The sequence below is a fragment of the Dermacentor silvarum genome, chromosome 1, assembly GCF_013339745.2.
Source record: "Dermacentor silvarum isolate Dsil-2018 chromosome 1, BIME_Dsil_1.4, whole genome shotgun sequence".
In the NCBI taxonomy this organism is placed as follows: Eukaryota; Metazoa; Arthropoda; class Arachnida; order Ixodida; family Ixodidae; genus Dermacentor; species Dermacentor silvarum.
Window position 1 is genome coordinate 406,409,880 of NC_051154.1, and position 133,704 is coordinate 406,543,583.

At 48.2% G+C, this 133,704-nt stretch overlaps 1 protein-coding gene across 1 annotated transcript; it reads left to right on the forward strand.

Annotated features, from left to right (window-relative positions):
* The first annotated feature begins 25,522 nt into the window (after positions 1-25,522).
* Positions 25,523-101,951, forward strand: LOC119437570 (uncharacterized). Its single transcript, XM_037704575.2, has 4 exons — positions 25,523-25,889; positions 62,852-62,948; positions 68,832-69,001; positions 97,921-101,951. Exons 1-4 carry the CDS (start codon positions 25,848-25,850, stop codon positions 98,041-98,043), a joined length of 432 nt encoding a protein of 143 aa, XP_037560503.1. The 5' UTR covers positions 25,523-25,847; the 3' UTR covers positions 98,044-101,951.
* Positions 101,952-133,704: the final 31,753 nt, after the last annotated feature.

Below are 133,704 nucleotides of genomic sequence, written 5' to 3' on the forward strand. Positions count from 1 at the left end.
TAGCCAGTCATCAACGTCGACATTATCTTGGCCGGAGAATATGCCAGGATCGCGGGGAGTGGCCACCGTGACGTACGTTGTGGTTGGAGTTGCAGTAGCATCAGCAGACGAGGTGTCACCGGGAGCCATGGCGGAAAGCTGGACGGTGCGGCCGCTGCGGAGCTCCGTCGCGAGGACGGGGAACGGCACGCTCCACCAAAATGTTACGCGAACGAAGGATTAAGTACAGGAGACTATTTACAAGTATATTTACAAATGATAGCTGCAGCGCTGGCCAGATCAGCCGATAGCTCGAGAGCGCAGAGCAGTTCGTCTTCTTCGTCTAGGCGCCCGCGCGCCTCGTTCAAACAACCAAATACCACGCGCGTGTAGCAATATTGTCAAACTTATCCTTACGAATTGTTTTAATCCCTCCCTCTCGACAACACGAGAGGGCTTCATGTCACTGCAAATCATGTTGATTATGGCGTCGTCAAGAGCAGCCTTTCGATGAACAGGCACGGAGCTGCACCCAGCGGTGAAGGCCGACGTTATCTTCGGCTGGCTTGTCAGCCCTTTCTCTCGTTGCGTGTACTCACGTTCGTGCTTTCTTTTTAGGTGCTGAATGAAATTAGATGAAACTCCAACTACAGCGTATATAGTTTCGGAGCAAAGGTTACAGCGTGCAGCTTGTTTGTTTTCTTCGCGGGTAATTTCAAAAAATTGTTTCCAATGTGCCACGTTGGTGGACTTACGGCATGCATGAGCCGCTGGACGCAAGATCCAGTGTGGCAGTGTGTTATGAAAGCGCTTTTTATCTGCAATAGAAGGCTGGAAAGGAGGGTGGTGGTGGTAGCACAGAAAGCCGAGGGGGATGCTTCGAAGCACTGTTTAGAATTCACAGTATCAGCGAGCTACTAAGTGAACCGTTGGCCTTCTCTAGCCGCCAACAGGCGCCAGCGTGGCGGCGGCGCCACCCGGACCTTCCCCCACCCTAGAACAGAGCTCCCTAGAACAGAGCTCCCTAGAACAGAGCTCCCTAGAACAGGGCAAGCGAACGTGGGTTTTCGGCGCGAATCGCCGCGTCGCGACTCGGGGTGGCGCCGCCTTGGCCGCAGTTACGTGGGCTCTCCTGCTTCGGCTGGCTTCCCGAACCAATGCTTTCAAAAGTTTATTCTCTCTCTCTGTGTGTATGAAGGGGGAGGGCACACAGTTTATCGTGTACGACTGTGTGCTGCGCTGACCTGCAGACCTTCGTCAACAGAGTGTCGGGCAAAGGCGTCCGTGTGTCTAGACAGGGGGAAGAGTATTGCAAAAGGGGGAGGGGGGGGAGTATGAGGTGAGACGGCGCGCAAGCTGGTATGCGCAAGCTTGCAGGGAACACAAGCATCGCGCCCGCGTCAATACGTCTCACAACTTAGAGAAGCGCTTTGTCAAATATGCGTCCGAGTCGCCGACGGCGACAGAAGCAACAAGTCGCAGTTTCGCCCGAAAGGCGAATCCCCATCGATTGCAATAGCACATTAGTAGAGAGCTATACGAAGCAAGGATAGCAGTTCAATGGGCCGTATAAAGTTGTAAACATTCGCTTACTAAATAAATATACGAGCACGGTGTCACGCGCGCACACGTGAACATGAACACATCTCACTCGATGACCTTGGAAAGTCGCTGTGAAAACGCTGGAGTGAGAAAGCGCGCCAGCAACAGCGGGCAAATTGACCTTCGCGCCGGCTCTCGTCTCACTTCAACGCCAACTAAACGCCGAAAGCACAGCGTATACGAAGCTACCGGCACTCGGTGCATGCACTTTGTCCCCTGCGCCTGCTTTTGCGCCTTCTTATGATGAGGTTGCTTCGCGGCCTCCGGTATCAGTTTCATCTGCACCTGCTGCAGTTGTCTGCGACCACCTCGCCTCGATGGCAGCAAAGGCTCCCGTACAACCATACGACTCTACCTGGCGCCCTTCCAGCTCAATACTAATAAGTGTCGATTTGCGAGCCGCAGCCTCAAAGTATTCGAGCCGTCATCAAGCACGGCATTGAGCCAGATCGCGCCAAGGTCACTGCTGTACTGCATTTCCCAAAACCAACCACCTCTAAAGACCTTCGCAGCTTTCTTGGATTAGCGTCGTACTTCCGCCTCTTTGTCCGTGACTTCGCGACTATCGAAGCTCCTCTTCATAAACATCTGACTACGACCACACCCTTTATCTAGATGGATAAATGTGAAGCCGCCTTTCGGACCCTCAAGCTATGCCTCACGTCAGGACCAGTGCTTCGTCAATTTGATCCCACAGCCTCTACTATCCCACACACTGACGCAAGTGGGCATGGAATCGGCGCTGTCCCGCTGCAGCAGAACCGCGGGTCTGAAGAGCAAGTCGTGGCCTACGCGAGTCGTCCTGTTGAGCGGAACTATAGTATCACTGAACAACAATGCCTTGCCATCGCATGGACCATACAAAAGTTTGCCCCTATTTATATGGCCGCCATTTCACAATTGTGACTGACCATCATGCTCAGTGTTGGTTGTCCTCTCTGAAGAACTTGTCCGGATGCCTCGGCCGTTGGGTGCTGCGTTTACACGAGTACGCCTACACTGGCAGGCAACACCCAGATGCTGACGCTTTGTCTCCCTGGCCGCTGTCCCCAAATGCCCATGTATCACTTTCCATTCGTACGGCACCGCCCAGCTAACCGACCAAGATGATGGCCCCGGTACGTTTCGTGACCTCAGTCGACATACCATTTTCAGGAGACCTCGCCTCTCTCCAACGTGCAGATGCATACTGCCGCACAATTATCGACCCGCTCACTGGCTTATCCCGTCCACCCAACAGCCGCCACCGACGACACCTTGCACGGTTTAAACTTCATGATGGATCATTATTTCGGCACGTTTACCACCCTACCGGTCACCGATGGGTCCCAGCCATCCCTCGCTCACTTCGACTGCAAGTTTTACAAGCGTTTCACGACGACGCCACGGCTGGCCACTGAGGATTTCACAAAACACTACTATTATAAGTAAAATAAGACTCGCTGTTTTTGGCCTGGCCTGTCCACTAGTGTTGCCAAGTACGTCGGTTCGTGTCCGTCATGCCAACACCGAAAACGTTCGACCTCTCTTCCCGCCGGCTCTTCACAACCATTGCCGTGCCCGTCCGTTCCCTTCGAATTCGAGGGTATCGATTTATACTGACCCCTTCCGCTTACACCCGCGGGTGACCGGTGGATTGTCAGCGCCTTGGACCATCTCACTTGCTACGCTGAGACGGCAGCTCTTCCTTCTGGTGCTACCTCTGAAGTGGCCGAGTTTGTCCTGCACGCCATTATCTTGCGCCACGGCGCGCCTCGTGTTCTTCTAAGTGGCCGTGGTATGGCATTTCTTTCGCATGTTCTTGCAGAAGTCCTGCAGGTCTCTAACACCATCCATAAGACCAGCTCAGCGTATCATCCCCAAACCAATGGCCTTACCGAGTGTTTTCGTCGAATTCTGTCCGACATGATGTCTATGTATGTTAAACCCGACCACAAAAATTGGAACACTATAGTTACTTTCGTCACGTTTGCTTATAACACTGCCGTTCAACGCACAACTATAGCCCCTTTTTCCTCGTGTACGGCCGTACACCGTCTTTTATTTTGGACACCACCTTTATCTCTACGCCTTCTGTTCCATCCGCATCTTTACCAGAGGAGTTCGCCGCCCGTGTCGCCCACTGCCGTGAAATTGTGCGCGCCAACACCGCGACCATCCAGGAGAAGAAGAAAGTCCGTTGTGATGCGACCCGTCGTGTTATTTCGTTCCGCCCAGGCGACAAAGTGCTCCTGTGGACACCTGTTCGAGTACCGGGGCTCTGCGAAAATTGTCTTCATAGGTATCTCGGCCCGTACACCATGCTTGACAGAACACCTCCCGTGAACCATCGCGTCGCTCCTGTTAGCTCGGCTACTGACCACCGTTGCCGCAGCACCGAAATCGTTCACGTCTCTCGCCTGAAGCCGTATCTTAGGCGTTCGTACCTTTTCTGACTCGCTGCCTTGCCGACCACTTTCGTGAGGGGAGGGGGGGAGGGGGGTAGTGTGAGCGCTAAGTGTGCAGGTATATACCCATCCTCATAATCATCATAATCGTTTGTCGGGTTGGTGCTCGCTGGCTGTCTCGTGCTGCGTTGAAATACAAGGACTCTGCCTGCTTAGCGGGCGTCGCCTTGCAATATACATATATAAAAGAACGGAAGGAATGAATGAAAAGAAATGGCTCGAGGTTGGAATATAATTGACAACCGAATAACAAAAAAAGAAAAGCAAAAAAACAAGCTTAAGCGACTCAATGCGAAATGACTAAAAGCTGTTGCTTATAGTTTGAAGTTTAGCATAGGGCATAGATTCTAAAGCGCTCTTTGAAACGGTCATTCCTATTGGTTGCAATGTCTGGAACTTATGGATAATGTATGGTTCTCTATATTTCCTGTCTCGCGCGGAACGTAAATTTGACTGTAGTACGTAGAGTTTAAGTTTATCAAAGTTATGACCTGGTGGGTTGAAATGTTCGGTGACAGCTTTGGGAAGCTTTTCAGCTGTGTCCGCGCGATGTCCATTTAACCTGACGTTTATTGAATGTCCCGTTTCGCCGATATATTGTTTGTTACAGAAGGAACAGTCAAGCATATAAATTACATCGGAACTACTGCAAGTAAAGCTAGTTTTCCCTTCGTGTGTATAGCTATTTGCGGTGCTTTGAATTTTAAGGTCACTTAGAAGGTGCCTGCAGGTTTTGCACCTGGGGCGAGAACATGCTTTTTTTTACGGAGGAATGATGTTGGCTGACTTTTGCATGCACTAACATGTTTTAAAAGTTTCCGTTGCGGCGATAGGTAAACATGGTACATACGGGAAACCTTTTCTCAGACGTTCGTTACTTAACAATATTCGGGGGTAATTACGTAGGATGCTGTTTACGTTTGGGAGGGCATTAGAATATTTTGTTGTAATGGCTACCAGTCTATCAGATTCTGGTGTAGGTTGTTTCTTGGCTAATGCCGATTGCCTCTCTAATTTTGACGCGACGTCATAAGCCGGGTCCAGAGGAATTTGTGGATAGTTTCGTTCCGCTAGTATTACTTTAAGGTCACTTAGGTGGTGGATATAATCGTTTTCTTCACTACAGATTCTTCTTATTTGTTTCGCTTCTCCGATAAAAATTCCTCGCTTGCAGTGTCGCGGGTGATGACTGGTGTAATCGAACTACTCCTGGCTATCCGTAGGCTTCCGGTAAAGTGTTATTCTAAGTTTTTCATTTTCTGTGTAAACCGTCGTGTCGAGGAAGTTGATCTGACTAGGAGAGTGGTGAGCAGTAAATTAATACTCGGGTGAAAGCGGTTGAAATGTTTAATTAGGTAGGTTAGCGCGTTTGTGCCGTGCTCCCATATTATGAATATGTCGTCGATTTAACGCACGTAGGTGCGAGGTTTTATAGGGTATGATTTTATCAGCTTTGCTTGAAGCTGTCTCATGAAAATGTTGGCATACGTGGGAGCGAAGCGTGTTCCCATGCTTGTGCCGAAAGTTTGTAGGTAGTGAATAGAATCGAATTCGAAATAGTTGAGCGTGAGAACTAACTCGAAATGTGACAGTTAAGCTTCAGGAGCGTGCGCTTGAGGATTGACTGCAAGGGACTTCGACCGGCTTCAATTCCTTCCTTCATGGGTATGTTAGTGTAAAGAGCATAAACATCTAAAGTTACTAGAATTGGGTGGTCGGAGAGGATTCGGTTGGCATTAATCGAGTCTATAATTCGAAGGAAGGCGTATCTTGAACAAAAGATGGTAGGGTGATTGGGATGTTTGGCAGATGGTGATCTAACAGTTTAGATAATGAGTCGGTAGGTGTGTTGTTACTAGACACTCTAGGCCTGCCTGGGATTTCTGCTGTAAATATTTCTTCTAGGGGAACCTTGTGTATTTTAGGAAGAAAGTGAGAGCGGCCAGCTTCTTTGTTATTAGGCATCATGAAGCGATATTCAGACTGGGTGATTAGTTCCTGGGACTGGAGCTCCGCCATTGTACGTTGCACTAGGTTCCTGTAAATCAAAGTTCGGTTAGAGTCGAGTTTTGTGTAATGAGCGTGGTTGGTCAGTTGTTTGAAGGCCTCATTGTTGTACTTGCCTATAGGCCAGATTACGGTACGTTAGCCTTTGTCTGCTAGTTTTATTACAATATCCTTTCTTTCTGTAAGTTATTTAAGAATTTTGTGCTGAGTGGGGGACAAATTTTTGCGCTTGCGGCAATGCCACGTTCACTCTAGAATGTTCTTTGAGAATAGTTTTATGTATAAATCAAGGTCTGGGCACTGTTCGGCTTCCGGTTTCCACGTGCTAGGTGGTCTGAGAGAGTCTTTATCCAGTTTTCCTACGTCTGGCCCATCGAAAAAGAATTCCTTGATGCGCATGTGTCTTGAAAACTCTGTTCTATACTTGTTGAGTTCTTACTCATTTACTGCTTTGTTCGTGGGACAAAACGTTAGACCACGTTTGAGGAGATCAACCTCATCGGAATTGAAGCTCTGTGATATGTGTACTACGCTGCTGCCGTGGTCTGGATGCTCGCTTGTAGCACTACCGGTGGACATGTGTGCTCTAGGGGTCATAGTAGTTTTCTTAGGTACATCTGCGGCTCCAACACCTTTGTGTTGGTATTTATCTAGTAGGTTTTCCTCCCTAGATTCGAGAAATTGTTCAAGTTCTCTTTTTTCCCGGTTCAGATAAATTTATGCTGTCAAGCTGATTAGTAATTATGGTAAGTTCTTCACGGCAGTATCGTTCGAGAATATCAATTAAAGAGAGCAACGCATTTCTATAGGATAGCATTCTACTTCAATAATAGCCGAGAAGGTAAAGAGCCACGAGCACCATTTTTCTGGTGCTACTTTTAATAGAGAGTTTTAGGTTAGGGGGACTCAAGCGTAGGGGCCCGCTAGCGCTAGGGGCCCCTACGCTTGCGTCCCGCTAATCTAAAACTCTCTATTCTATCTTTCAGAGGCAAGATAGTTCACTGACCAGCAGTGGAGCAGATAACGCCCCACCCTTCCCCGTCCTCCTGGCCCCTTCCACGAAAAACGGAACCTACATTGACACGTCAACCGGCTAACACACGGCGCTGCCTCAAATTCCTCTACCGACGATCAGTAGCTTTCTTTTCAATGCCACACCCTCGCCGCTAACACAGCCTCGCTGGTTACCTCGCCCCCCCCCCCCACCCCCCGCCTTACCCTATCTGCCTTTTAGAAGAACCGTACCTATATATACTGTGCCAAGGAGATCATATGTCGCCTTGAAGAAGACAAGTCCAATTATAGAAACGTTGGTTCCTGCTCTCACCCTCTTCTCGTGTTGCTCATCGTCTTGAATTTCCATCTCCCGCATTCCCCGTGTTTTCCCCGCAATAAATATTGACATTAATTTTTCTTAATCTGGCGTTGTAAAACGTGTAATACAATATGTTTGCACTTTATATTTCGAGATGTGTCGCACACCCTGTGAACGAGGTGCCAACGCCGGGCCAAATTCTAAAGCTGACTTAACAGCTTCCGAAAATAACCCCATGAAAGCAAGGAGAATTAATAAAGGGCCCTCTGGTGCGCCAGCGAACGCCGGTTGCTGTCCATAAACCGAGTCAGAGCCCAGAGTTGTCAAACACAACAAAATATATTCTTCACACAAGGCAGTTACACACACACGTACACACTTAGGCTTGATACATCACAATACAATTCATACGGGTATTCACAATACACTGGAAAATAATTAACGACAAGCACTAAGAGTCCAACACGTAAAGTACAGAATGAATAGGAACACAAAGTGTCCAATCGTATTCACCTGTGCTGGTCTTGAGCCGGACGATCTCGGCGTAGCTCGAGGCAAATCTCGAAGAAGGAACTTCTTCCGGAAATGCAGACGCTCGATGAATTCATCGGTTAGCTTGCCGGGGAATCTCCTTCTTCCGCAGACGCTCGGTCTTCACGTCACATCCCTTCACCGGCGCAGTGCGATCCCCCTTCCGACTCCCGCATGGCGCTTTTATTGCTTTCGCCGGCGCTTCTGGAACTTTCGGGCGGAGTTGTGATCCCGTAGCATGAACAAAGCCTGAAAATCTTCTAGACGTTTCTCGCGTTTTCGACCGCGGCTGTCGGAGCGTCGAGCTTTGAGATTGGCGTTCTCCTCGATGAGTTGGTGTATTTTTGAGCCTTTCTGCGCATCGGCCTGCACTGTGGCATTGAGACTTGCCATGATTTTCTGTTGAAGATTGATTGGTTGCTCTGAGGTAGTCGGTGGAGTCGGGGCGGGCGTGATGTTGGCATGGTTGCAGTGGGCTTTTGATGTTGGATGTTGCCTGAAAAGCCAGCTCACATTGTTTTCTCCAAGTGTGCTCGTTCCCTCCTTGGTCCGGGGTATAGCTGGGCCCGGATGGCAACGGGAGTTGCGTCTTGACCTGGGCTTTTGTCTTCGCTGGCGTAATCCTGAGCGGGACCAGTTCTGTGATGGTCTTGAGGGCTAGTGTGCTGAGCGGAGGGTAATGGGAGCCTATATTTGGCTGGACATTCCTTGGCGCCAGTCAGTGGTGTGTGGTCCTTAACATAGTGCCCACTTGGGCGTATAGATGTCTTGTGGTGTGGAATTGTGAGTGCCGCAAATGGGGCAGGTTCGCAGGTCGGGTGTTGGGCACACATCTGTCCGGTGGACGACTTGATGCCATAAGTGGCATGCCTTCTCCGTGTGGTGGAAGGGAGTGCTGAGCACGTCACCACCGTTGTAAAGAATATAGAAGGGGTCGGCCTTGTCTGCGAAGGTGACGACTGCAGTTGTGGAGCGTCCGAGCATGCAGGCTTCCAAGACTTTGCATCCCGGAGCACATATCTTTTCCAGTATTTCGTCTGGTGAGGTGCCCGAAGGTATGCGGTATAATATATGATGCCGCGAGCGGAGTTGTCGGGGGCTTTATATGCCATGACCGAGTAATCGTGAGCGCTGAATTGGAGGGACTTGATACGGTGTATATTTATCGCAAGTGTTTCATGTGGGGTGCTGTTTTGCGGAACAAAAAGTCGCTACAGCAATGTTTTGTTCGTCATCGACTCTTACTTCGAACGTTTGGTAGTGTTCAAGTACTGGGGATTTGGTTGCAATCTTGATGCTTGCTGCCACTTGCGGTGCAGTCCAGCGGGCGAGATTCAGATCATCTCGTGGCTGGATTGTCAATTTTACGTCGCATTTGGGGAGCAGGGGCAGGCGCTGGAGCCGGGAAAGATTAGGCTGGGGTTGTGGGGGAGCCGAAGCCGCTTGCGCCGCCTTCCGTGGCTTATATTTCACTGTTGCTTGTTTCTTCTTCGGGATGGAGCGTTGGGGTGAAGTGTTGGTCCATTTCCATGGTATGTGTGGGCTGGGCGAAGGCGGCAAGAGTCCGTGTGGGCGGTAGAAGCGGGAGGTTGGTAAGCCTAACCTAGCCTAGGCCTAGGTACGAGCACGATCAAAGACGGTGCTAGTCTAACTTCTGGCGAGGGTTACCGAGGCGGCCCTCACTTGCGATATTTTCTAGAGCTAGAAGTCCGTTCAAAATCAACTCACTGGGTGCTGAATGTTGATCGGTTCTCCTTGATTTGCCAAGGAGTTCGGTGATTACCTTTGGTAATTCAGGGGATATATCCGCAGTTGAAAGAGGGTTCATAGGAGGAGACCATGAGAAGTCCGTCCACTGCAGTCCGGCCCTGGTGGCTGGTCTCAGAAGAGGCAGAGATCCAGGAAGCGACGCAGGAAGCAGGTCGGCTACCGAATAGGGCGCTGAAGACGGGCCATCGGTTTCCGGACCCGAGCCACCAAGACTTCAACCATCCGGGGTACAAGTCAATCAATCAATCAATCAGTTTATTAGTATTAATAAATCATGGGTTAATTACAGCATATAGAATTTACAGACGAGGGTGCCAAAGTACAAGGCGTCAACGGGACCCTCGATGAAGTGTACATATAGGGGATACAAGGATTGGCGGCAGTGCGAACAATTGAACAAATATGTCAACTAAGAAATAACAGCAAGGATAACGGAATAAAAAAACATGTAAACGCCTGAAAGCAAAGAACGAATAACTTGAGTAATAAATACATTATATCGAAGCACAAATCTAGTACAAAAGAAGCACGAACATCAAAAATTTAACAAATACTGTTTAATGAATTCTTAAATGAAATTGAAGAAACTTGGGATTTTAGACACATGGGTAAAGGATCACCATGATGTGATCGCACAGAAGAATGGCGATGATTTACCGTAATTAGTAGAAACCTTAGGAAGCAAAATATCTTTGTTAGCAGCAAACATGGTACAGATAGTATTGACTAAAACCTCAGAATCAATGAAATTGCTAGAAAATTCACGTTTATTCACATTTTTTGCGTACATGATAACATCATTAGTGACATATTTACATTCGGCGGTCCCATAGTTATGAAACTGTCAGGGAGACCACAGAATACTACAAATACCAAATATAGATTGCAGCATCACATAAAGAGTACATAATCAATACATATCAACAGAAAAACTAGGGGAAACGCAATAGTAGAAAAGTAAAAGCAAACAAATTAAATAAAAACATGATATAAATTTATGACAGTATACAACCATTAGTGTAAGCTGGAAAACTTATGCAACTGAAAAAATAGCCAGTCTTCATGAAATCATTTAATATAATGAATTCAATAAAACCGAAGATCAAAACTACTGTATAGAGCGCTGGCGCAATAAGCGAAAGCAAAATGGATGCTTCCGGAAACAATGAAAACGCATACAACAATATTTTACGTGATTTGCACATGCGTTGTAATAAAAGAAACGGAAACAACAGGAAATATAAGTAACAGAAGAATGACAGAAATTATTAATTAGTGCTATTCTTCATATAACATTGCCTAGTAGATATTTCTTGTGGAGGTATAGAAACGTATGTACCGATGATGATGATTTAATTTAGTATGGTATAGAATTCCAAAATGATGTCGCAGAGAAAGCAGCAGTTAATTTTCCGTTGTTTGTTTAAACGCCAGGAAGAAGTAAATTATCGTTAGCAGAAAACCTGGTAATGTTAGTATTTGTGAGGAAATAGTTTGGAAAAACTGAGATTAGGGTGTCATAACGGTTAAGCTTGAAGATAAATAAATAAAAAGATAAAACTGTTGAAGCCTTTGCTTCAACAGTTCTCCTCGTGATAGAATATTCTGGCTTTCGTACAGTGGTTTCGGGTGCATAAAAATAATATTAAAAGTCATTAGTGGGAGAACTTTACTTTGGAGGCGTTGAAGGGCGTCCAGGTGACAGTAATAAGTGTTACCCCAAGACGATATACTATAAGAGATATGGCTATGAGTATAGGAGTAATATAGAGAAAGAATAATGTGTCTCTGGAAATAGTTACGGGATTTAATGATTGCGTGGATGCCAAAAAACCTTTCTGCATTAGTGAATGAAAATGAAGATTAAATTTTAAATGCGCCTCTCAAGTGACACCCAAATACTTGATGCTGTTAATAGCCGGCATTTCTTCTTGTCCTATCGTGAGCGCAATGGGAGCCACTTTTAATAATTATGAATTAAATATTACAAATGTCGTTTTTGACGGGTTGCGCAGACAGTTATTGTTGCACCAAACGCTGACTTGATGATTTGTTTGTTTTGTACTGAAGATTACCGGTGCCGGCACGGTGAAGTGTGAAAGAGGAAGTCGACGAACTAGGAGTGCGCGCTCGATCGGTGTCCAGCTGAGACTGCTCCGTCTTATTGTACTTCAGTCAGACGCCCTGTGGACTTGCAAGAACATCCCGTGACATTTGGTGGAGGTGCGGGGTTAACGTCTTCCCCGACCTGGAGCTCCGCAGCCGTACGTTGCCATCTGCGGCCACAATGACCGACGACGCCGGCCCTTCGCAATCCGCTCCCGCCCCCCCGGCTGTTGTGTGTTCTGGTGCGGTACGTCAGCGCGACCCTGCCATCTTCAGCGGCACCGACGATCACGACGTGGAGGACTGGCTTGCAGAGTATGACCGCGTTAGCGCGCATAACAAGTGGGCTGATCGCGACAAGCTGACCACCGCCATCTTTTATCTGACTGATGTGGCAAATCCGTGGTTTAGAAACCACGAAGCCGAATTGACAACCTGGTCAGCTTTCACCCAGACCCTCACTTCGGTCTCCGGCAGTCGCGCTGTGCGCAGACTCCGTGGTGAACACCGTTTGCGTGGTCGCGCTCAACAAAGCGGTGAAACCTTCACGAGCTACATTCAGGACGTCATCGACCTCTGTAAGCGCGTGAATGCGTCCATGACCGAAACCGATTAGATAAGGCATATTATGAAAGGCATAGACGACGATGCCTTCCATAGGCTCGTGGCCAAGAACCCTACGACCGTTGCACAAGTAATTTAGCTCTGTCAAAGCTTCGACGAGCTGCGCAAGCAGCGCCTTTCCACCCGTCGCACCAGAGTGCAATCCGCGGACCTATCGGCCTTGGAGCCTGGATGCCTTAGCCCTGATCACTCCGGCTTGCTGCCGCAGATTCAACAATACATTCGGGAAGAAGTGGCTCGCCAGCTATCTCTTGTAGCGTGTGTTGCTGAGCCTGCTTCCACGCTAGAACCATCGCTCCGTCGTGTGATCCAAGCACAAGTTTCTGAGGCGCTCCCACCTCCCTCTCCACCGCCGCCTGTGACTGCGCCTCTGACTTACGCTGCCGCTCTCAACCGACCTCCTCCGCGACCGATGCCTACTACCTCCAGACCCGCCGCTAGTTTCTACTCGTCGCCACTTCCGGTACGCCCGGTTCACGTGCCCTTATCGCCTTCCGGACCTTCTCTTAACCCTTGGCGTACTCCGGACAACCGCCCTATCTGTTTCGCATGCGGTATTCCGGGACATGTTGCGCGTTTCTGTCGCCGCCGTGGACTTAACTTTCGTCGTGACGCGCCAAACCTCGGCTACCTTCCCCAACAGCCTTCGCATCGTTCTATCCCTGATCCCTCGGACTCGTATTCTCGTCGCGCCGCCTTCAACTCTCGTCGGTCTCCTTCCCATCGCCGCCGTTCCCTTTCACCCGTGCTTCGCCGTTCCAGCTCTGGTCAGGAGGAAAACTGACAGCCGCAGTTCCCGAAGCAAGAACTGCGCCATCGTCGAAATTTTCAAGGCCTCATCTTTCTCCTCCTAACGAAATCGCAGTATTTGTGGAAAGCGTCGCGACAACAGCTCGTGTCGATACGGGGGCTGCCGTTTCTGTCATAAGTGAAGACCTCTGCCGCAAACTCAAGAAAGTAACGATTGCTGTACCAGATATTTCCCTACGCACGGCAAGCTCGCAGCAAGTCAAGCCTTCGGCCGCATGTACCGCTCGTATTATGATTCAGGATGAACTATATTTTGTAGAATTCGTCGTTCTATGCCGCGCTTCGCATGACGTTATTCTGGGTTGGGACTTCCTTTCCGCACATCATGCTGTTGTCGACTACGCTCGCGGGCAACTGGCTTTGTCTCCGTTCCGTGACACTACCGTCGACCTCCCGAACCGTTCTCTTAAAGTGATCGTCACAGCTGACGTCATTATCGCTTCTTTTTCTGCCGCCTTGGTGCCCGTCTCTTGTGACTCTGCCCCCGCCACGATAGCTCTTTTTACACCATCTGAAGATTGTGCACGTCGACGGAACCTTCTACTCCCGTTTGCAGTCGTCACACTCACCGATGGTTCCACTGCCATTTATGCGTGCAATCCATTTCCATGTCCTTCAACTCTCTTACACGGTGAATGTGTGGGGCGTCTAGACACTGTTGACGTCATTAGTCCATTTGACCTACCTTCCGATAGGTCGCCACTGCCTATCGGTGCCATCACTTCTGCTACCGCACCAGCCTCGCGTTTCCCCGATGCTTTCTTGCATACCATCGACGACGCGCTTACGCCCGCTCAACGCAGTGAAGTTGTGGAACTTCTTGAACGTTTTCGTGCTTCTTTCGACCTCGGCCAACCTTCCTCGGGGCGCACGACAGCGGTTGTTCACCGTATTGACGCCGGTCACCATGCTCCGCTGCGCCAACGTCCATACCGTGTTTCCGCAGCCGAACGCCGTGTCATTGACGAACACGTTGAGGACATGCTGAAACGAGGTGTGATCCAGCCCTCCCACAGTCCTTGGGCGTCTCCGGTCGTGCTGGTGCGGAAAAAGGATGGCTCAATCAGGTTTTGCGTCGGTTACTGCCGACTCAACAAGATTACCCGCAAGGATGTTTATCCCCTACCACGCATCGACGACGCCCTGGATTGCCTACAGGGAGCTGAGTTCTTCTCTTCACTGGATCTGCGCTCCGGGTACTGGCAAGTGCCGATAGCTGAAGCCGACCGTCCAAAAACGGCTTTTGTAACTCCTGATGGATTATATGAGTTCAATGTAATGCCTTTCGGCCTTTGCAACGCGCCTGCAACTTTCGAGAGAATTATGGACGCTATTCTCAGGGGTCTTAAATGGCACACATGCCTTTGCTACTTAGACGACATTGTGGTCTTTTCTACCGATTTCGATACGCATCTCGCCCGCCTTGAGCAAGTTCTTGCCTGTCTCACGTCAGCTGTGTTGCAACTCAATTTGAAAAAAAAAGTCATTTTGGTGCCCGTAAGCTTACGATCCTAGGCCACGTCGTTTCCAAAGAGGGAATTCTGCCTGATCCTGCCAAACTTCGCGCCGATGCTGAGTACCCCAAGCCCACTACTTTAAAGGTACTACGGAGCTTCATCGGTTTGTCTTCCTATTTCCGGCGTTTCATTCGTAATTTTGCCTCGATCATCGCTCCCTTGACGCAGCTTCTTAATGGCACGTCAGACCTGTCGGCTTGGAACTCGGAGTGTGACGAATGATTTATGAGGCTCCGCCGGCTCCTCACGTCCCCTCCAGTACTGCGCCACTTCGACCTCAATGCGCCTACTGAGATACATACGGATGCTAACGGTGTCGGACTTGGCGCCATTCTCGCCCAACGCAAAGATGGCTTTGACGAGTACGTTGTCGCATATGCTAGCCGCACCCTAACGAAGGCAGAATCAAACTATTCTGTGACGGAAAAAGAATGTTTGGCGATTGTTTGGGCAATCAGCAAATTTCGTACTTATCTGTACGGCCGTCAGTTGGACGTTGTCACTGATCACCATGCCTTATGCTGGCTATCGTCCTTGAAAAATCCCAGTGGCCGCCTCGCTCGTTGGGCCTTACGGCTTCAAGAGTATGACATACGTGTCATTTATCGCTCTGGACGCAAACATTCAGATGCCGATACCCTATCCCGTTCTTCGCTACCTCCTGCCTCTGTTTGCTCCTTAACTCCCACCTGCGATTTGTCAGCTCTTAGCTACAACGACATGCCGGCCGAGCAGCGTAAAGATCCCTGGATCTCTCTACTGCTGGACTTCCTGTCTCACCGCTCACCTGCGTCTCTCTCACGCGTGCGTCGTCTCACCGTGCGTCGTCAAGCACACCACTTTGCCATCCGCGACGACCTTTTGTATCAACGGAATTACCTCACCGACGGCCGTCGATGGCTTCTCGTTATTCCCCGTCACCTGCGCTCACACATCTGCGCCGCTTTCCACGATGACCCCCAATGTGGCCACGCCGGCGTCTTCAAAACGTATTCCCGTCTTCGTCTTCGATTCTACTGGCGAGCCATGTACAGATTCGTTCGCCAGTACGTCCGTTCATGTGCAACGTGTCAACGCCGCAAGACCCCTCCTCAGAGTTCTGCAGGTCCCCTGCAACCTTTACCCTGCCCTGCTCGACCATTCGACCACGTTGGAATTGATTTTTACGGCCCCCTTCCAAGCACTCCGGACGGTAACCGGTGGATCATTGTTGCCGTAGACCACCTCACACGGTACGCCGAAACATCTGCGCTGCCAGCGTCCACCGCGAAAGACGTCGTTTGCTTCCTTCTTCGCCACCTCATTCTGCGACACGGTGCTCCACGTGAATTATTAAGTGACCGTGGGCGCGTTTTTCTCTCCAATGTCATCGCGGCCCTGCTAAGAGGGTGCAACATCGTTCATCGCACTGCTTCCGCCTACCATCCACAAACTAACGGCATGACGGAACGTTTCAATCGTACGCTTGGCGACATGCTTGCCATGCATGTGTCTGGCGATCACTCCATTTGGGACCGGGTTCTTCCTTTTGTCTCTTACGCCTATAACTCTGCCCCGCAAACTACCACCGGCTTCTCTCCTTTCTTTCTTCTCTATGGCCGAGAATCTTCCTGCCTCTTGGACACCATTCTCACCTACCGTCCTGACGCTTCTGAAGTGACACCTGTTTCAGAAGCAGCTGCTTATGCTGAAGAATGTCGCCAACTAGCCCGCTCGTTCACCACCCAAGATCAGTGGCGCCAAAAATCACGCCATGACGCATCCGCTCCTAGTGCCCGCTATTCTCCCGGAATGCTTGTTTGGCTTCGGGTCCCGGCTACTTCCCCCGGCCGATCCACTAAGTTTTTGTCCAACTACCACGGTCCCTACCGCGTACTGCAGCAAGCATCACCTGTGAACTATGCCATCGAGCCGCTCGCGCCGTCTTCTGATCGTCGTTGCCGAGGGCGCGAAATAGTTCATGTAGCACGGCTTAAACCGTGTTACGACCCGCCGATGCTGTCTTTTCCCTAGGTCGCCAGGATGGCTTCTTTCTGTGCGGGGGGTGATTGTACTGGAGATTATCGGTGCCGGCACGGTGAAGTGTGAAAGATGAAGTCGACGAACTAGGAGTGCGCGCTCGATCGGTGTCCAGCTGAGACTGCTCCGTCTTCTTGTACTTCAGTCAGACGCCCTGTGGACTTGCAAGAACATCCCGTGACATTTTATACAACAACACGATTAGACTAAACCGAAACAAGTTAATAGGTCAGATTGATGTTGCAGCGTAGAAGAGCGGTGGAGCTGCCGTCGCGAAAACACTTGGCCGGACTATGCCATCCTGCGCTTCGTGAAGGCCATAGAATTGTACCGCGATACCAGTGGACGCCCGAGCTCGCGTAGAGCTGCCTGGCAGGGCCTTGTAAGACTGTACCCTGTTGCTCACGTTATCTGTAGTGTATGCTGCGACTCATGCAGTGTATCCCGTTCATCTTAGCTGTTGTAGTTTAACGTTTATTAGTTATCATCGTGCTGTCATTTTCCCGTCTTGTGTGAATTAAATGTTTTGCGTGTCAATGGGAACGAACGGTTCGTCCTTGACTTGGTGCTCTGAGGTTGTGCCTCAGTTACCTGCTGCAAAACTAAATAATAACCTGCACCACAGTCCCATATCAGTGTTTTGTGATCCAATGGAACTTGCCAGAGCGAATTCAAGATCTTCATTCGACTGCGACAATAATCTGGCACGCAGTCCACGGCCGCCGTCAAGTATTCACACGTTCTTTGCTCTGCAGCAGCCACAAAATGCAAACAGAGCAGATCGCACGCAATAGTTACAATGATGTAACACTCTAACATGGAAAGCAATAAAAAGAACATCTTGAGCCACAAATAATACATAAAAGAAGAATTAATCAAATGAAACACTAAACACAATGTACAAGCTATATAATCAAGCGTAAGTAATTCTTCACCAGACCGTCTAATGCAGTCATTCAAACTTTGTCAAGATGATTTAATAAATTCTTATTGCTGTTAAGGAAGTGTGAGGTTTGGTATACTAAAATTTGAATGGTCTTAGTCCTAAGCCGTGGTATTCTGTAATATATTCCTCTGAAAGGGGTCCTGAACCACTCATCATACTTCGTAAGTGCATTTGACGTTAAAACAGACTATTTCAGAAATAGCCGCGAGAAGTACTTGAGTGCATTCAGCAGAAGCGGAATTATTGGCTATCAATTATCGCCTGTGATACCTTTCACGATGCTCTCGGTCCTTTTTCAATGCCTTGCACTGCGAAGGCTACGGCGGAGCTAAGGTTACGGCGGAGCGTTGTAAGCGTGCGTCCACAACGCTCCTCCCACTGAATGTCACCGTGGCGCGCAGTTGAAATTTAATTTTGATTGTTAACGTAGATGCCACTACTTCAGACTTTGGCCCCTGCAACGCGCTAAGCCACCTCAGCTTATGGCTGAATGCACGGCGCCTCATCCCTTCGCTGTGCTACGCTGTACTGACACAACACGCTTCCTTTCGCACGTATCTATACGACAATCAGATAATTTCCGAGAGTGGAACAAACTTTATCTCATGCTCATTCGTGGGAGTACGTCAGGAGCGTGGACATCGGCAAAGCGATGGATGCCACCCTCCGGACTCCCGTTGAAAGGATTCCTAACGTATTGAGCTGTGACCATGATGGCGACACACCTCGAGCGTGTGCAAATCGGGAAACAGACGACCGTTTCGTCAGGTGTTGGCTCTCGGGCCTTGAGTCACGTCACCCAAAGGTTGTCCCCAGCGAGCGCTCTCCTCGAGAAATCCCCCGGCGGCCGCGATATCAACGCTACGCTGCACAGGGAGCTTCATGCAACTGTAGTGGCTAACTATGTGCACGACAGGGCTGGAGTTCGCGCTCATGTGCTCCAGTCTGGCAGCGCCATGTAGTGTGGACCAGCTTTGTCCTGCACCAGCTTGACCAACACAGAGTAGCCACATCCAAATTGAGCATGTTTCGCAATAGCTCAATACGAAGCGAAGTCTGCTATAAGGCGTCTAGCCAGGAGTGAGTGTGCGCTGGCCAGAGTACGTCTGGCCTGACCTTCAGTGTTCAGGTTCGAGGCTAGTTGGGTGCTCAAAACTATAATAGAAATTAGCGAGACTCGACGGCTACGACGCTCATAAGCGGCGTGTGCAACGTTTCATTTTTCATTCCTACGTGGGCGGGCGCCGCCGAGCGTTAGCAGATGATAGTCGGCGATAGTACGATAGTCGTACGCCGGAACTACGTCATTCCTATCGAAATTCGAAACGAAGAGTTTTGCTGATCTCAGCCTGTTTATTTAAATGCGTCGATAAATATACCCAGTAATAGTAAGAAGAAGCGCACTGGCCCAAACACCCTTCTTGATTGATGTCAGCTATTGTCCAATAGCAGTTGCTTATGGGAATCTGCTAAATGACGAAATATGGCAGCCCGAAAAAAGTGAGGAGAAGGATTCAGTTGAAATGAGAGTGTATGAAAACAAAGTGACTTCGCGATCCACTTGCGAGTTCTACGGGTCGTGCTCGACTGCAAAATATGGCTGCGGTTCACAGCAGGGTACGCTATCCACGAACTCTGTTTTCTCATGAAACCCGGGGAGTGGTTCAGAATCCCTTTAAGCTAACTGCCATGTTTGTTGAAACGTACTGCTCGAGAAAATTTTCGCGATTTTGCCCAATTGTTTTGCACATGTACTCTGTGGGCCTTGATTTATACAAGTTTTCTAGCGTTAGTAGCTTCAGTTTCTGCCTTGATAACTTCGTGCTTTCTTTGTCTCTGAGGTTTTCCAGAGCCGTGATAGATTTATTTTGTAAGGTTATTAAACTGTTGATATTAGTAGTGGTGATCGTGCCCTATACAAGTAAACGGTACTGTAGGTGAGATTGTATAAGCGCCATATAAACACTGCGTTTAAACTTCTCAAGGATGACATTTCTGCCATTCCAGAGAGAGACAATTTCAGGAGATAATTTCATCTTTCTCGAATTCATGTGCTTATTTATTTATTTATTTATTTATTTATTTATTTATTTATTTATTTATTTATTTATTTATTTATTTATTTGTTTGTTTATTAGTTTATTTATTCATTTATTTATTTTCAGTACCCTCAAGGCACATTGGGCGTTATAGAGGGCCTGGGTGGAATGTACATAAAGAAAAAAAACATCACTAACACCGGACTACCAGGAAAAAAAAGAAAATAACTTCCTAAGAAATGTTACAGACTTAGCGCGCAACAGGTACATTCAAATTATGCAAATTAAAAACAATAAACACCAACCAAAGTATTAGTGAAAATAATTAAAGGGAAAATGAGACATCCACCAAATAGTAGCAATTCCTACAAAGGAAACCCATGCGGGTTCCTCGAAAGAAAAGCCTCGCAGTTACGTGCGAGACTTTTTTGTTCTTGAAAGAAGTGAAGGTAATGTGTTCTTGAAAGAAAAAAAACGTGCTTAGGTTTCCTTGTCGCCGTTCTGTGAGTGGGAAAAGCTTCGCTGTATGCGCACCAACTCCTGCTTTGCGAGACGGAAAAGTAGTTTGTTCTTCTATATTAATCTTTTCAGGGTAATTGAAAACCAAGGCGAGTGCTTCGTAGAGGAAATCTTTCGAATCGGCACATATTTAGCAACTAGTAATACGACTTTGTTTTTGAATAATTTTCAGTTTTTTTTAAACTGTGTGACCAAAAAATGAAGGCATGTATTCTTAAATGATTAATGAGAGTTCGCTGTTATTTCTAGCATTAATTCCCTCTCGCGTAATCTTTGATCAATTTAACGTTTCTAGCAGCAGGAGAGACAAGCTTTTTGACGGTGAAATCAATGCAGCCGTGCTCGCTTACACCGTAAAAGTAATCAATGGAACTCACAAGTTGAGGCTCAGTGGCGAGTATTAAGTCTAAAATGTTAGACGCTGTGGTCCCAGATCTAGTAGATGTAGATACAAGTTGCGTGAGATTCAAGTTCAGGCACAGTTCCAGGGATAAATGGCTTTCATATTATACTTCCGCAGCAGGGGAGGGCCCAGACCAGCTAATTTTTGGTAGATTAAAATCACCTAGAAGGAATATCGGTGGGTCTGAACACTGTAACACCAAGTGATTCAGGCACATCATTGCGGAAGATAGGTGAAGAATCTGGTGGTCGGTAACACGCACGGTTTATATGAGTAAGTACGGACACAAATGAATTCCAAGCTTGTGCTGACTGCAACACACAAGACGTTAAGTTATTGGCAACTGCAACCACCTCAAATTCGGTCATCACGAACGCGACGGTAAATCACGTAGTTATTTTCACAAACAAATGACTCGTCGTCACAGATTTTATTAGACAAGTTTCTGCCAACACAATCATATCAGCAGTGCTAGAATCGAAAATCGAAGATAAAGTATCTCGCTTGCCGACAACGCTTCGGATGATGATGAAACAAACTTTAATTTTCGAGACAGCGTTTCTGAGCGTTTGAGCTGTGGATCACTCTAGGTGGGAGGGTCCCTTATTCCAGGAATCATCTGGCCGTGATAGCATCCCGGGCTCTGGCGACAAGACGTCGTTGTTCGTCCAGGGCCGGGGTGGAGATCTTGGCCTCCCACGTCTCGGCGAGGAGGTTCACGTCTTCGGACGTTGTATGCTTGGTAACGACGTCTTCGGGGCGCCACGGGCACTCGAGTAGCAAATGAGCCAGAGTGTCTGGCACGACGCAGATCGGGCAGTTGTAGGTGTGTAGTGTCGGATGGATGCGATGCATGAGGATCCCATGGGTGTACGTGTTGCTCTGCAGTCTTCGGAATGCGGTGCTTTTCTCTTTGGTTAGTTTTGGGTGAGGTGGCGGGTACACCCTGCGTCCCAGTCGGTAGTGTTGGAGGATGGCGTTATACGTGGGGGGTATTGTCTCCGCTTCCGCTGCGTCACCAGGCGGACGCTTCGGACGTTAGAATATAATATCGACATGTCCCTGGGAGCCAGGCGACTCTCCCCGTTTTTGGCTAAGATAACGTTGTATCACCAGAAAGATTCGTAGTATCAGATGATCGGCCAGCCTCACTCCGTTCGCTATTCAAGTTAATTCCACAGACAGTGTCGGTGGCAGACGAATAAATGTAGCATTTCCTGCTAATATACAGTTTATTGTACTTTACAGAAAACGGTTGCCCACTTTGCTTGCCAAACTGGTGCAACTTTCTCATGACGGATTTCGTAGCTTTGCAAAAGTCTTCGCTGACGGACACACCACATGTTTTCAACTTACTTCTGGAACCGAGGATAGTTTCTCAGAGTTTCTAAGAAGAACATTTTCGCATAATAGGCCTGCATTTACCCGAGGTAAAACGGCCGAGCCTATGTGCTTGAGATATACGATCATCGTTGCTGTTTAATTGCACATTCAATGCTTGATTTAGGAACAACCAAGTTTTTTTGTTCTGTTTGCGACAAGGTCCCATCGGTTTTTCCATGAAATACAAGATTATCTCTGCGCGTCTCACCTTCAAAATTATTGAACCGTTGGCTTAGCTCTGCGACCTGCGGCACTACGCTTGCATCTTGTTGCACTTTTGAGGTACAGATATTTTTTAAACTGCTGACAATCTCTTGTCGATATCGGTAATCTGCTGTTCCATTGAAATTTGAGGATCATTTACCTTCAGAAAGAGAGGTCGTAAGTTCCGAATGTATGCTATCCATCTTATCAGGCAAATATTTCCTTAAACGCACCAAGTCGTTGTACTGATGACTAGGGTCTTCTTTTGATGGCCCTTGGTTGAGCTCTACGTCGCCAGACATAAGTAATAACTTCATAACGTGAATACATTCGCAAGACAAAAAAAGCAATACTTGTGGGCATGGAAGCACAAGTAAGCAAATATCGTCAGACGTTTTACAAAGTAGATGAGGAAGTATGCCCACCTGCATCAAGAAACGAAATTGTATTTGGTGCGTCTGCATGGCTGTCGCACTTCCATGCACCTCTGTGACATGATGGCGTCCATGACATGATACTTTTATGAACCCTCTGGATTAACCGAGTGATAACACCGGGACCGCACTTTTAAGCTTCGCTGGTTAACCAACTTCACGGAGTGGAAGGGCCGATGATTTTTTTTTTCCAATTTTTTTGTGCTGTTCGCATGCTTTCACTGTACTTTTCTCCATTAATTGCGCTGAATTTTTTCCTTATGAAAGTCATAATTTGAATTTCCATTTACTTGAAAGTGCTTTGCTCTAAGTATTGTGCGTCACGTTTTTTAATTATTGAGCGTGAGTTCATATATGTCTAACCATTTCTATAGCTTGGAGAGCCAGCTGTTTGCTTCTGCTGCCAGTCTAGCTAGGTTAGATCCAGTTAAATCAGTAATAGAGAAATTACATCTATTATTCAGGTGCACTAAAAAGTATCGGTCCTAATACCAATGCTTGGGGCACAGGGTGTTCATTTTTAAGTTTTACGGAATTTTTAGAAATTGCCTGGCGGCAGGTAACATAATTCTTATCATTGAGCTGGATTATTCGATGAGGCGAACATTAGTAGCAGGGGAAATCGAAACACTTATTCAACAAATAATAAAAATTCAGTAATTAGTTAATTACTTTACGACAGATATTGCAACTTACGAATTGTAGCCGGTGAGCTTGTCAGGCGTATCCACTTGGAGTGAATTTCCAGAATGACACCAGTTTGGAGATATGCGCTATCAAACTCGCTCTAAAAATGCACTGTTGTTCCACTTACTTTTTTTTACCAAAATGATGTTTTATACATAGGAGCACAAAACTAACTGGAACGCCCATGTATTTCGTCCCACACTTTGGGAAATAATATCTTGAAACTGGTGTCATCCTGGAAATTCATTTCAAGTTCATACGTCTTGCAAACTCACCGGCTACAATTCCTAAATTGCAATATGTGTCGCAAAGTAATTAACTAACAAGTGCATTAGTGAATTTTTGGTAATTAGCTGAATATGTGTTTCGATTTGTCGTGCTACTAATGTCCGCCTCTTCGAATGACCCAGCTCAACGATAAAAATTATGCCACCTGCCACAGGCGATTTTAAATATTCCGTAAAACTTAAAAATGAACACCCCGTATATCTGTACTAGATGCAAATGAATTCACCAATACGTGTTTTTTTTTTTTTGTTCGTGAGCTAGCTTTTAATTGCGTTATAAGCGTGTCCTCTGAAGCCACATCACGGAAGTTTATTCAGTAAAACCTTGCGATTTACGGAATCTAACACTTTTTTTATGTTCAAGAATATCTCTATTGTATATGTCTTCTATAAGCGTCTCTTTATTTTGTATTAAGGCAGACTCCCCTGACTTGGATTTTTAGAACCCGAGCTGGTATAGGACAATCGCATGCGTTTTTTCTAAATAGTTCACTGGGCGCGTGTAAAGCATGCGTTCGAGATCTTTTGCAAATATGTTTAAGACGGATATTTCTCGCTCATTATTTAGATTCCTTTAGTGCCACCACTATGAATTACTGTTACACGGGCTATTTAAATTCTTATGGGGAGAGACACCATCTTTGAGCATGTAATTCCTAATATGTGCAAGCGGTAATAATATGTCAGAAGCTACCACCTTAAGTCGACCTACTGTTACCTCGTCCGGGGCTGCTGCGCTATTATTATTTAAGCTATCCAAAGTATTGTTATGTCGCCTTATAAGTGGGGTTTAAAAACAAAATTCCTAGTGTGATCGACGAAAAATAAGTTGGCTGCCGGCGGTAGCATTTAGTTCGCTCCATCAAGGTAGAAAATCGTCGTTAAATTTCTCACTTAAGTCTTTTCCTGAAACCACTGCATCTTTTACTTTAAACTGAAGACACCGCTATCACTATTCCCCAACCCATTCCTGACAAATGCTGCTCCCCGGCCAATCACCATCAGCCTATATTTTATGTCCACTGCAGGACGCAGGCCTCTCCCTGCGATCTTCAATTACCCCTGTCTTGCGCTAGCGTATTCTAACTTGCGCCTGCAAATTTCCTGACTTCATCATCCCCGGCGAATACGTCGAAATAAACTTGTGCTTTTCAACATTTACATTAGCTCATATACTGTATACACCGGGTGTTTTATATTAACGTTGACAGTATTGCTGATAATCGCCTGTGGCATTTAGCACAGATATACTTATTGAGCTGGAATACTCGGAGACACAGGCTACAATTAGTAAATTGCAATATGTGGAATTATTTAATTATTTTGACAATTACGGGTCCAATAAATGTTTACTTCGTCAAAGATTCTGTTTCTTTTTTTGTGCATATAATGTCTGCGTGTGAGAGAGATCTAGATCAAGAAGTAGAATTTTTTTACATGTCACGGGTAAGTCTTAAAATTTTTGTTAAAGATAATATAAAACGCCACGTATATATCCACGCTCAAGAAACCCGACAACTTGAGAGCTGACTCGAGGAAACTTGTGCCGGCGGCCGAAGAAGGCGGTGGTTTGCGAAGTGTGTTCGCGGCCTCTTGTCGTTGGTCGGCTTTTGCTGTTGGTTGCGTGCTGTCGCCATCTGTCGAAAAAAGTTTGCTTCCTGCTGCTGCCTTCAAGGTGTCATCGATGGTACTTGTGTTCCTCAGTGTTGATCCCACCAGCAGACTCGCACTCTAAACCTCCACTCGATCGTCTATTGGTTTCCGGCCACAGCAGGGTGGCGCCACCCTACTGCGGAGGAATGGATTGGGAATGACGTCGTGCAGCCAGCCTTGGCTAGCCCCGTAAAGCCGTCTTGCCTCGCGGTATCGGCCCAACACGTGAGCTCCCAGCGTGGCCGAGAATGTTCGAGTGCCGGTAGTTTTTAATCGATGAGCACTTGTGCGGGTGCCCTGCAGAGATTCAAACCTACCGCGCCCTCTGACGTGACCATAACGCGTTGTTTGTCTTGAATCATGTCGTGCTCGCGGCTTGATTGCCTCCCCGTGTCGTGATGCGCGAGTGGCGACAGTTTCGAGAAGAGCTTGACTGACAGGCGCGTTGCCCTCGCGTCGACGACGTCCGCGCACCCACGACGGGGTGCAGCCCCGCCTTGTTCGGCGGCATCGAACCAGTTTCGCGGCCGACCGGTCCTGGGCGGGAGGGCAGTCAGTAGCCGCGATGAAGCCGTGCACGACGCTGCTGCCGCTGCTGCTGGCGATGGTGAGTGTCTTTGTTCCTCCCATCATTGCAGCCGAGTTTTGTGGTAGACGCCGTGCAGCTCTGCACGCGGCTGATATCGGAACCAGGCCGTCGCTACCGCGAGTAAAACTTGCGACCTGCAGGAGAATAACACAACCCCTGAGCCGCTTCGAGGAAGGGAAATGTGCAGCAAAATGCATTTTTAAGTTAGTATGTGAGTGCCCTCGTTATGTTCGTTTGTCAGTTTCGCAGAGAGAAAATCGCTGCGCTGCTCATTCTGTCAGAGAAAAGCGTAAATGTTTTTTAAATGGGACACCGCCATAACCCTACCATAATTTCGTTGCGCCCCTATTAAAAATACATGGTCAATGGGTAATAAGTTAGCATTTGCTTACAAATGTATTTTTATGAAACATAAACAGGAATAAATACTTAAACCATTTTGATATCATCATTATTCGGCAGTTTAAACACAAGTTAGGCTAATCGATAATGCGGTGGGAACAGTATAACGTCATTTTATCGCCTTTCCAAAGAGCGTGCTATCTGAGCACGCAATGTTTCTTTGTGTTTTCGTTTTTACTACTTGGTTGCCCAACTTTGATGGCTTGCATTTTGTTTCTACTGGCTCGGATCACTCGTGATAGCCATGATACGCATTGCAGCTATATACAAGGTGTAGGTAATAGAGCTAATCGAAAAATTTCTGACTATACCAACTGTCTCGTAGAATATCATTTAGTCATGTCGGAAGGCCCTACTACGGCACGCACCAAACCGAATATCAAAAGGAATGCCACTCCGCAGCCTTCCGAGCGCGTATGCGTTTACTCTTTTTATATTCTTATTCGTCGGCAATATCACCATCGGTTTCGACTCCAACTTTAGTCTTCTTCAGAGTCTGACGAATTATCACTGATTCCCCCTTTCGGCAGTTTCTTTACGTAATACTCCCGTCACATGTTCCATCCAACGACACTATTTCTCTTGTTACCAACCTTAACAGTGAATTCGGGTGGTCGGTTCAGTCCTCCGAATCGGCTTGCAAAGCGGTCCACATCAGAGAAAGCACGCACCATCCGAATGGCAGGTCACTTTCCCGATCAACGAGAGGGAAGGAAGCGAAGGCCGAGAGAAAGTTTTGAAGAGGCCCGACTGAACGCCGCCGCGTCACACAGCGTGATATTATCACAGCGAGGAAAGCGACCGCTACAGGGGCCGTCGCTTGCAAAACAGTCCTACGTCAGCACGGCGTAGATGTCAGACAGTCCAGTACAGTTTTTTCCAGTACAGTTTTTTTTTGTGTGTGTGTATTTCATCTTTGACTTGTTTGGCGTTTAAGAATCTGTAACCTCCTAGCCCACTCCTTACCATTATTTTGCGCTTGAGCGTACATGGACTAAATTAATATTAAAATAGTCTTGCCAACCACATCACTAAGCTGCTTCGTTCGTCTCAAATCCGACCTCTGACGTTCTTGCCCCCTCAGGAAAACGCGCCTTCTCTCATTCTTGAAGGCCCCATGAATTAGCTCCTTCTCACCAAGTGTGTGCAGTGCCGCCTCAGCCAACCAGCACAAGGAATACTCCACGCGTAGTCGACCTCCTCCATTCTTGGAACACGCCGATTGGCTGGCCTTGGCAACACTGCACGCAGTTTGGAAGATGAAGCCTTTGTTGGTTGTGTGTAACTAAGGCAGCAGGAGCTTGATGTGGGCGTGTTGGTATAACATACTTGAAGAAAAAAAAACAGCGCGAAAGAGACGAAGACAGGTCTTCTTCCTCGTCTCTTTCGCGCTTTCTTCTTCTTCAAGCGTGTAACTAAGTACGCTTCATTTAGGCATATGCCATGCGAATACAAACTCAGGTCATGTTTCGTTAGTTAATTAGCAAACAAGTAACTATCTTATCAATTGATTTTCGGTATATACACCCTTATTTAATAAGCATTTACTTCTCAACTGCATAACTGTTCTCATCACTTGACATTCTCGCGTTGAACAGAAAGCGCGAAAATGCTCTACCCTCAGTAGGCGCGGCCACCACTCTCCTATCAATGCGTCGATCAAGGCGGTGGCCGTTTTTGGCAGGTACTATTCTATCATCAAGTGGAATTGGGAACCGCCTGCGTGGCTTGACGATAGCGATAAGCGATACACATGTATACTTTAGGATTGAAGGAATTGATGAAATAGGACGAATTGTTAGCGGAAACAATGCTTCCTAAAAGAAGCCAATTAAACTTATGGTCCCAGGTCGCTTGTGTTCCGCCATTTGCTCAATTCTATGACTAGAGGTTCGCATACTAATTGATGAGTATCCACACTTCCACTCACACTGACTTGACAGGCGCGAGTGATGGGTGAGTGGGTGGTGAAGGGTGCAAGGGTGCAAGGGAATGCGACTTTGAAGCAGAGCGACTGTCGACGAGTGTGAGTAGACGTGAGCATGGACGTATCTGTTAGCATAGGCGTGGGTGTGACGACCAGTCACTCTGAGGAGACGTGAGTCAGCACCTATGTATGAATGAACAGACGCGAATTCGAGAGTGAGCATGAGTAAACGAATGAACCTGAGTGAGTGCCGGTGGGACGAGCTTCTCGGAAATTGCGCAGACCGTCACAGCCACATTTATTAAGGTGGCTTGAACAGATATACTTCGTTCATCCATTACTTCAGTGGCTGATTGTCGCCGTCATCTCTATACATCGGTATCGCCTATTACGCACGTCACACCTCTTGCAACTCGAGCAAGTTGACATCCTCCTACGGGCACCGGCACACATGGCTTGGGAGGTCCTAATAAACAAGCTATTTGTTCACACCGACAGCACTGGCGCTCACTCTCCGTGGTCTTGGAGGCACGAGCGCCATGATGAAAGTCAACACTGAAAGGTTTAGATAGGTCTTTATCGTCGTCCATCCGCGGAATGCGCCGTCGTTTTCCGCACATTGTGTCGCACACGCTCTCCAACCCCCTGGCTTTCAATGTGGAACTTTCGTGACAACCCACTTTTCTGTAACTGGGTGCCACAGATTGTGCAGACTAATAAAGTCGTAGTTTTGCCCGAAAGGCGAAGCACTGATAGTGATGGTACAAGACTGCACCAATTAAGGTCCATAGTATTACCAGCTGTGTAAACTTGAGTGAACAATCGCTTACTGATTAAATTGCACGGTGTTGAGAGCAAGCTTTAGCTCGGGCCAATGCCGCCTCTTCAAGTGCATGTAAAACGCAAAAACGCTTTTCTGAGATAAGCACTTGGCCGATTTTAATAGACTTTGTTGCATTTGGGAGAGAAAGTTGGATTATATGGATTGTTGAAAGTGGTACTTTAATTTAAGACGTGGATGTTAAGAAATTTTAAAGAATTGGTCAGCTCGAAAAAAATTAGAAGCACGAAGTTTACGCGTTGCTTCTTCTGCACCAAAAACTATCGGCGTCAAATGAAACGCGAACAGCGGAGCGCGTGGCCGAAGCATAACTGAAGGTGCGCGTCGTCCTGTCCTCACCATTGACAGGCGCGCACATCCGGTTTGACCGCACTGCGAGCTGGTGCTGCCTCTTTTCGTTCTGGTTCTCTTTTATTTCAAAGCGAGAAAATAAAAATGGAAGAATACAAATACTAAAATATTGCAGCAGTATTATCGCACACTGCGGCGAAACAGTAAGTGCTATCGGTTTCAAGTGAAACGCGAACAGCGGTGCGCGTGGTACGGTTCGCGCCATCATCATAACTGCGCCAGTATATCTTTTCTTGCTTTGCAGTAACAGAGAAGCAGAACAGAAACGAAAGGGGGAGGATCACCTCGCGGTGCGGATGTACGCGCCTGTCAATGGTTATGACTGGATGGTGCGCACTATACCTTCAGTTATGATTCGGCCACGCGCTCCGCTGTTCGCGTTTCATTTGACGCCCATAGTACATATGTGTCACTGCATCTGTTCGAGCATCCGAAGCAGAAAAATTTGATATGTAAAGTTTCAGCTTACTGAAATTATTATATTATTTACAAGGTTTTGCAAAACTGCTACTTAGATATTAGTGGTCTATTTGAGAGCCTTGTATAGTATATCATTTTTCTCCGCTTTAGGGCACTATTTTATGCAATTTAGAAACTTGTCATATCGTTTGTCATTGCTGAGTTAGAGTTGTAAACTTGTTAGTTTCGTTTTCTGAAAATCGGAGACTCAACTATTTTCATTGAAAAACTTACGGCCTAAATCAAAAGTTCGCTACCATTTTTCGCTAGATTTTTAACTCCTACTTTTAAGTGCGACAAACCACATAAAATCTGGGGCAGCGGTTGCCGAGGAAAACGATTTCTTCTTTCCCATGTATTTATATAGGAGCCCCCAAGCTGAAGCTTCCTCTCAGCCGCGCACGCATAAACATCAACTAATTTCACTCGATGACTGGGAACACTCGCTTTCTCAACGTTGGCGCCATGAAGATCGCAGGCGTCGGGAACCGACCTCTTCGTGCCCCCTTTCGCTTCAGTGCCTTTCCGTAATTTAAGATTACGCGACCTCCAACACTGGGTGGAGACAGCGTACATGAAGCGACCAGCCATCTCGGCTCGCCCAGACTTTGAACTCCCCGCAGACTATTATCAAGAAATGACCGCGAGTGCGGACGGCCATGTGCAGCCACGGCTTCGCTAGTCATCTGCCCCCGACGTAGTGACATCTGGAGACGCGCGCTCATCTGCCCCCTACGTAGTGACATCTAAGTTCGCATTACGTAAGTGTTAACTGGGCTTGACTCTGCTTAATTTTTTTTCGTATCTCTTGGTCGTCTCGATCACAAAATTTTGTCGATGATCTTGAAGATACTTGGCTATGCGAGGAGATGTTCCGAATGTGGTTCTATAAAAACCTAGACAGACGGGTGTTCAAGGTGTGTCCATAGCTCAACAGAATGGCCGGCATCCCAGGTGTTGAGTATTTTGCAGCTTAAACAATATTCTTCGGAGCCATTTACAGGCTGCCCAGCTCCTCTATATTGATTGTACTGTACGTGTGCTCGTATAAAACCAGGTAACAGTATAATTTTGGCTGTTGACTTGAATTTCCTGAACATAAATTGAACCATTATCGCCCGGTCATCATATTGGAATTATATTACAATGCTAGATAGTACTCTTGTGTCGATTTGAAACAAGTTGGTGGTGAACCTATCAGAATTGAAAACCTATAAGAATGGGAAGTAGAGCTCGACTGGTCATACGGTGTTCCCTTGTTTCACGCTGCCGCTCTTCCCATTAATCAACACACCGTTTCCATCCAGTAATTATTCTGCATAGGTGGCACAGTCAAATATCATGGAACGTGACACCTAAAATATCTGATCACGAGGCTCTAGTGTCAATTTAACTGATGTTATCATGGCGTTTGCAACATTTTACTGAAAACAATAGTCTCCTTGCCCAGGTGAGATTCCTAATAGTTTTCTAAAACATCTGCCGAATGGTGCGCAACATATTTGTCATTTTGTTCCGCTGTCGTTCCTATATGGAACGGTAGTGCGCTATCGACTGAGATGACTGAGAATAGTCAGAATAAAGCAATTACACGATTCCAGTGATGCGAGAAATATTGAAAATTGCTGACCTATTTAACACATTGGCTTTTATTATTTATAAATATTAGTATTTTTATATAATAGTTACCTTGGGTTATTCATTATGTTGAATAATCCAAAGTGCTAACTGCAAAACACAGCACAGATTTAGACAGGATGTGCTTTGCAAGTAGACATTACTAATTTATATTGCGCATTATTTTGCAGCTGCAATAAATAACAAAAAACAAATGATAGCAGACTGAACCCCTGTGTACATCTACGTAATGCAAAGCATGCTTGGTTTCGTAGAAATTGGTTATGAACCGTATCAGGGGGGTGTTCTGCAGTGAACGGTTAATGCTTTTGCGACTTCTGTATTGATGTCTATTGATGTATGTATGTATGTGTGTGTGTGTGTATGTATGTATGTATGTATGTCTGTATCTACGTATGTATGTATGTATGTATTTGTGTGTGTGTATGTATGCATGTATGTATGTGTGTATGTAGGTATGTATGTATGTATACATGCTTGTGCACATGCCTGTTCCACGGCCACTGCGTTGGTGCCGCTCTTCACTCATTGTTAGTGATATTGCGACGCGTTGCGAACTCATGCGTTGGGCTGCGCTTGGTGATCTTTGTTGTTGGTTCATTCAATATAACTGAGCAAAGTGGTTCCTTGGGCTAGTTGGTGAGCAATCTTCGACGGTGCACAGCGCAGCGATAACAACGTGGCCAAAAAAAGAGACACAAACGAGCGCTTGTCCGTGTCTTCTTTTTTGGCCATGTTGTTACCGTAGCGCTGTGCACCCTCGAAAATGGTTCATTGACGAACGGCCCATAGACATACACCCAGTGGTACATAACCAGTGGCACATACTCATGTTGGCTTCAAAGAGTTTCATGGAAGAGCGGCACACACCCACGGGAACGACTACCTTCGGGATCAGCCCAGATTTTTAGGCTGCACTATCTCAATATAGTACTACGAAAACGAGAAGATCTCATTCATTCGGAGTGCAGCGCATGGTGGTGCTGGCTGTTTTATTTCTATGGTTGGGCATTCCAGGTGAATTTCCCCCTTCGTCGTCGGCGTCCACATCACCGTGATATTCCGCATAAAGTCCATGTTCGACAAGACCGCGGCCCCGCGTCGTATGCTATAGGTGCGAGGGAAAGCGTGCGAGGGTGTGCCGAGGATAAAGCTCCTAACCTCAAGTTTGCCGACAGACGCCAGCGCCACTCCTTCCCCTAGCGAAGAGCGGTGTCATCATGTATCAAGTCGCCGGCACCGTGAGGCGCTCGGGATGCTCGCTATCTTTGCAAAATTGTTTCGCGCGCCGACCTTGTTTCGCGATAGTTCGGCGGTCGGGCAATCAAGGAGCTCAGAACGGTTACGTGGTGAATTGCCACAACAGTGACAAAAAAAAAAAAAAAACGAAAAACGCGAGGCCTGCCGCCGCCTCTCAAGTTCTACAGTTTTCCGGGTATTTGGTATGATAAGAAACGCAGGCAGGCATGGATAGCCGCCGTCCTCGGAATAAAATAAGTCAAAATGCCTGCCGTATTACTTAACATTTGCTGTTATTCGAGGCAGCATTGTTGCTTCGCCTTGTAGCTCAGTCATGACAGTCTCCTCGCGATGACGAGATTATCGCTGCAGCTTGCTTTGACGTGGTTTGAGTGACGCACTGAGCGTCGGCTAATGTTGCGCCTGCGACGCACACTGTGCTTTCTCGAGTTTGTTTGACAGCACGCGCTTTAGCAGTAACATTACTGTAGTAGCAAACTGCGAGCAGTTGAGCGCTTTAGCCCAGGCGTAGTCAAAAGAATGTGCGGACCTTACTGCGTGGCATCTTGTCTGCACGAGTTTGATTGCGAGAGAAGGGTAGCGGCGGCCGTTCTTCGATACTGGTGCAACACGGCCACTTTCGATTGCGATCAAGTCGCTGCTTTGGTCGCGATAAAAAGTGGTAGCTGTGGCCCGGCCCAACAATGTGAATCTAATTGGTTGACCCCACTCAGCATTAAGGTGCAGACGACAGCCTACGATCGCGATCTACTGAATCCGTATGTGCAAAATCGTCGTCCTAAGTGCCAGTGTACAAGCACCCGATCGGTGATTGGACTAGACAGTGCTCCAAGGTGTCTGAGTGCCAGGGGTATGAATTCATCATGAGTTTCGACACCTCAGATACATCACAGTCGTGTCGCATGACGCGATGGTAAACTCGTCTTCATTGGTATGCTCGTGAGGTGAATTGCCACACAAGTTTCTTTTAGTCTTTGGCGAAGCCTCTGCCTGTTTCTTCGTTTTCGCTTTTAACATGGAGTGATATCGCATCATATAACGCTACTCACTGCACCTGCGATAAACTGCCACTCCTGCCGACGCACAGCGGAGGCTACGAGCCCCAGTATCCCCTTTAATAATGGACTCAGGCTACATCGACAGCGCCCTCGACTGCCTGCGCGATACAGATAACACTTAACTTGCGAAAACGTTAAATAAATTGGCATGCGAAAGCGAACAAGCGCGACTTACATGACTTGCAAAAATAGTGGTGCACGCTTGTCTGCTCTTTATTTATTTATTTTTTGCACTACCTGTCCGAAAATATGTATAATTACACGGGCCGGTGTCGGCCCTTCGTGTTTTCGAGGTTGTGGCACTGAACGGCAGGCTTGTGCGGACGAGTGCACAGGAGACACACTCTCGCAGCCCGTGCTCCCGTACACGACACGTCTACGCGATCACGCTGCCTGGCGACCTTTTTTATTTGCACCCGCAAGCGGCGCTGCTCATCAGCGTCCGTAGAGCTGCCTAGCCCAAGTTTGGAAGTATCTAATGGCTTGATCTTGATGCGAGGCGTCTTCTGGCGCGCGCAAGGGGGAAAGCGTGGAGGTGAACGCCGGCTAGGAGGGGGGGGGGGGGGGGGGAGAGGACCAGGTCTTCTCTTCTACCCCGGCCGCGGCTGCACATAGTGCGGCTGAGTGTGGTCGTGCGTGGCACTGCGCGCCCTATCGTGCAGGTAATCTGCGGAGGGTGCACAGCTAGGCGACACGAGATCGCTGATGTCTGAGTGTGCGCTGTGTGCTCGTGCGCCTAGTTCGCGTTGAATCAAGAGGCAGAACGAAGGGCAATTTGCTCGCGGCTGCTGGCGCTCTTTCTCACGCCAGCGTTGTGACAGCCGGTTCGCGGTCATGGAGTGAGATGTTTTCAGGTTTGCCTGCGCACGCGTGAGGCCATATTTCGTAACTTCACTAGCAAGAGAGTGTTTACTGGAATTTATAAGGCCAATGAAGCTACAAACCTTGCTTCGTGCAGCTGTCTAATACTTTGCTATCGCTATTACTGCTTAGCCTTTCGTGCGGAACTGCGACACTTCGTTATATCCATTCCAGTAAACAGCTGCAGTTACCCACGACAATGGCCCACATTTGTGAAGATATGGTCTTTTTGGCGACTTCACACGGGTTTGGTGTACATGGAATCTCGGTATTTACCTAGCCTCTTGGTCCGAGAATGGCCCTTTCGCACCTCCAGAGCCTCATAGCGAGTGGTAAAAGGTATGAAAATGTAGGTCTCGATGAGACAATTAAGAAGCTTGAGTTCATCGCAGAATAGGTAATATTAGCGTTACGGGTTTAAGCGGCGCCAATGAAGTCGAAAATTAAACACTAATTGCACTAACGCCGAGATGGACCCATGTGTACTGTTGGTAAGAAAAAAAAAGGGGGGGGAAGGCACATTAACCTAAGTCGACGCGAAAGAAGACACCGTCGAAGTACAGGCACGGATATATATGACCGGATCAGCGAGCGCGTGCGAAACCTCCTTCTTGCGCCATTTAACGAAACAACGCCTTCTTTCAAGACACGGCATTGCGCGTAAGCGCCCTCCCGTGTACTTGCCCCTATGCCCAGTTCTCGGCAGCTTGTTGTCTTAATCGCAATGATTGCAGACGGTCGGTCGGTGGACCGACCTTTGTCAAGGGATCCCTTGAAAAAGGTCGGTCCACCGACCGAAACTGTTGGGAAAATAATAAACCTAAGATAACCGCGAAGTTGTGCTTCTGATTTTCCTATATATATATATATATATATATATATATATATATATATATATATACAGGGTGTTAATTTTGTGCTTCAATGAAAAAGCGACGTTTTGTTAAGAACTTAACTGGAACGCCAATGCATTTCTCCGCAAAGTTCGGGAAATAATGTCTCGAAACTGGCGTCAACCCGAGAATTCGTTCCAAGTGGATCCGCCTTGCGAACTCCACGGCTACAATTTGTAAATTGCAATATGGGCCATCGGGTAATTAGTTGAAAACTTAATTAGAGAATTCCTGTTAATTATTGGATTATGCATTTCAATTTCTTGAGCAAGTAATGTCCGCCTCTTCGAGTAGACCAGATCATGAACTAGAATTGAGCTATCTGCCACAGGCAACCTTTAAGAATTTTTGAAAGTGTTCGCTGAAACACCCTGTATATATACATATATATATGTATATATATATTGGAAAGTGCACATAGTGGCCTTCATGTGCTTTATTTGTTTTAAATCCCGTTTGACGAATAATGAGAAGGGGAAAGAATGTGCCGACGGCACCTGTGCTCGTAGCCTGCGCTTCTGTGGTTGTGACGTCAGGCGAGTGGGAGGTTCCGGTGCTGCTGAAGCAGTGGTTGCGGCATATGCATGGGACGTGTGGTGGCTGCGGCGGCGCTTGTGTAGGCGTAGTGTGGTGCCGTATGAAAAAGATGTTTGGTTTCATAACGTATACAGCCCATGTATGCAGCCTAAACACCACTGGTAATCCGTCCCCATATGAATGTTGCGGTCGCACGGATTTTTTTCACCGTCGATCGACCATCAAGGGACCGTCCTTATCAAGACGCAATCGCGCTAGCTTCATGCTCATCCGACGGTGAAGCACAAGCAGTCACGTCACTCATGAAAGAGTGCCTGCTAAGGGCGTAACAGTTAAAGAGTTCTCTTTAATTACTTATCTCCACCTAGCGGATTTCCGCTGAACTATTACATCATGGGCGTAACAGTTGCACTCTTCAACTTCGTTTTTCTGTGTGAAATGAACTGGAATTAATTAGCAGTGTCAAACGTATCAGTATTCTAAACAGCCTATTAGGCTGACTTAGAATAGGGGCCCCCAAAGATAGGGGGTCCCTAACGATTAGCATCTCGCAGCCGCAGCATGTGCCGAACCCAAACAGCATCTTTGGGTTTGGCTTTTCGCACACATTTACACTACAGAGTTTTACAATTGGGGATCCAAGCGGCTTGGTGGCCCAAGAAGAGTGCGGGCCCCAAGTGCACATGCGAAGAACCCAAGCCAGTCTTGGGTTCTTGCGCTCGCGTGGACCCAAGAACCAAAAACCGAAAACAACCGTGGATCCAAAAGCCGTCTCGGGTCGCCCGCGGGGGCGACCCAAGACGGCTTGGCTTAAGACAACATACTTAATTTGTAGTGCCAAAACAGCGACTACTTAGGACATCATCATCATCAGCCTATATTTATGTCCACTGCAGGACGAAGGCCTCTCCCTGTGATCTCCAATTGCCCCTGTCTTGCGCTAGCTGATTCCAACTTGCGCCTGCAAATTTCTTAACTTCATCACCCCACCTAGTTTTCTGCCGTCCTTGACTGCGTTTCTCTTCTCTTGGTTTCCATTCTGTAACCCTAATGGTCCGCCGGTTATCCATCCTACGCATTACATGGCCTGCCCAGCTCCAATTTTTCCGCTTAATGACAACTAGAATATCGGCTATTCCCGTTTGTTCTCTGATTCACACCGCTCTCTTCCTGTGTCTTAACGTTAGGCCTAACATTTTTCGTTCCATCGCTCTCTGTGCGGTCCTTAGCTTATTCGCGAGCTTCTTTGTTAACCTCCAACTTTCTGCCCCGTATGTTAGCACCGGTAGAATGCAATGATTGTACACATTTCTTTTCATCGACAGTGGTAAGCTCCCAGTCAGGATTTGGCAATGCCTGCCGTATGCAGTCGAAACCAATTTTACTCTTCTGTAAATTTCTTTCTCGTGATCAGGGTCCCCTGTGAGTAATTGATCCAGATAAACGTACTCCTTTACAGACTCTAGAGTCTGAGTGGCGATCTTGAATTCTTGTTGCCTTGCCAGGCTATGGTACATTATGTTTGCCTTCTGCATATTAATCTTCAACCCGACTCTTACACTTTCTAGGCTAAGGTCCTCAATCATTTGCTGTAATTGGTCCCCATTGTTGCTGATTAGGACATTGTCAACTGCAAACCGAAGGTTGCTGAGATATTCACCGTTGATCCTCACTCCTAAGCCTTCAAAGTCTAACAGCTTGAATACTTCTTCTAAGCATGCAGTGAATAGCATTGGAGAGACTGTGCCTCCTCGCCTGACCCCTTTTCTGATAGGTATCTTCCTACTTGTGGAGAACCAAGGTTGCTGTGCAATCCTTGTAGATATTTGCCAAGATATTCGCATATGCCTCCTGTACCCCTTGATTACGCAATTCCTCTATGACTGATTGTATCTCTACTGAACCAAATGCTTATTCATAATCTATGAAAGCCTATAGAGAGGTTGATTGTACTCCGCAGATTTTTCTATTACCTGATTTCTGACATGGATATGATCCATCGTAGAATATCCCTTCCCGAAGCCAGCCTGTTCTCTTGGTTGGGTGAAGTCAAGTATTGCCCTGAGTCTATTGGAAATGCTCTTGGTGAATATTTTATACAAGCTAATGGTTCTATATTTCTTCAATTCGTTAACGTCTCCCTTCTTATGGATGAGTATAATGTTGGCGTTCTTCGAGCTTTCTGGTACACTTGAAGTCGTGAGACATAGCGTATAAAGGGCCGCAAACTTTTCAAGCATGATATCTCCTCTATCTTTGATTAAATAGACTGTTATTCTATCTTCTCTAGCAGCTTTCCCCTGATCATGTCTTTCAAGGCCCTTCTAACTTCATCGCTAGTTACACAAAGGGCCTCTGTTTCCTGTTCACTACTTCGAATGAAAGTAGCTTGGCTGCTCTGGGGACTGTACAGGTCAGTATAGAATTCTTCCGCTGCTTTTACTATGTCATCGAAATTGCTTATTATATTACCCTGCTTGTCTTTCAGTGCATACATTATGCCTTGTCCTTTGCCAAGTTTTCTTCTCACTGATTTCACGCTGCGTCCATATATTACTGCCTCGTCAGTCTTTCCCACAATATATTTTCGAATATTCCTTACTTTCTTCGTGTTGATCAGTTTCGACTGTTCAGCGAATTCTGTCTGATCTCTCGAGTTTGACACTTTCTTGTTTTGTCGTTTATTTATTAACTCATTTGTTCATTGGGAGAGCTTACCTACTGGTTGCCTTGGTGGCTTACCTCCCACTTCAATTGCTGCTTATGAGATCAGCCTAGTTATGGTTTCATTCATTACTTCTATGTTATCTTCATCTTTCTACTCTAAAGCAGCAGATTTGTTTGCGAGCACCAGCCTGAATTGGTCTGCTTTTACCCTTACTGCGTCTAGGTTGGCGTGTTTCTTCTTGACAAATTTTATTCTTTCTCTCTTCAAATTGAGATAAATCTTGGGCCTCGCTAGCCTATGGTCCCTGCACTTTACCCTACCTAACACTTTGTTACGGAGAGTTGGGCAGAAATGACTTTATTTACAGGAGATGGATGATGGTGAGCGCGCAACCAGGCCTAGAAGCACTTCGTCCTCCTCTTCTTTTCAACTGCCTCTTGTATGCTCGTTACATTCCCCCACAAGCAGACGAAGCCCGTAGGGCGAGTTAGGAGGCATCAGTAGGGTAAAAACGTTTCAGGCGAGCAACATGAGTCACTTGCGTTCTACTTGATCGCCGGCCATTGTCCAGGAGGCGAGCTACCACATAACAAAGTTCACTCAAACGTTCCAGGACAACGTATGGGCCAGAATAGTGGGACAGGAACTTTTGACACAAGGCCCGCTTGCGTTGTGGTGTCCAAAGAAGCACCAAGTCGCCTTTGGCGAACGAAACAGGCCCGTGACGCTCGTCGTAACGGTCCTTTGAACGGTGTTGCGAGGCCAAAGTACGAAGGCGGGCTATTCGGCGGGCTTCTTCAGCGAGGCACACAGTCTTTGACACAGAATCGTCGTCGTGCAGAATAAAGTTTAAGAAAGTATCGAGAGGGCTGCGCGGTAGCCTTGCATAGAGGAGATAAAATGGGCTGTAGTTCGTGGTTTCATGTTTCGCCGTGTTGTATGCGTAGGTTATGAAGGGCAGCACGTCGTCCCAGTTCTTATGGTTGGAGGAAACATACATGGCAAGCATGTTGGTCAGTGTTCGGTTCGTCCTTTCAACGAGGCCATTGGTCTGTGGATGATACGGTGTGGAGTGACGGAACTCAGAAGTGCACAGACGAAGTAGCTCCTCAACGGCGTCCGCAGTGAACTGGCGACCACGGTCACTGATGATAACACGCGGCGGACCATGACGAAGAACTACGGAACGCAGCAGGAAAAGCACCACACATGCAGCGGTGGAAGAGGGTATGGCTGCAGTTTCTGCGTACCGTGTGAGATGGTCCACGCAAACGATTATCCAACGGTTCTTATTGTTAGACAACGGGAATGGACCCATAAGGTCAATGCCTACTTGCTCGAAAGGTGTACTGGGCGGTGTCAATGGCTGCAGGGGACCTGGTACAGCGGTGGTTGGTCGCTTGTGACGTTGACACGTTTCACAACTAGCGACATAGTGTTTGGTTGTCTGGTACATGTTGGGCCAATAAAAGCGCTCTTGCGTGCGGTGTAGCGTTCGCACGACACCAAAATGACCAGATATCGCATCGTCATGCATGGCGCGTAAGACGTCGGCGCGGAGACTCTCGGGAACAACTAGAAGAAAACGTGCTCCATTCCCGGAGTAATTGTTCTTATACAGCAACTCATCACGAATGGTGAAGCGACCGCTGCCTTGAGCAGTACGAGCGGCGGCAAACAGCGGATCCAGGTTGAGATCATTGCGTTGCTCTCTCTGAAAGTCTGCCGCGTCGGGGAACGTACGAGTAATGGCAGCGAGATAGTCATCAAAATTCTCAGCTTCGCAGTCGGAAGTCGCAAGAGGAATGCGAGAAAGGCAGTCTGCGTCGGCATGACGACGTCCGCTCTTGTATGACACCACGAAGTCATATTCCTGTAGGCGCAGCGCCCAGCGCGCGAGTCGACCTGATGGATCACGCAAGCCAACCAGCCAATGTAACGAGCATACAAGAGGCAGTTGAAAAGAAGAGGAGGACGAAGTGCTTCTAGGCCTGGTTGCGCGCTCACCATCATCCATCTCCTGTAAATAAAGTCATTTCTACCCAGCACCTCCACCACAACTGTTACGGAGAGTTGGGCAGAAATGACTTTATTTACAGGAGATGGATGATGGTGAGCGCGCAACCAGGCCTAGAAGCACTTCGTCCTCCTCTTCTTTTCAACTGCCTCTTGTATGCTCGTTACAACTTCTAGACCTTCCACTATGCTGGGATCGTCAGAGAGTATGAAATCTATTTCATTCCTTGTTTTTCCATTAGGGCTTTTCCAGGTGCACTTCCTGTTGTTGCGCTTCCTGAAGAATGTATTCATTATTCGGAGCCTTTTCCTTTCCGCGAATTCTACCAACATCTCTCCCCTAGTGTTCCTAGAATCGATGCCGTAGTTGCTAATTGCTTGCTCACCAGTCTGCGTTTTCGCCACTTGTGCATCGAAGTCGCCCATGACTACAGTATACTGAGTTTGAACCTTTCTCATTGCTAATTCAACATCTTCATAAAACTGTCCTATTTCTTCATCATCGTGACTGGAGGTTGGAGCCTACGCTTGTACTACCTTCATTCCATACCTCCTATTCAGCTTTATTTCGAGTACTGCTACCCTCTCATTAATGCTGTAGAATCCATCAATGTTGCCCGCTATGTTCTTATGCACTAGAAACTCCACTCCGAATTTTTCCTATTATCGGGAAGACCTCTGTAGCAGAGGACGTGGCCGTTAGTCAGCACGGTTCTTCTCACCTCACTACGGCCAATAATATCCCAGGTAATACCTGATAATTCTTCAAATAGCCCTGCTAAGCTAGCCTTACTCGATAGGGTGCGCGTGTTGAACGTTGCCAGGCTCAGTTTCCAGTGGTGGCCTGTCCGGATCAGAGAGATTCTTGGGGACTGAAGACCATGGGTTAATTGTAGGAGCCATGAGGGAGGTAGTGGCCGAATACTGCACCAGGGAGGCGAATTTCTGTTCTGGTGAGTGAATGACTTTGTTGAAGCTTAGTGGGGCTTCCTAATTTGGTTGCACTTAAGACATACTGGTGGGCTATTTGGTTAAGCATAATGTAATAGGGCAGCGCACTTTGATACAAGGGCGTTACCCAGTAAACAAGCACGAGCGCTGGTTTGTTCACGGTGTTACGTCCTTGTATCGAGCTGCGCTCCAATATTATAAGAGCGATTACGTTTATTACGTTCTATTGTTTGCACATTTTTGCTGAAAAATGCATTCTGTTCGGTTTCACTTACAAGCAAAAGTTTAATTTTTTGCATTGAAGCAGCTTTTTACTTTCCTCAATGCGGCGTCCCGAGCGCGCAACCCAACGCTGTCTCCCTTTGACCCAATCCTGGAACTCTGTCGCACCTCTAAACCCAAGAGCAGCCTACGCAACGTGGCTTGGTGACCCACATACTTGAGGCCCCAATTCTAAAACTTTCGACTTCTCTAATAACGTTCAAAAAATATCATAGGTGCCCCAAACGCCCTATACCTGCTTTGCTTCTTCTTAACGTCATCGCGAACACCTCAAACACGCGTCACCGCCTCCTCAATAAAAATAATAAAATCGCAGGTATACTTTTCATCCTGTAAAGTATTAACAATCGCATTATTTCATGTTCGTTTTTTTTTCTCTGGCATTGTATTTAGGAGTAAACCTTGAGCTCGGGTGTTCTAAATGCACTGGAATGAATAAATCGACATTCTCGGCAACCATTGCCCAAATTTGATCACGTTTATTGCGTTTCAAAAAAAAAAGTTAGAATCTAGTGAGTGTTGGAAGCGGTATTTTGATTTAGGCTGCGAGTTTTCAATAAAAAGTATCGAAAGTCGCAAATTTTCACAAAACGAAAATGCCGCGTTGACAACTCGGTAACTCAACAATCGAAAAATATATCGCAATTATATACACTGAACCTAATAATACTCATAAATTGGACAAAATTTATGTAATATACACCGCTACAAGGTATGCCACTATTTTGTGAGTAGAACGTTTGCAAAACATTTGTAAACATCGCAGCAAATTCACGTAAGCTGTAGATTTATATACAAAATTTGTCCGTTATCATAAGCTCTAAAAGCTGCTGTTCACAGAACACTGATATATATTTTTAAAAAAGAGTTACGCATTTGGATACCTTTTGATTGTCGTTTTTAAACATGCGCAATTTTTGTAAGTCTTTCTAAGAAACGCCAGATTCGGAATAAAGAATTCGCTTCCTATATTTACTATAATTTAACTTTCTCTCTCAAATGAAACATATTGCAGTCAAATTGGTCCAGGGTTTGTTTCATAAAAGCGTTTCTGTGTTTCACATGTATTTTAATAGGCCGCAACGTAGTTGGCTCAGACTTAAAGCTTCCTGTTAAGATTTAGGTCAGTTTCCTGCTTTGCATAGTGTTGAACTAGAAGTGTGCATAAACTGAGCATGTGTAATCACCCATATGCAGAAGAATTGAACAACAAGATTTGAACAACATATAGCAAAGAATTGAAGAATTGAACAACAATATAGCAAGATATAACGGCGCACAAAAACGAGGACCAATAGAAAAACGACACACCGCAGCAGCGCTGATTCGCAACTGAATCATTTATTGATGCATTTACATATAGAAAAACAACCACAAATGTACGCGTGACATATGTTACTGCAGCCCGTCCGAATCCTTTGAAGTTAATAAAATATCCGCTGCAGAAACCTCATTTCTTTGTCACGAAATCCAGAGTTGCCATGCAATCCAAGAAGATTGCGCGAAGGCACAATCTATAATCTCTCCATGCTCACCCGCCGTTGTGCCACCCACAGCGGTGCTGTGCATAATTAGTTCTTCTGCCTGGTAATGCGAATGACAACCTTGGCATAGTCACACCAGTTATTTCCGGCTATCTAGCTATTTCGCCTAAAATGTGGGCCTATCCCGAAGCCAGTCCAGTCAAAAATGTGGGGCGTTGACGTGGACATGTGCTATTGAGCATGTGCCGCTCTTGAATTACGGTATTTGGCGCCAACTTTGGTGTGTGCCAATCGTAAGGCGCCGATTTCACGACGACGACGCCACCAGAAGGCACAGTGTGTTCATGAACGCTCATGAAGCTCATTGAAGCTTTTGAGCGTTCATGAACGCTCAAAAGCTCATGAACCGACCTTTGACTCCTTAAAGGGATAACAGAATGAAAACCTGCTGGTTTCCGTATGTCCTCACTCAGACGTCCGAGCGAGTGCGGTGTATTCATGGCTTCCGATCACAGTGGGCGCATCTTATACGAGCAAGGCACTTCTTTTGCAGCGTCCATCGACACACAGAAGGAGACACGGCTCGGTGTTTCCTTCTATGCGTCTTTGCGTAAGGAGTGACGTATTCTGAACTAGCCCATACTTTTCGAAGAGATGATTAAGAGCTAGGAGATCGCTCGCTCTTGACTGACAAAGTTCACGTTCAGATGGTGTTTTCTTGCATTTGTCCGCTCGTGCTTTTCAAAACTTCTGATCGAATGCCAAAGTTATGGTCATTTGCAGAGGATGATGTTTTATTCGCATCACTTTTGAAACAGGGCAGTGACAAATAGTCTCCTAGCCTGTTTGAGTTATTCAGGCATGCTATGCGTGCTTTTCATTCATGCATATTCTCCTGTTTCTGCGCAACGCGATAGCAACGACGGAGTGCTGTACCTGCTAGCCTAAACTGATTAGCCTGCGCGACATTGGCTTTTCTTTGCCGTGAACTCGGCGGCAATTATTAACATCTCCGAAACTCCTGCCGGGAGTTGCTTATTTTGTCCGTGCGAAAGTAAGAGCCGGCACAAAGTCCAACTAATTGTTTCTACGGTGAAATACCGGGGTAGAGCAGCGCACAATTAATGAGTCCAACACTGTCAGAGCAAGCAGGGGAGCCACACGATAGTAGCACAGTTACAGGCGCCGAGCCTGTCGGTTATTCCGAACAACTTACGTGTCGAATGCACAACAAACCAATGATGATGATGATTTATTGGCATCCCCTTTGAAACTGAGCGGTGAGAAATGGTCACCTAGCCTGCTTGATTTAATCAGGTATACTATACATGTTCTTTAACATTTTTGTATACCTCTCATTATTCTTTTTCTTTTTCAAAAATTTACTTTGTACCGTTACATATGATTTTAAGAGATCAGGTCATATCCGTCTCTTCCCTGCTTTTTTTTCCACCGGTACTCTAATTACTGCAGCATACACATGCCTCATCTAGTTCCGAATATTTGTTCCGGTATGTTTTGGTCCTCAAGCAACCGGTTCGAGCCTCAAATAGCAAGGCACTGCCCTTTCTGTTATGGTACAGATTTTCCCTTCTAATTCCTTTCTTCTCATTCTTGTAAGTCTCCATTGTCCTTTTTGTTTCCATTTTTTTGCATCCAATTCACGGTCTCTATTACTCTCACTTTCTTTCTGGTGTCTCCTGGTTGTCTATTTACAGTTTCGAATATCCTGTACTTGGTTGCCAACTTCTTTGACCTCTTCCTCCATTCTGTGGCCCACGAATACACGAAGAATGGCCGCATGACTGTGCGCTCGAGGCACTTTGCGTGTATTCGCGGGCTTCTTTCATGCTTGGAAACACACTTTTATGTAGCACGTATTGAGCAACAGAAAGCTGTATCGGGGTGTTTTTCCTGTTGCTCTACAACTTTCTCTTTAACACTTTGATAATTAGGACAATACTTCTCGAGTTATATATTAATTATAATGAAATAATTAGATCTCAGTAACGAAAGAAATACTGGCGGCTACTCCACTGTACTGGAAACACTACGCACTAGGTTTGCTTCGCGTAACGCCGTTCCTCTTTTTTTAAATCGTGTTGCGTGATAACTGGGACACCCTGTATATATCACCGACGTTACTCTAACTGGCCTGTACGAGCTCGTCTTATCCTTATCTCCTTTGACTTTGCAGGTGAGATTCATCTTGCTTTCACGCCATACAACGGGAGTTTTCTTTGTTCTAATCACTTGCTCTATGGCATTAGTCGGCAGTGCCTTGCTTTTCGGACTGAGGTTTTTGATTAGCTGTATTGGGAGTTAATCGGGTCCTGCTGCCGTGTTGTTAGGGACATTTTCTGCTGCCTTTTTCCAATAATAACTTTCTATGCTAAATTTTGACCTCTCAAGCCTCTCTGCTGTTGCTGGATCTGTTGTCTGAACTACGCTTTTTCTCGTGCCGAAGTTATTCCTAATAACGTCTGTGATGTACCGCATCGCATCATCTCCTTCGTAGATGTTACCGTCTTCATCCCTTATAGCCGTTTGCGAGTTTTTAGTTGGAGCTCCGAGTGCTTTTATATGGTTCCAGAATCTTTTTGGGGCACCTTTGACTCTTTTGTGTATGTTATGCACCCAACGTTCACTTGCGCATTTAACTTTCTCTTGCACGAGCACCGGTTTGCCGTACCAGCCGCCCTCTCGTGGCATGGTATGGTGCGAAAATTGAGTTTAAAAAAATTTTGCATAAGAATTCAAATTCTTATTCTGGAGATGGGGTCTTATCAAGAAGCTCACCACAAATCAAAATCTCAGCTGCGACTTTCTCTTCAGGGCTCATTCGTTTGGCCATTTTTGTTTCGGCAGTATAGTAACGGATAATCAGGCGCACGTTTGGAAGCGCTAAAGCCGATTCACAAAAAGGGACTGTCTGGAAAGCGAGCTGGGTTTTGCATCCCTGGGGTGACCGGCGTGAAAATACTGATACAAGGCAGGACGGACAGCGCTATGTCCATTTTTCTTGCCATTGTATTTTTGCGCTCTTTGCCACCAGACTGCATTCACACGACGGACGTAATGGCGGACGAATAAGTCACCTGACTTATGACGTACATCACATTACTTCGCAAGACATGACAGAGGGTGTGTTCCAAATATGACCAGCACTGTAGGCAGCCTACGTTGATAGATATGAAGACAGGTTTGAGCCCACGCAAATAATGAAACGCATCTGGAACGGTCGTGAATGCTGGATGGATAGATGGATGGTGTGAGCGTCCCCTTTGGAACGGGGCAGTGGGCTGCGCCACCAAGCTGTTGTTATTATATTGCCTAATGTCCTACTTGTCATAAAGAAGGAATAATTTCCATCACCACACTTTCTGAACCCCTATTCGGAACTTTGTTTTTGTACGCCTCCGTTGTTTGTCGTTTCCCTACTTTTTTTCCACCAATCTTCCAATCGCCTCTTACAAATGTCTATTACGGACATGTTTACTTTCCCCCTGGTATCGGTGAACCTAAGGGCTTCAAGGAGGCATGAGGTGCCTAAATTGACCACTGGGCAGATATATTCACAGTCTAATAGAACATGCTGTATCGTTTTCCTAGCTTTACCGCAACAAGCACATGCTTCTTCAAACCTACTGTACGTCGCTCTATACGTGCGCGTTCTAACGCATCCTCATCTCGCTTCAAAAAGTAAAGAGTTTCCCTTTGAGTTATCGTAAGTTGTTTCTTTCCTGATTTGGTCTTTTCCTTTTAAGTAGTTACTCGTAGAAGGTTTCTTTTCCGTTGCCGCCATCATTGAAATTATCTCACCCTCTCTGACTTTACACTTGACATTCTTTGTTGCCATGTTACTATACTGACCGCGTACTTGCTGGTAAGCTTCCTAGTTCTTTTCCTCCACTGTGAATAAATGTTTTTCCTGTACAAATATCTGAACACCTGTCGCAGCCCCTTTACTTTCTTCCATATTCCTCAGTCGTTGTTCATCATCAATTCTACTCGGAGCTTCTCTCACTTCAATACTTGTCCAGCCCATATCACCCCGCACAGCTTCATTTGTAGTCTTCCCGTGAGAGCCCAATGAAAGGCGTCCCACACTGACCTTTGGTTGCTATCGAGCCCCGATTGTACCGTTGACGTGAAACAAACGACCGCATTTCCAAATGTAAGCCCTGGAACCATTACACCTTTCCACATACCCCGGAGCACCTCGTACCTATCGTACCCCCATAGCGCTCTTTGTTTCATTGTGGCCGCATTTCTGTTCCCCTTTACTGTTATTGTTTTTTCCTGCGTTTCCATATCCAGTGCCTTCGTTTATCAATATACCAAGGTATTTATAATATTTTACACGAGGTATTTCCTGGCCCTGTATAACACTGTCCACTGTTTTCATTGAATACCATAGAACGTAATTTTTAACGCTAAATTTCTGACCTAAATTCTCGCCTTCCAGTCCACAGATATCAGCCACAGGTTGCCTATCACTTTGCTTGTTAGCTAGCAACACAGTGCCGTACGCATAAAACAAGCCTGGAAGCTGCTGCTCTACTACTGTGCCCGCCTGTTTGTATCAGAGATTAAACTCGATATTACTTCCCTTTAGCGCCCTTTCCATCCTTACCATGTACATTATAAATAGCAGCAGGGATAGAGGGCACCCCTATAGGCTCATGATGATGATGATGTTATGCTTCATACAATGAAAAGACGCAACACACCAAGGAAAAAGACAGGCGAAAGGAAAGAGCGTCACTCTCAACTATATTTATCAGGTACAATGTCCCAGTGACCCTCTCTGCACCAGGGAAGTTGTCAGGCCTGTGTCCGCGGATTTCAAAAGCGCCCAAGCCACCTATATGTGCCAAGAGGCATGTAAATCCCGACGTCACCTGTGCGGTGGGTGTGGTTTATGAAATTCCGCTCGGCTGCGACAGGGTTTACATCGGCCAAACGGGCCGATGTGTTAACTACAGAGTGAGAGAGCACGCACTTTCCATTAAGAATAACCTTTCGACACATTTACACGTGCACTGCAAAGCATGTAAATGTAAGGCAAGATTAAGGAAGATCAGCATTCTGGGGCCGTATTCTGAAACGTTTCACTTGGCGAAATTTCTTTTCCGCTTTTCAGGCGCGCGATTATTGGCTGTTTTAGCAAAATTGGATGAGTTGATTGGCTGGTTGAGCCCGACGTCATTCAATTTCGCTCAACCAGCCAATCAGCGTGCGCCTGAAAGCGAAAAAAGAAATTTCGCCGAAGTGGAACGCTTCAGAATACGGCCCCTGGATAGAAGCAACGAGGTGCTGGCACGAGAAATGCCGGACGCATATTACATAAGAATAAAAAAGATGTCTGCATTAGCGATACGTTGGTGGTGTTGCGCGGCGCTAAGTTTGAATTCTTAGATGCTTTTTTAAACTAGCGCATGTTCCCTATTGACTCATCTAGGGTGCTATGATGCGCAGAACCTGGCCGCGTATGAGTGGCTTGGCTATATGTTGCGATGCTTTCTCGGAATAAAGTTAGTTGCGAGTGACGCTCTTTCATTTCGCCTGTCTTGGCGTGTTGCGTCCTTTCATTGTATGAAGCCTGTACCAACTAGCCCAACAACATGTTTTATTAAGATAATTTTATGGCATCCCCTTTGAAACGGGGCGGTGACAAATCGTCACCTAGCCTGGTTGATTTAATCAGGTATGCTATTCGTGCTCTTTATCTAGCGTTTTTGTATACCTCTCATTAATATTTTTCCCTCGAGATCTACCCTGTCGCCACACCTATGACTGTAAGAGATCCCGTCGTATCAATCTCTTCCCTCCTCTTCTTTTCCACCAATACTCTCAACGTCGCTTGCTTATCTCGACTTCTGACCGGTTGATGTTTCCTTCCACTTTAAACCCAAGGGCTTCTGGAGGGTGCCGGACACCTACGGTTCTCACTGGGTGAATCCCTACGCATTCCATTAGGATGTGCTGAGTGGTCTCTAGATCTTGCCCCAGATCATCTAGTTGTGAATATTTGCTGCGGTATGTTTTGTCCTTAGACAACTGGCTCGAGCCTCATATAATAGCAAGGCATTGCCCTTTATGTTGTCCGTATAGATTTTTCCTCCTAATATCTTTCTTCTCGTCAGTACGATGCCCCTCGCGTCGAAATGAAATACCTAAGGAAAGCACATATAATTACTCTATTACAACGTGTGCGTCGGAAGGTAGAAAAATTGAGGTTCGCTTACACTAAGCGCGTAAGAAAGAGTGACTACGTTTTACCCTGAGCAGACTACCTTCCTGTCGAGTTTCCAAGCCTTCTCCGCAGCCGTCATCTAGTTTAGACAGCTTAGAAGTGTGCATCGTTTTGAACTTCGGTGCTGTCTTCGCGAAGCTGTCTCTGTGGCGGACTTTGTCAGAATTGGAACGAGACTTAAGATGGCCGCTGTTTGGCTTAGCTCTCTATTTAGCTGTCTACAGCGAGTATTAGAACCCTACGAAGGGAGCAAAGCAGACAACGCGTACGACTTAGGCCTCTCTCAATGCGCGACAGCTCCAATGAGTCAGAACGCTTTGCCTATTCACTCGCGGCCATCTAGCTAACAGCGCGACCTACGCGTGTTGCATGCGTTGAGAATAAACGACCGACTTTACTGGATTGAAGATAGTTTCTGCCATACTGGCATCTCCCCATGAGTGTATGCATTCGAACAACTTGAAAACGCAGTGCCTGGGGCCTACAATATCCTCCGTTATAAGCTCACTTTGTTGCATACATCGCGTGCCGCAACACTGACAATAGAGCTGGCTAAGCGAAATTCTTTATCCAACCCATAGCACGCATATTCTGCAGCACTGCCGCAATGAGCAATTTCTTCTTCTCCCACACAAGAACTCTAGAGAACTCCCTCCAGGACCGTAGCCAGGAATTTTGTTCGGGAAGGGGGGGTTGCTGAAGGCCTTGACTATTTGGGGCAAGCACCTATTTTTCAGTGATTATTTTCGGTAAAAATCAGTGTGTTATTATGTGACTTTTCAAATACTATTTTATTATAGTTTTGTATTTTTGGTTTTGAGATTAATCTTCCTAATAGTATACTATTTTTGTACGGACGATTCGTCTTAATACATTTCATTAATAAAAATAACACAGCTTTACTCAGCGCCGTAGGACATGGGCACGGAAAGATCGAAATTTCGGGGGGGAGCTCGGGAGGGCCGGGCCCCTAGCCCTCCCCCCCCCCCCCCCCCTGGCTATGGGGCTGACTCCCTCCCAGACAACATTGCGACACGTACAGACGCCAGAAATTCTGAAAAATAGGCTACTAACACAATTTGCGTAACCGAACTTAACCCCTGAAGTGTACTGCACACGTGTCGAATCCCGTGTAAATAGTTGTTAACAGCTGGCAACCGTTCAGTGGAGCAAAGTTGTTAGAGGTTGACAACGATCGCCAACAGCAGACGACCCTGGCCTGTTTTTGTCGACTTCAATCAACCCATCAATCATTGTATTTCAATATCAAAGACACTTGGTGGCTACAGAGAAAAAGTCATCTATCAGGCTTGACAGGGTCTGCGCCCCCGAGTTTTTGCAGACAAGGCGCATGATAAATACAGCACTTGACCAGAAATAAACGGAGTGCGCAGAAATCAGGTGTATTAATTGAGAGGTCCTAAATCAGTTACTAATGCCATAAATACAAGCAAAAAGAAAGCATAATGACAAGTCATTGTGCAAAAAACGCCTTAGACAGAAGCAAGTTCACATGAGTAGATGAATACAAGATGAAATTTCACATCGTCTCGAGAAGGGAAAACACTAAGAGAATAGGAGCATCACAGAAAAACAAACTAAAAAGTTAAATTCTGGGGTTTTAGATTCCAAAACCAGGATATGATTACGAGGCACGCCGTAATGGGGCACTCCGGAATAATTTTGACCACCAGGGGATCTTTAACGTGGCCCCAATGTATGGAACACGGCCATTTTTGCATTTCGCGCCCATCGAAACGCGGCCGCCGCGGCCGGGATTCGATCCCGCGGCATCATGCTTAGCCGCGCCACACCATAGCCACCACGGCGGGTAGAAAAGCAAGTAAGACAAATAAGTGTGTTATATTTCGAGCTCTGAATTGTTAAGAGCACATGTATCTTGTATTTTAACATCTGAGTGCCGTAGTTTGTTCGTGTTGTAGGGACCTTCCAGAGTTCATATATCCTCAGTGTACGCACATGCTCAGTCTAGCTAATTCCAGACTATTCAGTAAGAAATTACTTTTAGTTCCAATTTATAGCTTTTATTTAACATTAAATTGCAAAGGTCATTTACTGGTAATAGATTTAGACCCTCAAAATTTGGCTCTGTGTGTGCGTCGTAGCAGCATTCATGATGTTGCGAAAAGCTTTCTTTTGAAGTTTCTGTAGTTTCTGAGTGTTAGTTTTTGTTGTCGTGCCCCATACTAAGAAGCAGTACGATAATTTAGGCGAACATAGGGATTTGTAAATTAATAAATTTATAATCTGACGCAGGATGTTGCGATATTTGCACAAAACCCCCACAGTTTGTGAAAGTTTATTTAATGTCTCATTTACTTGATGTGTCCACGTCATGTGTTCTTCAAAAACGACGCCAAGACTTCTAGCTTCATGCGATATTTGTATAGCTGATGACCCTACTATTAAACTGCTGGCAACATTGAGTGCCTTATGCTGAGGGCGAAATAAAACTGTTTTCGTCTTTGCAGCTTTCAACGAGTTGGCGAAACTCCAAGCGTGAAGTTTACTTAAGACTACGTTGCCTTTTTCTATGAGGGTAGAAGGATCACATTCTGTTAGGAAAATAGTTGTATCGCCTACGTATATAATAAATTTTGCGCTAGTGTCTATGTCTAGCATATCGTTCACATATACGTTGAAGAGTAATGGGCCCAAGATCCTGCCCGGAGGCACACCAGCATGAATTGGTTTGTGTTCAAGTTTCCACGTCACGGCGAAAACGCGTCTCATTCTGTTCTGCCCCGCATGTGTTGCATTGGCGCAGTCATGTATGCGCAAAACACGGCGCCACCTTTTAAAAAGTGCATTCCAATCGCATCATGTCGCAGCAAGGGTCGTATTCTCGGACGATAACGTTTAATGCGCGCTGAATTGGCTGGTTGAGCAACACCTGTCAGATCATCCAACGTACCGCGTACTACGTCCCGCGAAAGTGACAGTATCGCCCAAAGTGATTCGTCCGAGAGTCTCGATATATCCCCATATATCGCTATCCATATTCGGTTTTGTTCAGCGCGATGACCCACTTTCTGTAGTTGCGCTAGTGACAGCTTCCAAGAAAACGCAACTGTCGCACGCACGCACAACGGCCCCGAAATAGAGCAACGTGGGTCGACCACTCACCCTCTTTTCCGCTGAGCACGCGTTTGAAGCTTTGAGTACAGCTTGCTCATATGCCGGCATTTGCTTGTTCGTGTATTTTTTTTTACTCCGCCATTTTTGAAACCGTGCTTAAAATACTTCCCGCATAAAATGCCTTTCCCCTTTTTTTTACATATATAGAACCACCAACGACGAAGCACGGCATAAAACAGGTCTTTTATAAATTCAGGTCTTGCTTGGTAAACTTTCAAACAAAATAGAACACTAACTAAGCAGAAAAATTAGAGATGCCCTCAGTCAAGGATGAAGTTCTTACCATGTGTAAAGATACTGAGTTGTACGAGTGTAAAACTCAGTATGACTAGCATAAAGGCAATATGTACACTCGGCGACAAAATATTGCGGGGCACGCGAGCGCGTGGCGAAACGGTCCTCCTCGCCTACTGGCGCCGCACCCCTGGTGTCGAGACCGACGCTTGCGCGCAAGCGCGTCCCTCCGTTACTGCAAGCGTGCATGTTTCTGCGCTTCTTCCTTGCGCGCCGGCGATATCCGAGTGCAGCCGCGAGGGGCCCCTCTTGCGATTGGCGCTGTGGCAGCTTCGACGGGCAAAACTTCGTTGATATAACGGAAATAAAAAGTTCCTTTTATCTTGCCTGGCTATTTCAATAGAGCGTCTTTTCTGCCTCGCTCTTCGGTGGGAGAACGTCTCGTTCGTGAAAAGAAATAAGCAACGATCATTGGCCACGAAAAGGCGCAGTGCAGAAAAAAAAGACTTGTTGCGTTCGCGACCGGCGATATGCATTCGCGCTCGCGACTCGACAAAAAGCGACCGGTGTGGCGCGCGCCAGCTCACGCTTCATTTACTTTTGCCCGTCGAAGCCGCCACAGCGCCAATCGCAAGTGCGGCCCCTCGCGGCTGCACTCGGATATCGCCGGCGCACAAGGAAGAAGCGCAGAAACATGCACGCTTGCAGTAACGGAGGGACACGCATGCGCGCAAGCGTCGGTCTCGACACCAGGGGTGCGGCGCCAGTAGGCGAGGAGGACTGTTTCGCCACGCGCTCGCGTGCCCCGCAATATTTTGTCGCCGAGTGTACGTATAATGGTCACCTTATGCAGAGATACTCATCAGATGCTTCAAGGAGAATATTATATTAAAGCAAATGATAATTTATATTGCTGACAAGACAACTTATTTCTAGTGAAACCACATAATTGCATTCTCTCTTGCCGGCCTGGATGGCCAATCTGCAGCACTCAGACATACCCCATTCAGCACTTATTGCATCATACATTACCAAAGTGCACAAAATTTAAGCATTATTATGACACGCGCGTTCCGTCTCTCCGCCATCTCAACAAACAAGGATGATCAACTTGAGAACGTTTGATGCTGTCAGCATCATCCATGTGTGTTCTTTCGAATATTTTCGTCTGTATAAAAATAAGTTTGCACGGGATGCACATGATCACTCAACTAATCTGAGTTCTCATCAGATTACTTGAGTGAGTTGAGCATGGGTTAATGTAGCAACAACCCAGCTGGCTAATGCACAGCCACATTTTAAGAAATTTAAAGCATGCATGGCATAACCTAAACAGGTAATCAGTACCTGTATCAAGGGATTAAGATTCACAATAGGTTCAGTGATTTCACATTACGTGAAAAGGTTGATGTAATAAGTGGTTTTGTGTTTGCTTTTCTAATTAGCAGCTGCTTTAACAGGCACATGGCAATCTAATGAAGTGCAGGCTCAAATGGCGCAAGACACGGCAGCACAAGAACGTGAGGAAACACGTGTTGCCATTTTTTTTTGTTTCATAATAAACCAACAGATAATTCCTTGAATGCAGCTTTGTGACTAATGCACAATGTGTTCTGCACCACTCTGCAATATTGGTGTGTTCTATTATCATCTACTAACTACTCGAGTAACCAAACAAACCGCACCCCCATGAGCACTGTGAAAGAGAGAAATTTGAACTCAACACGCTACAGTTGCTGAACCTCTGTGCCATATGTAAAATTGTTCCACAAGAAAACATGGATAGTGGCTAATTGGGTATGCATTCACGTCTACTATTCAAATCCATGCACCACAAGTAATCTTTCATGCTTTCCCGCATTCCTCACCATTGCAAGACTTTATTGCAGCACTATGTGTGGAGTAAAATAACCTGACAATCCAAACTTATGGTGATTCAGTGCATTCAAAGCAAGTTCGCATATCGCTTAGGTAATATAATGCTCCCACATATGTGTCACCTTTGTATCAGCCACTTTCTTCCCTACTTCTTAACGCATTCTGTTAAATCTGAACTATATATACAGAGCCACTTGGCACTGCTATATTCCTGCAGGCACGCTAGAACAGCATAGTTTTGTACAAGCATCCCTTTTTTATCACTCTGAAATGAAGGCGGCGTACATTTGTTGTCAGACCATGCTCAAAAATATAACTGTCTACCATTAAGAAGAGCCCCTTAAATGAAAGGGTTGATGTTCAGTCTTGTTGGTGAGACATTTTATATTTATAGCGCGAGACCACACAGACAGGAAAGAAACAACACAAATAATGGCATTGTGACCTCCCAGTAGAAAGTTATCTACCAAGAAAGGGGTCAGGCAAGGAGACAATCTCTCCAATGCTATTCACTGCATGCTTAGAAGAAGTATTCAAGCTCTGAGACTGGGAAGGCTTAGGAGTGAGGATCAACGGCGAATATCTCAGAAACATTCGGTTTGCAGATGACATTGTCCTATTCAGCAACAATGGGGCCGAATTACAACAATGATTGAGGGCCTCACCCGAGAAAGTGCAAGATTTGGGATGATGATGACACCGTTACAATATGCAGAAGACAAAGACAATGTTCAATAGACGGGCAAGGAAACAAGAATTCAGGATTGCCAGACCGCCTCTAGACTCTGTAAAGGAGTATGTTTATCTAGGTCAATTACTCACAGGGGACCCTGATCATAAGAAAGAAATTCATAGAAGAATAAAATTGGGCTGGAGTGCATACGGCAGGCATTGCCAGATCCTCACTGGGAGCTTACCACTGCCTTTGAAAAGAAAAGTGTACAATCATTGCATTCTACCGGTGCTAACATACGGGGCAGAAACTTGGAGGTTAACACAGAAGCTCGAGAACAAGTTAAGCACCGCACAAAGTGCAATGGAACGAAAAATGTTAGGCCTAACGTTAAGAGACAGGAAGACAGCGGTGTGGATCAGAGAACAAACGACGATAGCTGATATTCTAGTTGACATTAATGGAAGAAATGGAGCTGGTCAAGCTATGCAATGCGTAGGATGGATAACCGGTGGACCATTAGAGTTATAGAATGGATATCAAGAAAAGGGAAGCGCAGTCGAGGATGACAGAATACTAGGTGGGGTTATGAAGTTAGGAAATTTGCAGGCGCAAGTTCTAATTAGCTAGCGCAAGACGGGGGTAATTGGAGATCACAGGGAGAGACGTTCGTTGTGCAGTGGACATATAGGCTGACGATGATGATGGTGATGATAATGATCCCGTAGAAGCAAAGGTTCGTCGGCTTGTCTGTACGAATGCACTTGACAGGAAAGGCACTGCTCAATCATAGCAGTTATATCGTCATTCATTCGAGGCCAGTCCATGAGCTGTCGCGTTCCTGCTTTGCACATTTAAATTCCCAAGTGACCGCGGTGCAGGTGCTATAACATTTCTTTACGCACTGAAGTGGGAATGACCACTTTTGTTCCTTTAAGCACTATGCCGCTGACAACAGATAGCTGGTTTGCGCATCTTTTAAGCTCATCGACGATGGGCTGAGAACCTACTAGCCTTCTTATCACCATCTGCAGTTCATGGTCCGTTGTGGTGGCATCAGTAACTTCTCCCATCGTCTTCGGACTTACTCGATCAGACAAAGTGCTTGTAGCATGAATTTCAACGTGTTCAGAAAATTCTTCTGGCAAATTTTGCCCCTGAATGCGAGAAGGCATGTCGGTTATTATCAACTTCTTCCCAGAAACGTGCTGCAATTAATAGTCATACTTTAACATGCGCAAGAAAAGTATTTGCACTCTTGGCGGTATTTCACTAAGCCCTTTTTAGAAATTGCTATCAAGGGGCTGTAATCGGTTTTGATGATTATGTGTCTGCCCACAATAAATTCGCAGAAATTTTGGCAACCAAACACAATACTCAGAGCCTCCTTCTCTATCTGCGCGTACCTGCGCTCCGTGTCTGTTAACATTTTGGACGCCTAGCCTACCGGACGGCATTCTTCGCCAGGTCTTTGGAAAAGTACAGCTCCTATAGCGAATGCAGATGCATCGGCGAATAGCTTTGTAGGGAGTGAAGCATCATATATTGAAAAGACAGGCGCTTGCGTAAGCGTTTCACGCGAAAGGTCGCATTCTCTGTCGTGAGCTGCTGTCCATTCGAAAATGGCATCCTATCGCAGCAAGGCACGAAGTGCTTTAGTTGGCTTTGCCAGGTTTGGGAGGTACTTAGAAAAGTACTTCACAGCACCCAAGAGTCTCTGCAGGTGTTTTATGGTTGACGGCGTCGGGCACATTGCTATGCATTTCACTAGGCTAACGTTTGATTGTCACCCATGAAGTCGATTTGTGAAGTTGAAAGCATGCACTTATCCCAGTTAAGCGTTAAACCAGCGGCGCGAGCAGCGTTCAAAGTGTTCTACAGTGGTTTGTTATGCTCTTTCAACGTGGCTCACCACATGATATCATCCACGTAAACACGTACGCTGGTCAAATTTTTCTTTCATCGTCCTCTGAAAGATTTCCGGTGCCGAAACTATCCCAAATGGTAGCTGTAGAAACCGGCAACGCCCGAAAGGGCTGCTGAACGTGGAGATTCTCGAAGTTTCTGCGTCTAGCGGGATTTGATAAAAGCCGCTGTTTGCATCCAGTTTGCTGAAATACTTCGCGCCCGCAAGCTCGCTCTCAATCTCTTCCCTGCGTGGCAGTTGGAAATGCTCCCTTTTTATCGCTTCATTCAAGTTTCTGGGATCCATGCGAATGCGCAACTTTCCGTTCTTTTTGCGGACAACTACCAGTGGGCTCACCCAGTCAGATGGTTCTCGAGCTTTCGTGATGATGTCAGCTGCTTCCAAGCGGTCCAGTTCTTCCTTGAGCTGGGGCCGCAGTGCGAGGGGAACACGCCTTGCCGGTTCTGCTACTGCACGGGCGTCGTCCTTCAAGGTCACTCTGTATTCCCGTTGCAGCTTGCCAATACCTGTGAACAGGTCCTTAAACTCGAGTTGTATGCGCTTAGACAGTTCGCTTTCACCTTTAACGTCATGAACTTGGTTAACGTTCACCAAGCCAAACTGCTTACTCGTTTCAAGCCCCAGTATAGCCTGTCTTCCTTTTTTGATGACGAAGAAATCGACAGGGTGACTCTGGGATCCTAGCTGAACAAGGAGGCGGACCTTCCCAACGTGCTTAATTTCGTTTCCTTCGTAACTGTGAAGAATGGCCTTTGTTTGTTGTGGACGCTGTCGGGCGTTCAATGTTTCGAATATGCAGAGCGGAATCAAGTTCGCCTGAGCACCCGTATCAACTCAGGCACGAGAGTGTAATGTCGACGTGTAATGTGATCTCATGTCGTCGTGGTCACGCGCAAGAACAGGGTAAAACGAAGTGCAGAATTGATCAAAACCGGTTCAAAATAAACTAAAAGGATTTAAAATAATTTAAAGATAGGTATAATAAAGCATTAAGGGCTATAATTACCAGAAAGTCATAAAAATCGTTTCCCGAACGCCACTCTGGTACCAGCGCAGCGCAAGAGAGGGCGCCACCACCCCATAAGCGCTCGATTCCTCCTCACTCCAACGCTACTCCAGCACCCGATCACCGCGCACCGTGTGGCAAGAGAGAATGAACAGGGCTTTAAAGCAGTTGGCGCGCTCCGGAACTTGCTTTGTGCCATAGACGCCGAGGTGCAGGCGGGCATCGAGCGACAATGCTGGCACGTCACTGCTTCGCACTTCCCCAGGTTTCACGTTAGTAGAGCTGAATTACCGCTGGATTTGAACTACACAAGCGTAGGATTTTTATTTCATCGTCCTCCACTTCTTGCAATGTGCGGTTTTTGTACGACTATATTTCCTCGAATTCGAATAAATGTTTGATTCAGACCACTCCGCTCATTATGACGCCGTGGCATTTACGTCTGCCTCTAGCTACAGAGCTTCGAAAGTATCCATGCAATATTTTTTCACTGACACACCTTAAGAAGCAGGATACCTCACAGGAGCAGATATTACGAGAGTTCCGCACTGTACAAGAAACATACAGCCCTTACAACGAGCTTTACACAGACGGTTCAAAGACATGATTATGTAGGAAGTAGTGTCATATCAGGAACGTGCGAACGGACTGTTAGACACCCGCTATTCGTTTCTTTATCTACAGCCGAATGCTATGCTCTGTGCATGGCAGTGCAAGACGTTGTAACTGGAAAACACACGAAAGCAATCATGTATACAAACTTCCTAAGTACTCTTAAGGCCCTCAATTTAAAATCCGAGCAACATTTTCTGATCGGCGACATCCTACACACACTGTCACGCATAAATCAAAACCACTTAACTCGTTTCTGCTGGCTCCCAAGTCATGTTGGGATCCCGGGAAATGAAAAGGCGTATACGTGTAGTGCTAATGCGAAACAAAAAACTGTATCTAAAATAAAGGTACCCTTTGACGGATGGGCTTCAAGCTATTTGCAGAGCACTCAGTAACGATAGGCAATGTCATTGGAACATGAACGATAACAAATTGCACCTCATCAAACTGGCGCTAGGTGAATGGAAAACCTTATATCACCAAGAACGCTTCACTGGCGTAATATTAGCCAGACACCGAAAAGGGCACACATACCTCACACACAGCTGCACGCCCCTGAGCTCTGTGCCCGGGGTGGTCCACCAACACCCCCTCCCCCCCCCGCCCCATCTTGGCGCCACTGGCAGCAGTTTCCGACAAACATAATTCGTTGATATAATGGACTCCAATGACAATGACGCAGACCGAAAAGCAAGTTGAAAAATCGCTGTTTGCGAATCTTGTAATGACGTTTACACAAGTTTTCCGCCGTTTCTGCTATGGCGAAAAAGAAACTGAACAAACTGCAGCACAACACACGTTACGCAGGATAGACTGGCCTTGAAGATCTGAGATGGCGCACTGAACTTTTGTCCATTTGGCGCACGTAATATTTAGAACAGAAAATTTCAGCAAAATAATTGTGGTCAAGTTTTCAGGGTAAGTACTATATTCGATTTGCTTAAATAAGTGCTTTTCCCGGCAGCCAACGATGTCATCTAAAATAATAATTTACTTATGTAAATTTCTGAACGATGAGTATAATCCCTACAAGCTTACTGCGTATGAGCTGGATATTATCTTGCTAAACTATCCTAAAAAAAGCTTTACTATTCAAACTAAGAGCTCCTGAAAGAACCACGCAACAGTTAAACATCCGAAAATATCTGAAATATGCTTCAATAATTGATACTGGTGAAAGAACGTACAAAAAAAGAAAAGAAAAGCGGTACTGAGTCCTATAGTGCGCATCCGTGTATGCGCCTGAAAATTGAATTTCTGTCTATTTTTTCCGATATTTTAGCATGTAGCTGTCAACAACAAGGCGGTGCTAATTGAGCAAAAAAATCTGATTCGTGCCTCTTTTATAAGAATTGGTAGAACACGAAAGGGAAACATGTCTTCACAAAAGCTGTTTGCTTCGTGAAGCTGCAGCGAAAGGCGCACGATTTGCGGGTCGGCGACTGTGTTGCAAGTTTGCTTGGCGCGCGGCGTCCTGCTGCCGAGTCGCTTCGGCGAAGGTACGCGCATTTTGGTCCGGCTCCATAGTGCCTTGGGCAGCCAGTTGAGTTGAGACGCGCTCAGCTTCAGGAATGCGAGTAGCAGTAGTAGTAGCGCCGCGAACGCGCGAAGGCGTTATGCTTCACGCTGGCGTCTCTCTCGGCTGAGCAAAGCGAGATTCGCCCGTCGACGTCGTTGCCTTTCAGCGCGGCTAGCGCAGTATTCTTAGTTGGCGCCATCGCAAACGAAGCAGTAGGTCGCGTGTAAAACCTGCTGATGCAGGTTGAAGCTGCACTCCGTAGCCGACGAAGCGTCAGAGGCTAATCGGACGTGAAAGGCAAACCATGTGCGGAAACTGCATCGTCACCTCAGCAGAAGGCCTACATCGCCTACACCATGCTACACCGTGTCGGAGCCTCCGCTGCGCTGAGACTACCGAAAGTCTCACTGTCGGCGCTCGGTAGTGTCACGATGCAGTACTTCGATTCACCACTCCTAGATGGTGGCGCCATCCCTGTCAAGAGAGAGCATATTTCACGCGTTCGCAGCGACGTCACATCCGTTACAGGAAGTTGTTGGTGGACTCCGCAATGAAACACTTTGGCGTTAAAAGATGAGGAAGTCATGTGCAGTCTTGCTTGGAACTAGGGGTCAATGCGCACAATACGTCTCCGCGCTCATGACATGGACGGCATATTGGTGCTGGGCTCAGCAAGTGCAATTGACAAGCACAAGTACTTTATAAAATGATGTACGCCTTTAAAAGTCAATAATGGTGTAAATCGGTCTAATGCTCACACCCGTGCGCCCCAAAAGGGTGTACGGGTGTGATGTATAGATTGCATATAGATGCCACATAAAGATTTATCGTGCTACTGTGAAGCCAATAGCCAGGCACCAATGAATTCACGCTCAGTCACGTTCAGTGTGATCAGTCAGAGCACCATGGGGAGATTAAGTGGTCGCATCCAAAGTCGACAGTATTGTTCAGGGGAGACGTAGTACATCGACAAAAAGAATAAATTTGAGCAGATCCCAAGGCGGTAATCAATGTAATGCGAAGCATTTTGCGGGTAGCTGATTGCGCAGGACTGTTTGGGGTTCCGAAAACTCCGGCTGCCATGTGCAGCAGGATAGAGTGTGCCTCGATGCTTAATTAAGCGACGCGAAAGGTCATGAAAGTCAGCGTTGGCAGGAACGAGTTCTAATCGCTGCTCGAACGGAGGAAACCACCACAGGGCGAGATGTTCAGATCTTTTTTTACGCATGCCACCTGGCTTGAGTGCAGGTAGCACGCGAGAGTCGGATAAAAGAATTCAGAATGGAAACCATGCAACAACCACGACGTCATCACGAATACGCGGATATGTCAAGCAGCATCAGGCATCTGAAACTTGAAATTACATGACATCTAAAACTAGGCGCGCAGGAAGTCCTCGAGTATAAAGCCACCGGTCATCTCGGCTCGTTCTTAGTCTTTGCATGCGCGGCAATTTATCTCCAAGATTCCTCGCGCGGTCGGCATATGAGCTCAACCGCGCGGATATCAATGCGCAGCAACGGCCGGCTTAGATGAGGCGACGCGCACTCTCCTCCCCTAGCGCGCACTTGATCACGTGCAGTAGAAGTGAAAATTGGGTTACTTGGCACATGCCGTAGATTTTACAAAAATAGAGCAAACAACACGACCCATAGAAAAAAGAACAGGCAGGACGAGTGCTTCACCAAGTGGCCTTTAACCTTTGGCGCGCGGAAAGACGGCGTGCGAGGCGCTATCTTATCGTGCTTATAATTTGTGCCAAACATCACGGCGACGGTGATGGCAAAAGTTCGCCTACTGTTCAAATAGTTGCTCTCGTAATAAAAATACTACTACTGATTACATCTCTGTACTCGTTGATTGTTCGGTAAACTCCAGCCTGCCGAAAGACAATATACGACAACTTGCTGCTACTTATTGAGGTTTTAAGCATATCACTAGAAACCCCACCAGTGACGCAATGTTCTTTTCGCTTTACTGTGCCTTAACAACTATTTGTGTGTCTCTCACTCACATTCCATGGGTGCATTTTAGCCGATCCGTCGCGTGCTTATTGTCTGCCCCCTTTGCCCCCGAGTGCAGATGGTGCTGGTTGTTGGCAACCCTGGAGGGAGGGAGGTCCTCCGAGGCCCCACGAGGCCTGTAGTCAAGAACTACTTCACAACCGACAGGACAAAAGGTACGGCCATTCCTCGTTTTCAGTCCTTCATTCATTGATGACGAAGTTTGGTACAGCCAATTCACTGGGATTCGATGCACAAGTGTCCTTCTTTCCGGCATTGTCAGTCCCACCGTTTATTAACATTGTTTGGCGTGGCAGCTTGGCCTAGCAGCTTCTAAGCAGGACAATAACGCATCTGTGCATACACGCAGTATATGTATAAAAATAGTGCAGCAAAAGCATGACCAATGCTTCGAAAACGAGAAATACCTACATGCACAGGGGAAAAGAATCGATTAGAAGGCCTGCAACACAGGGGAAATCGATAATTGCAAAGTTTTGTACTCAAAGGTATGATGTTCTACATAAAACGACAAGCTAAAGAACAAAACTTCAGAAGAAAATGGTGGACATTATATTGCCGCTAGGTGTCACGAGCCAGCGCTGAGAAAGATGTTGTGACTGGGACGTCCGCCTCTTGCCGAGCGCTATTGTCGTCACGCAAGCCACCATCGATGACCTGTGAGTGCTTTGGCAACAGCTAGGTTTATTCGAGTTGAAATTTCGCAGCTAAATTCAACAATATGCAGCATGTGTGGCGCCGCGAAATCCGCCTGGGTAAATATATATTCAGATAAGTACATGTATGACGCGGGTTGGTTGTGCCCAGCACTGGAAAGTTTTTGTAATTACTTTTTCTGAATGAAGAACGGCACATACCTAGTGACTCAAGTTGGTCCGATGGTTGGTTTGGAACCTGGCTGTCTGAGCGCAGCCGTCCGATCCTCCATTCATTGGACCATGTACTGCCCAGTCAACCAAGTTGGCGTGGGGTGGGGAACATTGTTCGAGAGTGGCATGGATAGATAGATACCGGAATGTTCGTGAAGAATCCTAAAGAATTCTAATCGCATTAGCAAGATTGAACACCGAATAGGGGCTCCATATCGCATGACTTATAGAGATGCATTCTTCAACATTGGGGGGCTACCTGCGTGCATCAGCGTGAATGAGACTATTCCAGAAAACCGAAAAAGCTGAGGTTTGAAGGTAATGGCAAGGAACAGACGCCGAAAGCAAGGTCGATTTAAATGGTTCGGAAGCTTCCGGCGAAAAGCGGTTGAGAACGAATTGTCCCGACATCAGCAAGGGTGGTTATGGGAGCAGCGATTGAAGCGCGACTATGTTTGGAGGGAACAAACATTGGGAAAGAAAAAAGCGTTTTTTAATTAAAGCGATACATAGTTAGATTCATTCAACGAAAATAAAATTCCTAATCAATTTTCTGTACGCGTGGCGAAAAAAGAACAACTCTATTTTACTTGATCATTATTAATAAATACCTTTTTTCAGCGCCCACCGTAAGAGCGCCCACCGATAGCGGCGGGCGTTGACGCCGCTATCACTTGCAATGCAATGCAGCTCTTGAAGTGCACAGAAAGGCCCGCTCGTAAACTTCACGCCCCCCTCACATGTTTTGTTGCTTTGCTTGTCAACGTTCGTCTGAATTTGGTGACGCGGGTAGTTTCATTGTTTCTTAAACTGTTCAGTCAAAAGTAGTGAGTTGCGACCGCCAGATAGTCGTTTACTTTAGCTGTTTTCGTGGGACCGCGCTGGCCGACGGGCTTGGCGTCCGACGAAAGGACGAGCACTCTATGCCCAAAGCGTTCGTCGGCCTCCAAAGAAAGTATGTTACGTGCAGCGATGCGATTTCGACACCCGTACGGCTGAACTTTCCCTGCATCGCTTTCCGCGCTGAAAGCGATGCTTTCGACTTCATGGGCGCTTTCCGCGCCCATGAAGTCGAATGGCGGGGCATTTGGATATACAGCTCTAATGGCCAGCCTTCGAAAACAAATTTCGCGCCTTTGAGAACAAAATGACGTCACTTCAGTTTTTAACAGATATGACGTCAAATAATTTTTCCTTCCGCCGGAAGTGTTCCCTCCTCGCACAGATGGCGCTAAGCCCCATGAACCAAGGGTATGAACCAAGCCCCATGAGTCAAGGGTATAGAAAGACGACTGGAAAACAGCGAATTAGGTTTTGATTTATCCTACATGCGTAATGGACAAATGGTGCAACAGAAGGTCCCTGGACTGATGTACGCAGACGAGATTGTGCTACTATCGGACAATAAAAAAGATTTACAGATACTTGCGAATATCTGTGGGAATGCAGCGACAAATCTAGGCCTTAAGTTTAGCACAGAGAAATCAGGAATTATGATCTTTAATGAACACACGAGTAACTTCGGGGTGTCAATTCAACAGCAAGTAATACCCATAGTGAAGCAAGATATATACCTCGGCGTACACATAAACGAAGGAAAGAAGTACTCAAGCAACCACCAAGATAATGTGAAAATAAAGGGGAAGCGGAATGCAGCAATAATGAAACACAGAGCACTGTGGGGCCACAATAAGTATAAGGTGGTGCGTGGAATCTGGAAAGGAGTAATGGTACCGGTATCAGTAGGCCGGTTGGCTTTGGGAGCCCACGGTAATACCACAAATGAGGCAGTGCAGGGTGACATGGGTTGGGCCTCTTTTGAAGTCAGAGAAGCACAGAGCAAAATTAGTATGAAGAAAGGCTCAGGAACATGGATGAAAATAAATGGGCGGCTAAAGTGCACAACTATCTCTAATGAAAAGCGTGGACACAGAATGGAAGAAGAGGTCAAGGAAGTTGACAACCAAGTACAGGATAATCGAAACGGTAAATACACAACCAGGAGTTATCAGAAAGAAAGTGAGAGAAATAGAGACCGTGAATTGGATGCAAAGAATGGAAACAAAAAGGACAATGGAGATTTACAAGAATGAGAAGAAAGAAATTAGAAGGGAAAATCTGTACGATAACACAAAGGGCAGTGCCTTGCTATTTGAGGCTCGAGCCGGTTGCCTAAGGACAAAAACATATCGGAACAAATATTCGGAACTAGATGAGACATGTATATGCTGCAGTAAAGATCCAGACACCACTCAGCACATCCTGATGTGCTGAGGATGTCTGGATCACCACCCAGCGAGAACCGTAGGTAACGTGCAACTCCCAGAAGCGCTTGGATTTAAAGTGGAAGGAAACAAACAGATCAGCCGTAGAGATCAGCAAGAGACGATTGGAGTACTGGTGGAAAAAAAGCAGGGAAAAGATGGATACGACCTGATCTCTTAAAATCATAGGCAGCGGTACAAGGTGAATTTTTGAAAAAGAAAAATAATGAGAGGTATACAAAAATGCTTGATAAAGAACATGTATAGTATACTTGAATAAATCAAGCAGGCTAGGTGACTATTTGTCGCCGCCCCGTTTCAAAGGGGATGACAATAAATCATCATCATCATCATCATCGCAGATGAACCGCCCTGTTTTGAACGTATGGGCTTCTATGGAAGCTTCGCTACCAGGTATATTTACCTTGCCGAAAGGTTAACCTTGAGAAGCAGAACTTCTGTGGTGCACTAAAAGCGCTGATGACTCAGTGGCTGTAATGAATGAACCGAGTCATTCGTGTAAGCACGAAATGACAGAAACATAGGTCCTGAACACCACCGTCTTTTCATTTTTTTTCACTTGCAATGCAATGTGTAAAATGATGCTCGAGGTGACAATCATCGATAGCAACCGTATCAGTTTATGGTAAAACAGTTACGCAATCAATGGAACATACTCTTACATATTGTTACAAGCATGGGAAAAACGGCTTTATTTAGGCGCGCGAGAGCAGGAACAGCAGGCTACGAACAGCAGGAATGGCCGCTGCACAGTCGTCGTTTTTCTCTTCCTCCCTCTTTTTGATTCGCACGTCCCTTTTACGCGCTTCGACGCAACATACCGCTCCTCGCGAACAAAGCCCACTGGGCGAGTCAACTGACTTGTCGAGGTGTGCATGATTTCACCCTGGCGACATGCGCGACTTGTGTCCTAGCAGAGCGTCGACCAGCGTTAGCAGCGTTCGAGCGTTCCTAGCAGAGCGTCGACCAGAGTGTAGTTCATTTCGCTGATCTTGTCGATGACAACATACGGTCCATCGTAGTTTGCCAGCAGCTTTTGGCACAAGCCGCGCTTTCTTGTGGGAGTCCAAAGCCAAACGACGTGACCAGGGTGATATCTAACAGGCCGATGTCGTGCGTCGTAGCGTGCTTTGGAGTTTTCTTGCGATGCCAAAGTGCGCAGACGCGCAAGTCGCCGAGCCTCTTCAGTGAGGCATAGCATATTGGCGACCGCAGGATTGTCGTAGTGGTAAAAAGGGAGGACAGTGTCGCGCGTGTACCGGGGCGGGCGAGCATATAGAAGGAAGAAGGGGATGTAACCGGTCGTCTCATGTTTGGCGGTGTTGTATGCGTAAGTAATAAACGGTAGAACTTCATCCCAATTTTTATGATCGGACGCAACATACATGGAAAGCATATTCGTGATCGTTTGATTAGTGCGCTCCGTGAGGCCGTTCGTTTGCGGATGATATGGTATCGAGTGCCTGAGGTGCGAGTCACATAAACGTAGAAGCTCTTCCATGATATCCGCTGTGAATTGACGTCCGCGGTCGCTTATAATAACAGAAGGCGGTCCATGTCACAGAACAATAACGTGAAGTAAGAAGAGCGACACTTCAGTGGCAGTGGCTGATGGTATAGCCGCAGTCTCGCAGTAGAGCGTGAAATAGTCGGCGCAGACAATTATCCAGCGGTTCCCCTTGGATGACTGAGGAAAAGGTCCTAACAGATCAATTCCAACTTGCTGAAAGGGCAAGCTTGGAGGCGGCACAGGTTGAAGGAGACCACGTGGGGCAGTGGCTGGACGTTTCCGACGTTGGCACGGTATGCAGCTGGCGACATACAACTCAACTGAATGTCGCATCCGGGGCCAGTAAAAGTGTTCTTGAAAGCGATAAAGGGTGCGCACAGTGCCTAAGTGACCGGAGGTAGAGTCATCATGCATAGCCTGAATGATTGCTGGCCGGAGACGCTCCGGCACCACTAGAAGGAAGCGTGCACCCATGCTTGAGTAATTCCGTTTGTACAGGAGCCCGTCATGTACACAGTAGCTGCTTGTGGCCGTACAACAAGCTGAAGTGAATAGTGGCTCCAATTTGGTGTCTGTCCGTTGTTCTGCTACGCATCGATGTCAGGAAAAGCGGGTGTCACAGAGGCAACGAGATGATCAAAATCGTCTGCGTCGCATTCCGTCGTGGTAAGCGGCATACGGGAAAGACAGTCTGCGTCAGCATGTTTTCGGCCACTCTTGTAGGACACAGTAGAGTTATAAGGAGGGGTGGTGACGTTCAGCTGCGGCACCAAATGCGTATCTTGTGACCGGGCGCAAGAGGAACTGGCGACTCAATCTCTCACGCGAAAGGAGGAAAGCGGGAAGGCAGCGCGGAAGGGAGGGGGCGCGGATTCTACTCTGTCAGCAACTGCGTAATTGTACTTTTCGCAGCTGAGGGCTGTCGTGCGCACCCTATTTGTATGCGCTGTGCATTCGCCCCTCAGTTTCCGTTGAAGCGATAGACCGCACGAACCTTCGGTCGCTGCTGCGACCGCGCTTGCGCACGCCAGTGTTTTGACAGTGGTTGTCTGCGGTCATCGAATATGATCTATGCATGTTTGCTCGTACGCGCTGACACCATGCTTGTTAATTCAGTTAGTAAGCGAATGTGTCCAAGTTTATGCAGCCGCTAAAACTACTATATTTACTCCGTATAGCTCTCTACTAGTAAATTTGCTATCGCAATTGATGCTTCGCCTTTCGGGCGAAACTGTGACTTTTTTTAGCATGAACATTCTGGTTGTACACTCGTCTTGCTAGAGATGTGGTCGCATATTCTGATAAAGATTCGCTGATGTTGATGCGTGTACCGGCAGACTCGACCCGCTTGTGACGCCATGACTGTCCCTGCAGTGGTGCTGACGTGCGAGCCGGAGCGGTTCTTGGTGCGCATCAACTTCACGCAGCCCTTCCGCGGCGTGGTGCACGCTGGCGACAAGCGCGACAACTGCCGCATCCGGGGAGACGGGTCGCGACTGTACACGCTCCCGGTGCCACTCAACGACTGCAGCACAACGCACAACGTGAGTACTACGAGCAGAGTGGGCGTCGTATACTGCACGAAGGTATTGCAGGTGCATTTGTAGAACAGACAGCGAGTTCGCTAATAGTAGCACATGGCCACGTACACAGTCGAATCTCGAAGGCCAGCTGACTGCGAGAGACACCGCTCTGGGGAGCTCCAGGATGATTTAAATCACCTTATTAACGCGCATCCAAGGTGCACACAAAATCGTTTTTGCCTTCCGAACCCCATTGGAATGAGGCCTCCATGAATTGAAACCGTGATTAAGCAGCAAGACGCCGTGGCATAGTGTACAGGCTGTTTTAGCTAACTAAAAACAAACGCGTTTTTTTTTTTCATTGTAAAAACGTTCAGCGCGAGCAGACAAGTACAGAGTTTGTCGAGGCAAGAATGATGAGGACGGATATATGCTGCGAGAACTACGACGCAAGAGATCGGGGTAAAGTCGGCCATTCCTGCTTCCGTAGCCGAATGGAAGCTGCCGCATGCGCACAAGCTTTCGCGCGAACGTGATCTCGCACGCCCTATTCGGCAAGAAAGCAGCAGCACCCACGGCCAGGAATGTCCGGAAGGGATCTCTAAAAAATCTTCACTTTATTACAGAAAGTTAAACGAAATAACCATATGGAAACAACCAATGAGTCGCAGTTGCGCCCGAAAGGCGAAGCAGTGATTGCTATAGCAAATTAGTGGACAGCAACACGAAGTAAGGTTAGTATTTATCACCTACATACACTGTTGGACAAACATTTGCTTACTAACTAAATTAGCAAGCACGTTGCCACGCGCGCACAGGCAAATACGAACACATCTCAATCGATGACCACGGCCACTCGCTGTCAGAACGCTGGCGTTCTCACAGCGGCGAGCGAATTCCCCTTCGTCCTGTCTCTCGCTTGAGCACCAACTAGGCGCGCGAGAAGACAACGCACACGGAGCCATCAGCTATCTCGGGCTCGCCTAGCCTTCAAATCCACCGCAGATTACCTCGAAAATAGGCATCTTGCGGCCGCCCTCAGCCGCTACACCCGGAGTAAATGCGCGTTCACACCGAGACATTCGGCGTTTAGAGCGGCGCGGAACCCAGTTCAGCGGCAGCGAGATCCGCCGGAATCGCCCTTTCAGCGCCGATCGGTCCTGGACCAATTTTTGCGGCAGCTGCCGCCGGATTGCCTCACCGCGGACCAATCGGAGTGTCGCACACTGGTACGCAAATTTTGGTGTACTCTGGGTCCGTACATGCAATGTCAACCGAAATTTTTCCACCAGTGTGCGACATGTTCTACGTTCTGCACGACTGCACGCGTGTGGCGGGCGGCTCGAGCGTAAAACGGCCTTAAAAGAGGAAGTGCGCGCTAACCTGCTCCCTTCTACCTCTTAACGCGCGCATCTCTCCCCCCCCCCCCCCCCTTGCGTGCCCGAGAAGACGGCGCTGCATGAAGCCACCATCCTTATCGGCTCACCTTGTAGCGAGCCTTCCCTCGCACCAACAACAGCATACGGCACGCGGCCGCGATATTTCGCACTTTGACTTTATAGGGAACATCGCTGCGACGACCACGGCGACAACAGCGAAATTTCTCCTGGGGTGTCCATATAATTGCTATCGCAGTATTAAACAAGACAAGGAGCACAGGCGTCAAAAGTGAGCTGATAAATATGAAATGGAGCGGGCAGCTTTATTGTTCTCTTCTCGTCAGCGTACACTGTCTTACAAAAGAAACCAAAGAGGCCTACGGGATTCAAAAGCGCGGGATGGTAAAAATGCTAGAGTAACCCTTCCGCACGTTTCCCTCTTCGTTAAAGAAGCTATTTTTATTTCACTGGTCTAAAATGTCAGTAGAGGTGGCAGTAGTGCCTCTGCTCTCAAGGACAAGCTGGGAATGGTTAAACTCGTGATAGAACTAAAACCTGCAGACATTCACTGTGTTTTGCAGAATAGTTGGTGAATTACACCTCTGCACGCTGGAGATGTATCACTCCTCCGCATGTTGGAGTCCGCTAAAAGACACAAAGGCTATCTGGGGCACCTAACGAATAGTCGATTGATGACGTCATAAAGTTCAATGCAAAACTACACAGTGTGGGAGCCGGCCAGACGAGACGGTGCGTCTCTACAAGAGACGCGTCTCGCCGCCGTCAGCCGAGTAGAAACGCGACACCACTGTCTTCACCACCTCTGAGTCTTCGGACAGTTTTCGCGCGCGAAAGCACGCACCTATGAAAGAGCTAGTTGGCAGGAGAGAAGTATGCGTGTGATTGAGGCCATACGCTCCTCCGCTCATTACGATGGGAGAAATAGCTGAATTAATCAATTCAGTTTACTCAATAAATATTGCGCTTGAAGGCGCATAATTGTTGCAGCGAGATATTTGGGTAGCGCTCATTGTTTTATTGCGTAATTCCCTAGAGAAGAGAGCTGGCGACCAGCACACATCTGTACAGAGACGTGCATATATCGCTTAAAAATGTTCGAAAAAAGAAGATTTTGCGCTTACCACTGCAATTTTCTTGCTCAAAATTAGTAGGAAGGTTGCATTGTTGCACAGTTATTTGGCTTGTACCTAAGTAAACAAAATGCAAAATTTTCTTCGTGTAAGGAAATGCGAGCTGCTGCCGTGGTGGCGCTAGCATATACTTGTTTCCACCGCCTGCAGGCAGCTGCAGAAAATAGCCTTTCAGGGATGGTTGCCGCATGTTCCAGAGGAGCGGACAAAACGCGGCAACATTCCCTGAACGGCAACTTTCCGCAGCTGCTAGCCGGCGGAGAAACAAGCTTATGCCAGCGCCATCACGTCAACTGTTAGCATCCCCATAATCGAAGGCAACTTTGCATTTTTTTACTTAAAAACCAGGCAAATGACTGTTCCAAGTGTTACACTGAACGACGTAGACTTCAAAGTGCAACTTTTATGCGAAATTTGAGCAAGAACAGTGCAGTGGTAAGCGCAAAATCTTTTTTTTACTTCTTTTTAAGCGAAATACGCACGTTTGTGTAGAGATAAACACCCACATCATCCATGTGTTCTGATACGACCGCGGCACTTGACCGCATGAGCAATGAGGACATCACGAAGGTGAAAAGGAAAAACTACGACAGAACCCATCTCAGGATGACTGTCGTCAGTAATGAGATTAGCATTCAAGCAAAGAAGCCACCCACTCTATTGCTGAGGTCACGTTAATTTAAAATGTGAGACTTCCGTTGCATCGGCTACTTCAGACATGCACTGTATCCGTCCTACTTTGCTATTGCCATGAAAAAGTCACCCATAAGCATGGCGGCATCACGACGATTGTATGACAACGAATGCATGACGACGACCAGTATTACACCAGAACTACGATGGCTTGAGAAAGACCGTAGGACGACGACGAGTGTGTACTAGGACGGTGCCGTGACGATTACTTTACGAAAGTCAAATGACGAAGCTGGATTTGTGACGATAGAAAGAACTAGACGGCCTCACGACGACGATATGACACGTGATGCATGACGACTGTATGACGACACTGGCGCGTCGGCGGCGGCATGACGAGGGACGAAGATGGAACGACCTGGGGCGGTTTTCTGTAAGAGTCCAATTAGTGGACTGTCCATTTCGGCCGTCGCTGATTGGCTGCTGCTTCACGTGCAGGAAGGTGTCAGCCAGTCTCCTTCCTGCACGTGAAGCAGCAGCCAATCAGCGACAGCCGAAATGGACAGTCCACTGATTGGACTCTTACAGAAAACCGCCCCAGGACGAAATCAGGACCACGAACACATATGTAGTGGTCCAAGCTGACAACTTGAGCCACAGGGTCGATCTTAAGCAGCTAGATAGATAGATAGATAGATAGATAGATAGATAGATAGATAGATAGATAGATAGATAGATAGATAGATAGATAGATAGATAGATAGATAGATAGATAGATAGATAGATAGATAGATAGATAGATAGATAGATAGATAGATAGATAGATAGATAGATAGATAGATGTATCTATGGACGTTATCATAGATAGATAGATAGATAGATAGATAGATAGATAGATAGATAGATAGATAGATAGATAGATAGATAGATAGATAGATAGATAGATAGATAGATAGATAGATAGATAGATAGATAGATAGATAGATAGATAGATAGATAGATAGATAGATAGATAGATAGGCTCAAAACGCTTGAAGTAGGCAAAGGATTCGAATCGCGTTACATTTCATTTAAGTGTAATGCACACAGGCTTCCTCAGAGGCTCGAGCCTAACAATCGACGAAGCTGTCAACGAAACCGGTCGGGTGCTTTTGCTGACTCGTGACGTTGATTGCCGCTTTCCTCTCGTTGCTCCGAGCCATCTCAGGGAGGAGACGCGTACAACGGCCGTGCTAGCGCTTGGGCTCTAGGTCCTTTTGTCGTTGCACCAGCCACGGTGGCTTAGCGGACATGGTGTCGCGCTGCTAAGCACGAATAAGCAGGATCAAATCCCGGCCGTGGCGGCTGTATTTCGATGGGGCCTAAATGCCTAAACGCTCGTGTCCCGTGCATTCGGGGCACGGTAAAGGATCTTTGGTGGCCGAAATTAATCCGGAGTCCTCCACTATACGGCGTGCCTCATAATCAAATCGCGGTTTTGGCGCGTCAAACCCCAGAATTCATTCCTTTTTGTCGTTGATGGCAGCTTCCCCGCACAACGGTGGTGCTAGCGCGTGGCTGTTAGTTGCAGTTTCCGGGCCCTTTTGTCATCGATAGCCCGCACAATGGAGTCCCCAAGACTAGTGGCCACAATATCGAGCGGGTGGCGACCACTGGCCGAAACACGGATAGTGCGGATTGCTCTGCGCGTCGTCTACAAGACACTACGTGTTTATATGTGCGTGTACAGCGTATCTATCTTTGAAGAAATTTCTTCCTTGTTCGTAGCAAAATCGTAAATGCTGGTCTGCATTGTTGACGCTCTACAGAAATAGTAGTAAGATCAACGACTGCGCGTGTCGAGCGCGTGGTGTGTGCTTGTTGCACCCTTCGCTCACCAAAGTCATATTAATTTTCTTATCGCTTTGTTGTTGTCGTTTCCCCAAAACATGGCTAGTGTTTCGAGAGCATCACAATAAGCACTTGATCTTCCTTTAAACAACTCAAATGATAGCAGTTAGACTTAAGCGCGCTTTAGCCACTTGTCACCATGTGGTGATTACTCCGCAATCTCTATTATACCATGAAACGTGCATGGGGTGGCATGAACATCACTCAGCGGTTTAAAAAAGAATTGTAAGCATGCGCGGAAATCGTATCGCGTCATAGATATTACGATAGCTGCATCATGATAATTGTGATAATTATATGACTGTAGCGTAATGGTAATGTGACGATGTGTTCCTTTAATAAGTGGTTCTGGTGCCCCGACAGTGAATTTATTTTGCCTCGCAATTTGATCGCAGCCTTTTGTAATTTGATGCGCTGTTACAAAATGAAAGCTAAGATAGGGTTTAACAGCGTGTGAACTTGGGCGAGTTGGAACTTGGCGTGCTAAAGTAGGGTATTTTCCGGGAATCATGTTGGAAAGCCGGCTAGACGCAGGACGTCATAACACTGAGTTGAACGGTGGCCATTATTCCTTGCGCTCTTCATTGTGGCGTTTTTAGCTTGACACAGTGATTATTGTGGCGTTGTTGGCTTCACGCAACAGTTACCTAATGATTTTAACCCCTCAGATAATTACACCTTTGTCGTAGGCGTAACCGTGGAAGGGCGAAAATAAATAACCTCGTTTAAAGTGACCTGATGATATTACTAACGTACAGTCACTCACAGTGGCCTAGTTTGCATAATTCAACTCACTGCCCGCTTGCATTTCACAGCGAATCAAAAATAATCTTCTCAACTGATCGCACGGTGACTGTTGACGGTAATGCGCCAGTATTGAATCGATATAGCGGCACAATGCATTGCCACCGTCCAAACAAGTTATGTATGAGACGTGTACAGTGGCAGGATTCGCTCTTCCCTAAGAACACTCTGCGCGTTCTAGCACCGCCAACGCGTGCGGGTGGCATCCGGAATGTATGGTGCGCCGCTGTGTGGGCGAACCCCGAGAAACGCGTCATACGGCAAACGGGCTCCTCTCTCGCACTTCTTTCTTTCTTCTTTTCTTCTTTCTGTGGTTTTACATGTCAAAACCAGTTACGATTATGAGGCACGCCGTAGTGGAGGGCTCCGGATCAACTCTGACCACCTGGGGTTCTTTAACGTGCGCTACAACGCAAGCACACGGGCGTTTTCGCATTTCGCCTCTATCGAAATGCGGCCGCCGCGGCCGGGATTCGATCTGAATTTGAGCAGAAACATAATCTGCTAACCGACAGTCAGTATGGTTTCCGTAAGGGGATGGGCTCTCTACTCATTTTGCTATCACAAAAAGAACACCTACTACAGCATTTGGAGCAAGGCAAACTTGTTCTGGGCATCTTTATTGACCTATCAAAGGCATCTGATTGCATTAATCACAATCTTCTAATTCAAAAACTTGAACGCTATGGCTTTCGTGGCAATGTCGCATCTATTATACGTTGTTATCTAGAATACCGTCGACAAATATTTCTCATAAATGGCTATCACTCAGATCCACTGCCTATCTCCTCAGGCGTCCCACAGGGAAGCATTCTAGGGCCTTTCTTTTATTTAATATGTATGTGAATGGCATTGTTACAATTAATAAAAGTGTGAAATTTATCATGTACGCTGATGACACCAGCATATTGATACGTGGTAAAGGTAATGATGATCTTGTCGACGATGCTAATTTCACGTTAGGAAAATAAGATGAATGGGCCCGTTGAAATAGCCTCCTGATAATTGAGAATAAAACAATAGCTGACGAAGAAATTGCGGTCACTGACCAAGTCAATGGTGAAAATAACACAGAGACGTTTCGGGACCCGTACGGGTTCCTTGATCACACTAAAAGCGGGCAAGAGCCGCAAGTCGTTTATACGCCAAAATGTGACGTAGAGAACGGGTGTAGTTGGCTGGCAGATTTCCATCAGTCCTGTTGATACTTGTCCGCAGTTTGAATAAATGAAGATTCTAACAAAAGTCGCGTCCTGGGAGTCTTTTCTTTAGCTATTATAGCAGCGTTTTCCCAATCGATGTGGTGACTGCGATTGTCGACGTGTTCGGCAAGGGCGTTCGATGTGTTTTTCTTGTTCGAGACGTCCCTTTGGTGCTCCTTTATTCTTCTTGTGAATTTGCCGGTTTGGCCGATGTAACTGCAGCCGCAGTCTGCGCATGGCAGCTTGTAAACAACACCGGGGTAATTCTTGCTTCCGAGCCGATCCTTTACATTAACAATCTGATTTCTCAGCTTGTTGGATGGCATGTGTGCTATTCTAAGATAGTATCTTGAGAATACGCGGCTAAGGGCTTCACTGACGCCAGAAACTTATGGGATGCCAGCGCGTTTTCTGAACGACTTGCCTTGAGACGGCTTGGGATGGAGGACACGAGCTTCCATTTTGTTAATAAACTTCTTTGGGTACCCGTTCCTGGATAATTGATGACGAATTGTCTTCAGTTCGTTCTGCATTTTGTCGTCACTTTTTTTTTAGTGTGATCAAGGAACCCGAGCTGGTCCCGAAACGTCTCTGTTTTATTTTCACCATTGACTCGGTCAGTGACCGCAATTTCTTCGTCATCACGTTACCCTACCAGACGAACTTTCGTCGAACTCTTGACTATAAAACAATGGCTGTAATATTTCGAGCTAAAACAAATGTATATCAATCAGAAAACTTATCTCATTAAATGCAACACCTATTGAGATTATTTCCACTATTAAATACTAGGTGTCACTTTTCATGAACATATGTCATGGGGTGCTCATGGGGAAAACCTGGCAATTAAGTTTGTGCAAGTAATAGGTTTAACATACAGAATTCGTTATATGCTTATGATGTTAATCTATATTTCATTGTTTTCCAGCAGAATGAACTACTGCCATCTAATATGGTCTGACACACCACAGGGAAACTTAAACAGGCTTTATAGATTTCAGAAAAAATTTCTTAGAATTGTTGAGGGCTTGCCCTATTACTCTCGCACACAGCTTCTTTTTGACAAGTACAACGTAATCCCAGTTGCCAAATTGTTCGACTACATCTTCGGCAAAGCATTTAAAAACGAAAAATTAAATAATAGCTCCTTTTTACAACGGTTAGCTAACCTATCAGGAAAACACTTCTGCCCGCCTGACACGTAACACTGTGCACTGGAAAGTGAGAACTTATAAAACAACGTATGGTCTACAGACACTACAGAATAAATTACTCAGGTTACTTAATAGATTAAATAATGAACACGGTAAACTTCAAGATATAACATTCAAAGAACTTCGACAGCACTCTAAAAATTCTAGGCCATTAACTTTCAAAACTTTTCGTTTCTGCAAACCAATTTTTTCTCTACCCCGGTATCCCTAACAGTGTACATGGTGAGGAAATGGTTCCGTCTTCCCTTCTTTCAATTCACAATGTGTTCTTTATCTGTTTTGCCTCTCTTTACCATCATTGTATATGTATTACTGTTATTTCTTGCGGATAAGTGAAACTGCATTTATGGTGTTTCTTTTGTGAATCCTCCGTCATTGATTGTGTTGTTTTATTACATGAGTGAACTTGTAATTTGTATTTCCATCTTGCCTTATTTGATCACAATTTGTGTACGTTACATTGTACGCTCAGGAAGTGTAATTTCAAACGTGACCATGTATTCTATGCCTTTTTTGTCGTTGTGTAACTGCTGCGTGTATAGGGGGCCTACGGGTCTGTCAAGCTGTCATTCTTGACAGCTTTTACTGCAGGTCTCCCGTGTCGTGTATTTTTATGGGACACAAATAAAGAAATTATTATTATTATTATTATTATTATTATTATTATTATTATTATTATTATTATTATTATTATTATTATTATTATTATTATTATTTAGGTTCTCCAAAAGCCATCTTGGCCTCCTGATTCGGGACTATCATGATAGAGTTCCAATATTTCTGGAACCAAGGATGTAGGAACTGCAACTCGTCAATTGTTAGTGCGTTGCAAAAGCTCGGTTCCTTCCCATATATATGCAACATTTGCCTCTTCATTACTGTCTGGAAACATAATGACTAATCGCGACAATGCATCCACGTCCTTCATAGAAGCTCCCGGGCGACGAGCTACTTCAAAATCAAACTGCTGAAGTTCACCCACCCAACGGGCCATCTTTCCCTTTAGTTCGGCCATCTTCAGTATGTACTTTAGTGCTTCGTACTCTGTGTAAAGCTTGAACTTTGCAACTTCCAAATATGAACAGAAATAGCGCACAGGCTTTTAAAACGGCGAAATCTTCTTTTTCTGTCGTGGTATATTTCAATTCTGTTTTGTTGAATGTGTAGCTGTAGTACCCAACTACACGGAGCTGTTAGTTTGGTGGTCTTGCTGAGTCTCTCTGATATAAAACTACTCCCGTTCCATAGCACAATGCACCTGTATTCAATTTGAAGGGCAGCGCAAAGTCTGGTAAGCACAATTAAGATAGGATCAGAAGAAATTATTCGAACCAGTTCTCGGTAAGCGTATCACATTCTTCTGTCCAATAAAAGGGAACATCCGTCTACGTCAATCTTGTCAGGCAGCGACGTTTCAGAGTATAATCTGGAATGAACGTTCTGAAATGGCCCGCTAAGCCTAGAAACACACGAAGTGAGTTCACATCGTACGGCTTTGCTAGTTTTGCGATGCGAGCTACCGATTCTTATTTCGTATTCTTCGTTGTTCCGTCCAAAGCTCTGCCAAGAAATGTCACCTTAGTTTTGAAGAACTCACTCTTCTTGTAATTAACTTTTAACTTAGCCTCAGATAACGCTGCCAGAATATGAGCCAGGTGTTCTTCATGCAACGTTTCACTTTTAGAGTATATGATAATGTCGTCTACGTAAACATTGCAGAAAGTCCAATGTACGATTCAAACCTCTGTTCATCATCTTTGAAACCAACTAGGTAAGGTTTAGGAGCGAAGCTCCTTATAGCGGCACCCGTTCCGTCCCCGTCGTCGTAGTAGTAGTGTGTAACCAGTCTGAGAAAAATGAGAAAAAAAATTCCGAAGTTGTGTCCGTAGCGCGGAATCGAACCAGGGACCCCTCGCTTCTGAGCGCGCGGCGTTAGCCCACTACGCCACGAAGCGCACATAGACACACGCACCACGATGGCAATAAATACCCAAAATTAACGAAAGGCCGCGTTTCTAGCGCGTTTCTAACGCGTTTGTGCTCGCGCGTTACGGCCCGTGTAAGAAGCTGGTGTAAGACGCTGTGGCCTCTCCGCCTTACCTTCAACGCGTTTCGAACGCGCTGCCCAAGGCGGTGGCAAGTCAAGTTCAAGTCGAGGAGCGTTTATGAATACGGGGGGTATACTCTCTCAGCAGTCATGTGATGGCGTCGGCAAACGCGGTGCACGTTCCGGCATGTGTAAATGGCTGCGTAAGGCGCTGTGGCCGCTCCCCCTTACTAGAGAGTACTGCACGTTTCTAACGCGTTTGTGCTAGCGTCCCCTTAAGCGGGAGATCTGATGATTCCCTCCGGAGCTTCGCCCACTCATCATCATTCACCCCGTGGATATGCTGTGATTTTTTTTACATCCAAAATGTAGGCGATTGTATTCCTATATGCCAAATGAAGTCGTAAATGTGGTGTATGGCTTGGTGTCTTCTTGTAGTCTGACCTGCCAGAAGCCCTTACACAGGTATATATATGCGAGAAAAGCAGGTACAGCATCCGGTTTCATCTATGATGGCGTCTATCCTCCGCATTGGAAAAGGAACCAATAGGGTTTGGTTATTTACTGCTCTGTAATCCGTACATAGCCGCCAGCTGCCATCTTCCTTTGGAGCAATGGTGATAGGTGAAGCAAAGGGAGACACCGATGGCCAAATTACATTGGCATCTAACATCTTTTGAAGTTCTTCTTTGAGCCACGCCTTCTTTTCTCTCATCAACTTGTATGTTTTTCACAACTGTTTTGTCAGACAGGTGAAATGGAACTTCCAACTTTTTCGTCACCGGTGGATATCCTCCCAAGCAGACCAGTTCAGGGTAGAGTTGACGAATTACACTATCTTTCTTCAGCATCCATAGTTGGTCTTCTTCTTGTTCGGATTCTGTTTGGTCAGCCTCTTAATCAACAGACACCATATCGTCCCATTAAATATTCAGTCTCAACAACTTCATACCCAAACGAAATAGGAGGAAGTCAAACACCAGTGTCTAAACCTAAAGCAACCACCTCTGCCTCTTTAGATTCGTACTTTAATTTCAGGCGTGCCCACCCACAATACTCTCTCTTGCTTCCATCATACCCATGCACAAGAACCGACCTTTGTCGGAATACCTCTTGTAGGTTAGCGTTGCTTTTCTTAAGAATGGACAAAGAAACTCCGCTGTCTATCAGGGGCGTAGCCAAGGGGGGGGGGGGGGGGGAGTTGAGGGGGTTCAACCCCCCCCCCCCGAAAATTTTCCCGCAACCCCCCCCCCCCCCGCCCGCTTAACCACCCTTTGTTCTCGTCGCTTCGCGCTGACATAATTCATGAAACCGGTGCTACTATCACAATTTCATTCCTGGGCGCTTCCGTTTGGGTTGGTAATTTACAGCGAATCATGTCTGCATATGGAAAAAACTGTCACGGTGTTTGTCAAGGCTTTGACACTCTGTGAAGTTTTGGGCGAGAATGTGGCGGCCGCATTCTGAAGCAACAAATGCGCAACAAATGAAGCAACAAATGCGGCAGCCGCATTTTAGATGATGGCGAAAACGCTCGAGGCCCGTTTACATAGATTTAGGTGCACGTTAAAGACCCCAGGTGGTCGAAATCTCCGGTATACATTTTCGCCGCTTCCCTTCAGGTGCCGGTTAGGCCGCGCTCGCGCAGGATCTTAGGCTACGTTCACACTTGGTCTCGAAGCTCTCAGAAGCGGCAAAATCTTCCAAAAATGCGCCCGCCTAGGCGGCAAAACAGGCAGAAAAACAGGCTGCGAGCCAAATCGGTCTCGGGCCGATTTTTTTCGCCATGGCGAAGCGGAAACGCGGCGGAAAGTCGTTCTGCTTCACTGGAAGCTACACTAGCATGTAAACAACCAGTCGTAAAATTGAACATGGCACCAAAAGTGTAGGCTGTAATGCTGATCGACGCGATCAAGAACCAGTCCTTGCTCTACGACAAGAGTGGCGCTAAAACGTACTGTCAGCAATACTTGCGATAGTATTCAACGTCGCGCGACCGGAGGTGCGGCAACGAAGCCTTGGCGTGACCAAACTTCTCGCGCTTTTGCAAATACAGGCGAACCCACCACCGCCGTTTCCGAGGTGTCCGCGTCTTCCGTTTATTCATTGTCCATTTCTAGAAAACAAGTAGGTAGAAGTATAAAAGCCATTTCTTCTTCCACTTCCACGGCAGACAATAGTTAGGCAGATTCCTCGTTGGCGCTCTATAATTCTCCTCGCACGTGTACGGTATCTTGCAGAAGTCGCGGGGTGCTTTTCTCGACGCGACGATAGATTGGGAGCGTAGGTCTCACGTAGGACGCGCAGGCTTTGGCGAGCCCCAACACAAGGGCCAGCCCGGGTTTTAGCTGTGGTGTTCCCGTTGCCCCTTTGGTGTCCTGGAGGTGCCGACAATACGAAATGATGAAATGTTATTATAACTTGTAAATAAAAGCTATTAAAGAAATATTATCACGCCTAGGCACCAATCTGTGACTCAGCGAGCGCTACCGCGCCCGTGTGGAGAGAATTACGGAACGCCAACGAGGAATTTACCGAAGGTCGCAGATGACACGCGAAGTTGCGTAAAATGATCACTTTTTACGGCGGTACGTGGGTCAAAGAATGAACATACCGCTCGAAATAATGCGATAATGAGCGCCACCACGCCGACAAACGTACGCAGACGAGATTGATCTGGACGAAAACGGCAGCGGTGGCCGCGGCGGTAGCAAAACAAATGTGAACAACTTGGACAGGCGCGGAAAAAAATTTCCGGCCGCTTTGGCTTTCCGGCCGCTTTGGCCTTTCCGCCCGCTTGCCGCTTCCCAAGTGTGAACGTAGGCTTAGTCTGCGCGAGAAACGTCTCTTGTTTGCGATTGCGCCTCTACGGAAGGCTGGTAATTACTGTTGTGTTGTTGAATCCCAAACCAGCAATTACAGAAGGCTGGTAGTTGCTGTTTTGTTGTGGAATATCAAACCAGCAATGTACACACGAAGGGGTTGATGACAGCAGTGAAATTCCACCGACACGCAACAGAATGCACGAAACAGACAGCCGACAAGCATGAATTACTGCTGTGCGCAGTACAGCGTAAGTAAACTCTTGTTGCAGGCGCTGACAGTTCTCGTCGGAGTTCACGCGTCCTGAGAAATTGATTATGTGCACTATGCACTGAACAAGACCGGAGTTCATTCCTGCATCACTAGTACACCAATCAGTCGGGATTCTCTGAGGTACAAGGCCGCTTCCTGTTTGCACCGGCGTAAGTGAAGCAGAAATGAGTTGCACGCACTACTTAAAATGCGTACACATGCCATATCTATGCTTTGCGATGAAATATTCTGTACAATTCTGAATCTGTTGACGTAAACGCAAATGACGGCTCCACGCTCGCACACAGTGGAAGACACAGCGGCCCATGCACTTGCCGCAGGAAATGCAACCCTCTCGTATACGGGAGCAGGGCGACGAAAGCTTCTAAAAAAAAAAGCCTTACGCGTTTTTGCGCGTATTTAAGTTTTCTAGCGCAAAGACGCAGCGAACAAGCTATTGCTATATATATGGGAGTAGGTATATAGCCTGGTCACACGTGCATTTTCACGCGTATAGCCGTCCTTGACTTGTGAAACGCACTTCGCCCTGACGAGGACGACGCCATCTACGCTTAACGGAAATTAACAATGAATCATGTCTTCTCCGATCGGACGGGTCGTCTCCATGATGCGTTTTCGAAGGCTGGTCCATTCAGCGGCGCGATGAGAGACCGTTGCTCCTAACGCCCACTGTACCTGTCGTACTTACTGCATTGACTGAGCTTACTTTACTTTTTACTTAATTTCTGCACAAGCACACGCACACGCGAGGGGGGGGGGGGTCCCATGTCTCTGATATACATGTATAGAGTCTGCTTAAACTACCGATATTTATTATCGTTCACGTGACGTAGAGGAAAGCAGAAGCTTGCCCCCCCCCCCCTCCCTGTCGGGCCGGTGAACCCCCCCCCCCCGCCCCCCGAACAAAATTCCTGGCTACGCCCCTGCTGTCTATAAGTGCTCTTCTACGTAGTCTATTAACCTCAAGTTCGACATGTGACAAACACACAGATAACAAACAAACAGTCTCGTTTTTTTTTCTTAGGGTCGCACTGATAACCCTCATTTATTAGTTGTTTTTTTTCAATCTGGGCAAAATGCGTTCCTCAGGCAATGACTCTCTTTCTGCGGTATACAACGACCTATGGTGACTACTTTCTTGCGAAGGCTTTGGCAAGCGTAGAAACTCTCTGTTCCTCGATGCTTCTGCCCCTTGAACTTCCCAATGAGGCTTTGTCGTCCTCTCCATCCAATGGCAAGTGATCTCTTGAAGTGCCTCCAGCAAAGCCTCCATAGTTTTTTGCTGCTGCAGCTTGAAGTTGTTGCAATTCCCGAGGTAGGCCATGTGTTATCAGCGTTATAGCAGACTTCAGTGGAAATTCCGGCTCTGCAAGTTGAAGTAGTCGACGTTTTTCGAAGAAATACTCGAGCACTGCTCCAGACCTGTAGCGATAAGATATCGCTTGATCCCATCACTCAAGCGGGCAGCCACGAAATGACGAAATGAAGCTCTCCTTCCATGTGCGCCATTCACCACAATGATCTCCCGTGATACGCAGCTCGTACCATTTTCTTGCGATGCCATTTAGAAAAGGGAGCATATGCTTCACTGTTTTTTCATCTGTGTCCCAGCCGTTTTGTTGGCAGGCGTATTCAAAGAACGCAATCCAAGCTTCTCAATTTCCCGACAAACCATCGAACGGTTCAGGTTGCACAACCTCTGTAGGAACGCTTTCCTTGAAACTGAGAGCCGTTACAAGAGTCTGAATCAATTTTTCTGGGAAACTTCCTTTTGTTGAAGCTGAATCGCGTGAAGCACAACGAATAGATCTGAATGATAAGTTGCCTCTGATGCGGCTGACTTCTCTACTTGCAATAGCAAAAGGCGGTTGAAAAGCTTGAACATTTATCTTCACGGACTTTTTTTTCTAAGAGTTCGTCGACAGACATAGATGCCTTCTGCAGAACGAAAGGCACGAGCTCACCTGTCGTCACGTAAACAGGAAGATCGACTGGCGGGTCTCCAGGGAGCACGTAGTTCGTGAACATGAAGCTGTCTTTGCCTGGCTGAACGAAGAAGGTTACCCACATCATGGATCGTATAAAGCCGACTGTGCCAAAATATGTAATAAATCTGCACTTAGTAGCGCCACAACACAGACTCCATTTTGTTCTATCTCACACATCTTTATTCTCTTCCCATACCCTGCCCCTTGTCTTGTTTCAACGTCACCTATTGGCAGGCCTCCATAGGATTGCTTCAAGTTATTTAACGTAGCTCTTTCGCATAAACCAAAGGGTAAATGACGATACCTGAATAAATTACTAAACAGAACTACTGCTCAGACACTATGAAGCCTAACCATGTAAGGGCAGGAACTACATGGTGCAAGTTTAACCGCTGCTTTCAATAATTTCCTTTCGCCAGGTCGGTGAGAGTTTTTATAATCCCGAAATATTTCGCTTTCTAGGCAATCGAATACCACATTCGATATTTTCTGGAACCAACCGATGAAAGTGCGGTCGATTCTATCTTTAATTGATTACGACACAGTTCCAGCCTTGATGCATTTAATGTTCAAAGCAGGCTGATAAAGCATGTGTTATCCTTTCTCGTGCCATTTCTAAAACACAAATATAATACTTTACTGGTCACTGCAAAATTCACTGCAGACATGCAGTTAGCAAGAGTGGAAGCTATTTCCAGAGTGGAGATAGGAACTAGGAATGTTTTGAGCAATGCAGGTCTATATCTATACTTTCGTTTCTTCTGAGGCATCAGAACAAATGATTCACTGTCGCCTTCAGTGCTTTTTTTTCTTAAGCACTCCGTAATTACTAACTGTCACTACGGGTTCCACAAAAATAGATCAGCCGAACACGTTCTGATTGATCATAAAAAGTTCATTTTAATTATCTTCGAGTCACAACTTCTTACGCTAGGCGCATTGTGGACTTTAGCAAGGCGTTCGATATGATCAACCATGACATTCTTTTCGCCCAAAAAATGTCGCAGTTTCGCCCGAAAGGCGAAGCATCATTTGCGATAGCAAATTAGTAGAGAACTATTCGAAGTAGGGATAGTAGTTTTATCGGCTGCATAAACTAGGACACGTTCGCTTGCCAATTGAATTAACAAGCTTGGTGTCAGCGCACACAAGCAAACATGAATAGATCACACTCAATGACCACAGACAACCACTGTCAAGATGCTGGCAGCAAGCGCAGCCGCCGCAGCGAGCGAAGGTTCGTGCGGTCTATCGCTTCAACGGAAACTGAGCGGCGAATGCACAATGCATACGAAGGTCCGAGCCGTGTGGAGATCGCTTTGAAGAGACGGTGTGGGCGACCGCCGCAGCCGGGCAAAGTACAAGCGAAGTTGTTGGCAGAGTAAAAGCTGCCCCCCTCCCCGCCCTCCCGCGCTGCCTTTCCGCTGTCCTCCTTTCGCGTGGAAGATTGAGTGGCCAGTTCCCCTCGCGCCCGGTTGCAAGATACGCATTTGCTGCCGCAGCACAGCGTCGCCCCGCCTTCCTCACTCCCATACCACCACGGCCTTTCGCGCGACGGAAGTTGCGTTTGCTTTCCGCCGTGCGTTCGCTCTCCGTGATAGCGCGCGTCCAGTGCGCGCTTTCACTCGCGCATACGACGCGCGGCGACGATTTGATCGCCCTTGGACTTTATACGGAACCTCACGGCGATGGCGACGCCGACGGCAAAAATCCGCTTAAAGTGTCCCTATAATTGCTGTCGCAATAAAACTGAGCATTATGATGTACGTTAGCATGCACTTAATGTGATTAAATCACACCTTAATTCTCGCTTGCAGTCTGACATGGTTAATCTTTGTTCAACTGGAGTTCTGCGCATTACAGATGGCATGCCACAAGGCAGTCTGTTAGGGCCTGTTCTGTTCAATATTTACGTTATTGATGTAACCAACATTAGTAAGGAAGCTAAATACATTTTATACACAGACAACACTTCTTTATTTTTTCTTCTGATAACGTGACACTTCTAACAGACACAACTTGAGTCTTTTACAGAAGGGTCGTCACACAATTCATTAAAAATAAATGGTGGCTTGAATGCTGAATTGCATGAGAACCTAAACGCTACGTCCTTACTTTTTTTTTTGCTCTCCTAGATTCACTTGTCGGTTAGCTCATCTACATTATTTTTGCATCTTCGACATTGTACCCATTCTCTTGTGCAAGCTTTGTCGTAGACAAAAGCAATGCTGTACAAGTGCATAACGATTATATGCTTAGATTTTTTTGCGTACTTCTTTCTTAGCTTCTTTTATTTTTCATCTGTGCTGTATTTTCATTTATCATACTTTTGTATAATCATGTCTTCCATAGGATATAACTCGTCAATGTAAAACTGAGTATTTATGTTATCGAGCATAAAATGCTATGTTTCATATTATTTTATTCTTCTCGCAACTGGCAATGTTGTTTTGTTGATTCCACAGCTTATCAAGCGGTTGTCTAGACTGTTTTTTTTTCTCTGAACCCCTCAGTTCTGTTTGGAATTCAACTGAAAATAAAGTGAGATTCAGCCCGAGGGTGTGGTCTCAAATCCTGGCCGCGGCGGCAGCATTTTGATGGTGGCGAAATGCAGAAAACACCCGTGTACTTAGATTTAGGTGCACGTTACTTAATCCGAGTCCCCTACTACTGCGTGCCTCATAATAATATCGTTGTTTTGGCACGTAAAATCCGGATTTTATTTAACCATGTAATCTAAGCAAAGAGCCCGTAGCGCTAATACCACCGACTAGCCAGTTACCCAGGTAAGCTGCAAAACGGTTAGAGACAAATATACATAGCCTGCGAAAAGTATGGGAACTACCTGAAAAATCCTAACGCAAAAAATAAGAAAGGTAACGATCACTTATGCGTACAATGGGTTATGTAGAGTGCCCATTAATTTGCTACTTTACCTTCGTTGCACCGAAATACAGACTTTTTAACCACTGTAAGATTCGCAGATAATTAGATAAAAATTAACTTGCGCAACAATCTTAACGGAATAGACGGAACGCGAGCAGAACACACACAAAAAATGTGGCAGTTTCGACCGAAAGACGAAGCATCGGTTGCTATAGTAAATTAGTAGACAGCTATACGAACAAAGGATAGTTGTTTTATCGGCAGTATAAACTTATAAAGATTAGCTTACTAACTAAATTAGCAAGCACGGTGTCACGCGTGCACAGGTAAACATGAACACATCTTGCTCGATGACCGCGGAAGCTCGCTGTCAAAACGCTGGAGTGAGATGGTGCGGCAGCAGCCCCGAGCGATTGACGTTCGTACCGTATCTCGCTTCAACGCTAACTAAACGTCGAAAGCACAGCGCATACGAAGCAACCAGCACTAGCTGCACTTTGTCCACATCGCAGATCGCTTTGAAGATGAGGCCCGCGGGGGCGCGAACTTTTTCCACGTCACTAGATCGCTTTCAAATTTTGCCGTTGGAGGGCGTAACGCTTCCACAAGCTTTAACAAGCGTTGATTTCTAGTATGCTCGATGAGGCACCGACTTCGAACGACTATCCATAAGCGGACTAGGCCTCTGCATCGCGCAAACCGTAGACACTATATTTTTCATGTGTCAGTGGCTCAGATTCGTGTGCTATTTATAATTTGATGCATCGTTTCCTTTCCAATTATTGGTCGGGGCATTTGTTACAGAACCCACCAGTTTTAAAGTGCAGCGCAGCACCTACCTGCCCTCGTGAAAGGTGCTGGTGAAGCGCGGTGACGAGGCCCGAAGTGCCGCCCTAGGCTTGCTTCGCCTACGAGACGCGACAGCCCTGGGCCAGTGAGAACCAACGACGCCCCGCAGCAACCTGAGCAAACTACGCGCGGTGCCTGACGTAGAGTTTCCTAGAATTGTAGCCGGCGGCGGTAATCGAAACATCAGCTAAGCCTTCATATTGTTTTATTTGTAGTGCTTCAAAGAAATATGTACAGAAAAACGCTGTTATTTTAACTTTCGGAAGGAGATTCGGTTTGAACGCTGAAAAGCTTTATATCACGACACACTTCTCCAATGCGTACCGGCGAGAGAGCGAGAAATGTGAACCGGAACAAGAAAAGTCGCGAGAGAATTCTCCTTTGTGGTTATGCTCACACTAAGCTGCAGTTTGCTGAACATTGCTACGGAACAGTATTTGCCTTGACGAAGAGGCGAGCAGTGTAAAGACGACGACGAAGATTAGAGGCTACTGCGGGCTGTGGCTTCTTGGCCAAGTGCGGCGCATTTCTTTGTAAGTATACTTGTACATAGCTTTTCGTCTGCGTCTTCCTACGTAACATATCTGGTGGAGGTGAACGTTCTCTGTAACTCGTCACGGAGCTTCGCAGTGGGCGGTACGTCGAGCCTTCCGTCATGGCTCCCGGCGACGACAGCTCGACTCAGCCGGCTCCGACACCTGCTGGCACTTCGACGACCTACATCGCTCTCCCCGCTTCCCGCGATCCTGGCGTATTCTAGGGAAAAGATGGGGGGAAGACGTCGACGACTGGATCAGCCTGTACGAACACGTCAGCCGCAATAACCGGTGGGAGCCTACTATCCAGCTCGCCAACGCACTCTTTTACCACGGTGGCACACCTCGAGTTTGGTTTCGGACACACGAAGATGAGCTCACCAGTTGGGATTCGCTTAAACAAAAACTCCTAGACTTGTTCGGCAACCCCTATGGTCACCAACTTGCCACGCAGAAGGCGTTATCCGGCCGTGTGCAGACGTCCACAGAGCCCTACGTCACGTAAATTCAGGACGCAAAGTTGACGCACACATGACTGAGCCAGACAAGGTTTCCCACATCCTCAAAGGCATTGCCGATGACGCCTTCAACTTGCTCGTATTCAACAACGTGGCGACGGTCGATGCAGTTATAAAAGAGTGTCGCCGCCTGGAACTGGCTAAAAGCCATCGTATCGACCAGCAGTTTGCCCGTCTGCCCAACACCCCAGCGACATCTTCCTGTGCCAACGCTCCTCGTCCCAACAACACTGTTGATGTTACCAGTATCGTCCGGCGTGAAATTGAGGCCGCCTATCCGGCTGCCTTCGACTCCAGCTCCTCCAACGCACCTGCAGTCACGGTTTCCCTGATCCAGGCAGTTGTCCGCCAGGAGTTCGCGAACATGGGTCTTCACACCGTCTGCTCGGCCCATAGCCCTGATACCCACCCGGCTTCTTCGATTCCGCCCCGTCCCACATCTAATTACCCACCACGTTTCCGCAACCTATGTGATTGGCGCACTGATGACGACAAGCCCATTTGTTTTCACTGCTGTCGAATCGGGCACATTTCTCGCCACTGTCGCAGTCGCTGGAGTTCCCCGACCAGGTCTACTTATACTGCCTACTCTCGCCCAGGTGGCCCTTCTCGACCCTATGCCGCACGCTCCGATAATGCCGCCACTGATTCTCCTGCGCCGACCCGCCCCTATTCTCGTTCGCCTTCGCTCCAACGACGACAATCGCGCTCTCCTCAGCCCCGTCGCTCCTATTCGCCGACTCCCTTCGGACGCCGCTCCTAGCCGCAAAACTAGACGATGCAGCGCCTCGAGGTGACGCTGCATTGCTCACTACGCCGCCAAATCCTCTACTGACGTTGTCCACTCATCTGAACCTTCTTGACGTGCAAGTCGACGGTGTTTCTGTATCTGCTCTTATAGACACTGGGGCGCATGTATCCGTAATGAGCGCTGACCTTCGTAACCAGCTGAAGAAAATATTCACACCCGCCACGACGCCAGTTGTCCGTGTCGCCGATGGCGGAACAGCCCCCGTAATTGGTATGTGTGCCGCCCGCGTCTCCTTCGCCGATCGCTCCACTGTTGTGCTACTTACAGTCATCGCCCACAGTCCCCACGACATCATCGTCGGCTTGGACTTCCTCTCCGCGCATTCTGCTCTCATCGACTGTTCCGCCAGTACTCTTCGCCTTGACCTGCCTGTTCTGGATCCCTCTGAACCACACCTTAGTCGCCTCAGTTCCGTTGACTTCGTTCGCTTGCCGCCTTCGGCACTGACTTACGTTGACTTAGTGTCATCCCCACCAGTGCCCGACGGTCACTACATCGCGGCTCCCATGCAAGACGTCCTGCTTACACACGGGATCACAGTGCCTCATACAGTTCTATCTGTTACAGCGAATTGCGTCTGCCTGCCAGTGGTCAATTTTGGCTTGACGGCACAAGTGCTGCCACGCGGGATGTCTCTGGCCCAGCTTTGCTCATTCGAGGATCACTCAGTAGCATCTATTGCAGTAGACGACAACTCAGCCGATCATCCTCTACCATCGCAGTCGGCAACTTGTACCATTGCCGACTTACCGAAAATTATTGCGCCCGACATGCCGTCCGAGCACGCTCGTGAGCTCTACCGCGTTCTGTTATCCTACCACGATATTTTTGACTTCAACGATCGTCCCTTGGCCCAAACTACAGCTGTTAAACATCGCATTAATACCGGCGATGCCCCTCCTATTCATCGCCGCCGGTATCGAGTGTCCACGGCTGAGCGTCAAGTTATTCACGCAGAAGTTCGCAAAATGCTTGCCAAGAACATTATTGAGCCTTCGTGTAGTCCATGGGCGTCACCTGTTGTACTGGTAAAAAAGAAGGATGGCTCATGGCGCTTTTGCGTGGATTATCGGCACCTGAACAGGGTTACCAAAAAGGACGTGTATCCCCTACCTCGGATTCATGACGCCCTTGACTGCCTCCACGGTGCTCGCTATTTCTCCTCTATTGACCTTCGCTCCGGCTATTGGCAGATTGCCGTGGACGATCTAGACCACGAGAAGACTGCTTTTGTAACACCCGACGGTCTTTATCAATTCAAAGTGATGCCTTTCAATCTATGTAACGCTCCTGCCACTTTTGAACGCATGATGGACTCCCTTCTTCATGGTTTCAAATGGTCCACGTGCCTGTGCTACTTAGACGGCATTATAGTATTCTCCCCAACGTTTGCTACACACCTGGAGCGCCTCTCAGCAGTCCTGGACGTTTTTCGTCGAGCCGGTCTACAACTCAACGCATCGAAGTGCCAATTCGGCGTCGCCAGATTACTATCCTTGGACATCTCGTTGACGCGCAGTGAGTGCAACCGGACCCAGGCAAGATCCATGCTGTTACGCGCTTCCCTGTTCCGAAGTGTGTCAAAGATGTGTGCAGCTTCGTCGGCCTTTGTTCGTACTTCCGCCGTTTCGTGAAAAATTTCGCGGCCATAGCAACCGAGCTTTTGAAGACACCCCTTTCCAGTGGGGCGATATCGAGGCCTCTGCGTTCTCGCATCTAATCGACCTCCTCACAACGCCTCCCGTTCTGGCCCATTTCGATCCTTCTGCGCCTACTGAAGTCCGTACTGATGCCAGCGCCCACGGAATTGGCGCAGTACTGGCACAACGCCAGCGTGGCAACGACCGTGTTATCGCTTACGCCAGCAGGCTCCTTTCACCCTCCGAGCGCAACTATTCCATCACTGAGCGTGAGTGTCTGGCCCTAGTTTGGGCGGTTGCGAAGTTCCGCCCATACTTATATGGCCGGCCCTTTTCCGTTGTCACAGACCACCACGCGCTTTGCTGGTTATGCTCACTGAAAGATCCTACAGGAAGACTTGGTCGCTGGGCCTTACGCCTCCAAGAACATTCGTATACTGTTACCTACAAATCCGGCCGACTACACAAGGACGCTGACTGCCTGTCTCGCTACCCGGTAGACGAGCCTGACGACGCCGACAGTAGTACCGCCAACGGTATTTTCTCTGTGTCTGACTTCGCTAACATCGCCGATGAGCAGTACCGGGATCTATCGCTGCGAGCACTCATTGAGCGTCTGCGCTATACACGCAGGACATCTTGGGGTAACCCGCACGTACGACTGCGTCCGGCGCCGCTTCTATTGGCCTGGTCTCGCTCGCTCCGTCCGACGCTATGTTGCTGCCTATGATCCCTGCCAGCGTCGGAAAACACCTCAGGTGCTACCTGCCGGTCATCGCCAGCCGATCACCGTCCCTGTGGAACCGTTCTTTCGTGTTGGATTAGACCTCCTCGGCCCCTTTCCCACGTCATCTTCGGGGAACAAATGGTAGCCGTCGTAACTGATTACGCCACCCGATACGCTATCACGCGGGCTCTCCCTACCAGTTGCGCCACTGACGTCGCGGACTTTCTTTTGCGTGACATTATCTTGGTTCATGGCGCCCCGCGACAGCTGCTTACTGTGTGTGGTCGCAACTTCCTATCGAAAGTTATCGCCGACATTGTGCGTTCCTGCTCCACTCAACACAAGCTGACTACCTCATACCATCCTCAAACCAGTGGCCAGACGGAGCGGTTAAACCGTACCCTTACCGATATGCTGTCCAAGTACGTTTCCAAGGACCACCACGACTGGGACATTGCCCTTCCTTACGTCAGATTTGCGTACAATTCTTCTCGGCCCGACACCGCCGGATTTTCTCCATTTTATTTACTGCACGGTCGTGAACCGACCTTGCCCCTTGATACGGACCTTCCTCCTGCTGCGATCTCAACAAGCGAGTATGCGCGCGACGCCATCGCCCTCGCCGACCATGCACGCCAGCTTGCCCGTACTCGACTGACGGCTTCGCAAACCACTCAGCAGCGTCAGTACAACGCCCGCCTCCGTGACGTACAGTTTTCGCCTGGTGCGCTCCTGCTCCTGTGGTCACCCTCTCGTCACGTCGGACTTTCAGAGAAGCTCCTTTCGCGATACACAGGGCCCTACCACTTGCTGCGCCAGGTGACGCCTGTGACGTACGAAATTGAACCTGTGAGTTCGACCTCGCCGTCTTATCTGGCATCTAGTGATCTCGTGCACGTCAGTACGCTCAAGGCCTACTACACTGCTTCCGAGTCCGGCCTTTAATCGCTCCGGGACGGCGCTTTTGCCGCCGGGGGTAGTGCTACGGAACAGTATTTGCCTTGACGAAGAGGCGAGCAGTGTGAAGACGACGACGAAGATTAGAGGCTGGTGCGGGCTGTGGCTTCTTGGCCAAGTGCGGCACATTTCTTTGTAAATATACCTGTACATAGCTTTTCGTCTGCGTCTTCCTACGTAAAAATATTGTTAACGAAGTGATGTGACATCTTCAATTACATGTGTGCAGGAACTTTAACGCCATACCTTGATTGCGCCAGCGACGACTCCATGCGGCTGGATACTTTCCTTTATTCAGCGGCGGACAGCTTGTGTTCACCGGGCATATGTGGTGGGACTTTGTACGGAGTATATTTGTGCATTTAAACACGTATGCACGTTACGCACCGGTATATCTCCTGAAACGCCACTTACGTGCCGTTTATTTCTTGTAAACGTCGATGGGGGCTGTCATAATAAAGAAGTTTATGTGCAGCACGTTCTCCTGATTAGCGTTGTGATTTCGCTAACCTTGAAAGGTTAATGCAGAAGCTAGTTCTGAAAGCAAAATAAAATGAAATATATATATATATATATATATATATATATATATATATATATATATATATATAGTAACTGGATTTTTCAATGGGCCAAGCGTATTTAGGAAAATCAGAAGCACAACTTCGCGGTTATCTTAGGTTTATTATTTTCCCAACAGTTTCGGTCGGTGGACCGACCTTTATCAAGGGTCGGTCCACCTTGATAAAGGTCGGTCCACCGACCGAAACTGTTGGGAAAATAATAAACCTAAGATAACCGCGAAGTTGTGCTTCTGATTTTCCTATATATATAATATATATATATATATATATATATATATATATATATATATATAGGAAAATCAGAAGCACAACTTCGCGGTTATCTTAGGTTTATATATATATATATATATATATATATATATATATATATATATATATATGTGTGTATATATATATGTGTGTGTGTGTGTGTGTGTGTGTGTGTGTGTGTGTGTGTGTGTGTGTGTGTGTGTGTGTGTGTGTGTGTGTGTGTGGTGTGTGTGCGTGTGTGTGCGTGTGCGCGTGTGCGCGTGTGTGTGCGTGTGAACGAGAAAGGGCACCAAATGCCCATTGTTGATTATTCATACCATAAGAAGCCAGCATGATATGATATATATTGTGAGCACATTTAACGTGTGCGGGCACATTCTATAATATGTATATATATATATATATATATATATATATATATATATTGATAAAATTCAGAAGATGCCTGTCCAAAGCAAGCGGGCAGGCACAACAGCAATAGTAGAAGCCAGACGACGCCAGCGTTCATTGTCTGCTGTGCGGAACGCCTCGCAAGCGTCATTGCGCTTTGGATACACCATTAGCTTTCTAAGCAACCATAAATACTCAGACGACGCCTATCATTTTGAATTTAATTTCTCAGTGAAGAATAACCAAAGTAGGCGAACATCGTTGTGTTATCACTGCAGCCACCGTTGAATCCAGGCGCCCCAAGCGTCGCCTGCGAAAACAGCTCCCCATTGGCTCTATGTAAATGTCACGAGCTTGCCGTTGTGGTCGCATCATCGTCGTCGTTCGAGCTCTGTTTTCCGACTGTCCTCTCTTATTCTCACGTTCTACCTGCGCTCGAGCTAGGTGGTGCACGTACGATGATCCGGGCATCTCGGCTGCAGAACACCGCGTGGGTATTTCCTACGCACGAACCGCGACTCAAAAGCAAGCTTCCTTGTAGCGTTGATTTCCGGTAACCAGACAGCAACGAGCCACTCCTGCCCACACTCGCATCGGACTTGCAAGGCCCTTCTCGTCGCTACCAGGCTGCTAAATCGAGGCCTGCTCGTTTGTTCGGCACATGGAGTCCGAGTACCACAACGCTGCGCCGAACTCCAGCATGGCAGCGTCATCACAGGAACTCGGATCGACAGCTCCGCGCACGCCAACCAGCTCCTGACGCACAAAAAAGTATGCATGTTGGAAGACCACAGCTACTTCTAGAAGCGCGTCATCTCGGACTTGGCGTTCATCGGGAATTTACTTGAGCAGCTCGAGGATGGCGTACTACTGGGGTACGACTGGGCGCTGACGAAGAGCAACGTTTTCGCAGTGATCGAGCAGCTAGGCAAGCCCGCGCTCTTTCTGATCGGCCGCATGTCGGAGCTCAACAGTGAGCTCCTACTTTGGCCTGCTTTGGCATGAGTCAAAGCCCAGTGAGCTTTGACTCATGGAGAGAGTCAAAGAGCCACTCGAGGCGCGCCGCCACGGTTTTGATGTTATAGCCAGCTTCCTGCAAAATATTTCGTCTAGCTTCGATTCCCACAGTACGTGGGACCTGCATATATATTTTTATATATTTTTTTCCTGAAATCAAATAGATCCATTTCCTGGATAAAAGGAATGAATGCTGTGACGTTTTATGTTGCGCAGTTAACGAGCTTCATGCACTGCCAGGGCTCATCGCTCCATGATCCGAAATCGACATCGTCAGAAGCATGAGCACCCATACTGACGAGCAGCTTACGCGTGAAGACATGAAGAACGCGACCACCGAATATGTATAGCGCTCAGGGTGGGTCCCACGCAATCCTATGGACCGGAACCAGCGACGACACATTGGAGTTTGAACTCCAAGCTATTGCAGTTGCGATTGAAGAACGGCACTTGTACATTAAAGCCACCGAGCTGCCCATCCACACAGACTCTCATGCTGATCTGCGAGAATTTCGCCCTTCCCAGTGCACCTGAGCCGCTCAACGAGCCTGCCGCGTCACCGAAAGCACAGGCATCAGCGTCACTTTTCAATGGCTACCAGGGCGTGAGGACATTGCCGGCAGTGCCCATGAGGCCACTCCTGTTGGAATACGAGCGATCGCACCTTTTCCCCCCTCATCTATGCCGGATGCCCACAACCAGTACGACCCACACCGTACACTGCGAAACGCCTCAGTGCAAAGAAAGCATGCTCTTCGCGATAACATTCCGTTAAACCCGGACACACTGCCGGACGGCATTTCAAGGGCCGGCTTGGTTGTGGATTCGTGCTATAACACCAGGTGTCTTAGAACGTTAGCGAATTTACCACCCCAGGCGCCCGCGGAGCTCTGACTTGTAGTCGACGGCGCCACAGATATTAGACAGTTTTAGCAGAGCGCCGCTTACGCTCCGCTCAGATTTCACGCTCTGAGGTACTGCATGAAACTGCGTAGATCTCGCATTTGATAAGCGCGTCTTGCCGAGACGCGAGCGACGCGCTATCAACTCGGCTGCAAAACGACGAAGAGGCCAAGTAGACACGCGGTCACGATCCGCTCAGTCGGCTTTGTAGCGGAGCGAGGGATGCGTTCTTCGTTCCGCTGCCGGTATGAGCGTTGTGCGCAAGCGCAATAGCGTTCACGCTCAGCGGTTGTGTGGCATTTGCCAGCATATGCCGGTCTGAGCGGGGCGGACAGTAAGCGCTCAGCTAAAACACTCTATTGTTCAACCACCACCGGTCGCTCTAACGCACAAAAACTGCCGACCACAGGTCCGGCCCAGCGCCGCTCACCTGTTATGGGACTGTCACGCTCATTCAGCTAGCTGCCCGGATGTGACGCTTGATGTCATTTGACCCACCACCTCTCAACTATATGGCGCCTGGATAAGCCCTGGCGGCTCTAGCAATACGAGAAAAGGAGTTTTAAACGGGACTCTTGAGCCGGCTATAACCTTGCATCCTAAATCCCCTCCCCCATTTTTCTTTTCCTCAATGGGCAGTGGGCCATCTGCTCAATAAATATTTATTCCATCAATCGTGCATGAGTGCTGTCTAAGCACTTCTGCAGAATACGAATTCTAAACATAACAAGTACCGTTCTACTTCAGTATCCATGTAATAACTACATTGTATCATGCATTTATACACAGTCATATAATCTGCTTTATCCCATCACCAAGTCATACGTACACGGTTCAAATCTCCCCATTTCATAACGTTAAATAAAAGCCATCGAGTAATTAATTTGGCTCCATGGTTATCGCCATATCTCACATTATTTGTTTTTCTTAATATCTTGGCTTTGTGTAGGCTGTGTTTATCATGTATGCATTATGTTCTTTGATATTTATCAGCGTATTCTTAATTTAAACATCTACATTTTCTTTCTAGTGCTAGTTTTACTCAATTTGCCCCCCATTCTATTTCACTCGTTTCTAGTAGTAATAGAAATGATGGCAGATTCACTTTACTTATTTTTTCAACGTGTTACTTCAAAAGAAAGTTAAAAAGTTATGAAGTACGTATGGTTTCAATAAATAGGTATTTGATTTGCCTAATTTAATTCTTCCGGACTGTTCAAAGTTGCAATAATATTTAGTCGTGGCGACCACATCGCTTAATCAATATTTCCTCCTTGAACTGTTATGTTTTAGTGCTGGTATTTTTGTGTTTTTTTATAATGTAGCTTCTCACCCGTTTATTTTCAATAAATTCTTTTGTTTGTACATAATTTCGGGGCCTCATGTTATGTGCTCATATGTTTGCTGTCCATTTGTACTATTCGCGATGAACATCACATTTGCTTTTTTTTTTTCTGCTACTTCCACAGGACGCAACGGGCAGCTTCACGAATAGCCTAACAATCCGGTTTCACCCGTCGCTGGAGCTCGAAGGGGACGAGATTAAGACTCTAGTCTGCAAATTCACAACAGGCGACGTGAACCTGGGATGACGGCCAAAGTGGACGAGAAGGTGCCAGCATTCAGAGCACGTGTACACTTGGCACAACACCACGGAGTTGAAATGCATCAGCACAGCCAAGAGTGTCGGCCGCGGACAAGAGGACAGCTATCGGGACTAATCGCCATAGCTGTCCTCTTCGGGCCGTCACCCTGTAGAGCCCCGCCTGCCATGGAGTTTATATAACCAACTCTAAGCTCCCCATAGTTCGCGTGCATTGAAATCGATAACCGCAAGGGCGCCACCATGCTGCTACTTTGAGCCGGCGCGCAGGCGACGAGAAGTGATTCAGACGAGACGCCCAATTAACGCGATCCCGTGCCTTCCTCACTATGAGGACGCCCTCTAGTTCAGGCGCCTGAAACTCATCCTTTCACGCACCGTAAATTTTCCATAGAGTATTTATGAATAGCCATTGCATTTTTCTGAAAAATATAGGGAATGAACTTTACGCATTGTCCGTACGTACTTGCTACGTGTAAATGCTTGTTTTGCAACAAAAATGACATGTAGCAACATGGCCGCGCCTTTGCGGTTGCCATTTTATTTCGCCCAGCTTTTTCTCTAGAGTTAGCATACTAACTCTGTGCCACCTGCAAGACGTAGGATGTGATGATCGCTTGTCAATGACGTCATGCCTTCATGTTCCGCCTCTATCGCTCCACTACTGTACACACTTTTGTTGCCGGCAAAGCAAGAAAGCAAGAAAGAAAAGAAAAGCAAGAAAGCAAAGCAAGAAAGCAAGAAACTCCGTGTCGGCACGGAGTTTCTTAACAAAACGTCGCTTTATGCATTGAAGCACAAAATTAACTGGAACACCAATGCATTTCTTCGCAAAGTTCAGGAATTATTATCTCGAAACTGCTGTCATCCTGAGAATTCGTTCCAAGTAGATCCGCCTTGGGAACACCACGGCTACAATTTGTAAATCGCAATGTGGGCTATTAGGTAATTAGTTAAAAAGTTAATTAGTGAATTTTTGTTGATCAGTAGATTACGCATTTCAATTTTTTGTGCAAGTAATGTCCGCCTCTTCGAGTACACCAGCTCATTAACTAGAATTGGGCTATCTGCCACAGGCAACCTTAAATAAATTTTGAAAGTGTTCGCTGAAACACCCTGTATATATAGAAACATATAAAAAGCAAACAGAAATAAAAATCAATAGACATAAAAATTTCACCATGATTATAAATGAACCAACAAATGAATTATAAATGAAAAAAATTCAAATTTTGAACAAATGCCATGTCATGTCTTATGGCAGATACAGCATCTTCTGGCAGGTTACTGTAATGACGAACGGCTTAGGCAAGATTGGTGAGTAATTGAGAAGCACGTGGGAACATAAACAGCTCTTTAAAGCGGCTGATCTTACTGAGAAAAAATACGATTGTTGGGCTGTGTATGTAAGACAATGTGAATGACGCGTGACTGTGATAAAAGAGTGCGAGTGCCAACAGTCTTCGCTGCCTGAACGATGGAAGGTTAAGCGATGCTGACATGATTGCTTCCTATAAATCTGGCAGCTCTATTCTCAATAAGGTAGCCCAATAATTAAGTACACTTGAATTTGGTTATGTATAACTGACGCATATTCTGAGTTAGAGCGAACCAGAGAGGCATATGCTCAATATTTAGTGTTCCGCTTAGCCTGCTGTGACGAGGTACTGTATGTGGCTAGTATACACAGTAACTCTAGCTGTGACGTCTGACGAATATTGCTTTGAATATTTTCTACTTATAGTGTCAATATCCGTATTTCATGATAGGTCGCCAGATGGTTGCACGCCTAGGATCTTTATTGTAGAAACGTTTTCATGGGTATATCATGCAAGAACTGCGCAAGTAATTAGGGATAGTCGTAAATGCCATCACTGTTGTTTTAGAAGCGTTTATGTACATTTGCTGGTGATCACACTAAGCGGCGATATTCTTGAGAGGTCTTTGCAAACAGTGTGGACGTCATGTTTAGTAATGTGTCTATAAATCACACAGTCGTGAGTGAGTTGATGATGCAAGGTTTTTACGCACGTCTTTGATGAAGGCGGAAGTAATATCGGTCGCTCTGCTGAGCATTGCCGTGTACAGGGCTTGGCTTAATAAAGAACAACAGTCGTAAACTGGGACAAATTGAGAATGGTCAATCAGGACCAAGTAAACCAGTTGCTGATGCTTGCTTATTGTGAAAAAGAGTAAATGAGCGTGTCAAATGCTACCATACCATGGTGAGGAGCCGCGTCCTCGTCATTCGCTTGACGGGCTCAATCCATTGGTCCTTCCCGTGAAAGCTGCGCATTATAGAACGTCTGCCTTGTCGTGCACATGAAGAGGCGTTTTCTTGACATTTCTGTATTTGGCAGCAATATAAATAAACCTCACTTCTCATGCGCCACTGTCCTTTCATGTATTGTTAAAACAGTAAAAACCCCACACGTCCTTCTTTTTAAAGCGTGAGCCCCGAGAGATGCATGAAATTTATTTGGGCTAAATTGGGTTCAAATGCGCAGCTTATGCTACCGAAGTAATCTTGGCAAATCCGCAGGGCTGGTAGGATTTTTAAAGTATACCTATTCGGCGACTTTTTTCTAATAGCGAATAAGAATGCCTAATTTATGGACCTGTGAAACTGACTATATATAGGATGTTTTTTTAGACAATGCAGATTTTTATTTTTAAAAAGTAATGAAAGAAGCCAACGTGGTGTTTTTGCAGATCAGTTCAAGGGCGAGGCGGACATTTCCACCAATAACGTGAGCAGAAGACTAATTAGCAAAAATTTATTGATTACCTTTTTTATTCTTGCCTTGGGGACCGCTCTGTAAGTGACAAATTAGGAGCCAGTGGCATTTTCATTCACACCTATCTTTTAAAGACCTGGAGAATCGCACTTAATTCGAGATATTCAAGACGTGTGCGGCGAAGTTCGAGTGACACCATACAGCGGCAAATCGTAAGCCGACACACAGCTGCACATGCTTGCCAGGCAAAGCGTATATGTGACGCATCAGTAGCTGCCGCGACTACAGACGTTCGGTTTGCTACTTTCTCGCGCTTGTCGTCACGGAGTTTCGGTCTGATATGACAGCGCGCGGTCGCCTTTTCTGTGCTCCAGCGGATTGCCTGAATTTACCGTTCAAGTTCGATTACAAATATCTCAAATTAAGTGAGGCTTTCCAGGTAAAAAAAAAATGAAGGTGCGTTAAAGTGTGAGTGACTTCATACTCGCTAGTTTAACAGCTGTATAAAAAAGGTAATTATTAACTTTTTGTTAATTCATTCATCATCATACGTTTGACAAACTCACCTTGTATCGCATGCCGTGACGCGACTTACGTCGTGCAACAAGAACTGCTCTTTCAGGGCAAAATATTAACTTTTGCTTCACTTGCCAGAATGTTCCTATATGGAATTACTCCTATAGATTGTTCGTTTTCACCATACTTTCCTGCATTTTCGATATTTTCGTATGGACACTCCAGGCGAATTTACATCGTCGCCGTGGTGTTCCGTATGTAAAGTCCAAGTGCAATAACACCGCGGCCGCACGCCGTATTATATAGGTGCGAGTTTTTTTTGCGAGTTTTTACGACTGTTTGGTACATGCCGAAAACACGTACAATGTTCCCCGTACATTGTACGTGTTTTCATAAGATATAACGACCTTTTTAGCGAGAACCATGTGTGTATAGTACGTACTGCTTCCTTCAAGCAGACTTTAATTAAACTGCGTCGACAATAAACAATTAAGCTGGAGCTGTTAATTAATTCAACGTTCTTGATCAAGGATTATATTTCATCACAAGTTGTGCGACCTGTTTTGTCTTCTGTCTTCATCACAACATTCAGAACACTACGTTTTCTTTAAATAAAGGTTGCAAGTAAATTATTTTAGGTTATTCATTTCACCTTCTCAATAAACATAAGCTAATGATTCCACTGGCCCAGACAGCACATTCATCCACGCGACTGGAATAGAGATCGAGACTTCATTTCATTTATTTACCTTAAAGACACCACGAGGGCGCATTGCAGTACAGATGGCGGCTTTCGCTGGTGGTTTGCGGCCGTTGTGCACCTTCCTTTTGCAATCCATCAGCGCTCGCGGCTTTGAAACTGCAGCGTTGGGCGCACTCTTCTGATACAGAGGCCTTGCGGTGGACACCAGATCCTTCGAGGTTCTCCGAACCGGCGCTCTCAACGGCTGAGCACAAGCAGGAGGCCACCGACTGGGTGCGCCTGTGCCACTTTGATGGAAGTTCTTTCGCACATATATATATTCTGTCTCTTTTACCTTTCTGCTTTGAGATGCAAGGTATGTACGTTACTTATGGAATATTGGCGCTGAGCCGTGCTCCCTCAAGGGCTGCAGAAGATAGCGCCAACCTTTCCCTTTCCCTCAAGAACCACTTATCATCATGGAATATTGTACGTATTGCATCGATTTCAGATGCGCTTTATTGCGGCGAAGATCGTTGAAAACGCCGTCCACGATGATAGTGAGTGTGGGTTCGATGAAATGGCTTTTTAAATACTTTTCACACACCACCACCCTGGCACCCTGGCACACTTGCTCTTGGAATGCCCGTGGCATGAAAACAGCGAAATGCAGCCGGAAATGGATGCTAACCGAGCACCACAAGCAAACGAAGACCACCTATTCGAAACGTGGGAGGCCAAGCTCGCCCTCGGGGACCTGGAAGACCAACGACAACTCGTCGCCAGGGCTAAGAGGGCAGCCGAAGCCACAGGGTTCCTGGACTAAGGAACCTTCCCACCTCAGGGTGATACCGGGCCTCGCTCGGGACACTGTTTCAAGAATAAACGTTTCTCTCTCTCTCTCACACACACACACCACAGCAGTTGGCGTCAGCGTTTTGTAGTTTCTTTTTATTCTTCGTTCCCATTCTGCGAGCCGTGTGTCATCAGATGGTGCAGTGAACAAGAATGCAAGCACTTCGCTCGAGCAGTAACTACTCCAGCACAACCACGCAAAGCAAGTCCTCTCTTCACTGTCGCTGTGGTTTCAACATTCTTTCACCGCCGTCATGTAGTTCTCCTACTCACAGACACGGGAGCAGAACAACCACAAACTCACTCGAAGCTTTTATGACGCAAGAACAAACACGCAACAGCGTAATGACGCTGAAAACGCAAACACAGAAGTCGACGCAACCACTGCGAAACTGCTCTAGCCAAGCAGACGACCAGCGCAGTCGGCACCCACCTACACGGCTGCGACCCCTGCCGGTGACCATGGGCATTAACTGCAGACGGCGCCACGCTCTCTCATTGAAAAGCGAGGGTGCTAGGCACACTAGCCAATATTCTAGGCACTATAGTTGCCAGGTACGAGGTGCTGCTGGCAGCCATCAGAGAGAGCGTCGGCGTGAGGCGCCTGCGCATCTACGACTTCCACAACATTCCGCGGGATGACCCGGGCCTCTTTGACGTCATCCTGGAGCTGATCACGTCGATGGAGCACGTGGATGAGCTGGTGTTCCGCAAGCGACAGCACCACTCCATCTACAGCGTGCCGTTGCCCTCATTCTCGTTCAGCGAAGTAGAGGGCATCACTCTCAGGAAGCTCAACGTGGCCGACCTGAACCTCAGGTACTCCGAGGTGTCCAAGCTGATCACACTGTTCATGGGCAACGACACCGTGACGGAGCTCGCCGTTGGGACGTCGGTGTGCACGTCGCTGGGCTTCGCCGATTACCCGGCCAAGGCGAAAGGAACCCTCCGAGGCCTCACCCTCAGGTTGGTCAGTTCTTGCAGCGCCCCCGACATGGAGAGGCTGGCCAACACCATCGCCTCCATGACGGCGCTCGAGGAGCTGTTCGTGGAAATGGTGCCCTGCGGGAGCGAGGGCCCCGACATATTTGCCGAAGTGCTCGCCTGCAGCACCACCCTGAGCCACTTGAGCGTCGTCCTGCCCCAGTGGTGGGACCGGTCCACGTTCTACGTCTTCAACGAGCCGGACACCCGCTTTCGCTGCGTTAAACGCTTGTTGACGGGGCTGGACAAGACCACCGTCCTCGAGATCCTGACGCTGGACCTGCTCGGCTTTCTCCAGGACGAGTGCCGCATGTTGTTCATGGCCCTGGCGGAGAACCAGAGCATCAGGCGGATGACCATGCACCACCTCATCGAGTGGGGCTGCGTCGAGAGCACGTGCAGCAAGATCTGAGAGTACGGCATGGCTGAACGAGTGCTCATCAAGGACCACAACATGGGCCCCCACAGCATGCTCAAGCTGCCCGTGTGTCCGGAAGTCAAGGCCGTCACCATGTACTCGCACTGGTTCCGGGCCACGTCCTGTGAAATTCGCGTGGCCTTTCGCGTCCTGGGATCGTGCGCCCACCTCACCTCCCTCAGGGTCCACCTCAGCGGCCACACCTTCTATTACTCGGTGCTAACCACACTGGCCGCATACCTGGCCGGTCCCAACCAGCTCAAGGAAGTCGAGGTGCACTTCTACGCCGTCCCGTACAACGAGCGGAACAACCCGCACGACGGCGCGGAGAGTCCCCTGATCAAGGCCATCTCGTCCAACCCAAACTTGAGCAAGCTCGTGTTACGCCAGCTGCTGCTGAGCGAAGCGGACTGCCGGCTGCTCGCCGACACCGTTCAGCGCAGCCGTAGTCTTTGCGTCTTCATGAAAGACTTTCGGAGACAGACAATGCGCATTCAGAGCGCGGCGTTAACGTGCACGCCCACAAGCTTTCCACAGAAGCAAGTTCGGCTGCTGCAGTCGGGGTTCGAGCCCCAGAACTCGTTCAATATATGAACGTACATCCACATGCATAAAAATGCGGATGTATATATTAAACTGAACTCGGCCTTAAACTTTTTAAGGAAATGACACAGTTCCTAAATAAACCCGTAGTATCTAATTGCTCACGGTTTTCCATATAAATGCACTCCGAACACGGCTCACACACGAGCCGACACAACGTACACTGCACACTTCTACGCTGCGCTGAATGTCTCTACTGGCTAATGCTTACCTCATTAATTCTTGACAAAAAGCAGCTCAAACGACAGGTCATATCGGATAAGCACTCGAACCACCCATGCGAAAAAGCACTCGAAAATACTATCATACAGTACCGTTGCGACGCCACTACTGGCAACGCACAAGCGTACCTATCAAGCATACCATCAATAAGTGTACAAGAAAGTAAAGATTTACTGGCAGCAAAGCCGAGGATAAGAGACCTCCGAGCGCATATTCTTGCGGATCGAGATGCAGAAGCCCGGTTACAGCTGCCCAACGAGAACATCACAATTTTCACGGAGGAGATGACTCGCCTGTTAAAGCACGCCGACCCCAACATGCCAGAATAGAAAAAAGTTCGCTTCTTGTTGAGGGGCGTCAAGCAAGAGCTCTTCGCCGGATTGCTACGCACCCGCCCAAGACTGTTGCTGAATTTATTTCCGAGGCCACAACCACTGAGAAGACCCTCGACATGCGGACCAGGCAATACAACCGCCGAACACTGGCCGCCAACAACATCGACGTTCAAGCACTTGGCAGCGACGACCTGCGCAAGACTATCAGAGCGGTCGTTCGCGAGGAACTGCAGAAGCTCTTTCCCAGGTCGCAGCCTCAAGTGGCATCTCTCGCCGACATCATCAAACAAGAAGTTCAGCAATCACTTGGAGTTCCCGATGTGCAGCCGCAATCTCCACAACCCCAGCCGGAAGCGCTGACCTACGCCGCCGCCGCCCGTCGTCAAGGCTCGCGCCAGGGCTCCGCGCTCGCGCCAGGGCCCCGTAACGCCGCAGTTCCGTCGTCCACCACCGCCGCCGCCAGCACGCTCGCCCGCCGACCTGCGCAGCTACCAGAGGAAGACGGACATTTGGGGCGCCCCCGACCATCGCCCGCTCTGCTATCGTTGCGGGGAAGCCGGCCATGTCTGCCGCCGATGCCCATACCGCGAGATGGGCCTACTGGGATTGGCCGTCAACGCGCCACGTCCACAGCTTGGCGAGCGACCACGTGACATCGCCAACTACCTCGCCGGAGCCCAGTGGCAACCACGACGACGCTCACAGTCGCCGTCACTAGGCCGCTATATCTCGCCGCATCGCCGGCCGTACGCCGAAACCCGGGGCCGATCTCCCAGCCCTTATCCGGGAAGCTAAAGGCAGCAACCGATGGAGGTGCAGTTGCTGTACGACGCAATGCCGAAGATCCCCCACCGCCGACGACGACGACGATTCGCGAATCATCACGACCAGGTACCAGCACGCCGCCTGGAAAGAGCCTTCACGACTACACTTCGCCGCCGAAAGAAGACCTGCCGACGCGACGTAGCAGCAGCTGAGCAAGCCGACGCAGCCGTGATCCGACGCCACGACTTAACCGCAACGCCAGACGACGGTCTACTGACCTAGACGTGCTAATCGATAGTCTTAACGTCACCGCTCCGTCGACACTGGAGCTGACTATTCCGTCTTCAGTGGCCCGTTCGCCGCCAAGTCGAAGAATGTGAAAACGGCCTGGCAAGGATCCGATATCCGGACAGCGGGAGGCCGCCTAATAACGCCGGCTGGAATCTGCACAGCGCGAGTCACGGTAAACAACCACACTTACCCGGCGAGCTTCTTAATTCTGCAGCACTACTCCAGGGATGTCATCCTAGGCATGGACTTTCTAAACCAACACGGTGCAGTCATCGACTTAAGGTCCAAGTCGATAACGCTTTCAACGTACAAAGCGATACCACCGGATACAAACATCAGTTACCATGCCTTGAATGTGCTAGAAGAACAAGTCACCATTCCGCCTCGCTCTAGCGTAATGATTTCCGTCGGTACCGAAGTGCCTGCAGACATGGAGGGCGTCATCGAGGGCGATCATCACTTACTGCTCGACTGTGAAATTTGCGTCGCTAGAGACATAGCTGAGCTACGTGAAGGGAAAGCAAGAGTGATGCTCACGAACTTCAGCCACGAATACAAGCACATTAACAAAGGCACCATGGTCGCCTACATCGACGAAATAGTACAAGCCAGCAGTGCTTTCGCCTTCACGGATTCTAATGCACATGCAATGACGACTGTAGTACCTGAACCAACTTTCGACGTCAATCAGAACCTTCCCAGGCATAACAAAGAACTGCTAAAAGCTCTGCTCCTGCAATACAAGGACTGCTCCTCGTCGTCGTCAAAAGTTAAACAAACCCCTGTCGCCAAGCACCGCATCATAACCGACGAATATGCCGCCCACTCCGTCAGAGCCCGTACCGAGTTCCGGCGTGCGAACGCGAGGCCAGAAGGGAACAAGTCGACGAAAGGCTACGTGACGACATCATCCAGCCGTCCAAGAGTCCGTGGGCGTCCCCCGTGGTGTTAGTGAAGAAGAAGGATGGAACCCCACGTTTCTGCTTCGGTTACCGTCGCCTCAACAAAATCACGAAGGACGTATACCCTCTCCCACGGTTTGACGACGCCTTGGAGCGACTCTACAACGCAAAGTATTTTTCATCGATGGACCTCAAAACCGGCTACTGGGAAATCGAAGTCGACGAGAGGGACCGGGAGAAGACTGTCTTTATAACACCAGACGGACTGTTCGAGTTCAAGGTCATGCCGTTTCGTCTCTGCTCGGCACCTGCCACTTTTCAACGCGTCATGGATACAGTACTAGGAGGCTTGAAGTGGCAGACTTGCCTCGTCTATTTGGGCGACGTCGTCGTGTTTGCTACAAGCTTCGAGGAACACCTCCGGCGCCTTGAAACAGTTCTTCAAGCAATCAAGACCTCCGGACTCACGTTGAAGCCAGAAAAGTGCCACTTCGCATACGAGAAGCTCTTGTTCTTGGGCCACGTCATCAACAAGTCTGGAGTGTGTCCTGACCCACAGAAAATGGTGGCTATCACTGACTTTCCTCCGCCCGCCTACAAGAAGGCAGTGCGTAGATTTCTTGGACTGTGCGCCTATTAGAGGCGCTTCGTCAAGGACATTTCACGGATCGCCGAGCCGCTGACGTACCTCACGAAGGCCGACGTCGAGTTCAAGTGGGAGACGTCGCAAGTCGAAGCATTTGAAGAACTGAAGTGACGCCTGCTATCACCGCCAATACTTGCTCATTTCGACGAAAACGCCAATACCGAAGTCCACACCGACGCAAGCAGCGTAGGACTCAGCGCCGTGCTTGTGCAGAGGACTGACGGACTAGAAAGGGTTGTAAGTTACGCTAGCCTGTCGCTATCGAAGGCGGAAGCAAATTATTCCACAACAGAAAAGGAGGGCCTCGCCATCATCTGGGCTACATCAAAGTTTATTCCCTACCTCTATGGCACGCCCTTCATAGTTGTGAGCGACCACCACGCCTTGCGTTCGCTAGCTAACTTGAAGGATCCTTCAGGTCGCCTAGCACGCTGGAGTCTCAAATTTCAAGCATTCGACATCACCGTCGTTTACAAGTCCGGGCGAAAGCACGCTGACGCCGACAGCTTGTCTCGCGCCTCCATCGAACCACCGCCACAGGACGACCAGGATCACGACACTTTTGTGAGACCTATCAGTGCCGACGAATTCGCCGGACAGCGAGCCGACCCGGAACTAAGGAGCCTTGTAGACTACCTGGAAGGCAAGACCGTCATTGTGCCCAAGGTGTTCAGGCGAGGATTGGTGTCGTTTTTCTTGCTAAACGACATTCTCTTAAAGGGGAACTTCTCGCCTCTCTGAGCAAACTACCTCCTAGTGGTACCCTCAGCATTGCGTCCAGAGGTTCTGCAAGCTCTCCATGACGACCCAATGGCAGGACACCTCAGTTTTTCCCGCACGCTCGCGAGGATACAAGAAAAATACTACTGGCCTCGCCTCTCTGCCGACGTCGCCCATTATGTAAGGACATGCCGAGACTGTCAGAAACCGGAAACACCGCCGACACGGCCAGCCGGACTTCTACCGCCGATCGAACCATTTCGCCGACCGTTCCAGCCGATCGGGATGGACTTACTGGAACCTTTTCCGGCGTCGACGTTCATCGTAAATGGATCATCGTAGCTACGGACTACCTCACCCGCTACGCCGAACAAAAGCCTTGCCCAAAGGCAGCGCCACCGAAATAGCCCGATTCTTCGTTGAGAACATCCTCCTGTGTGACGGTGCCCCAGAAGTCCTCATCACTGACAGAGGTACAGTCTTTACGGCAGAACTAACTCAAGCCATCCTGTGATACAGCCAGACAAGCCATCGCCGGACCACCGCCTACCACCCGCAGACGAATGGCCTCACCGAGCGCCTAAATAAGACCATCGCCGACAAGCTGGCAATCTACGTCGACGTTGAACACAAGAAGTGGGATGCCATCCTTCCGTACGTGACCTTCGCATACAACACGGCCGTGCAAGAAACGACGCACATGGCGCCGTTCCACCTGGTCTACGATAGGAACCCGGCAATGACGCTTGACGCCATGCTACCGGACGTCACCGACGAAGAAAATCTCGATGTTGCCACCTATTTGAAGCGTGCCGAAGAAGGTCGACTGCTCGCCCGCCTGCGCATCAAGAACCAGCAGAGGACCGACAGCCGACACCAGATCGGATTTCGACGATCGGCGACTGTGTTCGCCGCCTTCGTTGTGCTTCGAGTGTAGCTTGCTTTTGTTGTCACAGGTTCACCCACTAAAGAATCAGTTTCGTCATACACAGTTTTACGATTGTTTACTTCAGCGTCACTACTTCGTGACAATATCATCGACACAACGTGCAAATCTCTGCCCTGTTTCTGTACAGTCTTCAGAAATTAAATGCGAACATTTCAAAACAACTTCAACACCTTGTTAGAACAACGCCTGCTGCTGCTGCTGCAAGCTGGTACACATGACGTCACAGTGGCCAGAGCGCACCTCCGCGCACTCGCAATCCACCGAAAATACAGCCATCCGTCAAAAAATATGTGAAATAAACACTTCGTATTGGAACAACTGCGTCTTCCCGAGTCGAATTTGGATGTTTTCCGCATTTTTCATATTTTTGTTCAGTATCCCTTTAAAAGTGCTAACGTCACTACAAATAATTGACTGCGGAGAAACAACATACTCTTTCCCAGTCTCGATACCATTCATGACACAAGGGCCAGAATTTAGGCCTACAGTTTGAAATGAGCAGTATCAAATGCGCACAGCGCATCGGCAGGTTCTCACAAGGTAAGAATCGGCCAGGTACGGTCAGGTTTAACCATTTTAAGAGCAAGGACATTCTTTCCTGCAGTCTAAAACTCGAAGATACAAATTGTGCTATCTGTAAAAACTTTGAGCCTGCCACTCGTCCAGCACGTTCGAAACTGCTGCACTTTATCAGACACCAGAATACGCATTTTAACTTTTACTTAATAAACTTACGTTGGCAACAAAGGCTACTTCTATGAAGTCGCTACTGATTACGTGAAGGTGTGAGTGATACCTTCTCCTGCCATACTGAGAAATGGAAGCTTGCTCAATTGCACGGCTTTGTTGACTACGCAACATAGTTCGTCCAAATGCACTCTGACTCCGCAAAAGACATATAGTCACTCAAATGTGCGTCTAAACATAGCGCTAATCAACATACGAGCCATCCTCCCGAAAAAGACTGCCTTCACAGATGTAGATGCCATTATTCTGCTTACTGAAACATAGCTTCATAGTCATATCAACCGTTGTGCCATCGTGACACAAGGATCGTGACAACAGGAGAAGTGTCATTGCAGTAAACCTGTCATCGTCCCTTATATGCCATGACACGAATCTGGGGCTAACTTGGGTATGCGTACACCCCTGATGATAGTTTTTGACATTTCTTACAGACAACCGAACAGTGCATTCTCTTTTCATGACAACCTACGAGATGCTCTAGCATGCATAAAACTCGAGTTTCCTGAATTGCTTGCCTTTCTTATAGGCAAATACCCCCACGTTGCCTGGTCATTACTTTCACTATCATCTGGATCTCCTTCTAACAAATCGAGACAGTTCATTGACCTCTCACTCAACTTTTTTCTGAATCAAAGTTGCCCTACAAGTGGTGACAAAATACTAGTATACCTTCTGCTTACAACTTGTACTGCCGATGTACTGTACTGCCACGCCTAAGCAGCCATAGCCTTCTTGACATATCTGTTTCGCGGTCATTAAAAAGAAGACTGCCAACAAGAAAACAAATTGTTCACAACAAAGAGGCCGCATGAGCGCTGAACTCCTTGACGACTTCCTACCTGTTATGCTCCGTGAGCACAAACTGGTTACTTTATACAACACATACCCTGTACAGTTGTGAGAAGAGATTTCAATAATGTGTGGTACAACAAACACCTAAAGAAACTTCCAGAGCAGGAAAAACCATCTCCGGAGGTCCGCGAAGAAAGTATCCAATCTTGGGAATGATACGACTCGACACCACATGTCCAAGAATTAGATAAAGCCAAAGACCTTTCTATCTATTCGGTATTGTGGCCTTCTACTAAACCCAGAACCACGTTGCTACTGACTCATAAGGCGGTCCAATCGACTCTGAAAAATGTGCTACCACCTACTCAATGACTGCTTTTTGTCAGTATTTTTACGTTTGAGTGACACCCAATCCTACCATTAACCACCCTCTGCTCGATATCGATGCAAGGCGGTGACTGAAAGCAATGATGCCAGAATAGAACAGTTGATTAGGGAGGTAAACTCTTTGCGGAAAGCTAACGAAGAGCTGACCAAACAGGTGGTAGAACTCAAAAAGAAGGCACAGCCGAGCCCTGCCAGCGTAGCAGTAGCCAGGCCAGTAAGTCAAAGCAACGAACCAAGCGAAGGAGACAGCTCCCCCGCCCCGAAAAAAAGAGCAGTAAGCCCCGAAACTGACTTGGTTTTCTCAGTCCTCAGCGAGCTGAAAGAGGTAATTAAAGAAATTAGAGAGACGACGGAAAGGACTAACTTTAAAGTGGATAAACTATGGAAATGGAGGTTAATGGCCGAACAGAGATTCAAGAAACTCGAAACGAGATGCGATGACGACGAATTTTTGCCCTCTGACTCGGAAAGCGTCAAATCGCTCCCCGGAACGTCAGGGGGCGCTCCAAAGAGAACGATCGCCGGTAATAGCAAAATGAATCCATCCAATAATCATGGATAACGCCCACAGTTTTAGTGCGTGGCAGTGGAATTGTCGCGGATTCCTCAACAAGAAGGCATCGCTGCACCAATTAATTAGATCAATGGGGGTCAAACCAAAAGTAATTATGCTGCAAGAAACTTTAGTGGACGAAGTCAAGCTAACCGGGTACAAATCGGTATGTAGACAAAATATTGCGGGAGGGGATTGGCAACCCTCGTTGACAAAAGACTACCCTTTATCGAACACGATATCCATCTCGGATTGAGTAAAATCGAGTATGCCCTAGTTGAAATCGTGCTCAAAAGGCACAAGGGCCGGGCGCAGAGTATCTTCTGCCTAAACATTTACAGCAGCCCCACCGACAAGAAACAAAGCTTTAGGGCACTTTTCAACAAGGCACTTGCAGTCGCAAAGAGCTCCCCGCTCATCATCGGAGGGGACTTTCATGCCCCCTACCACGCGTGGGGATACGCTTGGAATACAAAGAAAGGCGAGGGGTTATGGAACCTTGCCACGGACCTGGGACTGTGCCTGATCACCGATCCGGCTTTCCCCACCCGCTGTGGCACGTCCACGTGCAGGGACTCTACACCCGACCTCACTTTTGTCAACAACTCGAAGCAAGCTAGTTGGGAAAACTCTGGCACCGATCTAGGCAGCGACCACTATATAATACACATAGGTATAGGCATGCCGAAACAAGAGACTAGAACCTTTCGGTGCACAGACTGGGACCTTTTTAGGATAGTTAGAGCGAAGAGACTAGAATCGAAACCGATAGAAGCGGGCAGACAGTCCTTCCAGACCTGGGTCAACCAGCTCGAAGAGGACCTCAGGGAGGCCACTAAAGAAATTAAGACCGAAGAAAACATAGAGAGCATACACAGTAGGCTCGCGCATCTGATCGAGGCCAAACAATCCATCCTGCAAAGATGGAAAACGCAAAGACTGAACCAAAGGCTCAGGAAAAAGATAGCTTTGCTAAACAGACAGATCAAGGAGCATTCGAGAACACTCACGAAACAACAGTGGGACGAAGTTTGCCATTTGGCAGACGGCAGAATCAAACATGGGGGCAGTTGGAACCTACTCAAACACCTATTGAACGAAAGCGAAACTAAGTCAAACAAGCGAACGGCAATTGCAAAACTAGTACATCAGGTCAGCCAGTACAGTACTCAAGAGGTAGTCATGAGACAGCTAGCGGAAAAATATCTCCCTCTCAAACAACCGGGCGATAGCGACGAACGCGTACAGTACTTGGGAGGACCGTGCGAGGAAATGGACCGCGATTTCACCGAGGGTGATACGGGCCGCACTCCATGGTCTCTTTAGTAGATCGGCAGCCGGACCCGACGGTATTACCAATAAACTCTTAATGAATCTAGACGACGCTTCGATCACTTTCTTGACGGGTCATTTCAACGAGTTGTGGAGAAATGGAGACTATCCAGAGGAATGGAAGATGGCCAACACCATTCTCATACCCAAACCGGGCAAACCGCTCCATCTGGATAACCTCCGTCCAATCTCTCTTACATCGTGCCTAGGTAAAGCTATGGAGCACGTTATTCTCAACAGACTCACTAGATACGTCGAGCAAAACGACATACTCCCGTATAACCTGATCGGTTTCCGCCCCGGTCTATCGACTCAAGACGCCATGCTCCTGATCAAACACCAGTTCATGCAAGTTAGCCCGGTGCACGCGAGAGCGCTCCTGGGACTAGACGTCGAAAAAGCTTTTGATCGCATAGAGCACAAGGCCATCCTCGAGGTCCTCTCCGAGCTGGGGTTGGGCGAGAGGCTTTTCAGCGTAGTCAAGGCGTTTCTCGGCGGTAGGCAAGCGAGCCTCACGCTAGGAGAACTAAATTCGAAGGTGATGAATCTTGGAAACAGGGGCACCCCGCAGGGGGCCGTGCTCTCGCCCATGTTATTTAATTTAGCAATGACCAGAGTCGCGAGGAAACTGGAGCATATAGAAGGTATACACTTTGCCATATACGCCGATGACATAACGATATGACGCGCCAAAGGTAACGTAGGCCAAACGGAGAATAGACTGCAGGAGAGCATACACACCGTGGAAAGCACACTAGGCGAGATGGGACTAAACTGTTCGGCGGCAAAATGGTAGCTTTTGGTCCTAAAACATCGAGGCAGGGGTCGAAGACCCAGAGGCTACGTCCCCGGGGAGGAACCCAAGATTACCTTACGCTGTCACGACGGATCCGCGATCAAGCAGGTCGAAAAGATTAGAGTTTTAGGCTTCCACATAGCAGCGGGAGGTTCCAACCTCAATGCCATTCAACACATTTCAAACAAAACGGACCAAGTCATCAGGTTACTAAGGAGAATCACCAACAGACACAGGGGCCTGGGTGAGGACAGCGCTCTAAGGCTAGTGCACGCCTTCGCTCTCTGTCACTTCACCTACGTGGCAGGTCTACTCAAATGGTCGCAGGCCGAGCTGAACAAGCTCAACACTATGATCAGGAAGTTAATCAAGGCTACCCTAGGTATACCCAACAGCACCTCTAACGTGAAGCTCATGAACCTAGGCGTACACAATACGATAGAAGAGATGGCGGAAGCGCAACAGATGGCGCAGCAGGAAAGACTGACGAAAACGCGAGCGGGCAGGCTTATACTCAAAGCAATAGGGACAGACCCCAATAGATCCAGGAACCTGAAGGAGGCCGAGGTAGAGTTGAGCGCGGACCTTAGAGACGGGATCAGAACCACCCCCCTCCCGAGAAACATGCACCCAGAACACAATTTTAGCAGGAGAAAAGCGAGAGCGAAAGCTTTGTTGAAAGAAATTGAACAGCTAGGACAACAGGCGGCCCTCGTAGACGCTGCCTGGGTCAAAGGCAAAGAGGCCTACACGGCCGTGGTGGTCGACAGCCAGGGAGAGGTACGGGACGCCGTCACCATCTTCACTAAGGATTCCACGGTAGCGGAGCAAGCCGCGATTGCTCTAGCCATCAGGAACCGTAAATGGTCTTTCATGTATAGCGATTCAAAAGCAGCAATTAAGAGCTTTGACAAAGGCTATGTCGCTGGGACTGCGGCTAAAATTATCGACAAGGTAGAAACTATCAAAACTGAAATCCGCTGGTTTCCTGCACATATGGGACAAGTGGATGAGGCTCGGCTCAACCTCAACGAGGTGACGAATGACCTGGCACGAGGACTTGCTTGCCGTGCCGGTCAGAACCGAACCGACGTCCACTACCATTCCGGGGATCATAAAGATCATTTACTAACTTACAACGACATAACTAAGTACTACTACTTGGGGCGTAGGCAATTCCCACTGCCACACGTAAAGTTGAACAGGGCTCAGGCAGTCACGCTACGTTTACTGCAAACCGGGACGTACCCAACTCCTTATTTCGTAAATAAAATTCACCCCGAAAGAGAAATTAGGAAAGAATGTAACGTGTGCCATGGCATCATTGAAATCAGACACATGCTGGCGGGCTGTCCCACGACTCTCGCCGACCCCGACGAAAAATGGCTTTACTGGCACAAGACGATGTCAAGCTCTTCTTATCAAGATCAACTACGGGCTGTCCAGAGGGTCTACGATTGCGCCATAAGGCTCGGCCTCACGGTGCCGACGTGGACGCGGCCCGCCTCGGTCTGAGAAAACCGAGCTTCAGGACTCTAATAAAGTTTTGTGAATGAAATGAAATGCGCCCCCCCCCCCCCGCTCCCTCCGGCGCTCGCTTCCCGCATCCTTGCTTGCGCGTGAAAGATTGAGTGCGTTCGCTGTCCGTGACAGCGTGCGTCCCCGCACGCTTCCGCTCGGGCATACGGCGAGCGGCGAAGATTTTATCTATACGGAACCTCACGGCGACGGCGACGGCGACGCCGACGGCAGAAATCTGGTGGAAGTGTCCATATAATTGCTATCGCAATAATAACTAACAGCTAAACTAAGAACTACACATAGGCAACTTTTTTTAACTGTAGCACTCATTGTGATCACAGTTACACGTTGACAATATCCAGTACGAGCACAGTACCGTTCGTACGCTACAAGTTTTTCATTGTAACTTCGCAGTTTTATTGTCGTGCATTAAGAATAGGAGGCTCAAGCCCACCGGATCCGTTTATCTGAGTGGGCGTTCTCGCGGAGCGGGGCGAAGCCTCGAGCCGCGACTGCGAAGTGGGGGAGCGTGACGTCAGCGGCCAACGCCAGCGCGCGGGCCTAGGATGGCGTTGCGTGGTTAGAGAAACGGGAGCAGATGCCCCCCTTGTGTAAAAGGATGACGTCGCGTGGGAAACAAAACATGAAGACGCTGGCTCGCGCTCTCGCCTACTACGCCACATCGTTATTCTTGTAGGTGGCGTCGTGAGTCTTCATACGCGGTGATTCGCATATCGTAAACAACCCGCGTATTGGTTGCTGCGTTGGAGCGGACCGTTACGCTCGTATTCAAGAACGTTCCTCTAGTCAACACACCACCACGACTCCAGAGAGAAGATGGCACCGCCATCCCTCCACAGAAGTGGTCACTGAGCTTCATGATCATTCACAGGAATTCATGAGAATTGTCGCGTCTTTATTCTCGATTATTCTGCGCAGTACGACAATTGAAATTTGGAGTCTGATATCTCGGAGCACGGACACGCTAGAATAATTCTTCCGACTGATACTGTGTAGAAACTCGACTGTCTCTAAGTTTTCGATACAAACATACCCACTTACTGTAGTCAACAAAAAATAATTGTTCAGTTTTAGTTAATTGGGCTGCCCACAGCGATAATTATCATCTCACTTTGTGCCCCCTTAGCCACATAACTTATTTGCACAGGTGGTCTTCGCATGCCTCCCAGTGCCTAACTTTAAGGAAAGCATAAAGCTTAGTTTTTAACACCCTGTATTATCAGGCGCAGCCGCCAACCACATGGCTGTATTGGGTAACGTCCTTTTCCTATAAGCTCGGAGAAACCGATACCTGGCTTCGCTTCAGGTCTTCTTCCTCTTTCTGGGGTTTTACGTGCCAAAACCAGTTCTGATTATCAGGCACGCCGTAGTGGAAGGCTCCGGATTAATTTTGACCGCCTGGGGTTCTTTAACCTGCACTACAACGCAAGAACACGGGCGTTTTTGCATTTCGCCTCCATCGAAATGCGGCCGCCGCGGCCGGTATTTGATCCCGCGATCTCGCGCTCAACGCCTGAGCTGACTGAGCCACCACGGAAGGCTACAGGTGTTGCTTTAGCCGTATAAAACGCGGGTTTATCGTGAGGAAAAACGGTAAATTTCGGTAAATAAGAAAGGCTACTATCATCATCATCATCATCATTGACAGAAGCTGACCCCCCCTCAGAAAAAACCTGGATCCGCCCCTGGGGACAGCGCCACCGCAGCGTCACCGGAGGCTTACGTCGCCGACGGTGGATATAAACCCAAGCCACCTTGCCCAATCTGCCAAGCTCGAAGATTCTTCCTTCGCTAGCAGTTCGAGCGCAGCGGCGGTATGCTCGCCCCGCCGCTGCTACTACGCCAATAAACAGTCGTTATGTTTCATGTTGGGATGCGTCCTTCCATCGACACGGCATCCCACACATTCAACTGTGCGCCACTCGTTCTAAATGCAAAACGAACCCGATGGTCGTGTGTCACGCAGGATTTTTTAGGCTGACTAGGATCAAGCGCTGCCACGCATCGTTTATAAGCAAGGATGCAATTGCTTTCGAACGTGGCTACTGATTTACTCGCGCTCGAAGCGATTGATACGGAAACGATTCATACAGATCGACTTCGACGAAGATAAACGGTCCCTAAGTGCAGCACAAGGAAATATATGCTAAAATAGATTTATCCAGGTCACGTTCCCGTTGTTTGGAGCAGTAATAAACAACAACATACGAGAAAATGTATATTTTAATATTCGATATTGACAGGTTGACAGATCTTTATTGCAGTGGGTTTCTCACATTATGTTATTTTTGACACAGTCACTCGCATTCCGACACTTTGAGCCACATTTTGCTCGGTTCTGCATATTCCTGAGATCTCGACCCTAGCTTTGTTTGCGCAAGGCGAATCGCAGCCTTCAACGAGGATGTGTACGTAGACGCCGCGCGATATGGCGAAAGAAGAAGCGCGCACGTGATCGCGGTTGTAGATAGCACGGGCAAATGCCTCGCGAGTGCCACAGTGACCATGGGACACACGGAGGCGGCAGAAGAAGCCGCGATAGCCTTAGCACTCGCCGCGGTGCCGAACGCTGCGATCGTGAGCAGCGACTCGCAGGCGGCAGTCCGAAGCTTCGCGCGCGGCCGCGTCTCGCGGGAAGCGGCCCGCATACTCCAAATCTGTGAGGACGGGGACTCGACGTCACAAAATTCTACGGTCTTCCTCCTCTGGACCCCGGCGCACACCGACGTCCCGCTCGCGGGAAACGAGGCGGCCCACGCCGCGGCTTGAAGTCTCACTCGCCGAGCCATGGCAGACTTGTATACCTGGCCGCCGCCTCCGCCCCTGAGTGCGGGGCGTCGGATCTGCCGGATCGAGACACTACGACAGACACGCTATAACAACAACAATCACAATGGCTGTGGAGTGATCGCCTGACCACGTTCAGAGACCTCACACAACACTACAGACTCGAAAGACGCAAATTCCCGCCACCGCACGTTAAATTAAACAGGAAAGAGGCAGTAAACTTACGCTTACTACAAACACACAGTTACCCAAGTCCGGCAGTCTTACGCCACTGTTGCCCTAGATTATATCCGACTGATGCTTGTAAAGCGTGCGGACTCAGAGCAACGCTGCGACACATGCTCTGGGAATGTGCCAACAACAACGGTACTGAAACCGCCGCCGTTCGCGACGGGCCCATAACGGCAGGCGTTAATAGAATAAAGGAAGCCTCGAGCTCGCTCATTCCCGCTGTTACCCCGGCTGCTGGGGCCGCTGGGGACCTTCTCCGTCGACGTCGCCACCGCTGGGAGGCGGCCCTGAAAAGTTCGGAGCTGGAAGATCAGCTCTGGGCCGTTCGGCAAGCCGAAGATGCCACACGAGTCCAAGGACTTCGAGCCGACACCTGAGGCCACTAAAAGCAAAGTGCCGGCACTAATAATTAAGTTTATTTCTTCTTCTTCAAAGCAAACGCGTGAAGAAGCTTCGATCTCTATCAGATTATATGGCATTTAGGCAGTAGCATGATACCGCAAAGGTTCACAACTTTGCTATATCATCAAATTCGCGTTGTGGGAGTGAACTTCTCGCGCTTTATTCGGTGCAGCCAGATGTCACGGCGCTTGCTGTCACTCTTTCCGCTTAATTGGGATCGCGAAAAGAGTTTTCCCGGACTCCCGGTGGTTGCTGCGCCCGAAAGCGCAGCACCCGGGCATTTCCTTTCATTTCGCTTCAAGTCTAGAAAAGTTCCATATGCCCTAAATTACACAAAATGCAAAATCCGATCTCGTCGATGGCTCATACGCGCAGCGTGTGCGAGCGATGCCTTTGTCTGCTTGTCCGCTCCAACGCGGTGTGGACCATCTATGGCGGAAAGTGATCACCTGACGGCAACTGACCAATCGGCGGCGCGGCGGCGAAGAGAAAAGGGTTGTGGTACTTTCCAGGTTCCAGTGGCTTTACGGATGGATGGATGGATGGATGGATGGATGGATGGATGGATGGATGGATGGATGGATGGATGGATGGATGGATGGATGGATGGATGGATGGATGGATGGATGGATGGATGGATGGATGGATGGATGGATGGATGGATGGATGGATGGATGGATGGATGGATGGATGGATGGATGAACGGACGGACGGACGGACGGACGGAGGGAGGGAGGGAGGGAGGGAGGGAGGGATGGATGGATGGATGGATGGATGGATGGATGGATGGATGGATGGATGGATGGATGGATGGATGGATGGATGGATGGATGGATGGATGGATGACTATTAAGATATTTTGTACTTTGTGGTGGGTGAAATTTCACCCCTGCCTTGATTTTAGCCACCAATCAGATAACCTCCGTCTGGTTATTTCTACCCGCTTAAAGTCTATTTTGCCTTCACTGTCCCTAAACCCCAATGCTTTGAAAAAATCAGCCCCGTTGCTTTGCACTGTAGGGTTAAGCCCTTTACAGAAAAGTATGAGGTGTTCAGCCGTTTCCTCTTCTTCTCCACATGCACCGCACAACGTGTCTATACCTTGGTACTTGACTCGGTACATCTTAGTCCGCAATACTCCCGTCCTGGCTTCAAACAACAAAGAGCTTCCCCTAGAATTATCATAGATATTTTTCGCAATTTCGTGCTTGAAAGTCCTGTATGTACCCAGTGCTGATTTCGTCTGCATCCCTGTTTTCCACAGACCCCTCTCTGTTTCTTTAACCTTTTTCTTAACTGCTGTTTCCTGGTTTGCACCCCTCCAGCAGTCCAAATATTTGATTGACAATTTTCTGGTCAGCTTCCTCCATTTTGTGTCAACATTCGTCATGTACAAATAACTGAAAGCTCTCCTTGCCCACCGCTTTTCTGCCATTTCTCTCAATCGCTCCTCAAATTCTATCTTGCTGCTGGCTTCCCTGCCCTCAAATGACGTACAGCGGTACTGTCGCAAGCACCACGACGCGGCGCCCGCTCGCAACGCGCGGCGGCGTATTTCCAATGAAAAAGCAAGCAACTTCCCAGGCATAGTTTTTTTTTAGAGGAGGCATTGGCACAGCGTGAGCTGCTCTACGAGCTCTGGAACGAGCCAGTGAGCAGGAGGTCAGTGTTTGTACGGGAGCCAGCCATTCCCAAGTGTGTCGTGCAAACGCTGCAGATCCAGGGGAAGAAGGTTTGGTCGACCGTGCGTGCCGCTCCGCCATCATCGTTCAACAAACGCCTGTTGCAAACGCCTGAGTACGTGTGTGTCCTCCTCCCGCTGTGGTTGACAGTGGTCGCCCGAAGGATAAGTCGTACTGCAATGTGAAGTGCTTGCTAAGACTTGAATACAGCTGAGAACCAGAGTGGTGCACAGCTGAGAGGAATCCAAAACAAGAGAGAGAAGTTCACAGCTAGTAGAAACATGGATGCTCGAAGTGTTTGATAGTGGTGTGACAAGAAATGTCGCTGAAGCCAAAGTTTTGACAAGGCCTTTGTCGGAACGTTGGCGTCGGAGACCGTTCCGACAAAGGTTTCAGTTGTGTGGACTTGCAGCGCACTAGCGGAAGTTTTTCCCTTGGAAAAACTTTTTCTCAAAAGGGGTATTTGTAATGTGTGTAGTGCGCGACACGGTGCGGTGTATCGAGGCAGACAAGAAGCAGACGACAAGGAATGCAGGCGCGGAGGCGAATCCCGTGCTGGATGGAAGACGACAACGTCGAAGAGCGTCCAGCACGTGAACACGCGGCGCAAGAAGAGAAAATAAAAGGAAAAAGAATCCAATCAGAAGAATCCACGGAGATTCCAGCGGCCAATCAGGAAAGGACGAATCGGCCAGAGCGGCAGAAAAGCGAGGCCCACAGGCAGAGGGGGGTAGAGTTACAGGAAGCGACGCCAGCAGAAGATCGGCCGCCGGACCAGACGGGCCGTCGGGTTCCGCACACGAGCTAGCAGGACTTCGCCCGACCTCTGCCAACCCGTTCCCGGGCGTCGCCACTCTACGCGATCGCGAGCTGCTGATCGAGGCCGGCGAGCTTCTGTGCCCGTGGGCAAAGCGTGGCCAGTCTGGCTACGGGCCCGAGTTCTACGCCCAGCTGCCTGACCAGAACGCTGCCGCCATCTGCCCGTGCAACCAAGCCGCCTGCTTTCCCTCTCCAAGCCAGAGCTGCCGCACTCTGGTAGCCTGTTCAACGGTTCCCGACGGTTCACCGACCTTTGGTGAGACTAACGCCGCTTCTCGCATTGTCTCACCTCCGCTTCGCCGCGACGAAACTGTTGTGCGCGCTCACACGCGTGATCGACCTGAACTTTATTGCTATCGATAGCGTCCTAGCTCCAAGTCTTTCTCGCCATGATATTTATTTGGGTGTTTGTTTTATGGGTTGCCATTCGCTCTAGTTAAAATTTTGTGTGCGTTTTACAACTACGGCTTTGTCCTCAATTGAGTTCTCGGAGGTTTGGCCTCAGAGAACCATAAGAATCATTAAAGTAAAGAACCTGCATCAAACAGGCACACCGTACTGGGGGACTAACTGGCTTTCAGTTGCTATATGTGCCTAAAGTAATTAGTACTAAATTTTAAGTTTTGTTGTCCACTATGCACTTCGATGTTTTCGTGCAATTAATGTCCGCCTCTTCGAGCAATCCAGTTCAAACATTGCAATTTGTGATAGCTGCCGCATGGAAACTTTTAGAATTTTCTATAGTATTTAAAAAAGTCGCACTTTCACCCCAAAGGCGAAACATCGATTACGATACCAAATTAGTGCACAGCCATACAAAGTAAGGATAGTAGTTTTATTGGAGGCGTCTTCTTGTAAACATAGGCGCACTAACTAAATTAACAAGCATGGTGTCAAGCGCGTACAAGCAAACATGAACGCACCTCACTCGATGACCGTGGAAACTCGTTGTCAAAACGCTGGAGTGAGTCAGCGCATCAGCACCAGCGAGCGAATTGAACTTCGTGCTGGCGCTCGCCAGAACGCGATCTTAGCCGCGTACACAGGGAGGGCGGACTCTGCCCCCCGCCGCAGATGCCTTTCAAGATAACAGCCACGCGGGCCTCAGCCTCACTGCGACAGCCCCGGGTCGCATCGCTTGGACATGAGGCCGCTGCGCTGTACCAGGAGTGCCAGCGCTCCGGTCTGCCAGCTTCTGTGGCGCCTCGAAGCGTGCAACCAACTTCTCTCTCACATCGGGTTCCAGCTGCGCGAAAAAGAGGAAGACGGCACCGGCGAGCTCCGGCCAGTTCTGACCCCGCGTCCGGCGTGGAGAGCTGCCATCAGGATCGGCGCTCGCAGCCGCGCGGCCATGGATCTCTCAGCGCCTGTGCGGGGCGCACTGGTGCGTATTCTGTTGGCTGAACGCGGCCTCTGTGATCACACGAAGGTGCACCGTTGCGATCTTGGAGGCCACGGCTGAAACGGTTAAAGCAGCGCGAAAATGTACGCAGACAGAGGCAGAGAAAGGGATCAAGAGTAAAAAAATCAAATTCTTGGATTTTACGTGCCGAAACCATGATTAGGTTATAAGGCAGGCCGTAGTGGGGGACTGTAAATTAATTCTGACCACCTCTAGTTCTTTAAAGCGCGCCTAAATTAAAGTACACGAGAGCATCTTTGCATTTCGGCCCCACCGAAATTCGCCTGGGATCGAACCAGAGACCTCGAGCTGAGCAGCGCGACGCCATATGCATTAAGTCAACGCGGCGGATAAACCTACAATTAAGACAAGCTCCCTCTTTTTTTCCCCCTCTCCATCTCTTCCGCTCTCTTGTCGCATGCTTTTTCGCAATGATTTCACTGTTCCAACCACAAATATCTAACAAATCTCGCCCAACTTCCGGTTCCGTTTAAAACAGGTGCGTCAGGTTCGTCGAGCTCGACTACGACGTCGCAAAGTACGAGGTGCTGCTGGCAGCTGCCAGAGAAAGCGTCGGCGTGAGGCGCCTCTTCATCTACAACTTCCACAACATCCCGCGGGGCGACCCAGGCCTCTTTGACGGCGTCCTGGAGCTAATCACGTCGACGGATCACGTGGATGAGATGGTGTTCCACAAGCGACAGCACCGCTCCATCTACAGCGTGCCGTTGCCCTCGTTCTCACTCAGCGCAGTAGAGGGCATCACTCTCAGGAAGCTCAACGTGGTCGACCTTAACCTGAGGGACTCAGAGGTGTCCAAGCTGATCACGCTGCTCATGGGCAACGACACCGTGACGGAGCTCGCCGTCGGGACATCGGTGTGCACGTTTGCGGGGACGGAGACGTCGCTGGGCTTCGCCGATTACCTGGCCAAGGCGAAAGGAACCCTGCGCAGCCTCACCCTCAGGTCGGGCAGTTTCTGCAGCACCCCCGACAGGAAGAGGCTCGCCAACACCATCGCCGCCATGAAGACGCTTGGGGAGCTTGTCGTGGACATGCTGCCCTGCGGGAGCGAAGGCACCGACATCTTCGCCGAAGTGCTCACGTGGAGCACCACCCTGCGCCACTTGAGCGTCGTCCTGCCCCAGTGGTGGGACCGCTCTATGTTCTACGACGTCTTCGAGCCGCACACGCGCTTTCGCTGCATTTGATGCTGGCTGACGGGGCTGGCCAAGACCACCGTCCTCGAGACCCTGACGCTGGACCTGCTCGGCTTTTTCCAGGAGGAGTGCCGCATGTTGTTTCTGGCCCTGGCGGAGAACCAGAGCATCAGGCGGATGACCGTGCACCGCCTCATCGAGCGGGGCTGCGTCGAGAGCACGTGCCGCATGATCCGAGAGTACGGCCTGGCGGAACAAGTGCTCATCAAGGACTAAAGGAGTGCTCATCAAGGGGCTCACGTTGTGGTCCCACCACTGGGGCAGGACGACGCTCAAGTGGCGCAGGGCGGTGCTCCACGCGAGCACTTCGGCGAAGATAATGGTGCCCTCGCTCCCGCAGGGCAGCATGTCCACGACAAGCTCCTCAAGCGTCGTCATGGCGGCGATGGTGTTGGCGAGCCTCTTCATGTCGGAGGCGCTGCAGAAATTGACCGACCTGAGGGTGAGGCTGCGCCGGGTTCCTTTCGCCTTGGCCAGGTAATCGGCGAAGCCCAGCGACGTCTCCGTCCCCGCAAACGTGTACACCGATGTCCCGACGGCGAGCTCCGTCACGGTGTCGTTGCCCATGAGCAGCGTGATCAGCTTAATTGGACACCTCGGGACCTCCTCAGCGGCCACAACTTCGATTACTCGGTACTCACCGCACTGGCCGCGTACATGGCTGGTCCCAACCAGCTCAAGGAAGTCGAGGTACACTTCTACGCCGTCCTGTACAACGAGCGGAACACCCCGCACGACCGCGCGGAGAGTCCCCTGATCAAGGCCGCGTCGTCCAACCCAAACTTGAGCAAGCTCACGCTCAGCCAGCTGCGGCTGAGCGGGGCGGACTGCCCGCTGCTCGCCGACGGCGGCTAACAGCGGTCGCTTCGTGAGACTGTTCGCGCCGTCGGCAGCGAGGAACTACACCTTGCTCAACGTCTGCCTCAGCGCCACGGACGAGAGCGACGAAGAGAGCGACGTCGCCAGGCGCAACCGCAGCCTGATCGTGGCGCGAGCCGCTCGCTTCGTGCTCGACGACGACCGGTCCATCTACTGCGCCAGCGCAATCGAGTTCGTCTCGCGACACCCCAAGCTCGCGGAGACGTTGCAGGACAAAGCGGCAGTCGGAGATAGAGCCTTTCCGGTTTGGACGCCTACATGACGGCCGTCCGCGTAGTGAAGGAAAGGGCGGAGTGCTGCCCGCGGCCGGCCGCCGTCCCTCAGCTCGTCCAGCTGAATCACGACTGTTGGCTGCACGTCAGGCGGTACCTCAAGGTGGCGGACGTTTTGCTAGCTTCACATATGCTCTGAGGAGCTGCTCAAAAATACACACTGGAGTTCTGACCATCGCGTGGGTGGCCGTCTCCTCATTTTAAAACGCGTAGCCCTTTTATATGCATGGTAATATCATGGGAATTTCCATTCCAACAGGAAGTATGTGCCTTCTGGAAATTGGCTACCAAATATACTTTAAGCAGGGAGGTGTGAGAGGGGGGGGGTCAATTTTTCGGGGGAGTGGTGGGGGGCGGCACGGATGTGTCCAGTATGCCCACCCCCACACACAATGATAAGCTGGACCAATAGGAACGCACATCTGCCATTTCTGGCAAGGAGCAGAATCCTCGTCAAGCCAGTTAAGATTAAAGGGTTAACTATACATGGATGTAGGATCGCACTTCCTTTCTTCCCACCTTTTTTGCGTTGTGATGGAATATGTGTCCTCGTCAAAGAGTTACAGAGACACAATGCGCATTCAGAGCACTGCGTTAACATGTACACCCACAAGCTTTCCACAGAAGCAAGTTGGCTGCTGCAGTCGTGGCTCGAGTACCAGAACTCGTTCAATATATGAACGTACAATTATGCATGAAAATCTGGGCTTAATTTTTTTAAGGAATAGACGCAGTTCCTCAATAAACGCGTAGCATGTAATTGCTCACGGTGTTTCCATATAGATGCACTCCGAACACGTCTCACACACGAGCCGACGCAACGTACACTGCTCACTTCTACGCTGCAATGAATGTCTCTACTAATTAATGCTTGCCTGATTAATTCTTGACAAAAAGCAGCACTCGAACGACAGATTATATCGAATAAGCACTCGAACGACCCAAGCAAAAAAGCACTCGAATGCTTACCTCATTAATTCTTTACAAAAATCAGCACTCGAATGACAGATCATATCGGATAAGCACTCGAACGACCCATGCAAAAAAGCACTCGCAAATACTATCATACAGTACCGTTGCGACACTACTACTAGCAACGCACAAGCGTACATATCAAGCGTACCATCAATAAGCGTACAAGAAAGTAGAGATTTACTCGCAGCAAAGCCAAGGTTAAGAAACCTCCGAGCGCAGCTCCGGCACACCGATTTCGTCAATTTGTTTTTGAAAACAAGTTCCCCATTCTCATAATTTGTGAACCTCATTTTTCAAGGACAATTCACCTGTCGGGCTACCAATCATTTGTTTCTTCATCATGCATTGAACGCAGTCAAGTTGCTGTGTATATCCGCAAGGAGCTCACGTATATTCACCAAATAGTGCAGCCTCACGACGACAATCAATACGTGTGTCTCCGTGTTAAAAAGAAGAAGGTTTCATTTACACTCATAGGCGCCTACATATGCCCATCACGTCGACTTGATCGACAGAGATTAAACGACAATCACAATCACTCCAGGCCCTTGGATAATCATGGGTGACTTTAACGCTCACCATCCACTCTGGGGAAGCTTCAGGACAAATCAACGAGGCTCGAGTCTAGTGGATCTCGCTGCCGAGCATGGACTGAGAGTTTTGAACGACGGCAGCCCGACTTATCTACGTGGAGTGACGTACAGCAGCTGTTTGGACTTGACATTAGTGTCGCATAGTTTTAACTTCAAAGGTGCAATGGTTCACAGACATTGAAACTCACGGCAGCGACCATATACCTACGTACGTCTACTACGGAGGCCTTGACAACTCTATTTCCCCTGTGCTCTCAAGACAGATAGACTGGCAAGCGTACCGCCTTTCGATCGAGGACAAGTGCAGACATGAACATCCCGAGCCCCTTGAAGACATGATCATACAAAGGCTACAGGCTTCTACGCGGACGTATACAAGATCTACAAGACGCACAGATTTCGACCAAGAATTGGAGAGACTTCGGGCGATCCGCCGGCAGGCCGAGAGACGATATAGGCGTACTAAGTCCATTTATGACTTGAGGGAAGCCCGACGCATTCAGAAGAAAGTTCATCGTCAGATGATCAAACTTCAGAACCAACGATGGAAGACCTTTTGCGAATCGCTGGACCCTCGCAAGCCGTTATCACCGGTGTGGAGAACTCTCCAGGGCCTTCGCTCACTTCCACAACAACGTCGTCCCTTCACAGCGCTGGCACTTCATCAAGGTCGTCTGGAGCTTGAGGTCGCGGAAGATTTTTGAGCAAATGTTGCTGGCAACTTCGTTCTGCTGGTTGACTCCTCGCTACATGACGTTCCCGTCGCGAGAGATCAAAGCATGGAAGTGCCTTTCTCTATGGAAGAACTGCAAGCGGCCTTGGCTGCGTGCAGGCGGTCGTCATCACCCGGTCCTGATGGGGTGACGTACGCTGCCTTAAGGCACCTAGGTTCAACAGCACAATGCTATCTTCTGGATATCTTTAATCAATCTTGGCATGACGGCATAGTCCCCGACGATTGGAAGTATAGCCGACTGGTGCCTCTACTGAGGCTGGGAAGTCTCCGCTGAACATTACATCGTACCACCCGATTGCACTTCCGAGTTGCATCGGTAAGGTCATGGAGAGGATGTTACTAACACGCATGGAATGGTACCTCGAATACTATGACATATACCCTGAGGCTATGGCTGGCTTTCGACGTGGACGGTCTTCAATTGACAGCGTCATCGATCTTGTGACATCCGTGCAACAACAAAAAGCTCTGAAGCGCCTCTCTGTGGCACTCTTCTTAGATGTAAAAGGTGCCTACGACAATGTAACCCACGAAGCCATCCTCCAAGCCCTTGAGGCTGCAGAACTTGGAGGCCACGTCTTTAGGTGGATTAGGAGTTATCTGTCACGGAGATCTGTGTTTGTCCTAACTGAAGATGGGCCGACAAATAGACCTATCTCCAGTCGTGGTGTCCCACAAGGCGGAGTGTTGAGCCCTACTCTTTTCAATCTTGTTCTAGTGGGGCTCGCCGAAACGCTACCACAGACGGCTAATGTCTCGCTCTACACAGACAATATTTGCATCTGGACGTCCGGCGTGACAAGGCCACAAGTGCGCGCCAGAGTACAGAAAGTGGCAACCCTGACAGCGGCATACCTTCGCCGACAAGGCCTGACGATATCCGCAGAAAAATGTGCACTAGTGGCATTTACTCGACGGCCGATGTATTTTTACCCGGTGTGTATCGAGGGCCGGTCAATTGAGTACAAGAAAACTCACAGGTTCTTAGGCGTTATTGTGGATCGCGACCGAGTCCCCATGTCTCCTACATGAAGAAAAAACTCATTTGTATTGAGAATATTGCTACGCGAGAGACATTCATCCTGGGGCAGACGACGAAGAAGACGGTTCTCTCTGGTGCTGGTGGCTGTCCACCATCTTGGCTACTGTGTCTCTCTCATACTGTAAATACAGTGTAAATAGTCCCGCCTTGTGCCGTTTTACGTAACATCTTTTTGGTGGAGGTGCGGGGTAGTTCCCTGTTTCGATCACGGAGCTTCGCAACGGCCGCCTCATCACGCTTGCGACCATGTCAGTCGGTGCAGGCACATCGTCTTCACCCCCTGCCCCTCCCGTCGCTCCGACCTACATCGTTCTGCCTCCTGCTCGTGATCCTGGCGTATTTTCCGGCCAGGATGGGGTTGACGTCGACAAATGGCTCAACCTTTACGAACGGATCAGCGCCGGCTACAGGTGGGACCCGACCCTTATGCTCGCCAACGTGCTTTTTTACCTCGATGGCCCACCGCGGGTGTGGTTCGAGACGCACGAGGCGGAAATTACCAGCTGGGACTCTTTCAAAGAGAAGATCCGTGACCTTTTCGGTGACAGCACTGGTCGGCAGCTTGCTGCGCGGAATGAACTTGCAACTCGTGCACAAACATCCTCCGAGTCATACGTCTCGTACATTCAGGACGTTATTGCTCTTTGCCGCCAGGTTGACGAGCACATGTCTGAGTCCGAGAGGGTTTCTCATGTGCTCAAAGGTATCGCCGACGATGCTTTTAGCCTGCTCGTCTATACCAACGTTCATACCGTCGACACAATCATCAAAGAGTGCCGGCGGTTTGAACACGCGAAGAGCCGCCGTATTACCCAGAAATTCACCCGGCTGCCCAATACGGCTGCAACTTCATCGTGTGATGCCGTTCGCCAGCCGCCCACCTGTGACCACGTTACTCGCATTGTTCGTCGCGAGATTGAAGCCGCCTGGCCTGCACCGATTCAACCCCCCGTGTTTACAACCCACGCCAGTGACCCATCGCAGCCATCGGTGTCCCTCATCCAAGCTGTCGTCAGGCAGGAGTTTGCTAATCTTGGCCTTCCATCAGCGTGCCCACTGACTCGTCCTGACGCTCGGCCTTATTCCTCTGGACCCACTCGACGCTCCTACACCTCTCCCGGCTCCTTCCGCAATCCTGCGGAATGGAGAACGCCCGACGATCAGCCCATCTGCTTCTCCTGCCATCAGGCCGGGCACATTGCTCGTTATTGCCGTCGCCGTTGGACCTACGTATCTCGCCAGACCTCCATGTACCCTACTCCTTTCAGACGTCCAGCCGCTGGTTCCCCTACTTACTACTCGTCGTCCTCCCACGAGCCTCTTCCATCTGACGCCACTGCTCCTGTTCGCCGCTTCTCCCGCTCCCCGTCGCCGCAACGCCGCCAATCCCGCTCGCCGCAGCCTCGCCGCTTTTCCTCGCCGTCCTTCTCTGGACGATCGCCGCAGGAAAACTAAATAGTGCAGCTTATGGAGGTGAAGCTGCAATGCCATCGTCCCCTGCAAATCCTCTACTGACGCTCCCCACTCACCATAGCCTTCTTGAAGTCAAAGTCGACAATGTTCCTGTGACCGCCCTCATCGACACTGGCGCACACTTGTCTATTATGAGCGCCTCTTTACGCCGCCGCCTGCAGAAGATTATGACGCCGTCTACGACACAGACAATACGTGTTGCCGATGGTGGTGCTGTTCAAGTGATCGGAATGTGCACCGCCCGTGTCAGCATTGCCGGTCGTCACACTGTTGTCCTTTTTGCCGTCCTTGCTCACTGCCCCCATGACCTTATCCTTGGCCTTGACTTCCTTTCGGCACACTCGGCCTTAATTGATTGTTCTTCTGAAACGCTCTGCCTCGATCTTCCTCTTGTATCAGATGCCTGCGATACGCCCGTCAGCCGCTTAAGCCCAACCGATTTTGTTCGCCTACCACCGCGAGCCGTCACGTACGTGTGTTTGTCATCGACCCCTCCCGTTCCTGACGGCGACTATATCGTCTCTCCGATTACAGACGTCCGCCTGACGCGCAATGTTACTGTGCCACATACCATCGCCACATTAGTTGATAACTGTGTGTTTCTCCCGCTACTAAACTTTGGTCTGACCCCCCAAGTGTTGCCCCACAAGATGTCGCTTGCCCACCTCACCGCGATAACAGACTATGACGTCGAGGTTGTCGCCATAACTGCACCTGCGGAAGCTGCAGTTTCCCCGTCACCAAGTTCCGACGACAGCATTTTTCGCAACATGATTGGATCAGACCTTTCGCCTGACCAGGCCGACGCTCTTTGCCGGGTTTTGGCCTCATACAGCGAGATTTTCGACATTCGTGATCGACCCCTGAGCCAGACTAAGATTGTCGCCCACCGTATCAACACTGGCGACTCTTTGCCCATTCGCCGTCGACCTTACCGTGTGTCCGCATCAGAGCGCGAAGTGATTCAAAAAGAAGTGGCTAAAATGCTTGCGAAGGACATCATCGAACCATCTTCTAGTCCTTGGGCCTCTCCCGTCGTATTAGTAAAGAAGAAAGACGGTTCCTGGCGTTTCTGCATTGATTATCGGCACCTCAACAAAATCACCAAGAAGGACATGTACCCTCTTCCACGTATTGACGACGCCCTCGACTGCCTCCATGGTGCCACCTTCTTTTCATCCCTTGACCTTCGATCTGGCTACTGGCAAATCGCTGTAGACGACCTGGATCGCGAGAAGACCGCCTTCGTGACCCCTGACGGCCTTTACCAATTCAAGGTCATGCCTTTCGGTCTCTGCAACGCACCAGCCACGTTTGAGAGAATGATGGACACACTGCTTCAAGGATTTAAATGGTCGACGTGTTTATGTTACCTGGACGACGTGATAATTTTCTCCCCCACTTTCGCAACACACCTTGAGCGGCTTTCGACCATTCTAGGAATCTTCCGACGAGCTGGCCTCCAGCTAAATTCCTCGAAGTGCCACTTCGCCCTTCGTCAAATTACTGTCCTCGGCCACCTCGTTGACGCTTCCGGTGTCCGACCGGACCCAGCAAAGATAAGCGCTGTCACGAACTTCCCCGTTCCACGGTCTGTCCATGACGTTCGTAGCTTCGTGGGGCTTTGTTCCTACTTTCGCCGTTTTGTGAAAAACTTTGCGGCGCTCGCACGTCCACTCACTGATCTTCTCAAGCAAGACGTCCCGTTTTGTTGGGGTCCTCTACAAGCTGACGCCTTCTCTGAGCTCATCGCCGCCCTAACGACACCACCTATTCTTGCCCATTTTGACCCAGCTGCTCCCACGGAAGTGCGCACAGATGCTAGTGGTCACGGCATCGGTGCAGTTTTAGTCCAAAACCAACAAGGCGTTGACCGTGTTATTGCGTACGCAAGTCGTCTCCTATCGAAATCTGAACGCAATTACTCCATTACGGAACGGGAATGTCTTGCCCTTGTCTGGGCGGTTTCGAAATTCCGTCCTTACTTGTATGGCCGCCCTTTCCGTGTTGTCACCGATCATCACGCTCTCTGTTGGCTTTCTTCACTGAAGGACCCTACTGGACGACTTGGTCGTTGGGCGCTGCGCGCCTTCAGGAGTACTCTTACTCAGTTACCTACAAGTCTGGCCGCCTCCATTTGGACGCGGACTGCTTGTCCCGCTACCCTGTTGACCAACCAGAGGGACCGGACATCGAACCTAACCCCTGCGTTATGTCTATGTCTCAGTTTCTCCAGATTGGTGACGAACAACGCCGTGATGATGCTTTGCGATCGCTCATTGATCGGCTGGAATCCGCACCTAACGACGCCTCACTGCGCATGTTCGCCCTCGTGAATGGCACACTTTACCGTCGTAACGTCCAATCAGATGGCCCTGAGCTGCTTCTCGTTGTGCCTAAACAGCTGCGTTCAACGGTACTGCGTGAGCTTCACGACGAACCAACTGCTGGTCACCTTGGTGTGTCCCACACGTACGACCGTGTCCGGCGCCGCTTCTTTTGGCGCGGTCTCGCTCGGTCTGTTCGACGTTACGTGACCTCCTGCGACAAATGCCAACGTCGGAAACGTCCTGCCGCACCCTCGGCTGGACTGCTTCAGCCGCTCTCCATCCCGACCGAACCATTCTTCCGGGTTGGTTTGGACTTTCTCGGTCCTTTTCCTGAGTCACGATCCGGCAACAAGTGGGTCGCCGTTGCTATCGATCATGCGACCAGGTATGCAATCACTCGAGCGCTCCCCACCAGTACTGCTACTGACGTTGCCGATTTCTTGCTCCACGATGTTATTCTGCACCATGGCGCCCCTAGCCAATTGCTCACAGATCGAGGCCGCGCATTTTTATCACGAGTAATCGACGATCTCTTGCGCTCCTCCTCAACGCAGCACAAGTTGACCACTGCCTACCATCCCCAAACAAATGGCCTCACCGAGAGACTAAATCGCACCCTCACGGACATGCTCTCAATGTATGTTTCATCTGACCACCGTGACTGGGACCTGGCGTTACCTTACGTGACTTTCGCGTACAATTCCTCGCGTCACGATACCGCCGGTTTTTCACCCTTTTTTATGCTCTTTGGCCGTGAACCAACGTTACCGATGGACACCCTACTACCGGCTGCTGCCGCGCCGCCTAGCGAATATGCACGTGATGCCATCGCTCGTGCCGATCACGCTCGTCAGATCGCCCGCTCTAGGCTGTTGGCCTCGCAAGCGACCCAGAAGCGCTTCTATGACAGCCGGCATCGCGACGTTCGCTTCTCACCCGGTGCCTTAGTTCTCCTGTGGTGTCCATTCCGCCGTGTTGGCTTATCCGAAAAGTTGCTATCTCGATACACGGGTCCTTACCGAATCGTCCGCC

Bases quoted from the DNA above. Each gene is read 5' to 3' on its own strand.
- LOC119437570 (XM_037704575.2), top strand. From the start codon at position 25,848: ATGAAGCCGTGCACGACGCTGCTGCCGCTGCTGCTGGCGATG. The intron at 62,949-68,831 runs GTACGGCCATTC...CTGTCCCTGCAG, and splicing joins CACAACCGACAGGACAAAAG to TGGTGCTGACGTGCGAGCCG. The intron at 69,002-97,920 runs GTGAGTACTACG...CTACTTCCACAG, and splicing joins ACTGCAGCACAACGCACAAC to GACGCAACGGGCAGCTTCAC.